This window comes from Aquarana catesbeiana, linkage group LG09 (genome assembly GCF_042186555.1).
Source record: "Aquarana catesbeiana isolate 2022-GZ linkage group LG09, ASM4218655v1, whole genome shotgun sequence".
Taxonomy (NCBI): Eukaryota; Metazoa; Chordata; class Amphibia; order Anura; family Ranidae; genus Aquarana; species Aquarana catesbeiana.
Window position 1 is genome coordinate 293,631,499 of NC_133332.1, and position 117,613 is coordinate 293,749,111.

At 43.1% G+C, this 117,613-nt stretch overlaps 1 protein-coding gene across 1 annotated transcript; it reads right to left on the bottom strand.

The window, feature by feature from the left end:
- Positions 1-31,551: 31,551 nt before the first annotated feature.
- ENG (endoglin) lies at positions 31,552-117,407 on the bottom strand. The gene is made up of 15 exons (XM_073600456.1): positions 117,022-117,407; positions 84,860-85,014; positions 80,187-80,324; positions 78,551-78,707; positions 75,834-76,011; positions 72,420-72,546; positions 66,032-66,188; positions 63,166-63,275; positions 59,302-59,445; positions 53,263-53,295; positions 51,464-51,571; positions 45,206-45,451; positions 42,666-42,729; positions 36,688-36,789; positions 31,552-32,859 (listed from the first exon to the last, which is right to left on the bottom strand). The coding sequence occupies exons 1-15, from the start codon at positions 117,074-117,076 to the stop codon at positions 32,741-32,743; spliced, it is 1,893 nt and encodes a 630-aa protein (XP_073456557.1). The 5' UTR covers positions 117,077-117,407; the 3' UTR covers positions 31,552-32,740.
- Between the last annotated feature and the right edge of the window lie 206 nt (positions 117,408-117,613).

The window sequence follows — 117,613 nt, forward strand, 5'->3', positions numbered from 1 at the left end:
CGCCTTCATTTACTGCCCCCCACTTGTGTCCCCGCCTTCATTTACTGCCCCCCACTTGTGTCCCCGCCCTCATTTACTGCCCCCCACTTGTCCGCTTCATGTATTACTGTGACAGTAATAAATTAGGCTGACAAGTGGGGGACAGTAATAAATTAGGCTGACAAGTGGGGGTCGGGGAGACACTTCATTTTTTTTTATTACCCCTCCCAGGGCTGGGCCCCACCTTGTCAGCCTCATTTATTACTGTACTGTCCCCAGCACCAGTGCCCCGACTTGTCACCTGATCTGCTCTAATCAGGTTTAATTTGCTCACCTTCTAATCTGGACTGGTCTGGTGTGGTGAGCAGTTGAGTGCCAGTCTTTGTTCATTCCCTGGTTCAGGCAGTCGGGCGGCTCGGGCCGCGGGAGGAGGAGAAGTCGAGCAATGCGATGCAGGAGTCGGGACGGGCACTGGGCAGCCGAGCCATGGATCTAAGCCAGCCAGTACTGCAGAATGCCGCTGGAGGAGTCGGGACTCAGAAAGAGACGTGACACAGTTAGACGCAATCTGGCTGCTCTGTCTGCTGCCACTGCCGGAGAAGGAGAGGAGGTGGGTGGACTCAGAGTGCAGGGCAGCACTGGGTAAAGTCCTTGCTCTGAGAGACTCTGCGAATGTGACATCACTGGCTGCTAGACACCAGGCGGGGCGGCCCTAGCAACCAGTTTGGCATTTATTTTTAGGGTGGCTGTGTGTCCTTATTTAATTCCGGGACACTAAATTGTACCGGAATGAAGGTGCCTGGGACAATCCCAGGCAATCCGGGACACGTGGGCACCCTACGCAATGAAATCCAGTATGGATCCCTCCTAAATGCCTTTACTGGCAGTGTTCCCAACTGTCCTCTTCCTGCACCTGTTCCAGGACACCTCTCAATGACCATGTAGAGAGAGAGGCTCCCTCCCAGCTCTTGAGCTCCAGGCCCGAGGTGACCCCCCCCCCCCCCCAGAAAGGGGGCCCCTCAAGGGCCACCACAGCCTAACACGCCATTATCTCAGTTCTTCCACCCGACAACTCATCCCACAGCAGGCTGACCAAGGTTACATATAGAAGGCCTGCCCCTGCCAATCCTAGTTGGGGATTGGTCAGAGCTCCCACATACACCCCATGTCACTCCAGTTCTCTGCCCTGCCTCTTTTCCAGAACCTCCTGAAAACCAGAGGAGGCGCCCAAGAGCTGAAGCACATGTCAGTCACCTGCTTCTTCACTAAACCACTCCCCTGCCCCCAGATCAAAAACAAACAGGCCTAGCTCACAGCATAGGCATGCCTAAAGCTACCTGCGCTGACAGTACAAAACAAACCCACTACTCTAGCACCTACCTACCTAAGGTAGAGGGTGCTACACTCGCCCCCCACCAGAATACAGCTGGTCCCCAGCTGTGAAAAATAATAAAAAAATGGCTTCTGGGCCCAGGAGCAAGGGCATCCCATGTAAATAAATTGGGTGTGGGAAGGGAAAAAATGTGGACAGGGCTATGGTACAAATAAATTACGTACAAAAATAAATATATACATTTTTGTCATATATATACACTTTACATTTCCAATATACAATGTTAACTACAGGTCCCTGCAGCTAGACATTTGAAACACTTTTTGAGCCAGAGCATTCCTCCCGCAGGAAGAATACTCTCACAAATTTCTTCTCCTCTGGAGCGATGGAGATGGACAGCCGTCCCATCTCTGAAGGTCCTAAAAGAAGACATAATGCATCACATCCTACACTTACATACTAACTGTACATTATACATCACTACTGGAAGGGGGTTATGATCCCTCCAGCAGTGAAATCAAATCAACACCACATATATTTCCCGCTTGCTATTATTCTGTTAGAAGGGAACTACTTAACCCTAAACAGAACAATAACAAACATATATGAACAATTTGTAACCAGTCCTTCTTTTGCTCCTGATAGGAGAGGCCCCTCCTCAGACAACAGGATGCAAAAAGGTGGGCAGGGACAGTACACCCAAAACGTCCATGATCAACAGTCCTTCCATCAGGCACACTGGGTGGCAGGCAAAAGTTGTCTCTGCAAAAAGAAATGTCAAAGAGGAAAACCACTTGCAACCCTGCCACTTCCTGCAGTGCTTGTGGCTGCTTCTATGGTGGATGCACGGCATAGCAGTCCTCCTCACACATAGAAGCGGGGATCCGGCAACCTCCTCCTGCTATCTTTCTCCTCTCTGACAGAGACCGAGTGGCTCCTGGTAGGCTGACTTGTCTTTACAACCAGGACTCGATAGATGGCACGTCCCAGCTTCCATTCCTCCCGAATGTCCATGAATCGGGCCCAGGCCTCACTTTTTGATGCCCGCAAAGGTTTGGGAACTTGCAAGAAATCTCAGCTAAGGTCATCCTACCACTCTCAACGAGAGTTCTCCACGATGTCCATTATCTGGGAGGGGACATATGGGTAGTCCAGACCCCAATTCAGAGCAACCCTTCTCTGTATCTCCCTCTGAAAGAGAGAAAACTTTGGCAACTATTTAGGCTTCCCCTTCCCTGGCAGGACACATGCATCCTGGGACTTTACCACCCACTGCCTGTAGGTGGATGCTCTGGTCTGGGTAGCAGAGGGTCGGCTTTCAAAGAGTCTGCTGCAAGGGACTGGGGTCCATACTGTGGGCTGAGTATCTTCTCCTGCCCCTGACTGGGTCTCTGTGGGATAAGAACCTCTCCCACTCCTCCACCCTGGAGCTCTCCTCAGGGGATGACCATGCAAACAGTCCCTTCAAAGATCCAAACTTCTCCAGTATTCTGGGGGGAACCCCAATCAATGACCTGTCCCTCACCTCATCCAGCTCACCTGGAGGCACACTCTCTAGCATGGGCTCCTTCCAGAGAGGCACAGCAAGGGACTTAGAGCTGGCCGACTCTTCAGGGATGTTATCCGGCTCCTGCACACTGGCACGTGCAGTCGCCAGGCCACAGGTCGCGACAGCATCCTCTTCGCCACATATGTCCGGAATGTCACCAGGCCGCAACACCTCTCCGCCTTTGGTGATCTCTGGCCCTCTCCGGCTTTCCAAGTCTCCTGCGACGTACGAAGTCCTGAAAGCAGGTTGACATTGTACTATCTTGACTCCTGCTGAACAGGTCCCAGCCTGGTTAGTGGCTCCCCACAATGGCCTGCACCGGGCCCAAGCAGTCACTCCCACCATTGGGATCCGGCACTTGCGACAGAGTAGACACAGCTGCTCCACTCCTTCAATCCTCCCCAAGGCAAGCCCTCCATGAATCTCCATCTGAACGCCAGTATCTACCAGCGCCCGCTCCTCCAAGACAAGCCCTCCGCAAATCTCCAGCCGAACGCCAGTGTTTATTACCCTCTGCCATCTTCAGCTGCCCCGTGGTGTCTGTCTGCTGCTAGCCTGAACTTGTTAGTTTCCTCCAGGGCGTGGGCCCGCCCTCCAACTCCCCATCTGCTTGGTGCCTGAGGACCTCATAAGCAGGCTCCATTCTGCATGCGCTGTGTTAAAACCTTGTATGACAAGCTGGATTTGGCAGGCATGCTGATGCTAGCAGGTTTGGCCCAGACATGTTGCTCGGCGCGAACTGTGCCACAGTAACTAGAGACTGATAGCAGGTGTATTTCCAGTGGTTGCCTATGGCAACAATAAAGTCAACTGCCATCGCCTCCCGGTAAAGGACTGACTTAAAATAGTCCCGCTCGCAGGCATTCCCAAGCTGCTTCCACCCACTCTTTACTGTTGTCAAGCAGGAGTTTTGAGTAAAATTCAAGTTTTCTGTAATCCAGTGGTAAATGTCCACGCCATGCAGAGCGCTGGACATATTTGTAATCCATGGGTGCAATTGCCCGCCGTGGTTGCCATGGGTGATGGCACATTTTTATTTTTTTTTACAGTCACTGAATTGCAGAATAGGATACAAGTGTGTGCCCCTGTCACCGTTAGCACATGGCTAGGCCTAACTCTGAATAAGTCCTAACGTTTTTCTAGTAGCCCTTTAAAGGCAGGGCTCTGCAGACCCCTTTGTGGTAGCAACCGTTTTAGTTGAGAAGAATAAATATGCTAACTGACACTTAGTGGACTACTGGTCCCAGCATGTCCAATGCAAATCCTGGCAGCCCTCGTGGCTGCAACGACTTGACTCCAAAACAACACCACAGTCTCTCCCTCTGGCTCCACATCCAAATCCTGGCTGGTTGGTTTTAGGCATTGGGTATAATCAGATATTGATCCCATATTCTTTTGATTTACATTTTTTTTTTTTTTTTTTTATTTTATATTTGTATATCTTTTTGGCTGTCTTGTGTCTCTATGAATTTGGTCTAGCGCTCCTTCTTTTGGTTTTAGCTTTGAGAATACGATAGCCGGCAGTGGGGGATTTGTCCATCGATCCTGTTTTAGTGTTGATGGAGGAATCAAGTGGTTTGTTTCGTTGTTCAGCCCACGACCTGAAAGATAGAAAGCTAAATGTGTGTTTGGTTCACTTTGCTTTTTCGCATCAATGCACAAGGCTTAAGGCACAGGAAGAGTTCTGCTATTTTTCAGGAGGAATACAAGACAAAAGGTAAATCTTCAGGAACTGCGTAGGCACAATTAACATTTCTAGACGTTCCCTATTAGATGGTATATTTTCACTTTTTGAGCTCAGGCCCACTTTAAATAACCATGGGTGGAGAGATGTGATTATTGGAGAGGATTTCCATAATTTTGCACAAATATCCAGCATTTAGTGCACTTTAACCAATCTCCATATTTTTGTGTACTTGATGGTAATTTCCAGCCCTGGATTGTCTCTCTCCATCCCTGCCTTATCAGAAGAAATAAAGCGAAACTTAGACAAAACTTTCCAGCCTGCTCAGTCTCTAATGAGGCTGACCCCGGCCTCCTGAAGACCCCAAATATCATCACTCACATCCCATGCACGAAAAAACTCGCTGGATTTTGCCAAAAAAATGTTTCTGTGCTGAGATAGTGTCGACATGTGTTTTGGTCAGTTTTACACTTTAATGCGTCTATGATCAAAGAATGTAAACATAGAAAAAGTTTGTAGAAAGAATTTTCCACACTCCATGAATTGTGGATTACAGCAAAAGCGATGCAGCACCTCGGTAAAACATTAGTAAAGAAATCAATTCTGCATCCTTTGAGTGAACATTTAACTTCCTTGTTGCTCAACATTTCGGAATGTAACCGAGCACTGTAGAAATGGAACATGGGTATAGACACAAGGGACTGTGCTAGAGAAGTCTAGAAGAACCCTGGGGCCAAGAAAGAACTCTGAAATGACCTATGCTGTGTTGCAGATCTATTTTGGCTGACAACACCCCTGCATCTGAGATATTACCGGTTGTGTTGGGTGCATGGCCCGCTGCAGCACTCTGTGGTTCAAACCACCATTCCCTACATCACTACAGGATACAGCCGGCTAAGGAGCCATCTTCTACTAGTACAGGGCAATCGGGACCAGACTAGGAGCATCATGGGTCTGGTGCTGAGGAATTTGGTGTGCTCTAAATAAAATGCAAATGCAAACAATTGTTTGTTAAAACAAATGAAATAAAATAGAAAGGGGGGGGTGAGAGAGAAGGGGGGGTGAGAGAGAGGGGTGGTTAGAGAAAGCGGGGGGAAGGATGAGAGAAAGGGGATGCCTCCATTAGCATAGCGCCTAATTTCTCCTTACATTGCCCCATCCTGCTTCACCCAATGTAGCTGACAAACCCCGCCAACCACATCTAGAACTAGAGCACTGCCCCAAAGGACTTTTAGCGAATCAGAAAGCAGCAAGGAATCTTTGCCCATATTCAATTCTAGGGGCAGTGCTCCGGTTCTAGAGGTGGAAGGCGGGGTTTGTCAGCTATAGTGAGGAGGAGAGACGTGACACCGGCTCTAGAGTCACAAGTTAGGCGCTGATAGGGCGCAAGGCAGGTGCTAATGGGGTGCACGGAGGGTGCAAATTAGAGACACAGATGGCGGAAAAAAACTGACAGAGGTTATAACCCTTGCTTGCTTAATTCAAAATGGGAAAAAAAGTTTTCCCTATAGTTCTATTTTAAATTCCCCAATCCAAAGACTGATGGATGCCAAATCTTTTCTGGCAGTGAATATATGCAAATTGCGGCATCGCATAACCAATCAGATTTGTTTTTATTACAATCATATGTTATTTGATATTGTTTAATTGTTATGTTATAACACATTTCTTTCAGCTTTATGAAATAAGACCAAGTTATTTAATAAAAAAATGCATTGTTTTGTTTGTTGTAACGCACATAAGTCCGTTTTAGACTAATTACATCAATTTTCTTTTTATAAGGCTTCTTTCAGAGAGACTGCCGGGGGTAGGGGGAAGTTGCGATGTCTGGGGCGGTAAAAACAGCTGCAGTTTTGATTCCCCCTTGGTCGCCTACCTTAATCCTAAAATTTACAAACACACAGGGCGGTAGACATGCTGCGACCACGGCATTTTTAACTCAGGTTGCAGAGTATGACAGACGGCACCGGCTGTCAAACTCGCCCATTGAGTTCAATGGGGCGCATTACAATTGTGAGCCGAACACTCTGCTCAAAGTTGCGGCATGGTCCCGCAATGTAAAATTGCCATCTGGCAACTTAAAAATAAAAGTAACAAAACACAAATAACAGGCATTCAGGAGGTGGCAGTAGGCCCTCTGAAAAGTGATCCACCGCAGAACTCTTTTCAGAGGGAGGTAAGCAGTACTGCAAGTCTGAAATATACAGATCATGGGATCTCTTGATTAAAATGCCTGATGCAAACACTTTTAAGAAATGTTCCAGGATGTGAGGGTTGAATACAGAGTAAATGCAGGTGCCAGATTCAGAATGTGAACACTAGAGGACCTTGAGGGATGTATGTGATTGTCAGAGAAGTTTACAGCAAAATACAGGCAGGCTGAGTCAGCTGTCAGTAAAAGTGCCGGATAGCAAAACAATTGAGGCACGAGGCACCATGTCATGTGCAATGACTTCACTGCTCAGCCAGAGCTAGAAATATTGCTTTGGCTAAAAATGTTCTCGGATGTGCAGAGAAAGGGAAAAAATAGGAGCAGCAATATCTGACTTCCGTATGTCATATAAAAACCTGTCCAGTTATATCACAATAATAAAGGGCTAGAGAAAATGTGAAAAGTTCACTAAAGCAAAAAAAATCTTTGTATTCTGACAACCGCATGTAGTTAAATTTCTGATGACAGTATTCAGTATATGAAACCCTCATTTAAATGATTTTGACAGACCAAGCTGTCCAGCAAAAGTTCCAGTTACAAGGGTTTGGACATGTCGCTCACCCCCCGATTTCCCCCTTAGAACGCACACAAGCCGGCACACCACATTTTCTGCACTCTTCCACTGGCTCCAAAAAACTGTCTAGGGGGTTTCTTTTTTATTTATTTACAGTGCATCTAGAAAGTATTCACAGTGCTTTACTTTTTCCACATTTTGTTATAGGTACATAGTTGGTAAGGTTGAATAAAGACAATAGTTCATCCAGTTAAACCTGTGTTGGTGTGTGTGTGTGTGTTCATGTAGATAATTATTTCCCATATCCCTGTATATTGTGTTCGATAAGATGCCCATCCAAGGGTCTTTGAAACTATAAATACTTCCTGTTGACACCACTGACTGTGGAAGAGAGTTCCAAATCCGCACTGCCCTGACAGTGAAAAAACCCCTACGCAGATTAAGGTTAAACCGCTTCTCTTCCAATCTCATTGTGTGGCCCCTTGTCCACTTACACTCCCTTATTCCAAATTTGATTAAATTCATATATTTTTGATAAATTTGCAAAGATTTTAAACTTCTTTCACTTTGTCAGTATGGCCAGGACTCCATATTCATAGTAAAGATCCTCAATATGACCCCCTGCGAAATATCCTTACTGCACTATAGGCTCAATTTTGCACCATCTACCACACCTAATATCTTTAACCTTTTTAAGGACCTTAATAGGTTCATATGGTCCTTTTTATTCATCATCAGATTTAACCATAGACATTAACCATTTAAAGCGGGGTTCCACCCAAATTTTGAACATTATCTCTATGCATTCTCTTCCTTGCCTAGATGCTGACATGCTGTGTAAAAAAATTTAAATCGCCGTAATTAACTTTTTTTTCTAATCTTCTTAGCACTTCCTGGTTTTCCTCCCATGGGAGTAGGCGTGTTTCTAGCCTCTCCCAGACCTCCCACAGTCCCCTGGGAGCTAGTCTCAGGCTTCCCAGCATGCATTGTGCAAAGCGTCATCACAACATCTCGGTGAATGCTGTGCTCCCAGCATTCACCGCATCCAGGAAATACATGCTTGTGGGCTTCAAATGCCCACAATGAAGATGGAAACCGCCTTCAGTGAATTTTATAAGTTATTCTTTACAACAAAATCGGACACAGGCGGACTTATTACACAGAACATGTGAGTAGATAATCATGAGAAGAAAAGTTTGTGAATGAACTCCAAAAAAAAAAGACGATAGATAGGTGGACCCCCGCTTTAACCATAACTCTACAAACAGGGCATCAGCCCTGCAACAACCAGAAGTCACTGACATTGCCACTGATTACCCCAAACCCTTGGATCCATATATCCTGGAAATATTACAAGACTTATGGTTTACAAATTATGTTGAAGACTCCCAGGATTTCTTCAACTTTGAAATGCAGGACTACAGGCCAATGATCCATACCGATTCGAAACTCCCTTCAAAATTCAAGATAAAGGCCCCTATGTAGAGACTTTTTACTCCTTGGTATACAATAACCTAAAAGTTATATGTGCACAAAACAATACACATAATAATCTTACTTGTCAAGAACAAAAGGCTCTTCAAACTCTACAATCCAATTCTGACATAATTAGACAAGCAGTCAAGGGAGGAGAGATAGTCATCTTGGACAAAAATAACTCTTGTGGAAGCAGAGATGCTCCTGGTGGATATTGACACATATAAGAAACTAAAACAAGACCCCCTTTGGATCTTAAAGAGAGGAACTGAAGGATTTGGTGGAATTGGCCTATCAGAGGGGTATCCTAAAGTGCCATGAAAAATCCTTCTTATACCATGACTTTTTTTCCACTCCATACTTTAATTCCCTGCCTAAAATCCATAAGGACCCCCTACAACCTCCAGGAAGACCTATTGTGGCTTCCATGGATGGGCTTACCAGTCACCTATCGGATTATGTTGACCACTTTCTACAGCCAATAGTACAAAAACTCCCTGTATACATAAGACACTCTGGTCATCTACTCGAAACTCTCGCTCAATATCAGTGGGATATTGAATATCATTGAATTTCTTTCAGTGTAACATCATTTATATACCAAGCGACAGTTCATACTAAATCACAACTACTTCAGTTTGATGGTATACTTCCTTCAAACATGTGGGACAGCCATGGGTGCCAGCTTTGCTCCCAGCTACGCAAATCTATTCATGGCATATTGTCAGGTACCTAGTTGTTGAGCCCGATATGCAGAGGGAGGCCTCTCTTATGTCCCTGACTTGCGGCCCCTGGTAAAGCAGACGGGAAGCACAGGAGTACAGGACAGCATGAGTGTCTGGCAGGATCAACAGTTGGTGGGCAGATCTGAAGCTCCGGAAGTTGCAGAGACAACTGGAACAGCAGGTGGGATGCACCAGACTGTAGGCTGAAGCAGGCAGGCAGACACTCACAGGGTGCAGGAGGATGGTCCCAAGGACTGGAACACAGGAAGGTCAGACAGGCCAGGTCATACACAGACGAGCAGTAGGGGGAGCAGATGCAGAAGGCTGAAGGAGAGTCACAGAACAAGCCGGGTTGGCAACAGACTGGTGCGGATGAGCCAGAGGATCAGACAGGAGCAGGGTCGTACGCAGGCCGAGGTCAGGTGCAGGTGGATGGCAAACAGTAGTCACAAGCAAGCCGGATAATGCAGGAAACAGATCAGGAACACGGATAACTCTCAGGGAATGCTGTAGATCAGACAGCAAGATTCTCTTGTTATGGCAGAGTTTAAATAGCGCGCCTGGCGCCGGTAATCACGCACTTGTATGATACCTCTCTGACGGTGCTCTGTCTCTGGACTCATCTACATTTATTACTTTACTCATCCTGATGGGTCTGACTTGGCATCTGCTAACTACTGTGCAGCTACATTTAAAAACTCTATCAAGTCCCCTTTTCCTTGCTGGTAGTCATTTGAAGTAAGCAATCCCTGATACAAATGTTTCTATATATAAACTACTAATATTACAAGGCGGCGGTGTTTATTGCTAAGCACAGTTCCATCATCTAAATATGAGCATTTACCAGTCATTTAGAATTACTAGATAAACGTCCCACTTAAGACTAATTAACAAGCACCTGAAGAAGCATTCAATTGTGAAACATGTAGAGCTATTTTCTGTTATACTACAGTGTAGGCACATATCCCTGACTAAGGGTATGCCTCTGAGGTATATGACCTGTCTTAGAGAGATCCAGCTAGCTCTTTGCACTTTATCTGCTTTTATGTTTTAATACATCTTTGTATCATGTGTTTAATAAAAAAATTATATATACTTTTTACAATTGGTGCCTATAAAGTCCATTTTTTTTGCCTTTCTATTTAAATAAATTGATGTTTAGGACGTGGCACTGCCCTACCTAAAATAAATTCCCACAGTTCCACCCTGTGGTGGAATTTTTTACTTTTTGATCTAAAGTCCCAAAGTTTGATCTTCAAACAGAAGTTTGTTGAAAAAGGTCACCAAAAGGAGGACATAGATGAGGCCTTTCAAAAATACCTTGGTCAATGCAGAGACTGCTCCCTCTGACACCGATAACAGACGACCTCCCAAAAAAGGCCCATTTTTCATTACCCAATACAATACTAAACATTGGCCCATCAAAAAATCTTCAAAAAAATACTTGGGCATCCTACTAAATGATCTAAAATGACAGGACTACATCCCGTCTAAACCAAATGAGGTGTTCAAAAAGGCAAGAAATATTAGAAATTACATTGCCCCAAGCAAAATCAAGATGAATAAGAACAATATAATAAAATGCTAGAACCTCCTAAGAAAATACCAGCATTAGCAGCGCTAAAATAACATAAAATTCAAACTAAAGTCCTTGTGAGTAGACTGCTAATCTCATACACAAAGTCCTACTAAGCAAATCCAGATAGGGTGACTGGTGAGTTAGAATATCATGTAATTAGGGAAACTCCTTTAAAAAGTGATCCCATCACCACATCTCGTGCTGGCAGAAGCCAATCAGGGGAGAGAGAGGGCGGGGCCAGGTCGGGGCTCCATATCTGAATGGATACATGGAGCTCTGACTCGGCTTGGGAGCCCCCTGTAGCAAGCTGCTGGCAGTGTGGCACTTGAGGGAGGGGCTAGGAGCAGCAAAGAGGGACCTGAGAAGAGAAGGATCTGGGCTGCTCTGTGTGCAACCAACTGCATAGAGGAGGTAAGTATAACATGTTTGTTATTTAGATAAAAAAAAGAGCCTTTACAATCACTTTAATGAACAGTAAATTGAAATTCCACTCTATTGTATGGCTCATATAAACTGCTGTCCTTTTTGATAGGAAGAATGTTGTGATAGATGTGAAACAGAGAACATTCTTTGTCAGGGGAGTGGGTTGTTCCCTCTGAGACATTGTTACTAGATATTGCCCAATACTGCCTCTTGTCCACATATTACTGCAATGTAACTTCAGTTAAAGTGGATGTAAACCCTCACATATACCCAGTGAAGTGAACAGCCTCAAATGCTACACAGAGATGAAAAAAAAATCCTCCTACAGAAGTCTTACATGTATATCTGCTGTCTTGAGCTTTATATATTCTTTAGAAAATGCACATTGTGTTAGCATTTTTACTTCCTCTTTCAGCACTGGGTGTGAAGACTGGGCATACACTGTGACAGCTGATTGGAGGAAAGGCACACACTCCCCCCTCCACATAGGCAAAGGAATGAAGATACTTGCAGTGCTGTGAATATATTAGCTCTCCGCTCATCTATTTATAGCACCCTCCCCAACACAAATTTCCAACTGCTTTTATCTCGTGTGTTGGAGAACTTGTCAGAAGTTATCATGTTGATAACAGAGGAATGAAGCAGCAAAAAGTCACGGGACTGGAGAGAGATAAGAAAACACTACAGATATATGTTACCGGGTCAGATTTCATGAATCGGGTTTACATCCACTTTAAGGTAGGGGACAGCGTACCCAAGATGATTCTGCAACCCTTTCCTGGCTTGACCAAGAGCACTACCATGACATTAACCATACAAAATTATAACCAATTGAAATGAAATATAACAAACATAATTAGGGCAGGGGGCAAGAAGGCCACCCGATGCAGGGTAACCGCCAACTAAGTATGACCTTATCCCCCGCTATGCCGCTAGCAGCCTCAGTGGACCTTCCTTGTCCATCAGCCTGATGTTCCAATCTGGTAAGAGCCATCTTTTTTGACCATATTGTGCCAGCAGTAACTAACTCTCCAGTTTCTAGCCTCCGCCACAAAGCCTAGGCCTTTGTTTAAATTGAACCTGTGCTTTGCATATGCAGGGCAAAACAAGAGTTTCCCTTAAGTGCCCACCACCCCATTGCTAATAACGTATAGCCAACATTCCTTCGCACTCTGCCATGTCAGCCATTACGTACACTCTAGGTTAATCTTGTTGAAGCTTAGACACAGGACTTATGGTCGTAACCTTGGCACTTATGGACATTTTGGGTGTCATTCAAAAGTAGGTTTGATATTAGGTCATTTGAATCCCTATGAGGACACCAGCCACTGGCCTGTGTTTGTGTGATAGTACTATTCCCCAGTAAGTGTGTGGAAGATGTGTGCTGTTTGCTGTACACAGGAACGAACATGTATATGTTGGTAATAATGACCTTGGGCCGGGCATTTCCTGGCAGACGAGAGGGACCATGCAGGAAAGAAAGTGCCTATTATTTTACAAACTGGCAGAGGTCATTATTACTATAATAAACTATTAACAATTCCAAGCAAACACGATAACCATCTAGAGACATGATTCAAAGTTTGAACCTGCTGACTGAGAAGTTAAAGGGACAAATCTACATCAGGTTTAAAACCATTGTGGGCTGAAGGGAAAAGCCCAGTGCTCTGTGTTGTTGGCTGTAGTGTTGGGGTTTTGGCACGAAACATTTACTTGACCTACGGAAGATTTACCCGACCATTTTTTTGCTATACGGCACTGAGTTACTTTAACCACTTCAGCCCCAGAAGGATTTGCCTCCTATATGACCAGGCCATTTTTTTGCGATGCGGCACTGCGTCGCTTTAACTGACAATCGTGCGACGTTGTACCCGAACAAAATTGACGTCCTTTTTTTCCTACAAATAGAGCTTTCTTTAGGTCGTATTTGTAGAAACAAAAAAAAAACCTGACAATTTTGAAAAAAAAATGTTTTTTGTTTTTTTTTTTACTTTCTGCTATAATATCAAAAAAAAAAAAAAATATTAAAAAAACAAATTTATTCATCAGTTTAAGCCTATATATATTCTACATGTTTTTGGTAAAAAAAAAAAAAAAAATCACAATAGGTGTATGTTGATTGGTTTGCGCAAAAGTTATCGCGTCTACGAACTATGGAATAGATTTAGGGACCCTTATTTATTTTTTATTGTTTTTACTGGAAAATGGCAGCGATCTGCAATTTTTAGTGGGACTGCGACATTGTGGCGGACAAATCTGACCCCAAATGACACTTTCTGGGGACCAGTGACATTATTACATTGATCGGTACTATAAAAATGCACTGATCAATGTAAAAATGGAAGGGGTTAACACTAGGGGGCGATCATGGGGTTAAGTGTGTTCCCTGGGTGTGTTCTAACTGTAGGGGGGATGGACTACCAGACACATGACAGAGATCACTGTTCCCGATCTCTGACATGTCATCGGGCAGAACAGGGAATCGCCTTTCTGCCTCTGCACACCGCAATCGCAGGTTGCAAGTGGACATCGAGCCTGCCGGGCACATTCCCGCGCACCTGCTATCTCCTGTGCAAAGACCGACACCTGCGGCGGTTTGCGCAGGAGAGTCAACCTGCCGCAGTATGACGGTGGCTGGTTGGCAAGAGGATAACTGACAATTGCGTGGTCATGCAACGCTGAAAATTTTTTTTCCCCACAAACAGAGCTTTCTTTTCGTGGTATATGATCACCACTGGGTTTTTTGTTTTGCTCTATTAAAAAAAAAAAAATACTGAGAATTTTGAAAAAAAAAAAAATATTTTTGCTATAAAATATATCCAATAAATTTAAAAAAATCGAATTTCTTCATAGATTTAGGCCAGTATATATTCTGCTACATATTTTTGGTGAAGAAGAATCCCAATAAGCATATATTGATTGGTTTGCATCTACAAATTATGGTGTGTGTGTGTGTAGATATACTGGAATTTTCTTTTTATACTAGCAATGGCGGTGATCACTGACTTATAGCTGGACTGCAATATTGTGACGGACAATTTAAAGAGTTATCTTTGTGTTAGGAATTATAATAAGGTTATGGTTAAGCCAGAGGTTAGGATTTAAGGTTAAAGTCCCAAATGAACTTTCAGTTCAACCACTTAAGGACCGCCCCTCATACATTTACTGGGGATTCGCATTGCCGGCTCGGGGGACACATGCTCACACTGTGATTGGACACAGCGGGAGCCAATCAGCGGGTCTGGCGGCTGCGATCGCTGCTGGGACCCGCCGATCGTTCTTAGGAGAGCCAGAGTGGGAGACTGCCTATGTAGACAAGGCAGACCGCAGTTCTGTTACAGAGAGAGAGAGAGATCTGTGATTCCTGCTAATCAGGAACACACAGATGTGTCTCTTCCTCCAGTCAGTCCATCCCCCACACAGTAAGAAAGCACACCCAGGGAACATGGTTAACCCTTTGATTGCCCCTGATGTTAACCCCTTCCCTGCCAGTGTCATTTATACAGTGACAGTGCATTTTTATTAGCACTGATCAATGTATTGGTGTCACTGGTCCTCAAATTGTCACTTAGTGTCATATTTGTCCGGCTACAATGTGGCAGTCTGCTAAAAATCACTGATCAGCGCCAGTACTAGTAAAAACAATAAAATAAAAAAGTCCAGAAATCTATCCCATAGAGTTTGCAGACGCTATAATTTTTGTGCAAACCAATCAATATTCGCTTTTCTTTTTTTTACTTTTTTTTACCAAAAATATATTGCAGAATGCAAACCGGCCTAAATTAATGAAGAAATTAGATTTTTTTACATTTTTTTACTTGGATATGTTTTATAGCAGAAAGTAAAAAATATTGTTTTTCTTTCAAAATTGTTGTAGGTTTTTTTTTTTTTTTTTTTTTTTTTTGTTTATAGCGCAAAAAAAAAAACTGTAGAGGTGATCAAATACCACTAAAAGAAAGCTCTATTTGTGGGGAAAAAAAAAAAATTTTGTTTGGGTACAGCCTCGCACTATCGTGCAATTGTAAATTAAAATAACGCGGTGCCGTATCGCAAAAAATGGCCTGGTCAGGAAGGAGGTAAAACCTTCCGGAGCTGAAATGTTTAAGGCTGGGTTCACACCATTGCAAATTGGATGCGGGATCTCTGCATCCAATTCGCAATAGCAGGAGATTTTGACTGGCTCTCTATGGAGCCGGTTCACATAGGGTTCTGTGCCACCTGGACGGCTGTCTGGGGGGACATGTGTTGTACTGCCCGGGCTGCTAGCCTGCAGTTTGGGCCTATCCCGTGCACATCTGGCTGCTAGGCTGTCTGAGGGCCTATCCAGAAGCAAGAGTGCAGCACAGGGTTGGGATTACGGCTTGCCGTACAACCAGAAGTGACGGTTCTGCCGGCCGGAGAACCTGTCGTGGTCGGAGGTAGAGGGGAAGCTGTTGCCTTTAAGAGACCATCCACCTTACTACCAGGGGCCACTGTGAGTAGCTGAAGCAAGCACCAGAGCAGTATTCTCATCAATCGGGGATGATGAAAAATTGAGAAGCTTCAGCAGGTGTCAAGCCAGGGACCCAGCCAGTGGAGGTGACGCTTGCAGAGCAGCCTTGTGTGCCAATCCAGGGACCAAGCAGACCAGTGGGGTGAAGCTTGAGAAGTATCTGAAAAAGAGAAAACCCCTAAAGTGGGATTTTAAAGGCACTACTTGAGACGTGTCTGAAGTGCCAAACTAGGGACCCAGAAAGAGAAGAAGGGGTGACACCAGTGGCGGCCCGTCCATAGGGTGCCCCCCCCCCTCCAGGCAGTCACAAAAAAAACAAATAGAAAAAAAGGTCCTTAAGTGCACTGTGTTCGGGTGCCGGACACAGTGCACTATGGGTATTACTACGCGCGAATGCTTTGTTGTTCAAGTTTTTTTCTTTAATTAAAACTTTTTTATTGAAAAATTGCTCTTTTAACGCATACAATGATTGCATCCAGTGAGTATAAAAAAAAATACGTTCTACAAATTGCATTGAGTATTCATAATACATGAACAATAACAGAACGCAATTCAGATATTATGATTTTTCAACTAAAACATCAACTAGCACTTTTAGTCCAATTAATTAGAACAGTATTAAACATTTCTTCAACTGATGGATCATGTGGAGTCTAGTGCTTTATGCTTGCAGATGACCTAACTTGTTTCTCCTGCCTGCTTTCTCATGTCTCTCTCGTCTCGCCCCCCTCGGTGGAGTTTGGGGCATCTCCAAAGTAGATGTATAAAGTCCCCCTGGTGCACTTTACATTTTGGACAGAGAGGAGAGTCTTTTCTGCCCCAACCATGGAGTCGTATGGGTGTTCTGTAGGCTCTATGTAGAATAAACAGTTGCGAGAGTTTGTGAGAGGCTGAGACTGAGGTTGCAGGTATTGATTCCAAAGCCATGTCCCACTGATCCCCATCTATATCGCCAATCTTCCACCCACTTAGTTCTGCATTTAAAAGAGGTGTGATCCTGGATAGAGGACAGCAATTCCGCATATATCTTAGATATTAGTCCCTTCCAGGTGTCTGCCCAGAGGACTTCCATCAGCAAAGAAGAGGTTGATACAACTAAGGAGCGTGTTTACTGCTGTGCCCGCAGGGCATGCCTAAGTTGAAGATATTTATAAAATCCCCTTGAGGTGAGCTGGCATTCTGAGCATAGCTGTTCATATGTTTTTAGAATGGTTCCCTCATAAAGTTGAGGGAAGAACCATATCCCCTGCTGCCTCCAGGGGGAAAATCCCTGCAATTTTTAGTAGTTCTGGATACCTGGGGTTGTTCCATAAGTGTGTAAAGGTCAGTGGACCCCTAATAGCCAGGGCTTTTAGGAATTCCTTCCATATTTTCCTAATGAGATCACCGTTTGGAGCCGGGGTTTGGACACTTGATAGATCCATCTCCATATGGGAAGCGACCTTTAATGTGGGGTAAGACATAGTTACCAATTTAGCTACAGGGTCCTCGCCTGCATCCTGCCCCCACCTGGCTAGTTGTTGAATTTGTGCGGTCAAAAAGTACATTTTGGTACTACCAGTCCTCCTCGGTCTTTCCAGTATTGTAAGGTGGTTAGACTAATTCTAGCTTTCTTTTTTTTCCATATTAGGTCTCGCATTAAGGAATCAACCATCTATTTTGAACCATTTATTTGAGATCCACATAGGGGAGTTGTGAAAGATATATATAGAAGTTGAGGTGCCCATACCATTTTAATTAGGTTCACTCTGCCTACCACCGACAGAGGAAGCTTACACCAGCTAGTGCATTTGTCTTTCTGTCTGAGTGGGCCTAGGTTCAGCCACAAGTAGTCGGCCGGATCCGGGATCACTATCACCCCCAGGTATTTAATGCTGCTTGCTATGGTTATTTGGTTTGCTCCCACAGGTAGAGGTGCCATCAGAGGGTCTATAGGCATTAATATTGACTTGGACCATTATATAGTAAAGCCCGAGAACCTGCCAAAATCTGTGATAATCCCCATTATTGATTGCAAAAAGGCCGATGTGTCTCCCAGGTAAATGAGTGCATCATCTGCATAAAGGGATATCTTGTCTTCCAGTGGGCCTCTGTGGAACCCCACAACCTCCGGTGTGTTGCGAATCAAAATGGCTAAGGGTTCTATCACCAGAGCGAACAGCAATGGGGATAATGGGCATCCCTGGCGCGTGCCCCTGTGCAGATTAAAAGATGGGGAAAGATTGTTGTTAATAGTCTAGTGCTAGGTTTTGAATATAGGACCTTCACCCACTCTATGAATTAACTTCCCAGACCGAACCTTGCCAGGATCTCCAGGACGTAGGGCCATTCCACACTGTCGAAAGCCTTTGCTGCATTCAGTGATAGAATGACCCTCCCTCCAGGATCATGCACTGGTATTTGGAGATTCATGATCAATTGCCGTATATTATCCGCCGTGGAATGGGTGGGGATAAACCCAGATTGATCTTTGTGATATACTTTGCCTATCACCCTAGAAAGTCTAGTGGCCAGTACACACGCCAGTAGCTTAACGTCCAAATTCAACAATGAAATCGGACGATATGAATCCGGTAGGAGTTTATCCTTATAAATAAAGAACTGCGCTAAATGCATAAACAGTGAAAACTTAAGATGAAAGACAATAATGAACAAAATAATTATGATAAGGGTCCTGCTGCTAAACACTATAACCCCGATATAAGGCAAAATTTGTATAGATGTAAATCAGTGTAGCGCTGGACATAAAATATAGTGAATAATTATTAAATAGTGAAAATAATACTGTGAAAAAATATTACCCACAAAATATGTTATGAACAGATTAGTGAATAAGATTATAGTTTAAAGAAACAAAAATATCCGTGATAGGAGTCCTGCTGAACTATAACCCAGACACGAGGCAAATTAGCATAGACAATGGACAGTGCAGCATTGGATATGAATCGATAATGGTACCAACAAATAATAACAAAAAATATTATAAAAATGTGTAGGTGACAATGTGCCCATAAATTATTGTGAGCAACCAAAAATATTCAACCATCAGTAAAAAACAATTAGTGAAAAATAAGTGTTCATAACACCTAAAATAAATTAGGAAGAATGTTCAAATGTGATAATAAAGTCCAAGAAAATCCCAAAGAAAAAATGTGGAGTGAAGGCTGTGAACTCCAAGATCCAGCAATCCACTTGCATGTGACGCCCACCACCAAAGGGGAGAAATGGAGGCTTACCAGAAAGCCTGCGACCGCCCTTATTCAGGGGGGTCAAAACAGGCTTAGTAGGTCACCGTAGATGTCCTGCAGGGATAAGATCTATGGCTCCAACTTCCCTTCACGATGGCTCATGGATGATGGCCAGAAGCTCTCCAGAGAGTTAAGTGACAGGATGGTGCACTCAGCAAACACTTCAACATGGGAATATCATGTAAAAAGAAAAAGGAACTTCCATAGTGCAGATGATCAAGTTCCGTTTATTCCAAAAAAGCAGTTACAATAGCGGATACTCTGCATTAAAAAAGGCATATACAATGCCCAAAATGAAAACAATAAAAAACCTGTGATAAAGCTTCACCGCTGTTTAGATTAAAACCGCGCATGCGCAATGAGTTTATCCTTACCTGGCTAGGGAAGTACCACTATAATGGCCTCCTGCATACTATCCGGCAGGTAGCCTGTCTCAACCGCCTCGGATAGGGCCTGCAGCAGAGGTGGGAGCAGGATTTCATCATAACGTGAGTATACCTTAGCTGGCAGGCCATCCGAGCCCGGAGATTTATGGTGTGGTGCCCCTTCTAATGCTTCCGTTAGTTCTGTCAGGGTAATTGGAGAGTTCAGCATGTCCCTCTCAGCATCAGATAGTTGGGGAAAGGGACAAGCCTATAAGAATAGTGTTAGATCAGATGGAGCATATCTAGCTTTAGAGGCATAGAGGTCATTGTAAAACTGGTAAAAGTCATTCAATATGTCTGGGTTAAGAGTGTGTTTTTACCCTGTTTTGGACTGTATAGCTGTAATAATAGGTGGGTCCCGTTGCTCCCTGGCCACCAGTGCCAAGAGATGCCCCGTGTTTTCCCCCCTCTTTAAAATAGTTTTGTTAGAGAAAGTATCTTTTCTCTGCTGGGGACATTACAACAGAGTTCTACAAAGATTGAGCCTCAGTCCAGGCTTCATGGTTGGACTGGGAAGGGTCAGTGATCAGTGCCTGTTCCCTGCTCTGCATCTCAGTTCTCACTCTATCCTTCCATTCCCTGGAGCAATTCTTAATGCCTGTAATCTCCCGAATAAGGCAGCCCCTCAAGAATGCCTTGAGTGAGTCCCATATCACTGCTGCACTGTAATGCCCCATACACACGGTCGGATTTTCCGATGGAAAATGTCTGATCGGAGCGTGTTGTGGGAAATTCCGACTGTGTGTGTGGGCTCCATCTGACATTTTCCATCGGATTTTCCGACACACAAAGTTGGAGAGCAGGAGATAAAATTTTCCGACAACAAAATCCGTTGTCGGAAATTCCGATCGTGTGTACACAAATCCGACGGACAAAGTGCCACGCATGCTCAGAATAAATAAAGAGATGAAAGCTATTGGCCACTGCCCCGTTTATAGTCCCGACGTACGTGTTTTACGTCACCGCGTTTAGAACGATCGGATTTTCCGACAACTTTGTGCGACCATGTGTAGACAAAACAAGTTTGAGCCAACATCCGTCGGAAAAAATCCTAGGATTTTGTTGTCGGAATGTCCGAACAAAGTCCGACCGTGTGTACGCCCTAGTAGAGTGTCTGTTAAATGTCAGGAACTCCTTAAATGCACCCGGTATGCCGTCAGAAGGTGGGAATAGTGTCAGCCAAAAGGGGTTCACTCTCCATAGTGGATGGCCCAAGGAGGCTGTAACATCTAGCCTTACCCAGAATGGGAAGTGATCAGACAGGCGACGCGGCTCATAGGCCAAACCTGTTGCAGAAGCGTCCCATTGCCCAACCCCAGGTCAATACGCGAGAGTCCACCATGTGTGGCCAAGTAGCAGGAGTAACAACGGTCTGTGGTATGTCTCTCGCACCACACATCGTTGAGTACCAGTTCGGTAAGCAGAGACGCAAAGGCAGTCTTGCCCACAGTGAGTCTAGTGGGTCTGGGCATTATGGACATCCTGTCCAGGTGTGAATCCAGAGTGTTATTAAAGTCTCTCAAGGCCATTACTGGTAGATTAGGGTGCAGTGCCATAAATTGAGTTAGGCTCTTGAGGGGGATCACAGAAAATGGTAGGGGAACATATATTGCAGCAATAATACATCTGAACCCATTTAGCTTGCATAGTAAGAAGACAAATCTGCCCTCTCTGTCAATCTGCTGTTGAATGCATTCAAAGGAAACATTGGCTGAGATCAACACACTGACCCCTCTAGAGTAGGAAGAGTGTGTGGAATGAAATTTGTGGGATCGCAGCAGATGGACAGAGTCAGGTTGTAGATGCGTCTCTTGGAGACACACCAGATGAGGTTGCAGTCTGCTAAAATACTTAAATATTGCATTTTTTTTTAACTTTATCCCCCATGCCTCTTATATTCCATGACAGGAGTAATAAGCCCTTAGCAACTGTATTTGTCATTATTCATATTGTTAGATAGGGAGAGGAAGCCTGCAGGCCCACCTCCTCCATGTAAGATATGAAATACAATAAACGTGGTAAACCTTAGGTAAATGAATATGTAGAAAGTGTTTAAGCATGATAACTGTACCAGACAGTCAGAGGTAAGGCTTTTACGCCATCTATTGGATGCTTGGAGCATGACCAGTAATGTTCGCATCATCAAATGTCCCACCTGTGGAGAGAGGTTTCAAGGGTGGGGAGGGTCCGCTCAGGACCATCTTGTGGGGGCACAATAGCAGCCTCAGGGCTAGTAACCAGGTTGTGCTGTAGAACCAAAACACAGTAAAAACAGTGTGCAGTAACTATGTGCAACTTGGGAAAGTTAAGTTGCAAGTGCTGACCCCGCTGGGTAGCAATAAAAGCACCATGAGGAAAAGATGTAGGGAGCTGCTGTCATCTTGGTGAAGCTAAGGTGGTTGCTGTGTGAGGTGTCCCTCCTCTCTGTCAAGCCAGTGCAATGCAGATACAGGATTCTCAAAGAAGTATGAGTTGCCATTGGCGATGACCTTTAATTTTGCAGGATAAAGCATGAAGTATTGAACGTTGAGGGTGCGTAATCTTTTCTTTATGTCCATGAATTTAGATCTTTGCCTCTGTACCTCTGCCAAGAGATCAGGGAACAGTGAGACCCTCACATTATTAATTTTCAGGGTACCTGCTGCTCTAGCTCTGTTCAGTATGGCGTCTCGGTCTTTAAAAGTTCAGTAGGTGGAATGAAAATTGGCGCGGCGGGGCACCTTGTGGTAGGGGCCTTGCAGGGACCCTATGTGCCCTTTCCTCCGCAAACATTGAGGAAAAAGCATCATGCCCAAATTTGTCTGTGAGCCATGCTTTAATGAAAGCCACAGAGTTTTTACCCTCTGCCCTTTCTGGGATTCCCACTGCGTGGATGTTATTTCTGCGAAGGCAATTCTCCATGTCCTCTAAACGGAATGCATCCTTCTATATAGAAGGATGTCAGCTCTCCCTGACTCTGGAGGTCATCATTAGCCCTCTAGGGGTTGGAGCCCTTGCTACACACATCCAAGAGTATTTAAAAATATCCATACTCCCTGCTGACACCACCGATTTGTGGAAGAGAGTTCCACGTTCTTACCACCCTAAGAGCCCTTTCACACTGGGGCGGTTTGCAGGTGCTATGGCGCTAATAATAGCGCCTGCAAACCGACCCGAAAGTGCTGCTGCTGTGTATGCAGTGTGAAAGCCCCGAGGGCTTTCACACTGGAGCGATGCGCTGGCAGGACGGTAAAAAAAGTCCTGCCAGCAGCATCTTCGGAGCGGTGAAGGAGTGTATACCTCTCCTTTACTGCTCCTGCCCATTGAAATCAATGGGACGGCGCGGCTATAACGCCAGCAAAGTGCCTCTGCAGAGGCGCTTTGCGGTGGTATTTAACCCTTTCTCGGCCGCTAGCGGGGGGTAAAACCGCCCCGCTAGCGGCCGCATACCGACGGTAAAACGCCGCTAATAATAGCGGCATTTTACCGCCGACCCCGCCCCAGTGTGAAAGGGCTCTTAAAGTGAAAAACCCCCTACGCAGCTTAACCACTTGCCTACTGGGCACTTAAACCCCCTCCTGCCCAGACCAATTTTCAGCTTTCAGTGCTCTCACACTTTGACAATTACTCAGTCATGTAATACTGTACCCAAATGAATTTTTTGTCCTTTTTTTCATTCAAATAGAGTTTTCTTTAGGTGGTATTTGATCACCTCTGGGTTTTTTATTTTTTGCACTATAAATGAAAAAAGACCGAAAATTTTGAAAAAAACAACGCATTTTTCTTAGTTTCTGTGATAAAATTTTGCAAATTATTAATTTTTCTTCATAAATGTTGGCCACAATTTATATTGCTACATATCTTTGGTAAAAAATAACCAAAATTAGTGGATATTATTTGGTCTGTGAGAAAGTTAGAGAGTCTACAAGTTGTGGTGCAAATCATAAAAAATTGATCACACCTGATGTACTGGTGGCCTATCTCATTTCTTGCGACCTGAACAAGCCATGAAAGTACAAATACCCCCCAAATGACCCCTTTTTTGAAAGTAGACATTCCAAAGTATTTAGTAAGATGCATGGTGAGGTTTTTTGATGTTGTCATTTTTTCCCACAATTCTTTGCAAAAGGAAGATTTTTTTTTTTTTTCAAGAAAATTGTCATTGTAATAGGTTATTTCTCTCCCGTGGCATGTGTATACCACAATTGACACCCCAAAATACATTCCGCTACTCCTCCTAAGAATGGTGATACCACATGTGTGGGACTTTTTCACAGCCTAGCCACATAGAGAGGCCCAACATGCAGGGAGCACAATCAGGTGTTCTAGGAGCATAAATTACACATCTAACTTGTTGACTACCTATTACACTTTTGAAGGCCCTAGAACTTTTGGACTACGTAATATTACCATACTATATTGCTGTCAACTTATTTATTCTTTGCAGATATGCATCTTGCATTTACACCTGAGGAAGTGGATTAATTTCCACGAAACTTGTCAAGTTCATGCATGAAATCTTATTACTATCATGCATGTATATTTGGATTTAATATGTGGCACCCTCTAGTCTAGTGTGCTAGAAGTAGATTGTTTTAGATAGAGTAGGTAAGTTGTTTAGGCTTGGCTGGCAGCCATGCCTGTGTGTTTTTCTGGATCAGGGTTTGAGTGACTCGGGGGGGGCTGGATGACTCACAGGCAGCATCTCTAAAACCTCCCCCTACTTCTAGAAGCTTACAGAGATTCTAGAAGAATGGGAGTAGAGGAGAGGAGGAGCTGCCTGGAGTATTCTGAGGGCCCTGACCAGCCTGCGACAGATGGGTTGGCAGAGGCCAGGCTCCCTCAAATACTCTGGGTCAGCCCAGCTGGGGCAGTAGAGTTTGGGTTGATGGAGTGTCAGGCTGTCGGTGGCCCTTGAGATTAGCCCCCTTGTGTGGGGTGGTGACCTTTGGCCTGGGCTCAGGTGTGGAAGGAATCCTCTCCATAACACACAGAGGTGTCCTAACCAGAGGCACGGGAGCAAGTGGAGGACAGCAGGAAAACACAGATGGGCAAACCTCCAGGGAGGAAGACAGCCAGGTGGGCTGGTGAGTATTACAGTCCAGAGGACTGGGTGCAAGCAGTCTGGGATGGATGCAGAGTCAGTCTGGGAGGGGAGGAGAAGTAGCTAGGAGGGCTAGAGAAATGGGCAGCTGTGGCCAGGCGGGCTGGCAGTGTCTGAAGAGGTGGTGCAGGGATCAGTAGCCACAGGAGAAGCACAGCTGGGCGCTAGGACATTTTTGCTACACAACCAAAGTGGTCCATGTCTGCAAATGGCATTTGCTACTGGTCTGATTGCGCTCTTGTCAGACCATCCATACAGTGCCAGCTGGTCCTGGGAGTTGTAGTTCTACAAGCAAGATTTGTGCTGGAGGTAAAAGGAGAAGTGTATATACGAACTGTATATAGTTGGGTTCCTAAAGAGTTCTACTACCTTGATCAAGTGGGCATCCCATAATCTCCCCATCCCTTCAAGTTTATTCCCCTCAATAAAACATAAAAACAAAGCACTGGACTGTTCTTCTAACTCGTGTGCTGTGAAGATGCAGTGTGCCTGGCTGTGCGGGGCAGGGGATCCCTTTTCTATTTGCGGCTCATTAGGGGGGTGTGCTACACATATATATATAAATTTACCTTTGAATGATTTTATTTATTTATGTTGATGATATATATACGCTACAAATCAACTCAACCACATATATTTAAATTGAACGTTTATTGAACATCAATAAATGTGTAATCATGGGTATTGATCATTTTACTCCAGTGTTATGTGCTTTATTTAAAGTCCTAGGGTTTGTTTTTCTATGTAATTCAGACAGATGCTGGCACCCGTATTGTGTGAATGAGGCTCCTGCATCTGCAGGCAGCCTATGGAAGTGGATGCAGATGCAGCAGCTCCACGGACACAGCCGCATGTCCAAATTTGACAGGCATGCAGGACTGGGCATGCGACCCCGTAGGCACACTGTGTTCAGGGCTGTGTACCTGTCAAAGTTTGACATGCAGCTGTACCCATTTAGCTGCTGCATCTGCATCCACTTAGGCTGGGGCAGATGCATGTGTGAAAATAAACACTTTATTCGGAAAGTACGGGTGTCAGTGCCCATCTGAAAAGGTGAGCTTATCTTACAAACATTAGGAAGAAGCTCTGGAATGCTTGCTTTTAATAAAAATAAATAAGAACAGGAGATCATCATTTCACTTCATCCATTGGAGCATGGATTGAAAAACTTTATTTATCAGGTTACACTTTACACATGAAATGGTTGTAATAACACATCCATTGAAATAACGGTAATATCTGCATTTCACATAGTTATCTAAAATGACTGTAATAGTTACTGGCCAGTGGAGTGAAGGTGTCACAGATCTGCTGATCCATGAAGTCCAGAGAACAAAGAAGTGCCATGTGCTATGGCCAGACTAGGCCTCTGCTTCTGAGCAGAGCGAAGGCTCATGGCTTTGAGAAACTGTTTCACTTGCACTTCATTATTCCCTGTCAGTTTTCATGACTCAGTCCAATTACTGTGCTTAGGGGAAACTTTACACCTTATTTACATCATATTTCAGCAATCTGACATTTACTTTCTTTTTAATGAAGAATTACAAGGCAAAACCTTTTTTCATTTTGAAAAAGTAGGGGAGGGTTACCTTATAACCCCCTTGTCAGGTTTTTTTTTTTTTTTTTTAACTGTGTCTCACTGGGGAGATTTCACTTCACTTCCTGGCCCAAAGCCAAAACAGGAAGTGAGAGGAAATCTCTCCAGAGTGAGGGAATTCCAGTCACATAGGTTGAAAATACACAAGTCCATCCAGGATCACCAGAACTAGTATGCCCATTGGAAGGCTTTCCCTCTGTTCCTATTCTGCTGATAAGTCAACATTTTGGAATTTCATTCACTTTCACTCTTTTATAATGGAAAACGGGACACATAGAGGGTGAATCTCCCTAACAGGGGGACAGCCAGCAATAAAAACTTGACAGGTGTTCTAAACCATACACTCTAACCCAAACCGAAGAAGGTATCTGCCTCTAGTTATACTTTAAAAGTAAGAACAGAAATTGGAAGCTGCAATTTCCGGTGTGGGCTCTAGTAAATTACTGGCTTGGAACAAAGATGTGGCCAGTGAAGTCTTACTCCAGTCTCTGCATGCTTGTTCTTGGGCAGTGACTCACTAGATAAGTAGATAGTGAAGACAGAACCAGGATGACTGCTCTGGAACCTGCACCTTTGAATATCAAGTTCAATGGCAGCTTCCATACTCCTATTCTCACAGAATCCCTCAAATAAACCTTGCTAAGAAAATGATGGGACCTGGTATTGCTCACTTCCTTCTGAAAGTGCTTAGTGCCTGGCTGTTATGCTAATACTTTGGGTTTAGTACTTTAAGGCTACATAGACACGAGCACAGATCGGCAGATAGTTTGCTGCATTCACAGGCAGCTAAACGTTCCCTCTGGGCTTAGCAAAACTCTGTGCTACGGCCACATACAGTCTGGGCGATTAACCGCAGCCAGTTTGTGTGCATCCATAAAAGCCCTTTCACATGGGTGCCTCCACTAAGTGGAATCCACTTGCTCAGCGGGGGATCTCTCTGCTGATCCCCACTGAGTAGGTGGATGACAGGTCCATGTCCACTCCTCTATGCAAAGAGGACATGGACACAGTCCTGCTCTTCTCTATGTGGCAATCGGATAGGAAATGGACCACCTGTCCGTCTCCATCTGATCTGCCGGACGGATGGGATCGGATGACGGCGAGTGTCAGTAGACATGTGTACACTGACATCCGCCACTCCATACAAAAGACTGGAGGGTCCGAACAGTTCTGCTGGAAAAAGGGACAGGTGGACCTGATTGGCCAGCCCGTGTGAAAGGGCAAGTCTGCAGAAAAGCTGACCCACTCAGATGAGCGGTTAAATGAGAACAGCAATGGCGCTGGCCATTGATTTGTACAGATTACAAATTTGACAGGTCCCTCTGGTAGCAGCTGCTGTTTGCTGTGCAGGCAGCATTTACAACTATTGGCAAAAATCTACTGATTCATGCTGGTGGCTGCCCCTGGCTGCTGCGCTTCGGCAGTGTGAATGTAGCCTAAGTCATTGAGAGTGACTTTTTTTTCTGACTTGCTTTGGCTTCATGCTTGCCCTGTGCCATTAAATTAAAGTGGCCATACACTGTTCATATTTCAGCCAATCCCTGGTGCCCCCTCCCATCTAACTTCCTTTGACTGAAAAATTGAAGGCGATGGGCAGAAAATTGTGGGCCATACAGTGCCTGCTTCCAATCCGATGCAGCTGCTGTTCGTGTTTTCTGACATCTACTGCTCCTGGCTATCAGAATGTGATAACCCAGCAGGGGGATTTGTCCAGCGGTGCTGTATAACATGGCTGGGAAATCCACTAGATTCATTCCACAATAAAATTAATAGTATATGGCCAGCTTTAGAAATACTGAAGCCAGACGCAGCTGGAGGCCATACTTTCTGAGTCTCTGACCTGGAACTGGTGCAGATCAGAAAGTTCAGGGTAGAAGTCCATATCTGCATTCTCTCTCTTAGTCAGTGACATAAAGTGTTAAGAGGATCGGCATGACAATAAGGCAGTTAGCCTTTGCAGAATGGGAGGCCAGCAATGGAAACGGCAATGTTTCTCACAGGAAACCGGTATGTTATGTGGGATCGCTACACCCCCTGTACATTACTCTGTCTCAAAGCCAGCATATAGTAAAAGTCCCCCGTGTCATCCTGACCAGCCTGCCTTCTTGTAATGATAAAAAGTACAACCATGTGGCAAAATGCCTAGGCATTGGATCATGTGGCTGGCTATGGAAGGTTTAGGGCATTGTCTGCAGGACAGATAAGTCATTATTTATTACTGGTGGCCAGGCTGTTGAGGTGAATCTAATTTCACTATAGGTCAGCTTTTTATTTAGGCCTTGATAGTGTCTGTATGGAATTCAGAGGCAGAATTTAGAGGGACATCACAAAACAATATACATAAAGGTACAGCATTTTTACACATCCTAAATAGTCAAAGAACAATGCCCTGAAATCAGGAGTCACAGCCAGTCAATACGAATCTTCCTCTGATATGAGGTGCATTTTTCCTGTTATATAATTATTGAAAACTAAAATGAAATTGCACTTATGATCACCAAAAAAACTGTGAAAATGATAATAATTTTATCCGAAAAGCTGCTTACACGATATGTGATACATCATATCGGTATGTTAAATCCAGTAGACAGTGTAGCGCTAATCCAAAAGAAACACGAGTATTCTAGTTCATAAAAAATAAATATTTGCGGCAATACATTGTGAAATAATCGCACAACCCTTCCGTGTCACGGTGTGATAAGAAAAAACAAAGTGATCTTCAAATAAATGTGCCCAGCAATGTGAACTCCACTCCGCCACTATGAGAAACATAAAGACTTACCTGATCAGTACACTTCCACATACGTGATGACGTCTCAACATTTACCTTATGTGTTTCTTCACAAATATCATCATTCATAGGGTGCCCACAGAAGTGACGATGTAAAGGAAGACATGGTGGAAGCTGCTATCTATATTGATCCCAAGATGTTTTATTATATCTACATGCATTTTGACCACTCAGTAAATGGGGGTAATGGCTCTCTGGGATACCTTTATGTCTGGCACAGTGGTAGAGTGGAGTTCGTATTGTTGGGCACGTTTATTTCAAGATCACTTTGTTTTTTCTTGTCACACCTTGACATAGGAAGAATTGTGTAATTATTTAATGGATTTTGTGTTGGCACTAATATTTATTATTTATGCATTTAAATACTTTTGATTCTTTTGGATTAGCAATAGATTTGTCTACTGGATTTAACATATAATTATTGTTTTTATTGAATGAGCTAATTTGTAGTCTGAGGCATGGCAGCCATATCACTAAATTCTGGCCTCCTTTTATCAATATGGCCTAAAGCAATGGTTCTCAACTCTTGTCCTCAGGACCCACTAACAGGCCAGGTTTACAAGATAACTAAAATAGATCACAGGTGATATCATTTTCTGCTCAGTGATTGCAGTACTCTAGTTTGCATCTTCCCAAGGTAATTCTTAAAAGCTGGCCTGTTTGTGAGTCCTGAGGACAGGGGTTGATAACCACTGGCCTCAAGAAACCGTGTGCTGCCTCTCTGAGGGGAATAAGAAATGGAACCCATGCTGAGAAGATGACAATTGGCATTGCATTAGTTGCCATAGAAAGAGTGTTTACCTTCTGGCCTATCAATAAATGCGGCCTACTTCACTTTGGTCACTCTACAGATAGGCTAAATAGACCATATACATGTGGTAAATAGGACAGAACAATATCTATTTTCAATCCATTTGCTTTACAGAAAATGGCGTCACACATAGCTTTATAAGGGATGTATGTATCAAGTGCAACTTTGGGATTATAATCAATATATAATGTACCAACATATATAGACATATATCTTAAACACACTAAAATACATTTTGTTTTCTCTAACCTTACAAGTAATACATAAGCATGAATAAATATATACAACCATCGTCTGATCTCATTACAGAAGAAAGGCGAGCAAGCCTTCCCAGCTGTAGTCAGCAGCCATCATTACCCCAGTAATTATTATATTCATATGAAATAGTATTACTGGTTAATACACAAATCCAACCTCAAGTAAAGAAAAAAAGGAAGCTTTTACATAGTAAAAAAAAAATAAATAAAAATGTAACATAGGGTTTTGTTTTTTTTTTTCATTTCAGAGCTCTATATATAGTCTTGTTGTATTTTTGGCAATTGGCATGGTCATTTTTAGACCTCGTTAACGCAGGGCGTATTAATTTGTAGATATATTTGGGGCCGTGCACCCACACAGATATCACATTGGGAGCAGTGGCTGCGTCCGTGCAGCCACTGCACCCTAATTGACATGAATGGGACTGCCTGCATAGTGATGCATGGAACACCTGTGCATCCCAGTGTAAGCAAACATGTCCCTCACACGGGGCAAGGATTTATATGACCCGTGTGAACGAAGCCTTATTTTGAAGGAAACATTTTTGATTACAGTGATTATTCCTCATAATGTTTGTTTGTGCTGCCATTGCAATAATTAATGAACAAAGCCTTAAAAAGTATGTAAACTCAAACTTTCAGTATGTTTGGCATCAGACCAGCCACTGGGAACCTGGTATGGTCTGAACAGGTATAGTCTCATAGGGTATGGACTGATCACGTATAGGTATGGTCTGGTCATGTGTAGTCTCATAGGGTATGGTATGAACATGTATAGGTATGGTCTGATCATGCATAGTCTCATAGAGTATTGTCTGATCATGCGTAGTCTCATAGGGTATGGTTTGAACATGTATAGGTATGGTCTGATCATGCATAGTCTCATAGGGTATTGTCTGAAAGTGTATAGGTATAGTCTCATAGTACTGTACATGGTAGAGAGCTGTGAGTGCCAACATCCCAATAGAGACCGAACACAAGGAATACACTCCAATGAAAGGGGACTTTAAAGGCACATCTGACAACGATACTCCAAGGATGCAGATAAAAAGCTATACATTTTATTAAACAACAATATAAAAATGTAGATAATGATATAGTAAGTAATTAAAAGAATGGCTTATATATGTGCCAATAGTACAGAAAATTGCTGCCAAGAGCCTTAAACATGGGTTAAATATGCAGCATATTTAACCCATATTCAAGGCTCTTGGCAGCAATTTTTTGTGCCATCGGCACATATGCATAAGCCATTCGTTTAATTACTTACCATATCATTATCTACATTTTTATCTTGCTGTATAATAAAATGTATAACTTTTTATATGCGTCCTTGGAGTATCATTGTCTGATGTGCCTTTAAAGTCCCCTTTCATTGAAAGGTATTCCTTGTGTTCAGGTATAGTCTCACAGGGTATGGTCAGATTATGCATAGTCTCATTAGGTATGGTCTGATCTCGTATAGGTTTAGTCTGATCATGTATAGGTATGGTCTGAACATGTATAGGTATGGCCTGATGGGGTACTGTCTGATCGTGTATAGGTATGGCCTGATGGGGTACTGTCTGATCGTGTATAGGTATGGTCTCAAAAGGTATGATCTCTGATCATGTACAGGTATGGTCTGATCCTGTGATTGTGTTATATCTATCTCTGCACTTTATGGTATGGAATGCAAGGATTCTATAACTATTGCAGTCTTCAGGTGCCCATTGAGAGTATAGCCCAGATTAGCATGTGGTTGCAACAGACAACAGTCATTTCATGTCTATGGCCACATCTAGTCATGTGGGTTAACATTTACATGGGCTCCTGATCAGCAATCAGGATTATTAACACACAACAGATTAGAAAATGATAATGGCACAAAATGGCATGATAATTCAATGAGGAAAGATTTTTGAAAGTATTTAAGCCAGGATGAGCGTTACACTGTACAGCTTTGGTCTGACCAGTCCCCAGCCTAGTGCCGTAATGCATGAACCCTGCCATTTTCCTGAGGTATTTTTCATTGTATTTGCTACAGTTCTCACTTTTAGACCAGCAAGCCATCACGGCAAAAGGAATAAAAACTGGAAAATTTCATAACCCTGGGGTTCAAATAAAACCGTGTTCAGAATACATTCTGTTGTCAAGTTAAACTATGTGTAAAAGCAAATAACTGTAGGTTGGATAGATAATTTCATATATAAGATGTCTATAGCTTTATGTTTCTGCAAAAAATTTACTTCCCCTCCCACGGTGCTTTGGACTCTCAGGAGTTTTGCCAACAAACTATGCCACTTGGGTCAATTCCGTTTTGTTTTTACAGATTGGTCCCTGACCATCAGTGATATGTCATTGGGGGTCCATGGCCATCAGTGATCTGTCATTGAGAGTCCTTGTCTTGTATTTTAACCGATTATCTGCAGTATGCCGAAATAGGCAAAGCAGGTTTTCAAGATGGATTCCATCTGATGGGGGCTTCAACATTAAGTCATTGTACTGCTGTTGGGGCTTTTAGGGGCCTTCTTATGTCCCATCCCCCCAAGTCTGTAGTCCCTGTGACAAAACACAGTCACGTTACGCTCTGCTGCTGGTACTGCATGGGGTACTCTGTGTGCTGTCAATACTGTGGTTTGTGCTGCTACTTTCCGAGCCTCCAGTTAGCGTTGGCACCGGCTGCATTTTAACCGATGAGCCTATATGAAGAGAAACAATGGTCAGTTTAAAGAACAAATGTAAATGTTACCATAATTTCATCTTTTATTTTAATTTCTGACCAGAATAGTATTAGGCAGGTCAGTGAGATTATACAATTGGAGAAAGGGTTCAATACCAAAACCAAATTTACCATAAACCCTTGACAGACTGTTGTCCTAAAATCTGACCGTTAGTACGCTCCTTTTGACAATTGTTGTCCAACTTTCTGCCAACAAATGTTGGATGACAGGCTAGTAAATTTTCCGCAGTCAACAGTTGGTTGTCAGATTTTCTAATGGTCAGTACACAAGTCCGTCACACAAAAGTTGAAAGCACAAATACGCATGCATGAAATCAATGCTCAAACATAAAATTAGCAGAAGGGGCCCAAAGGGTGGTGCTCAGGAGCTGAAATTACTCATAGTACGTCACTACGTTTGCGTTTGTTGGCCGACAATTGTGTACCGTTGGTATGCAAGACAGAATCCTGGCACACGCCCTTTTGACAAAAATCAGACGGCCGGTTGGCCAACAATCGTATTGTGTGTACGAGGCTTAAGGCATCATTAAGATCTGTGCTGTCCGTTGAGGTGCATTAACGTGCATTGCATTAAAGCAGCCCACTAATTAATTAGGAAGCATGCACCATTTTTGCCAAAGTAACATAATGCGTGGTAGTGCATTACCCATGGGTTGTGTTACACTGCAATGCATGTATGCTGGATGTGTGTTGCATTTGAAAAAACATGCATTTCCATTGAAAGTGACTAGCACCACAATACACACGTGCATGGGTCATTACTGAAATGCCAGTGATAGGTCTGAAAGGGTCCGAGGGGCTGATGAGGCACCACAGAAATACATTTCAGGCTTGATTCACAACTTGTTAACACATGGATTAAGATCTTTATTTTAGCCAGGTGACTCTAGGTTTTTAAACCTCATTAGACTTCACTGTCACTTTTTTAAAATAAGTATCCTTAACCTGGTGAGTTAGCTTGACCTGAATTTAATTGAAGCTTTTATCTTTCTCTGTCATACCTCTTCTGAAAACATAGTAAATCCAACTGCGCAAAGTTTCATTCACACTAGTGCAATTTCATGTGACTTGAGTCGCACTGAATCACATGACCATGGAAATCACATTGTTTTCAATAGTGCCCATTCACATCAAGGCATGGTGCAATCTTGGGAAAGGTTCCTTTACTACTTTGGTGGGATTCCAGCACGATTTTGACCCCATAGACTGTGCAAGTTGCCCTACATAATTGCACTGAACCTAGCCTTACAGAGAAACAGAATGTTCTGACACTGCACGTTGTAGGTGCAGAGGATCATGGTGTTGGAGAGTTTTTAATATGCATAAAGTGAACCTGTGTTGTGTATCAGCAGGCAAAGCAACGGGTTCACTTTATAGCTGACCCCACAGCGGCTTATACTTACCTTCACTACATAGCCGCTTAGTTCATAAAGGAACAAAGAGAGATAAATACCCAATAATGCCCTGTATGTGGGTTGGGATGCCAAAGGGGGGGGGGGACTTCCAAAATGCCAGGTGGACCAAAATATAATCGGGAATTATGACAGGGAGATCTTGTTGGAGTATCTAAGACATAACCCTCAATTCCAAAAAAATTGGGACACTATGTAAAATCTACATAAAAACAGAATGCAATCATTTACAAATATCATGAACCCATATTATTTCCACAATAGAAAACAGATCAAATGTTTAAACTGAGAAAATTTTACCATTGTAAGAAAAAATGAAGAAACGACACTCTGTAAATGTCTGGGAACTGAGAAAACCAGTTGCTGGAGTTGTGGGAGAGGAACGTTGTGCCATTCTTGCCTGATACAGGATTCTAACAGGCCTGGGTCGTCTTCATCATATTTTTTTTTTTTTTCAATATGTGCCAAATATTTTCAATTGGTGAAAGGTATGGACTGCGGGCAGGCCAGTTAAGCACCCAGACTCTTCTACTACAAAGCCATGCTGTTGTCATAGATGCAGTACGCGGTTTAGCATTGTCCTGCTGAAATATGCAAGGCTTTCCCTGAAAAAGACGTCTGGGTGGGAGCATGTTCTGCTATAAAACCTGGATATATCTTTCAGTATTAATGGTGCCTTTCCAGATGTGCAAGCTGGCCATTCCATATGCACTAATGCACCCCCAGACCATCAGATATGCTGGCTTTTGAACTGAGCACTGATAACAAGCAGGAAGGTCTCACTCCGCTTTACTTTGGAGGACGCGGTGCCCACAGTTGCCAAACTGATTTTTCAAATTTCGATTCGTCTAACCACAGAACAGTTTTCCACTTTGCAACAAACCATTTTAAATGAGCTTTGGTCCAGAGAAGATGGCAGCGTTTCTGGATCATTTTTAGATGTGTCGGGGATTTTTGGAAGTATTCCTGAGCCCATGCAGTGATTTCCATCACAGAATCATGCCTGTTTTTAATGCAGTGCTGTCTGAGGACCCAAAGATATCCAGTATTGCATTTCGACCTTGTCCCTTGCACACAGAGATCTCTCCACATCCTCAGAATCTTGAACGATATTCTGAAATTGTTTGACCATTTTTAGATGCAGCTTTTCAGATTGGTGAACCTCTGACCATCTTTACTACTTAGACGCTCTGACCCTCTAAAATGCTCTTTTTATACCCATACCCAATCATGTTACTAACCTATGCCAATTTAACCTAATTAGTTGCAAAAAGTTCTTCCAGCTTTTCTTTGTCAGTACTGCTTACTTTGCCAACTTTTTGCTGCCCTTTCCAAACCTTTTTTGAGACCTATTGCTGCGATCAGTTTCAAAATGATCTTATTTTATTTTTTTTAGGGCTGGGAAAATTAAAGATTGATTCCTCGATTAATTATTAATTTTTTTGATGAAATTTTTTTTGATTGATCAAAATTCTTTTGATCAGTATTCACCTCTCCGCCGGCTTCCGGGTCTTCAGGGAGTTCCGTCGGAGATCCGGTGACGTCACGGACATCGACGTCACCGGACTCCTTCCCCCTTCCCTAAGTGCCTCCGTCTGGAAAGGGGGAGGAGTCCGGTGACGTCGATGTCCGTGAAATCATAAATTGAGGAAGACAGAGCCTAACGACTTGATCTCACTGGTCAAAGTATTCAGATAAACATCTATGTAAATCCTGGACTTGGCTATGAAAATCAACATATCTGAAGGCTTTCCTGGCTTTGACGATGAACTGACATTGATTGGTTATCCAGCAATCAAGAAACATTTCTGATAAGGGCCCTTTTTTTCCAAAGAGCTGACACTTTGCTGTCTCAGCAGGTGATGGATGTCTCTGGCTCTCCATCGGTCCCCCTGATGCACAACGATGCTATTTAAATAGACTGTAGGGTGACGCCGTAGCCCAGTCCCGCTGAGGAAGTTCTAAGGAGGTTTTGATTTAACGTAACGCGTACGGGGGAGGAGCTACGCATGACGTCAGCTAAAAGTAGTTCTGTATGTGCATTATAATTAATCGAAATTAATCGATTAAAAAAAATCGATTAATCGAACACAAAAATTTTAATCAGTAACAGCCCTATTTTATTCTTAAATAGTACATTTTCTCAGTTTAAACATTTGATATGTTTTTTATTGTGAAAAAAATATGGGTTGATGAGATTTGCAAATAATTGATTCTGTTTTTATGTAGATTTTACAACTATTTTGGAATTGGGGTTGTATAAGAAGCCAGGGGCTGACTTAGTACACCGTGCCCCACCATTTCATTAAAGCATTGAGAGTCACGTCAGTGAGGTGCACACAGCAGCAAAAGCATAAACGGCATTCATTACTCACGTGTGTGCGTGTAGATGTACCACAAAGCCGCTGTGAGAAGCGCTCCAATGACAAATGCTCCGAATGTGATCCCCAGCACATATCCCATCCCGAGTCCCTGCTCTGAAGAGAAACATCAATTTAAACCAGTTTTCTTTCAAATTAACAATTATACACTTTTAAATGTTTTTTGGCTGTTTAATATAACGGGTTAAGCAAAAATAGAACAAACCAACCAATCTGTATCCACTGATCTTAAGTAAATTTGAATCTGACTGGCCACTATGGTTTACCAAAATAAACATTTATGTGTGTTAATGTGTATCCGTTCACGAGGACTGTATGCGTTTTGGCGTGTTCCTTGTAAAGTGTGCTGCCAGCCAGCTTATCTATTCAAGGCCCCTGACACCCTCCTTCTCTTTTCTAGCTGATGGGTCCTCGTGTCTTTTCCCCTCTCCTCTCTAAATGGCTGCATGTTTATTTTGGCTTCCGGTGGCTTCCTTCCTGCCCTCTCATCTCCCTCATTGCACGTTCTCTGGGGTCACCTCACACTCCTTCCTGAGGTCAGTGACTGCACTCCCTGCAATCTGCTCCCTGTATGTAACATTACTAGGCCCCGGGTGATAAAAAGGAGGGGAGGCAGCTTGTCCCCAAGGTTAATGACAATAACAGTCCCATCTGGACTGTAACCAAAGAATTGTTATCTTTCAAACTGATATAGCTACGTGACAAAATACTAATCCATTGTAAAAACTGCTGGCCAAATACGACTTCGAGTCTCAGTGTTTTCAAAGGCGCCTTCAAGACTTTTCCAATTAGGCTTTACAGGCGACATACTGGTATCATGGTTCTACCACGCCAAGTTCTTTTGTACTGAGGAGACATGGAGGATGCATAACCTGTCCTGCTGAAAATGTTCCCTGTCTGGAATGATGAGAGCTTGGCTTCAGTACTTTTTAAGTCCATGTCCTTTTAAAAAAAATTCAGATCACTAGTTCTGTCATCACTTGGGCTTTTTTGCCGCGTACTTGTCAGTGACTCGGAAACTATAAGCCTCACTGTAAATGCCGGGTGCCCAGGAGCCCATTCACACTCCACATGTATAAAAGTAGGGGTTTGTTTAAAGTTGGGGTTGGGGAGGCAATAAAAACATGCAGTTGAGCTGGGTCTTTAGTGGCCCCAACTACCCCCTCTGAAGCTACAATAGCAACGGATGTGGCAATAACCATCTGACACATCACACAGGGTGGGCAGCAAGCCCATTGAACATGACCCATTCAAGTAAAAGAGGCAGTGCTGCAAACGCCTCACAATTGATTGCATTGCATTTGTATGACAATTAAGAGGTTAAAACAGGTGGTGAGGAGGCGTCACAATTCCTCTTTACCACCTTTAAAATGGCCCAAGGAAAGCTATATGAACAAGGATTGCTTTTCAGAGGAACGTCCGCTTAGACACAGGTCTGAACCTAGCTTAAAGGTTGCACTCCAATGACGTCACTGGCATCTCAGTTTCTTTAGCCATAGGCAGCAAGTGGCATAACCCCATCTAGGATTAAGCCCTACTGGATGAAACATATTACAGAAGAGTGGCCTTCAGGCAGGTTTTGTTGCTTGTTGGCTATGGCTAAATAAACTGAGATGCCAGTAGTGTCATTGGAGTGCAAACTTTCTGTGTGGACTGTAGACCACTACATTGCATCTAAACATGGTCACGGTGCACGGTGGCTAGTATTGCAGGATTAGCTAAACTAAAGACCCGCAGATTGTATCGAATGCTCCCTCTATTTATAATGGGTAATGTATAGCCCCAATCTAAACCATTTTTTTCTTGTTTTGGATTATGGGGTGGAAGTGCTAGAACCCATACTGTTGCTGTCTGTGTTTTCTCTTGGGAAGTCTAAAGTTTGCCATACAACAGTAGAATTTCATTAAAAAAAAATCATTTTTGGAATGTTGGCTTAATTTTCTAAAGGATAGCGAGGTCAAATCAACATATATTTTTTTTTTTTTTTAACCGTAGGACCAAGAAAATTTGAAGGAGTAGCGTGAATTTTTTTTTCCCCACCTAAATTATAACTGTAAATGATGTTTTTGTTTGGGAAAAATCTTACAAATTGTAATGAGACCTGTTTGCTATATCTGAGATTCCATTCATGTAGCAGACCTGGATGAAATTTCAAGGGTTTTTCATCAAAGTTAGTTAACTCAATGATGGCAAGAAATAATATTTTGGCAAATTTATATTTATTCTATGAGCATTGGAATGAAAACCTAACTGTGTATAAAGCCAGCTTAACCTGGGGATTGAACCGAAGGTAAACCTCATGGCTGGACAGGGTACTAGAACTAGAGATCTATGGAGCTTTTTGGGGGAAGGGGTGGGAGTGGGGAGTTCAACTCAACTCAGCTCAGTGGAAGGGGATAAAAAGGGTAAGCTCCTTAACCTGTAAACGGGCGCATTTATTCTGTTGGTTGAACTAGATGGACTTGTGCCTTTTTCTCAACCTGACTATGTAACTATATAATTTAAAAGACTGCTATAAATAGTGTAGTACTATATATACGTACATACACTATATTGTCAAAAGTATCGGGACGCCTGCCTGTACACACACATGAACTTTAATGACTTCCCAATCTTAGTCCGTAGGGTTCAATATTGAGTTGGCCCACCCTTTGCAGCTATAACAGCTTCAACTCTTCTGGGAAGGCTGTACACAAGGTTTAGGAGTGTGTCTATGGGAATGTTTGACCATTCTTCCAGAAGCGCATTTGTGAGGTCAGGCACTGATGTGGACCAGAAGGCCTGGCTCACAGTCTTCGCTCTAATTCATCCCAAAGGTGTTCTATTGGGTTGAGGTCAGGACTCTATGCAGGCCAGTCAAGTTCCTCCACCCCAACCTCGCTCATCCATGTCTTTATGGACCTTGCTTTGTGCACTGATGAGCAGTCATGTTGGATCAGGAAGGGGCCATCCCCAAACTGTTCCTACAAAGTTGGGAGCATGAAATTGTCCAAAATGTCTTGGTATGCTGACACCTTAAGAGTTCCCTTCACTAGAACTAAGGGGCCAAGCCCAACCCCTGAAAAACAACCCCACACCATAATCCCCCCTCCACCAAATATTTGGACCAGTGCACAAAACAAGGTCCATAAAGACATGGATGAGTGAGTTTGGGGTGGAGGAACTTGACTGGCCTGCACAGAGTCCTGACCTTAACCCAATAGAACACCTTTGGGATGAATTAGAGCAGAGCCAGGCCTTCTCATCCAACATCAGTGCCTGACCTCACAAATGCGCTTCTGGATGAATGGTCAAACATTCCCATAGACACACTCCTAAATCTTGTGGACAGCCTTCCCAGAATAACTGAAGGTGTTATAGCTGCAAAGGGTGGGCCAACTCAATATTGAACCCTACGGACTAAGACGCCGTTAAAGTTCATGTGCGTGTAAAGGCAGGTGTCATAATAATTTTGACAATATAGTGTATATGAAATGTGGGCAGACAGGGTCTGACCCCAGTTTAGATGACTGATGTAAAATTGAAAAAAAGTTATCTAGCATTTTCAGAAGGTCAGCGATAACGGCCTTCATGTCTCTCTCACTATTGGAAAGAAGCAAGTATTTAAAATTGGTATAAAACGCTGCATGACAAGGGTGGTATCTGACACCTTGATTCTCCTTTTTAATTATTCAAACATTTTCTATGTGATGGGTTTCTCTCCTGATGTTTTACAAAATTATAATTATTTTCCCATTTGACAATCACGGAATATGTTTTAATTCCACTTATTTCACTACCTTTTGGACTCTTAATTCAGTGATTTGTTATTATCCAAATAAAGAGCCCCTTTAAAGTGAATCTGTGCTCAAGAATTTACATATTCTTTATAAGCCGTAAATGTTTGCCTGGAAAAATGAGAAAAAAAATGATCTCTGCAATACATTTCCCTGTGTTCTTTCTACAAATACAGGAAAATACCTACTGATCCTGCAAGAGATTGTGAGCTCAGAAATTCAGCTGCAAATGCTCTACTGCACTAAAATCCCAAGCAGTGATGTCAGCCCTGTCTAATTCACCCTTGCTGGACTACAGAACACCCCCTTCTCATCTCCATAAGGCAGGGTGCTCTGTAGTCTAGCAGAGAAGAAATCAGGTAGGACTGAGAGCACTGTGTGGAATTTCTATACAGAAGAGCCAGCATTGTCAGCTTACTACAGGAAGGTAGGAGTGGATTTCTAACACGATTATTTGGTATCTGTCTGAATCTACAGTGTTTTTAAATAAACAAACACCGGGTAATATGCATGGATTGTAGGGGTGTATTGCTTATGTTTAATGGTTTTATATTGCCCAGAGATACACTTTAAAACAAGCCATTAAGGACTTCTGTAGCTGCAGGCATTGTTGAAGAATCACTCTTCAAAGTTGACATTGGAAGCAGGAAGGTGTGATTTTCAATGTGTATACATTGCAGGCTGGGAGGCTGGTAAGTCATTACCGGGAGGGGGAGCTGAGTTGCTGGGTCACTACTGGGAGGAGGGAGCAAGGGGAGCTGAGCTGCTGGGTGGAGGAAGCAGGAGAAAGCTGAAATACTGGGTCACCGCTGGAAGGAGAGAGCGGGGGGGGGGGGGGGGGTCAGCTGCTTGGGTCACTGCTGGCAAGAGGGAGCAAGGGGAGGGGATCTGAGCGGCCACTACTGGAAGCAGGGCTGGTGCAAGGATTTTTGACACCCTAGGCTCCGCCTCGACTCCACCCCCTTTGCCCTGCCCATGTAACCCATGTGACCTACCTGACCCCTACACTGGCCTACCTACACTGACCTTACCTGACCATTACACTGGCCTACCTACACTGACCTACCTGACCATTACACTGGCCTACCTGACCTACCAGACCCCTACACTGACCTACCAGACCCCTACACTGACCTACCTGACACCCCTACACTGACCTGCCTGACCATTACACTGACCTACCTGATTCCTAATACAATGTCAGTGTTCTTCACTCACCATGGCTCTACATGCATCCAACGACCCTGGCAGTGCCAGGAACAAACCCAGCCTTCGTGCCTCCAGGCTGCAGCTGTCACCAGCCCCGGAGCGCCCACTACTCTGGATATGATTAGGCTATCGCCCACACTGCCGCTATACACGACAGGCTGGGAGGGAGAGCGGCCTCTAAGAATGGCGGTGACATGGCAGGGGGCAGGGTCAGGGGGTCATATGACTTGGTATAGGAATCACGTATGGGCAGAGGCAGAGACTCTGAGAGGGAGAGACAAACAGGTCACTGATCATAGAGGGGGCAGCGCTCAAAGAATGTGTGCTTCCGTTCCTTCAGGACACCAGTGCTGCGCTGCACCTCTGACACTACTTATGAACGGGGTGGCTGAAGCCTGAGTTAGTTACATACTGCAGACAGAGGCATCCCCTGTATACAGTCACCACCGCACTGAAAACCTACATAGCACAGAGATAGTTGGGAGACGGAGAGCAGGGAAACCAGCGGCCGGGCGCCCTAGGCGGCTGCCTAGTTTGCCCAGTGGTAGCACCGGCCCTGACTAGAAGAATGGAGCAGGGGGAAGCTGAGATGTTGAGTCACTGCTGGGTGGAGGAAGCAGGGGAAAGCTGAAATACTGGGTCACCACTGGAAGGAGAGAGGGGGGGGTTAGCTGCTTGGGTCACTGCTGGCAAGAGGGAGCAAGGGGAGCTGAGCTGCTGGGCCACTACTGGAAGGATTGAACAGGGGTAAGCTGAGATGTTGGGTCACTGCTGGGTGGATGGAGCAGAGTTGGTCTTAGCTGCTGGGTGTCTGCTGGGAGGAGGGAGCAAGGGGAGCTGAGCTGCTTAGAGGACAACTTGAAGAACTTCAGTGTGTCTACTGTAAACATGCCCCACAATGCCTGCAGCTACAAAAGTCAGAGCTTTTTTTTTTTTTTTTTTTAACTCATATAGTGCTCGTTAAGTGTATGTTGATACTGGACTTACTATGATTTGAAGGTCCTATAATCAAGTCCAGTGACTTCTGCATTTGGAAATGGACTGGGCAACCCTGGCAAAAAAAACAAAACAAAGACATTGGTTCACAGACATGCTCAGAGTACGTCTCAACCGCATTTTAGTTACAGAAGCGAAATATTTCATGCATAGAGACTACAAACATCCTGCTGTGTCGATCATTCCTACTCTCTGCATTCTCTCTCCTTTTCAGCATCCAGTAACCTAAAGCTGAACTCCAGGTTAATCAGTTATGCTGCAGTGCTTGCAAGAGAATTGCTGATGGCAGGAGAGCATAGAATGACCGAGAGATGAACCCATCATTTTTGCTGCTTTCACTGTCCAATCAAAGGCTGGGGGAGGGACAAGACCTGTGAGTGTTTCTTAACTGCAACAGAAAAAAAATCAGGTCTCCTCTCCTGCCAGATAGGGCTGTGCTGACAGAAACACAAATCCTTTATCAGATAAAACAGCTCACATATGTGTATCTGTTTAATTGACTGCCTGAAGACTTACTGAAAATAATGCTTTCTTTATCTAAATGAGGCTACATTGGGGCCCATACATTAATGCGCTGGGTTGCCATTAAGTTAGAATAGCATCTTAACGCACCTCCACAAAATTTCTGTGTAGCAGTGCACTAATGGGTTGTTGGGCATTGAGAAACCAATTAAAATAAATGGGCTGCCTAAATGCTGAACTCAAGGATTTAAGTCACTTTTTAAAATGTGCTGGCTTACCATGGGTTAAGTCAAACCATGGACTTATCTATTTTATTTACAACTCAGAGTTTTTTTTCAGCACTGGGACTAAAGCTATTACTATACTTCCAGCACTCTGACAGGAGAGCAGAGAAGGGGAGTGCAGGGCTGTTGCAAACCATCTTGCAGATGTAGGAGACCCAAAGGTCCAGCATCAGAGTGCTGGAAGTATAGCAATAGCTGTAGTCTTGGCGATCTGTAAAACTGCAAATTGTAAATTAAAGCGGACCTTCAGTAATTTTTTCATCTTTTCATCTATTAAATCTTCTGCCCTTGTTTTAACTTTGGATAGTAAATCATTTTTTTCAGCCAGTAAATACCATATACAGCCCACTTCCTGTTTCTTATCTGGTCATTAGCCTAGGCTTATGACATCATGCACAGCTCTCTCTCTCACTCTCGTGAGAGTTTGCCAGGAAGGGAGGGGGGGTGAGTCATAAGAGGGCCAATGAGAGCTGGAGGTGTGCCTCTGTGTAAACCCAGGAAGTGAACAGGCAGCAGTTTCAGCTGCCCACAGTTAAAATGGTTGCAGCCAGACTCAGTGGAGGGAGATTTCTGCAGCATATTTGGCAAGTACAAAATCACAGTATATATAAAATAATTTACAAAGTGGTTGGAGGAAAGCTTCAAAACGACAAAGATGTTTTTATTACATATTATGTGAGCAGACTGCAGTTTCTCTTTAAAGAGATAAGTCCAAGAGGTGGCATGTGCCTCACTGGACTTAACCCATAGTTAATTTGCACATTTTAGAGTGGCTGAAATACTGAATTTCAGCTTTAATGTGCATCCGTGAAAACATTGCAACTGTTCACACTGGTGCAAGTGGGCTGTAATTGTGAAATAGATACAGTTGACTAGAGGAAACATGTCGCGCTTCAATTGAGGCATTAAAGGCATGAATCCAGTAGGGACTTGGACATAAATTGGGAAGGAACACTGCCATGCAGAAGTTACATTATTTCATACAGGACAAGAACTACTGCAGAAGTTTTTTAAGCAGTTAATGAATAAAGAGTCTCTGACTGTTTAATTTAGATACCTTTTTAGGTCATCAGAAAGACACTCTACTCTGACAAAAAAGTTTTCAAGGGTCAGTTCACCCAAAACTGATATTTTGTATTTAGTATGTGCTGGAGAGTTAAACCACCTCCTATAATTTTCAGAGACTCTATTGGTAGATCTCCATGTTGGGTTCCTAGGTCTCTACACTGGTTGTGGCCAACATGAGAACCTCCCACCATCCCTGCTGGATTTCTTATTTTATATTATGGAAAATGCAACAGGAAGAGCTGAAGTACACCAAGGTTGGCAAGAACAACCCAAAGTTCCCAGGTGAACAAGAATTTTGGCAGGGTTCTCAATAGGCAGGAGGGGTTGACTCTGAACACCAGGCTTCACCCTAAACTAAAATATCTCTAGACTGTCCCATTAAAGGCTAACGCCACCTTTTGCAACATGTTTTTAAGGGTGTAACATGTTGCTATGCAACCCACCCTTCCCCATGGCAGATGGACTAGTTCTCAATGAAATACAAGTGTGGTAATCATCTCACTTGTACTCCATTGACCATTGTTAAAATAAGATGGTGGGTAAGCGGGTTGAGACATCATGTATTATGTGACCCAGTGATATCTGATGGCCCCAGAACATCTAAACATCTGTTAGACAATAATACAAATATGGTTGAGAAATCATGTGAACATGTAATAGTTACATCCAAGTATTATTTTAGGGCAAACATTACAATAACTCAAAATCCATGCTTACCGGAAATCCACTCAAGTTTCCCTTGACGGCAAAATGTCTGGCCTTACAGAAGGTACATGTGAGTTTTGCACAGACTGGGGCTTCCACCATTGGGAGTCTTGTGTTAAGTGTCCAGACCAATTCCCCATCACCTATAACTGGGCTCTTCTCATTGCTCAGGATTTGCTCATTGTCCCGCACCAGCAGGGAACACTTGCTCAGTTGCATGATATTCTCAGGAGCTTGGCTTTCAATGCTGACCGATGTCTGCAAAAATAATGAATTAAATATGACAGGCAGGATGACTGCAAAACTACACTGGAGGCTCTGTAAACAATAAAGGCACAACTTGTTTTACCTTAATGAATTCTCTACATTCTCACCTTCTGTGATTAGGACCCCCCTGCTCACCTCCAAATACCTTTCTGAGCCCGATCTCAATCCAGCGCTCACTCCGCTCTCTCCTCACTGCCATTGGCTCCAGCTGCTGTCAGTAGCAGCCTGTGAGGAGAGAGTGGGGGGGGGTGGGGGGGTGAGATAAACCGCGCTTTGTGTGTCTATGGAGGGGGGGCAACTCCTTTGCTTTTTAAATCAAAGAATTTTAGGCCGGATTTTAGCAACAGAGACACCCATGAAGCAAATTTAGGTTGGTAATCGGGAAATTTCCAAAATTTGCATAGTGTATGGACAACTTAGGACTAGATGGTACACAAGCTATGCCAAGCATGAGACTGAAGAAGCTGCAAGAAAGTTTGCCTTAGTAAACTTAGAACTGACCACTAGAAATAAAGGCAGAAAGGAGGACTGTTGGCTTACTCTGCTAACAGTGCAGGTCATGGTGTACAATTCTAGAGCGTGAGCAATGTACAGTGCCTTAAAGTATTCATACATCTTGACATTTTCCACATTTTGTCATGCTACAACCAGAAATGTAAATGTATTTTTCTGGGATTTTATGTGACAGACCAACACAAAGTGGCACATAATTGTGAAGTGAAAGGAAAATGATAAATGGTTTTCAATTTTTTTTTTACAAATAAATATGTGAAAAGTGAATCGTGCATTTGTATTCATTCCCCTATTCTCTGATACCCCTAACTAAAACTAGTGGAACCAATTGCCTTCAGAAGTCCCCCAATTACTAAAAAGAGTTCACCTGTGTGTAATTTAATCTCAGTATAAATACAGCTGTTCTGTGAAGCCCTCAGAGATTTGTTAGAGAACCTTGGTGAACAAACAGCATCGTGAAGGCCAAGGAACACGCCAGACCGGTCAGGGATAAAGTTGTGGAGTCTTTTAAAGCAGGGTTAAGTTATAAAAAAAATCCCAATATTTGAACATCTCACGGAGCACTGTTCAATCCATCATCCGAAAATGGAAAGAGTATGGCACAACTGCAAACCTAATTGCAATCCATATATCCAATTGCAGGGAATAATAGTTCCAATATTTATATGTGGTTGAAAAAACGTGAAAGGAAAACAGCACACTGATGCAATCACAGATATATGTCCCACCACCTCATAGAAAACATGCTTACCAGATAGCAAGCAAATTAGGGCAGATGACTTTAAACCCAGCCCAGGCCTTTTCTTTAAACGATCAGGATTCTGCGTACAAGTTGATGTAACCCTCAATTGGAACGGAGAACTATCAAGGGACTCTTCCTGATCTTTTTATGTCTATGGACTTTGTTATTATTATTATTTATTTATACAGTCATTATTAGTCATATTTCTTTGCAATCACTGCACTAATGATCTGATGTCATTGGATGTTTTCTGTATGTTTCTAGTACATACACTTATTTATTGCAATACTGATTTTTTTGTAATTTCACTTTATAGCGCAGTTTTTTTTGTTTTTTTTTCTCAATTGGATAGCATAGATCCGTGGCTCCATAGGAGGTAATTTGACAATCGGCCAAAAAAAGAAAAAAACCACAGACCATAGTGTGACACTGTGTTGCACACGGAACACCGCAGTGATGTTTTAATGTAGACAAGTGAACCGCCACCACACAGAGAACACGCTTACCAGACTACCCACTGTGATAAGCATAGGATTTTCGCCCAGCCCAGGCCTTTGCTCAGCAGGAGACCCCAGGAGGGTATAAACTGATAGATACCCAGAAGATTTATCATATGATCCGCAACTCCGTTGATAGTGCATCAGTAAGCAGCCCAAAAAAAGATATAAAGTAGACCATAGCGTAATATTGTCTACAACACTATTTAATGGATCAATTAAAAATATTACACTTACATTTATTCATCTTTAAAATCTCATAGAAAACAAAGCCGGCCAGCGTGGTGACGTCAGCACGTTACCTCGTCATACGTGTTTCGTCACATATGACATTCTCAATGGGGAACGATTACCATCCTGGGGTCTCCTGCTGAGCAAAGGACTGGGCTAGGCGAAAATCCTATGCTTATCCCTGTGGGTTGCCTGGTGTTCTCTGTGTGGTGGCGGTTCACTTGTCTACATTAAAACATCACTGGGGTGTTCCGTGTGCAACACAGTGTCACGTTATGGTCCGTGTTATTTTTTCTTTTTTGGGCTGATTGTCAAATTACCTCCTATGGAGCCACGGATCTATGCTATCCAATTGAGGGTTACATCAACTTGTACGCAGAATCCTGATTGTTTAATGCAAAGGCCTGGGTGGGTTAAAGCTATCTGCCCTAATTTGCTTGCTATCTGGTAAGCATGTTTTCTATGAGGTGGTGGGACATATATCTGTGATTGCATCAGTGTGCTGTTTTCCTTTGATGTTTTTTCAACCACATATAAAGATTGGAACTGTTATTCCCTGCAATTGGATATATGGACTGCAATTAGCGCGATTTTTCTCCTTCCCATTAAGTTTGTGCTATATCTCACATTTAATTGCTGCTATTCGGACTGGTCCATCCAAATTTATTATTGTGCTTTCTATTTTTACTTAGCGCAGTTTTTTTTCCCTACAACTGCAAACCTACAAGGACATGGCTGTCCACCTAAACTGACAGGCTGGGCAAGGAAAGCATTAATCAGAGAAGCAGCCAAGAGGCCCATGGTAACTCTGGAGGAACTGTAGAGATCCACAGCTCAGGTGGGAGAATCTGTCCACAGGACAACTATTAGTTGTGCGCTCCACAAATCTGGCCTTTATGGAAGAGTGGCAAGAAGAAAGCCATTGTTGAAAGAAAGCCATAAGAAGTCCCGTTTGCAGTTTGCAAGAAGCCATGTGGGGGACACAGCAAACCTATGGAGAAGGTGCTCTGGTCAGATGAGAGTAAAATGAAGCAAAACGCTATGTGTGGCAGAAAACTAACACTGCACATCACCCTGAACACACCATCCCCACCGTGAAACATGGTGGTGGCAACCTCATCTTGTGGGGATGCTTGTCATCAGCAGGGACAAGGAAGCTGGTCAGAATTGTTGGGAAGATGGAGCCAAATACAGGGCAATCTTAGAAGAAAAAATGTTAGTTATCAAAAGACTTGAGACTGGGGCGGAGGTTCAACTTCCAGCAGGACAATGACCCTAAACATACAGCCAGAGCTACAAAAAGATGGTTTAGATCAAAGCATATTCATGTGTTAGAATGTCCCAGTCAAAGTCCAGACCTAAATCCAATTAAGAATCTGTGGGAAGACTTAAATTGCTGTTCACAGACGCTCTCCATCCAATCTGACAGAGCTTGAGCTATTTTGCAAAGAATGGGCAAAAATGTCACTCTCGGGTCTACACTCCTGGTTAGATCGTTGTAATATATTAAAAATGTCCATACTCCCAAAATTCCTCTACCTTATGCAGGCCCTGCCTGTAAACATATCTGTAACCTATTTCAGGAAAGTGCAGTCGACATTTACGGAATTCGTATGGGCCAAACAAAGACCGCGGCTCACAAACAAAATACTGGTCCTCCCCAAACAATCCGGTGGCCTAGCACTACCAGATGTCCGTGCCTACTACCAGGCAGTACATCTGGGGAGATTAATAGACTGGTGCCGTCACCAAGAAACCAAACTGTGGACCCATCTAGAACAAAACCAAAGTACAGTTCCTCTTCGGAGGGCTCCTTGGTGTTACCCAGCTGTCCCAATAGGGATTAAGCGACACCCACTAATAGGAAACACTATACAAATCTGTGCTCGACTTCTCTTGCGGGGAACCCTGTCCTCATCAAACTCCCCTCTATATCCAATATTGGGGAACCCACTGTTTACACCAGGCTTGCAGGATGCGGGCTTTGGGAATCTAGTTGCGTCAGGTCTATACCAAGCCTCCCACTTTAGCTCTGGAGGACGTTGGAAAACAACCACAGAACTTACTGACCCCATGGGCCCGTTTAGACGGGACTTCTTGAGGGCGTTTCAGTTGAGTAATTTCCTTAAAACCATCCAACCTCCCACGAATATACAACTACTCACCACATTTGAAGACCTATGTTCAACCCCGGGGATACTACCACACACGCTCTTTCTGACCTATAACCTTCTGAATACACCCCCATCAGATTTCGTCCCACCAGGCTTACTTAAATGGAAAAAGAACTAGACTGTAGTTTTAACATAACCAAGAAACAACAAATACTTAGATTTACACACAAATCCTCCATATGTGCCAAAACTCAGGAGACAAATTACAAAATTATATCACACTGGTACAGAACCCCAGCACTGTTGCACAAACTCTTCTCGACGACATCTGACATCTGTTGGCGATGCCAAACAGAAAAAGGGACACTACTGCATGTTTTCTGGTCGTGTCCTAGACTGACGAACTTTTGGCAAACAATACGGAAGACGGTACAGAAATTTACAGACTACAATATTAACGATGACCCAGCATTCTTTCTCCTACATGCATCAAACATTCACACAAAGACATACAAAAAGTCTGTGATCCGACATCTTCTGGACGCAGCTAAAGCCTGTATCCCATTACATTGGAAGTCCACAATTCCACCAACCATAGATTTATGGATCAAAAAAGTAGAAGAAATCAAAAAAATGGAAGACCTCCTTCATACTGCACAAAACAGACAGGAAAAATTCTCCAAAACGTGGCAGTTGTGGAACATGTTCATATACTCAAGCGAGGGCCAGGCTCTACGAGAAACTACATTGGCTCATTGAACATCCACAAAGCAAATTCAATTCCTAAACACAGTATACAGAATATATAGCATTACAGTTGCATCTCAGCAACTACTCAATTCACTCCATGATCGCGGGGAACATTCCCCTCAGCCCCTCCCCCCCCCCCCCCCCCTCTCTTCTCCTCCTCTCACTCTTTCTCTTTTCCTAGTCTTAGGACACTTCTACAATTCTTGGGGAATAAAGGAAAAAGAAGGGAGGGAGCTCATGGGACCGTACTAACTTAATTCAACACAACTCAGAAAACACATATGTCTTTCTCCAAAGTGAAATGCCTCCTGATATTAACATGCACACTTCCTGGTTGCAACCTCAGTAATGCTGCACAGTAAACGAGAATGATCCTTGACCAAAATGTAATTGTGCCTACCAAGATGTATACATTTACCTTTCAATAACAATGCTTATTGTACCATATAGGTATGTTATGTAACTTTGTGTGCTGAGGATCTATTGTATATTGTATTGGTCCATGTGGGCCCCCTTGCCTGTTATAAATAAAAAATTTAAAAAAAAATGTCACTTTATAGATGTGCAAAGCTGGTAGAGACATCCCCAAAAAGACTTGTAGCTGTAATTGCAGCTAAAGGTGGTCTTACAAAGTATTGACTCGGGGGGGGGGGGGGGGGGGCTGAATACAAATGCACACCACACTTTTCACATATTTATTTGAAAAAAATGTTGAAAACCATTTATTTTCCTTCCACTTCACAATTACGTTTCACTTTGTGTTGGTCTATCACAAAAAATCCCAATAAAATACGTTTACATTTTTGGTTGTAACATGACAAAATGAGGAAAATTTCAAGGGGTGTGAATACTTTTTCATGGCACTGTAAGTACATAGTACAAAATGTACAAACTGAGCAGCAACAATGACGGTTTTGTCAGATTGCACTAGTATGCAGGGCAGCAGCCCCAGCCTTTTATCATGCACAGAAATGTGTCACTGGCCGTCGGGACGTGTGGGTGGCTGTGTGCCCCACCTATAATTCATCTTATGGCACATTGCAGCTTTGATAGTTACAAGCACCATGGTGGAATCTAGAAATTGTGTTTATATGGAAATTGACATGACTGCTTTCATTAGGATCAGCTGCCCTAAAAAAATGAAAAAATAACTTACCTTCACTTGGATGGTCTGGTCTGGATCCAGAGTTGTTGTTGTGTTCAGCTGGAGATCACCACCATGGCGCAATTCTATTTGGATGGTGGGACTTTTACAAGCCAATACCTGATGAAGAACGAAAAAAATGCAATTGACAAATCTCCTCCAGTCATTTGTCTTTCAAACCAGCGCACACATACAACACAGCAGCACAAATGAACCAAGTGCACACATAATACTAACATATATGTTGTGATCAGAGTCTGGGGAAAGGGGTTTGTAACGGGGTGTTGGCATCATTCCTATTTTGGCCTCTAGGTGGCACCTTCCTACAAAATATATATTGGAAATTCTGGTGGAGAGTAGGAGGAGACAGGAGCTCAAACTGTAGTTGGCCCCCATGGGACTTAGTGGGCTGTTATTCAAACATGTAAAGCTCCTAGTGTCTGGTTTTCCTCAGCTGGACAATACATGGTGAGATCCTGACAGCCCGAGTAGGACTGAAATTGGGGATAGAATTAGCAGTGTGCCTGATTGGGGGAAAAGTGCTGACCACAGGCAAATACTAAAGTGAGAAGCTAAGTATGGAACATGCTGTGCTCCGAAGTTATACACACGCTGTCGTTGTGTTACCCTGAAGTTGTCCACCCCGAAGTTGGAGAGCTTTGCAAATGCATTGGATTCGCATCTATTATTACTTGTGGTCTATCTGAGGAATGGTCAACCCGTTTGACCAATAAGCAAGTAGGGTAGAGTGTGGGGCATGAAACTGTATAGGTGCAGGTAGAGGTACACGTAACGTCATAGCTCTCTTCGGGAGCAGGGACACCCACTAATGTTAGAGAAGGGCAACTAGGCCTTTTAGTTGTGCCCATGAATAGAACGCATTGCCCGTGTTGGGATGTTCCCGTCTACAGGTTGATGATGTGTAAATATTTCACACTATACAGTATAGTGGATAGTATTTAGGCCGGCTCTGCCTAGATAAGAGTGTGTATGAATTAACTTCACACTCGAATGTAGTTGTTCTCTAGAAGTCCTAAACAAATTGTCCATCTCTTTGGCCAACCATTTCCAGATGGTAAATATGCAAACATGGTTCAACAATAGATTGGCAAGTCGCAGAAGAGAGTAAGGCCTTATTTATTTGGGCAAAAAGTGCCGTCCCGTGGATTCCTGTCTTAGCTGCTAGTATCTATTGGATACTAGCAGCCGAAATCTCAGGTGTTACGATCAATGGTGGCCATTCAACCCATATAACAATGTCAGGCTGAAAGGAGCTGCACATCTCCCCCGCTGTAAGCATCTGCCTGCAAGAATCCGCACATCCAGCAGTTATCTGCTGTTAGGAACAGATGATTGGACCTGGACACAATATATATACTGTAATGCAGACCCATCTACATTGTAATAGTGTTTTGTTTTTGACCATTCTGTATGTTACAGTGAAAGAAGAGACAGAAGTGACAACCAGAGGCAGACAATGGAGTAAAAATCAGAAATCCCCCTGGATGTCCTTCAGCAAGAACCGGGGTCCTTGCTAGCAGGATGAAGTGGGAAAAGTGGAGCGGATCAGGAAACCGTACATGACATTGTGGTGAATGGTAAGTAAATATTAGCACTCATTACTCTCTCTCTCTCTCTCTCTATATATATCTATCTATCTATAGATATATATATCTATAGATAGATATCTATAGATATATATATCTATATATAATTTTTTTTTCCATAATAAAACCAAAAATATGTTTTATAGCTGATCAAAGGTACTAATTCTAATGTAGACGAGTTTTATGAAATGCACGGTCACATACCTCCTCAGAATCCTTCTTGCCTTTTATTGTCAGCTGAAACGGGAGAAAAGTAAAACAGAAATAAAGTTATACAGTATATGTAGTTATTGTAAATACTATTATGATCCAATGTGTAGCATAAAGATGGAATAAAAAAAGAATAAGACAACACCACCTGTTTCATGTTATGATGGTCAGTACCACATTGTCATTGTCTTTTCTATTTCATTGCACCCAGTTCTTTCTTTTTTAAGCACCCTCAAGCATAATGGCAGCATTAATCTTAAATTCGACTGCCATTTTTTGTGGCAGATTAAAGCACTTAATTTACCAATCAGGTTTAATGTTCCTAATCGTACAGGCCTGGTCAGTTGTTCTGGTAACTGCTCCGGCCCGTTTGACTTGTGACTTGCCTACACGGCTCTTTATTTATTGTGGTACTAAACACAAAATTGAACATTTATTATCAGGGCCCGATTTACAAGAATAGTTTTATATGTGTAAAGGGGAATGATGAGGACTTTAATGTAAAGGGGAACACTGCAGACTGTGATGTAATGGGTAGCTCTGATGTAAGGGGGTCTCTGGTCACCAGAGCCCCCACCCCCCTCCTACACAAGAGTCATCAGAGTTCCCCTTACATCAGTTTTTTCCTCCTTTACATCAGAATCTGCATGGTTCCCCCTTACAGTGCAAGGGGGATCTCTGCGGACCCTGATGTAAAGGGGAACTCTGATGTAAGGGGGGCATTGGGGTACATGATGTACAGGGGAACACTGCGGACTCTGATGTATGGGGGAAACTGGGAACCATAATGTAAAGGGGAACTCTGCGGACACTGATGTAGAGGGGAACTCTGATGTAAGGTGGTCTCTGGCCCCCCTCCTTCCTTACATCACAGTCAGCAGCGTTCTCCTTTACGTCAGGGTCCGTAGAGGTTTGGACTGTGGGTTGGAGCTCTGGTGACCACAGTTGCCCTTGCATCTCTGTGGAGGGACTGATCTGTCATTTGCAATTACCCCCCCCCCCCCCCAATGTGTGTATTATTACGGGGGAGGGGAGATGTCACCCCATAGAGTGCAATTAGTACTCTGGAAGAACCAGCGCCTGCCAGAACGTGAGCGGGATGGAGGAGCTCACTCAGCCGAAGCAGCTTACCAGTTCTTAGACATGATGCCTGCATTTGTTTTCTTTTTTAGGCTTTAATTCATTTTCAGCAGGTGATTCTGCCTGCATGTCTGTTGTTTTTTAAAAAAACACGCTGTCCTGCAGATTTAGCAGTTGGAGGGTTGAGACAAACCATTTACCACTAATGAGTGCTTACAATGACCGTTTTTTATTTCAGTAAAACTTGTATCCCAAAATGGCAAAAAAATGTTTTCTGTAACTGCTAGGTAGTTAGTTGGATGATTGCCTCGTAGAGTTCATGAAGTTCAAACGTTCATTCAGTATTTTTATAATTAATTACTGTCCTGTCTTATATCCTAGTTAAAGTGTGTTGGGGGCCTCAAGGCAGACCTAACTTGTGTGTTATGGTCTTAATGCCTATTAAGCCCCACATTTGTATGTCTCCTTGCTTGGAGCGTGCAAGGATTGTTCGCTGCTCTACCAAACAATCTTTTTTTCTTCATTTTACTAAAAATAATTAATAAAAACTATTGATACAAAAAAATTGTTAACTGGAGTTTAGCTTCAATTTGTTAGTGTATTTAAATCTGATAGCACATCTAAAACACCCCTCCTCCCAGACTAATATTGCTGTCCTAAAGTGTCTCTGTCCCTCCTTCATCTAGAGTGGGGGAACTCTAATACAGGAGGTGAGTTACTGGCCAGATCACCAGGTGAAAAAAGAGCAAAAGCTTGAAAAAAGAGAACAAATGCAGCCACCACACCTACGGAGCAGTGATCTGCAATGTATATAAAATATAAAGGACACATTCAATACTACTTAGTGTATATAAACCCAAGAACACGTTTTTTTTTTTTTTTTACTTTTTTCCCCCCTTTATCTGGTAATAAAGGAAACCTGGTAATCCTGCTATTAACACACTTTCTGTATTCGGGTGACAAGTTTGCACCGATACCATTTTTTTAAACGCAGAGTACGAAGACCGATACTTTTTTTTTCAGGTACTCGCCGATACCAATCACCGATACCTATTGCCTAGGAAGTAAAAACGGGAGCTATTCCTGCGCTACCAAATTGGAAAAAATGTAGTGGTCGTACAAGATACAAACTCAACTTCTACAACTGTATAACACATATATCGCTGGACAGCTGCATGCACCGAAATAAGGGCCCAGACAAAAGCCCGAATAAGATATAGAAAGAGAGGGGGGGGGGGGGGGTGCTGCGCTACCCGGAGGGTTTATGCTTATTGGTATTGTTAATAATTCCTACTGGTCATAGGGCAAGAGGCCTCGATAGAATAGAATGTATAAACGTACGTAAAAAATCGCATGAGTTGGAGTAATAAGTACGCATGAATGGGTGTAGTAGCTAAAAATGGTTGCATATATGGACAGGTGATTAATATAAATATAAATATGAATATAAACAATAATACATATAAGTTGATCCAAAGGTGATAAATATAAGTAAAACCAATTCAGCATGTGTTTAAAATTATTCAATCCAATAGTACAATATATCAAAGTGCTCGTGCTCTCGTGCCTTAAATAAAATAATCCAAACTAATACATATACTGAAGTGCAAAAATGAAGCAATAATATTACAAAAAATCAATGTATCAAGTGAAACAAACAGGAAAAAAAAAAAAAAAAGAGGTATGGTCGCCTGATCCTGGTGTTGCGACCAGTGCAAAAGTGCAAACGCAGTGTGGGTAGTCACGTGAATAAATAAATGAATAATTAATCCAATGTACTTGCTGGTGTCCACAAAAAATTAATTAATAGGTAATCGAGTGTCCAAAAAATTTGTGCAGCCAGAGACAAAATTAATCAATGGTGCACAGAAGAACAGTGCTCAAACACAGCAATAAAAATGACAGTGGGGTGGTGATATGCAGATAAAACACTCTGTGTCCTCTTCATGCAGCATGCGCTAGTGTAGGTAATGGCCCCTTACCTAGCGGTGCTAGGTCAACCGCATATAAGATGTTAAATCCCAAGGTCCTGGGTCTCTCCTGCGTCTTTGTGTCCAAGCTTGCTGGCTCTGCAGGATCCTATTGGGGGCTGGATGTATCTAGTTGTGGTCCTAATTGGGGTCCTGGGACAGTGCGGCTCCTAGCTCCTCCTCCACATCACATCTCAAATGTATGTAAAATATAGGACAAGGTACCCAAATAGTGAAGTATGTTTTTCTTGGGGTCACTTTATTCACATGTACAATGTACAGAGTACTCACATTAAGCAGTTTTTTTCATACAGCGTTGTATCCTACGAGCGGCGAGCTTCATTATTGCTTCATTTTTGCACTTCAGTATATGTATTAGTTTGGATTATTTTATTTAAGGCACGAGAGCACGAGCACTTTGATATATTGTACTATTGGATTGAATAATTTTAAACACATGCTGAATTGGTTTTACTTATATTTATCACCTTTGGATCAACTTATATGTATTATTGTTTATATTCATATTTATATTTATATTTATATTAATCACCTGTTGGATCAACATATATGCAACCATTTTTAGCTACTACACCCATTTATGCGTACTTATTACTCCAACTCATGCGATTTTTTACGTAGGTTTATACATTCTATTCTATCGAGGCCTCTTGCCCTATGACCAGTAGGAATTATTAACAATACCAATAAGCATAAACCCTCCGGGTAGCGCAGCACCCCCCCCCCCCCCTCTCTTTTTATTGCCTAGAAAGAGTAGGTAGAGGGGTGGTTTGGGAGGTGGGGTGGGGGTGGGGGGTTGTTAGGGAGTTGGGTGAGGGTAGGGTGGGAGAAGGTAAGTAAGGGCAAGGTAGTTGAGAGAGACTGCAGGCATGGTACAGGAGACTGTCAGAGACTGCAGGCATGGTACAGAAGACTGTCAGAGACTGCAGGCATGGTACAAGAGGCATCCTTCCGCTCTATAGAGGAGCACGTCACTAACAGGGTGGGAGAGAGCCTGCACCTCCTCCCAGCTCTCTCCTCTCTGCCGCTGACACTTCTCCTGTTCTCCCCCTCTTGTCCCAGCCCTGAGTGTGTGGATTGGGGAGAAGCTCAGCGGCTACAATGTCCATGGTGGGGGGCCACAACTGAAATCTTGGGAGAAACCCCATAATTCCAGCCATGGAGAGCAGGGCGCATCTTCTGTCTCCCGAGAGGAGCTGGCTGGGCAGTGCAACAGGAAACCGCCGTACCCGTACATACAGAGCCCCTCCTGTTCGCTGCCTCAGCATCCAGCCAGGGAGAGCCCGGATCAAGCGCTCTGTGTGGCCGGGAGTCAGAGCTGGAGGAGGGAGGTGGGGAGAGAGGAGACAAGGCTTGTGGGCTGCTAGGACAGGCAGACCGGCCCACCGCGCGGGCCTGCCCCTAGCGACGCCACTGGGAAGAGGAGGCGGGGATGGCACTGGCCGGAGGGGGGGGGGGGAGTAGGCAGTCAAGCTGACGTCCCTTCCGTTATCCGGTTCCGGTGTCGGACCATTTTCACGAGTACTGATACTCTTGAAAATGCCTAGTATTGTCACCGATTCCAATATCAGTATTGATGCAACCCTATTGCCAACTATACTGAGCAGCACTGTCACCCTAGGACAGAAAGTGTGTTAGGACTACATAGCACCTCCCTCTCTTCTTCATAATAGGGCAGCTATTTTGTAGTCCATGGTGATAACAATCCCAGCTGATAACTTCCTGTGCCCTCTGCCTTTGGACTTTTATCAGTTCCATTTCTGGTTGGTTGAACAGCTTTGTTTTGCTCTTGTGAAATGGATATAATAAAAACCCTCTCAATGGCATTTTTAAAAGACCATATAGAAATGTGTAGCGCTGGTAGATTTTTAATCTACCGCTGATAGGTAAATCTTGTGGGTTACTTGTTAGGTGAAGGTAGGTTTGCCTCTGTTCCAGCTTGGCTGAGTTGCGTGTAGTTCCACACTGTGCCGGTTGGTGTCGTCACCATGGGCTGGTGTTGGAAAAGCAACGTGTCGAAGCGTATGAGTGCTCCTCTGTCCCGGAGACAACTCGGTGGAGGTGGACCTCCGAGTTGCATTCTGGGAGAGGGTATTTATGGGACAGATGCCATGTTCTGGGGGTTGGTTTTCAGCCACCTGCTGGCCCTCCTGGCCGACAGGTATGCGTTAAGAGTACCACCTCGTGGCCCTCCGTTCCGGAGGCCCACGTCGCTGCGGCATGTGGGTGGGCCCAGAAGCCTGTCTGGGGCCTACCACAGCAGCAGAGGAATGGTCCTGAGCTGTCTATCCTGAGTGAAGAAGCTGGACAACCGAGGAGATCCCAGGGGAGGACCCGTCATGGAAGCATCATGCAGAGTGCTGGTCTGGAGAGGGGCCTGGTGACTCAGTTGGAGGACGTATCCTGAAGTAATCTTACTGCATAGTACTGCCGGGTTGGCTTAAAGGTTCAAGTACTGTGTCTGACATTCATTGCAAACCAATACATCCTGTGGCAGAGGATCATACGGGTTTCATTCTAAACAAGTCTGTAGCAGAGACTGCTGCGTACTGGCTGCTAGGCAAGTGAGAGAGGCCTATCCAGGTGGGCAAAGATTGAATCCCACAAGGGGAGCGCATTCAATTACAAGTGTTCAATTCCAAAGAATGTTCTAAAGAATACTAAGGAAAGGTATTTGAGCTTTCCTGCTACTTCCTTTATTACTTGTTCATTAAAGCATTGGAAAACATACTCAAGTGTTTGGTGCTTATACCGTCCAGAGGTAAACTCAACGGAACCCTAGACCCGGTGCCGGTGAAACAGAGGTATCGAGAGTGAAGGTAACAGCCCGCTTTAAACCAGCAGCTCCACCGAGAGTTAGTGCTACAAATGTATTGTTAGACTTTAGGTAAACCCTCTAATCATAATGTGCACACAGAACATACACTATACTTTTCCCTTTATAGCTCTTCAATTTACTTACCGAGTTCATTATATAACCACTCGCATAATTAGACATACATTCGTTCCTCGAAGCAACCAGCACCAGTGAGTCCTCTTCCAGCTTAGCAGTACATTTGGGGTCCTTGAGGTGCACATTCTCAGGTGCTGGAAGCTGACAACTAGACTAGGAAACAAAAACATTAACTTTTTTGAGCTTTAATATTTCCCCCAAACAAAACTTATATCATGCGATGTTACTATAAGCCTAAGCATGCCTAGAGCGGAGCTCCACCAAAAAGGGGGAGTTCCACTTGTTTGCACCCAATCCCCCCCCCCCGCCACATTTTCCACGTTTTGGGCGAGAGGGGGTTTTGACAGGTACCCATTCCCTCTTCCAGTCAGATCACCGCGGTGATCTGTGCGTAAGTTTGGCTCCCCCTCCCCCCCTACCCCCCCGCAGCCTTCTGGGACACATGACAGGTTCCAGAAGACTGCGGGAGCAGCCTGTCCATCAGGTTTGCATGCTGGGATGCATGCGGGGCACTGGACTTTGCACTCTGTGTGTAACCCCCCTGAACTCTGTACTCTGTAATGCAATCCTGGTATTTAACCACTTGCCTACAGGGCACTTGCTGCCCAAGCCATTTTTCAGCTTTCAGCGTTGTCGCACTTTGAATGACAATTGCGCGGTCATGCTACACTGTACCCAAACAAATTTTTAAATCTTTTTTTTCACACAAGTAGAGTAGTGGACCATTTGCTCTTAGACTAGTAATAATATTCTGATGGGGGTGGCACTAAAGTTGGCCCTACACAAAGTTATTTTTCATTCAGCCAGCAGACAGATTCCTTCATACACACAAACCAGGTAGATGGAGGATTCCCCCATCTGACACCTCTGTAGTCTAACACCTGCTCCGGCCATTTTCAAAATTCACTAATCAGAGGCTGCAGCCAATTGATCGTGAAAAAATGTTTCAAACATGTTTAGGAACTCCCAGCTTTCACCATGCACACCAATCAATGGCACGCTTTTTATATGGTACAATTTCTTTGATTAAACAATTATTCTGTAGCAAGGTCCCAGGCCCCCTCTAGCCCAATGAAAACCTTCAGAGCCAAGAACTGCTGACATCCTTCCATACAGAGTGGGTTGTGAGGCATAGTGGGTGTAATGCAAGTTAGATTCCTGGGTGCCAGACAATTCTTGAATGCAGAGAGATTTTATTTCTCTTCAACAGAACTTTGGGAGAGAGGGTTAGGGCCAGGACACTCTTAAGCAGTTGCAACTTTAATTGGCAGACTCCGAGACTTCTACAGGAGGACAGCCATGCAGAGAAAGGCATCCAGCAAGATGCCACATCTGCATGTGTAGGAATGCTGTCTCTTATGGCAACTTTAAAAGTTTCTAACACAAAGTGTAACAGTTCCTTCACTTCCACTATAATCACTTCTTGTAGTTCTTCAGCCCACTGAGCTCCCAGTATCTCTCACTAGACTAGATGATTCACTGCCACTGAATCCCTTGAGCTCCTCCAATCTTCACTGTAGTATCTTCCTCAAGCGTCACCCCCACCTCTCTGCTGGGTCCCTAGCTTGGCTCTCCAGATACCTCTGAAGCTTCACCCCACTGGTCTGCTCGGTCCCTGGCTTGACACTAGAGGTCGACCGATATATCGGCCGATATTTGGCGTTTTTTAATTAATCGGCATCGGCCGATTGTGCTGATAAAAAAGGCCGATTGTAACTTCAGCCGTGACTTGCAAATGACTTCTGTAATAGAGTCAATGCAAGTTGCCTGAAAGTTATCCCTCCTCCTCTGGGCAGCCTGCCAAGTCTGATAAGAAGATACATTGTATCTCTTCAAGTTCTTTTTTTATCAATAGACTGAACTCCGTAGGAATTCTCAGTTTAACCATTTAAAGACTAAATCTTTTCTGACACTTGTTGCTTACAGGTAAAAATCCTGTATTTTCTGCTAGAAAATCACTTAGAACCCCCAAACATTATATATATATTTTTTAGCAGAGACCCTAGGGAATAAAATAGCGGTTGTTGCAATATTTTATGTCACGCGGTATTTGCGCAGCGGTCTTTCAAACGCAATTTAAAAAAAAAAAAATACAGTAATGAATTAAAAAAAAAAAACTAAGCAGTAAAGTTAGCCCATTTTTTTTTCGTCCAAAAGTTTTGATTACCTGTTTTTGTGTATTTAATATTTAAAATAGTTTTTTTTTTTTTTTTTTTTTTTCTAAATTCTACATACAAGTGAACTGATTGGAGGTTTGTTTTGTTTAATGTTTAAATGTAAAAAAATTTCTGTATCACTTATCACTTAAGGTTGCTTTCACACTGGAGCGGGCATGCGTTGATGGTAAAACGCTGCTAGTTTTAGTGGCGCTTTACCGTCATTTTAGCGGCGCTATTCGGCTGCTAGCGGGGCGCTTATAACCCAGCTAGCGGCCGAGGAAGGGGTTAAATGCGCCCCTGAAGCGCCGCTGCCAAAACGCTTTGCAGGCGCTTCGGCAGCGGTGCGCATTCATTTCAATGGGCAGGAGTGGTGGTATACATCGCTCCAAAGATGCCGTTTGCAGGACTTTTTTTTACACCCAACCAGCGCATCACCTCAGTGTGAAAGCACTCAGGATATCACACTGAGACTGCAGGGGAGCCGTTTTACAGGCACTTTACAGGCGCTCTTTTTAGCCCAAAAGCGCCTGAAAAACGCCCCAGTGTGAAAGGGGTCTAAGTGTTAGATTTTATGAGATGAAGGGAAAAAAAAAAAAAAATCGGCCAAATATATCGGCCCAAAAAAAATCGGCATCACATATCGGAATCGGCCACCGCGATTTCTAAATATCGGCATCGGCATCGGCCAGAGAAAAACCCATATCGGTCGACCTCTACTTGACACACAAGGTTGCTCTGCAAGCGTCACCTCCGCTGGCTGGGTCCCTGGCTTGATATCTGCTGAAGTTTCCTGATTCTTCACCGTCCCCGGTTGGTGAGAATTCTGCTCCGGTACTTGCTTCAGCAACTCACTGTGGTCCCTGGTAATAAGGTGGTTGGTCCCTTAGTGGCGACAGCTAACCCTCTACCTCCCACCATGACAGGTTCTCTGGCTGGCAGAACTGTCAATTCTGGTTGGACTGCAAGCCGCAATCCCAACCCTGCGCTGCTCTCTTGCTTCTGGATAGGCCCTCAGACAGCCTAGCAGCCAGATGTGCCCAGGATAGGCCCAAACTCTGGCCTAGCAGCCTGGTCAGTACAACACACGTCCACCCAGACAGCTGTCCAGGTGGCACAGAACACTGATCACCTGACCTCACCCAAATATATAGGTTCTCCTAGCACAGCAAGGTATTTAAAAAAAATCCTGTCCATTGGCTGAGTTACCCTATATACTCCTTATCTGTCCTTGCTTTGCCCTTGTCTTTTCTAATGCCGCTAGGTACCCGGCTACCTAGTGGCAAAAGAGAGAAGTGCAGCAATTCTAGACTTATGGTGAAATCAATTGATCTCTAACAATAAGCCAAGGTAGCTATACCTGGCAGGTAAATTTAGGAGCAACCCTGTCTAACCACCAGGGTGCTACATCTCTATAGAGCTTTTCCTCCTGAGGACTCTCTCTTTAGCTGCTCTTGGGGCAGAGTGTGAGGAGGCCATCTTAGACAAACTTAGTAGAATATACTCAGCATATCTTTGGAGCATGGGAGGAAACCTACGCAAGCACAGGGAAAACGTGTACCAAGAGTGGGACTTGATCAAAGTACCCCAGTGCTAATCACTAAGCCAACAAGCTGCCCATCAAAAATTGTCCCTATCACGAGACGCTCACTTGAATGCGTTTGACTACCAGGCCAAAGTTTTTCAGTTCTCCACTAGACAGCAAGTCTATTCTTACCTCTGGGTTCTTTTCCAGTTTGATGACCAAGTACTCATCTGTGCAGACCGACTGGCTCGTGAAACACTGCTTTGCAGGTATGCCTACACTTGGAGTTGTTGGTTGGTTTACTGTCATAAAAGAAGGGAGACAATCAAATGTTTAGGTACCATTTTACTCACAGCTTGTTCAAACTCCTCAACTCGAACCCCCCTTTAAAGTACAGAACGACCTGCTCCCAACTTCATATGCCTGTTTATTATAGGCACCTGGTATATAAAGAGAGCCTGACCCTTGCCCATCCCTCGCAATTTAGAGCCCTAAGTTAGTTTCTTGAGAGTGGTAAGAGAATAGATTGAAAGAGTCTGCTTGGTAGCTTTGATTGATTAAAGTATACCTCTAGCCATTTTTTTTAGTTTTGGATAAAGTAGAGGATGGTTAGAATCTCTGTAATTTTTTATTTATTTTTTTTGTTTGTGGCCCTGTTTTGTAACTTCCTGTCTTGGTAGCAACACAATTCCCATACTTCCTGTTACTTCCAGAAAGTAAGGGAAAATCTCTCTAACAGGGACACAATGGCAATAAACAGGAGAAGAGCTGGGGAGGACTAGACTATCTGGCAGCTTTTTTTTTTTTTTTTATTGTTGTCTGTGCCCCATTGGAGATTTACCCTCACTTCCTGCTGCAGTGTCAACTTTGTCTTCGGGACAGTAAGTGAAAGTAACATGAGACTCTCACAGCAGAACAAAAAGCTTAGAGAATTTTCCACTATTCACTACATTTGGCAGGATTCTGGTGTTCAACTTTTCCCTCCGATGCCCCAGAATGGGGATGGGCCCTTGCTGTCCTCGCCTACAATGCAGGGCAATTGTTCCTGCATTGTATGTGGTGACGTCAGAGCACAATCACCGGCTGGATCGCTAAAGAGAAGAAGCTTTGAGGGACCAGTCACACAGCATGGAGGAATTCTGTTGGATTGAAGAATAAGGTAGAAGTATTACCGTATATCAGGGATATGCAATTAGCGGACCTCACCCTGTTGCAGAACTACAAGTCCCATGAGACATAGCAAGACTCTGACAGCCACAAACATGACACCCCGAGGCAGAGGCATGATGGGACTTGTAGTTTTGCAACAGCTGGAGATCCGCTAATTGCATATCCCTGCCGTATATACTCGACTATAAGCCGAGTTTTTCAGCACATTTTTTTGTGCTGAAAATGCCCCCTTCGGCTTATACTCGAGTTAAGCACTTTTCTGCAGCAGAGAATGACATTTTCCGAACCGACTTTGGGGCCCCGTATCTCGGGGCCACTTGGTGCTAAGAACTTCAAATTTGGTGTGCAAACCCAGTGGAACTAGCACTACAACATATCCAAAGCAGCTGGGGTTCCTAGCATCACTTGGTCCCGAGATACGGGGCCCCAAACTTAGTTTGGAAAATGTCATTCTCTGCTGCAGAAAAGTGCTTGACATTTTCGGAACCGACTTTGGGGACCCGTATCTCTGGGCCACTTAATGCTAGGAACCCCTGCTTTGGATATGTTGTAGTGCTACTGGGTTTGCACACCAAATTTGGGGTTCCTAGCAACAAGATACGGGGCCCCAAAGTCGGTCAACTGTGTCCATCTGCAGCAATGTCATTTCAGGACCCTTTGGGGGTCAACTGTGTCCATCTGCAGCTAGGGGGCATCTAGGAACTCTTAACTACCGAGTTTGAAGTTCGGGGGACCTATGGCTGCAAATGTGCACAGTGAGGCATACAAATGGGCACAGTGAGGCTGCAAATGGGCATTGTTGACCGTCTTTTCCACTTACAGTAGCTGCGCATTCCCCACCCTAGGCTTATACTCGCGTCAATAAGTTTTCCCAGCTTTTTGTGTTAAAATTAGGTGCCTCGGCTTATATTCGGGTCGGCTTATACTCGAGTATTTACGGTACAGCTTATTCTTCTACCCCTAGACTTAATGAGGCCCCATGGCATTGGTCCATTTCTGGTGCCAACAGATGGGCTTCAAAATACCAAAAATGCTTTAGTATTATTTCAAAATGTAGAGTATAAAATACGGCACTTTTGGTTTTAATTATTATTTTTGTGTGCGTGTGTATATTAATTCTTCATGTTCCATGGAACTGAGGGGAAGGCTACATACTTTATACCAATAAATCTTTCCCATCTCACAAAATAGGGAGGTGTGCCAAAAGGCAAAAATCGACTATGTCTTGTGAGAAAATATTAAAAATAATCAGAGCCAGGCCATGGAGTAGATGGAAGCGGTACTGGAGCAGAGAGGGGTGAAAAAAAGGCAAGGCCTGCAACCTTTGCTGTGGAATATGTTCACAGCTCATGGGGGGGGGGGTGCACTTTAGCCTTTTTGCTTTGGATGCTAAGAGGCCTTCTCCCAGCACTGACTATATTGGTTTTCTGGTCAATTTAATTTTAGCTGTATATATGTTTATATGCGTTTTTAATCCAATGTTCCTTAGCTGTTTTTATGCCAAATCTGTTTTAAAAACAAGGAGCACCAAAACCAATACTGTGCATTCACAGAGTAGTATGGTTTCTGTAAGGGAACAGCACAGCAGAAGCTGAAATCCTCTATGGAGCCTGCTACAGGCAGTGAAGAGGCAGAGTTGCTCTTCTGGCTCATTTACTTGTGTGTGTGTGTTTTAGCTACTGAGCTATGTGAACAACGGGATCTTCTTTTTTTTTTTTTTTTTTTTATATATCATGAGAATGTGAAATTTGCAATATTTTAGTTAACTGAGAAAAATTTTGTATAATATTTTTTTTCTTTGCCCTGACTACAATATAATGTATACAAAACCATTGCACATTGCCTTTAAATACATATAGTTTATACAGATGGACTTGTCAGAACTCACCACATGACATAGACATGTTTACAGATCTGGCATCAGCAACACGTATTAGCGTTATGGTCTCCGGGCTCATATTCTCAGCTTTCTCCACAATTTTATTATATGTCTCCGGCAGGGTACTAGATATCACCATATCTGCTACTTTAATTTTTCCAGATGCCTTGGGGGAAAAAAAAGTCAGTAAGGACTAAAGCCTATTCAAAGGTCTTTTGAAAAAAAAAAAAAATACAAAGTGTACCACTTGAAAAGTCCTTGAGTAATTCTGGCCATACACAGCTCAATGTCAGCCGATTCTGGCCAAATTGGACAAAACTAAAGCTATGAGTGGAGGATTAAGGTGGTCATGGGCCCCTAGGCTACTTTTTGTGTGGCCCCCTCCTAAGCATGCTTTATCAGAAAATCGTATTTTCTATCGGACATTTTGCCGCTTTGCTGTCCTGTAGCACCCAGGCAGTGATGTATTATTTGAAGACCAATTTGACCTTTATGAACCCTGGCAACATATAGGTATAAAGTGAGCGCTGAGCCCAACACAGTGTACACCCCCTCTCCCAATTGGGAATTAATGTACAAAAACAATACAGTTTTAAGAAAGGAAAAAGGATAAAATTATGAATGACATTAGGCTGCAATAATGTCCATGAGGGCTATAATAATGTCCATAAAGTTCATGGAATAATAGCATTTGTGGAAGGCAGCCTCATTGAAGAAAAAGAAGCAATCCTCTGAGCACTCTGAAAATGAAACAAAGGCGCCAATCTAAGTGATATTTTTATTAATTTATATATATTTATGTGTATGTAGAATAAAAACAATGTAAAAATGGATGGGGAGACCTTTTTGATAGTGCTGTGTGGGCCCATGAAACAAGGAATGGCGTGTAATGCTGAAAAAAGGAGGGTATAAAGAATGTGTGAGATGAAAAAAGGGGTTTGAAGAAATAATGAAGGATGTTTTTTTTGGTTTCCCGAATAGCTCTGAACGATTGCAGCATTATCCAATGCACGGAGCGTTTTGTCAACCTATCAGTTTCACTCACTGGCTGTATAAACCCTGCCCAATCACAGCCCACGTTAGGCCTGAGGAAGGAGCGTAGCTCCAAAAAAGCGTCAGCTATTCGTGCCGCTTCCGGAAGTGACGTCATCCTCCTGGTTCCCACCGTGCGTTCCAACGGCAGGAAGTGCCAACATCCATCGGCGCAGCCTGTCCATCTGACACCACTGCAATCCAGGAAACGGACCAGACTCACTCCCAGGATATCCGGCAGCTTTTGCCAACATGCTTGTTCACTATGTACCTTTGTGAGTACCTTTTTACAGTTTTATTAAACTCCATGTTTTTTACTGCACTTAGAGTGGCGCCTTTGTTTCATTTTCAGAGTGCATATAACATACACCCTAACATTAAGAGGGAAGTTTCACGAAAAAAAAACTTCCCACAGCCCCCCTGCACAGTACACAGCCCCCCCCATGCACAGTACACAGCCCCCCCCATGCACAGTACACAGCCCCCCTGCACAGTACACAGCCCCCCTGCACAGTACACAGCCCCCCCTGCACAGTACACAGCCCCCCCTGCACAGTACACAACCCTCTGCACAGTACACAACCCTCTGCACAGTACACAACCCTCTGCACAGTACACAACCCTCTGCACAGTACACAGCCCCCTTTCTCTGCACAGTACACAGCCCCCTTTCTCTGCACAGTACACAGCCCCCTTTCTCTGCACAGTACACAGCCCCCTTTCTCTGCACAGTACACAGATCCCCTGCACATAACACAGCCCCCTTTCCCTGCACAGTACACAGACATCTCACATTTGCATAGTACACAGACCCCTTTGCCTGCATATCACACAGGCCTCTTTCATTATAAAGCCCCCCTGCACTCCCAGGAGACCCCCAGTCTCCTGGGAAAGATTACTCTAAAGTTGAGAAAACATCACTGCCAGCCCTTTCTCATACACTGCTCCTCCTGTGTCACTCATTGTAAATCAAAGCCTCTAAATACCTCAATTAATGCTGTTCTTCATGACCTGGTCATGTGACTGCTCTCCTCTGCTGTTTCATTGACGGTCACATGACCGTTCTCCTCCTGCAATCAAAGGCTACACTCGGGGGGGAGGAGGAGAGCGGCAAGACAGAGCGGCTTTAATTGAGGTATTAAGAGACTTCCATTTACATTGAGAGTGACACACGAGGAGCTGTGCATGAGAAAGGGCTGGCAGTAATGTTTTCTCAACTTTAAAGTATGCTGGCAGCGCTGTCCCAGGGCCAGGAGAGGCGGTACAGCTGGCCTGACACCCCCCCTCCCAATGGGTGGCACCCGGGGCGGACCGCCCGATCCCCACCCCCTTTTGGTAAAAAATCATTTATCGGCGTCTTCGTATAACACGCAGGCATGCTTTTTATTCTACATATACATAAATATATAGAAATTAATAAAAATATCATGGCCAATCGGGGGCCCTTGCACACGTGGGGCCCTAGGCTGTAGCCTAGACCAGCCTGTGCATTAATCCGCCCCTGGGTGGGCTTGCTGGTACCACTCAACAAACTTTGGTCTAAAAATTCTCAGTCGATTTTAGTGACTGCAGCCAGTCGGCAGGAACTGGCTGTCGGTATACAATATCTGGAAGGGAAAATTCTTCCATCTACACTGTTTAGCAGGGGTGGGGGAATCTATCGATTTTTTGAGAAATTTTATCTTGACTGGCCAACCTTAGGACCATGTTACATGGGCGATTCTACTGCCGGTGAAGTCTTGCAGAGAATCAGAGTGAGCGACTCCAACAGATAGACAGATAAAAAAAATAGTTTTAGGTTTTGATTGAGTGGGTTTAAAACTCATTCAGGTTTTGTCATCGGCCTTGGCAGAACAGTGAGGGGCAGGTCATGTTATGTATATATAAGATTTGAAACAAACTTGAACTTTAGATTCTTATGCCCCGTACACACGATCAGAAATTCCGTCAGAAAAAACTTGGATGGTTTTTCCGACGGAATTCCGCTCAAGCTTGCCTTGCATACACACGGTCACACAAAAGTTCTTTGAACTTTCGACTGTCAAGAACGCGGTGATGTACAACACTACGATGAGCCGAGAAAATGAAGTTCAATGCTTCCAAGCATGCGTCGAATTGTTTCTGAGCATGCGTGATTTTTTGCGTGTCCGAATTGCATACAGACGAACGCATTTTCGGATAGGAACTTTTTCCGACCGAAAAATCTTTTGCTGGCTGGAGAAAATTTAATGCACCCAGGTGCCTACATGAGAGCACCCATGCATAAAATACTGGAAATGAAACGGTCATGCTAATGTAGCGGTACCCCTACAGGGGCTGCTGAAAGTAGTGGTCCACCTGTTACTCTGCCCAGCCCATCTTTCACCTCTCAGTCACTCTTGGGACAATGAACAGTCATATGCTTGTTTTTTTTGTTGTTTTATTGAGGGGATTTGAAGTTTGATGGGTAAGGGGTTTATGGGATGCCCAAAGATGAATAATTGGATCAATATATGATCAATTTGGAACCTCTATGTACACTTTACTACTCCAGTCTCCTCCAGCACATCTCTTGCTTGCAGACTGTTTCTCTCTCTCTCTCTCTCTCTCTCTCTCTCCTCCACAACACTTTACTGAAGGTACAGCTAGCACATGGTTAGGCTCGACTGACACAATCAGGCCTTAGCAATGGCCATTTGCAGGCAGGGACTGAGGGTCCCTTTGATGTAGCAGCAAAAATAGGAAAAGTCTTTGGAGCTAGCTGACCTATGGTGGACTACTGCTCCCAGTCAGTCCTCTTCAGGCCCTGCCAGCCAAGGCTGGCCCTACCATGGTTCCATGGGACACAGGCAGCAGCTTAAGCAGGGGCGGCCGTAGCCCAGTGGCCCCACCGCCACCTCTATATGTACTGACTCCCGCGGCCGCCGAAAATGCCGTGTGTGCAGTGGCGTCACTGGGGGGCGGGACGCCATCCTGAGTGCGGTGGAGGGTCTTGGAGGCAGGGCTCTTCAGCCGGACGGAGACTGCCGGTGCCACACTAACCCTGTGTGAGACTCCCTCACTCTCACTGCTGCATCCTGAACTGTCACAAGTGTGCTGCCTGGAGTGACAGTCTGAGCAAACAACTCTTCGTGCGGCTGCAAACTGAATCCTCACTCCGCCCGCCGCCAAGGTGCATGAGGGGAGGGGGGTCTGTACTGACTGGGGGGGGGGGGGATTTATCCTGAGGGGGGTTCTGTACTGATGGAGGGGGGGGTTATCCTGAGGGGGTCTGTACTGATGGAGGGCGGTTATCTGGAGGGGGGATTTATCCTAAAGGGGGTCTGTAATAATTGGGGGGAGGGGGGTTATGCTGAGAGGGGTCTGTAATGATGTAAGGGGGGATTTATCCTGGGGGGGGGGTCTGTACTGATTGGGGGGTTATCCTGAGGGGGGAATTTATCCTGAAGGGGGTCTGTACTGATTTGGGGGGGAATGTATTGATGGGGGGGGATTTATCCTGAGGGGGGTCTGTACTGATTGGGGGGGTTATGCCGAGGGGGATTTATCCTGAGGGGGGGTCTGTACTGATTGGGGGGTTATCCTGAGGGGGGTCTGTACTGATTTGGGGGGGTGTCCTAAAGGGGGGTCTGTACTGATTGGGGGGTTATTCTGAGTGGGGGGTCTGTACTGATGGGGGAGAGGGGTGGTTTGTCCTGACGGGGGGGTCTGTACTAATGGAGGAGGGGGTGGTTTGTTCTGAGGGGGGGTCTGTACTGATGTAGGGGGGTCTATACTTAGTGGGGGGGGGTCTGTACTGTGGGCATGGCTTGTGTGGCGAAGCCAGAGCGGCGTATGGGTTAGGGAGTAGAACAGGCAGGTTTCCCGGCTGGAAGGCCCGGAGCACATCACATGACGGCATGGCACAGCACAAGTACCCACTTATCACCGACACCACCAGGGCTGCACAACGGAATAAGAGACTCAGGTACCACTTTGCCTGCTGGTGAGTTCTATGTTAATAGTAAATCTAGGTAATGTTAGTGGCAGGCTGGCTTAATTGGTTGCTCTATGTATGTTTACTCAGCTTAGGGCAAGTCCCACCCACTTGCCGACCGTGCTGTAGCCGATTGATGGCTACAGCGCTGCTGGCTAGTTCTGGGAGGCCTCCCAGTCCACCGCACTCGGAAGTGTCCTTGATTGCTAGGTCCGCAGGACACAGCGCATCACGGATCGGGGTACAGGGCCAATTACAGCGGCCCTTTACCACTTGATGACTCCGTCTAATGACAGAGCGATCACTTGAAATCAAACCAGCGTCCTTTTCGTTTCAGCTAGCGCTGCTGCGGTGAGAGGAGAGAGCAGCTTCCGGCTAGGCCTGCCTAAATGTACCTGCTCTCTCAAACAATCTCACCTCTAGCACCTACCTAGGTAGAGGGTGCTACACTAATTTATAACAGCTGAGTATCTAAAGCCAAGATCAAACATTTTATATATTGTAGTCCAGTCTTTAGATGTGATGACTGTGTTAGTTTACCCTTTCAGGCCTTTTTTCCTGCACACATACTATACAACAGAACACTACAGATTGCACAGGACATCAATTGATTTCTGACAGTATCAAGAGGTTTATTTGCACTTCTTGAACGGATAAAACAAGACACTGTCAATTTTACATTTAGCAGATCAAAAAACAAGCAAATAAGAGAAGTTCATTGGAAGAGCTTGTGTAGACTTTTGGTAGGAGGTGGTAAAAACACACAATTGAGCTGCGTGTTTACTTGTTTTTTACTGTCCCCTTCCATCAACAACCCCCCCCCCCCCCCCCCATGGGGCCGCACGGCAAACTCCCAGCAACTGCATAATGCATGTTGCCTCCCCACTGCCTGTCAAACATCTCTGAAAGGCAATGGAAATGTTGCCACAAGTCTAAATTTAGCCTTATGCCGCGTACCCACGGTCGGATTTTCCAACAGGAAATGTTCAATAGGAGCTTGTTGTCGGAAATTCCGACCATGTGTAGGCTCCGTCGGACATTTTCCGTCGGAATTTCCGACAAACAAAATATGAGATCTGGAGCTCAAATTTTCCGACAACAAAATCCGTTGTTGTAAATTCCGATCGTGTGTACACAATTGCAACGCACAAACTTCCACGCATGCTCGGAATCAAGCAGAAGAGCCGCACTGGCTATTGAAGTTCATCTTTCTCGGCTCATCGTACGTGTTGTACGTCACCGCGTTGTTGACGTTCAGAATTTCCGACAAAATTTGTGTATGCCGTGTGTATGCAAGACAAGTTTGAGCCAACATCCGGCAGGAAAAAAACATGGATTTTGTTGTCGGAATGTGCGATCGTGTGTACAGGGAATTAGTGTTTATATAAAGACATATGACTATTGGCTTACCTCTATACCGAAATCAAACGTAGCTGGCAAATTCCATTCGTAGTCACGGTCACCCACCAGGAATAACACGGGTGGCTTTTCACATGGTCCATTGACAGTTGTGGTGTGAATGTCTATTGTTTTGTGACTGGAAAACAGGGTGAGAGGAATAGCGTATCATTGGTTAGCTCTTACTGTGGACAGTGCAGGAAACATGACCCCTGTCTGAAAATATAATCATTGCTGGCTGAGTTTCTGTCTTTCTTTTTTTAATAATGCAATTATAGTTGGGTTTTCCTGCCATTTGTTTTCTGTGGCCTGTAGACCTTGTGACTGCAGTTCTATATGTTTTTTGTGCTGTGAAGTCATCATCATCAGACTCTTATGAAGGGGCGTGAGACTTAAACACATCAATGGCGGTATCTATGTACTAGCACAGCAACTTGCCAGACAGCGATTTTTACATGTTTGTTTTTCCCTGTCTTCATACAGACCTTTGATTTGGATCCACAGCGAGCCTTTCTTCCAAGATGGCGAAGTAAATGGAATCATTTGATCTGTGCTATTTAATGTGCCTGTATTTTATGTTGGATACCCTCAGCTGTTGTAATCTGGACAAATACAGTAACTGTGGGACAGTGGAAGTGTGATAAGTGTGTTCTATAGTGTGACTGTGAACCAGGAAGTGCGCAAAGCAGAGTGCTTCCAGGATCATCAGACAGAGAGAGGGTTGGATTTTGGCCGGAACATCATTGGGTGTAACCCCGAGCATTACTTGGTATTGTATGTAAAAATGATTACCTTGAGTGAGTCTTAGTAGTAACCATTTTTGCATAGAATTCCGAGTCTGAGTAAAGTTTGGGGTTTAAAATAAATATTTTAAAGCCATCCTATCAGCCAAGAGAACAGCTTTCAGAATAAGGTCAGCAGTGGCAGCGTACATATTTCTCTCAGATCAGGTGTCCCATAACCCCTTCCCATTGCTCCAACACCGGATGCCCTCTGCCTGCCTCCTCATTGAGAGCACATAGCCTACACATCACGTGACTTCTGGCTCTCAATCCCCACTCCTGATCAGTGTGGCTCCTGATCATGTCACCAATGTGTTACCTCTGACATAGGGACCATATACAGGCTATGAAAACTGCCACTTTCAAGCTACTGGGTCATCTGTGATGCCATTTAGTAATAGTGTTGCTATCTTTTAATAGTTGCACCAATTAAAATTTCTTGCAATTCTCTTAATTCATTAAATAATAAATAGCGAAAACTTTTTTTCAATTTTTACGCATTTGTCAGCCTATATTTAAAAAAAAAAAAGACGTGGATTATCTTTTTTTTGTAAATGGTGTATCAAATAAAAGTCTTACATGTTCTTAAAAATATATATTAAAAAAATGTTAAGGTATGCAAATGACTTATAGGGGCGCTAAGCATTAAATGAAATATTCATTAAACATTCACGCCAGCTTTTTTCCTATCTTTTTTGCATTTGTCAGCCTATATTTATATTGCTACGTTACCCAACACTTGCTGTTGCCGCTAAATTTCAATACCTTTTGAGACACTGCCCCAGAACAAGCGTATAGAGGGCCCATTCACACCAGGTGTGGTGAGACTGCATTGGGTGGCTATTTGAGTGCAGTCCCACCACAAGACAAGGCAAAATGCCATGTGTACCTGGTTCACAACACTGCATTGCGGTGGTGTGTGGGCGGTACTTTTTCAGTGCAGCACAGTGCTAGGTAATCCACTGCGATGGCCAGTTGAACATAATGAAAATGTCTGTGTGAAATTTTAATAAAGTTTCTATAAATTAAAGTGAACAGTGTGATGTGCGGAGATTGGTGCATCGGCATCAGAATTTATGATTTCTTGGCCATTTTTCAGAGAATATGAATGATAGCACAAAAACTTTTCGTTTACTCATGGTTAGTGTTTGGCTGAAGCCATTTATCTTTATCAATCTACTGTGTTTACTCTTTATAAATCATAATGACAACAGAAACTACACAAATGACCCCAATCAAAAGTTTACATACCCCAGTTCTTAATACCGTGTATTGCCCCCTTTAACATCAATGACAGCTTGAAGTCTTTTGTGGTATTTGTGGATGAGGCTCTTTATCTTCTCAGAGGGTAAAGCTGCCCATTCCTCTTGGCAAAAAGCCTCCAGTTCCTATAAATTATTGGGCTGTCTTGCATTAACTGCACGTTTTGAGATCTCCCCAGAGTGGCTCAATGATACTGAAGTCAGGAGATGCAAATGTTCCTCCATTATTTTTTGATAACATACTGCATTCATCTTGCCAACAATTTTGCCCAAATTTCCTGTGCCTTTTTATAGCTCACACATCCCCAAAACATCAGCGATCCACCTTCGTACTTTTCACCATAGGCCTTGTTTTTTCCTCTCCAAATGTAGCGTTTATGGTTGTGGCCAAAAAGCTCAATTTTGGTCTCATCACTCCAAATGACTTTGTGCCAGAAGGTTTGAGGCTTGTCTCTGTGCTGTTTGGCGTATTGTAAGAGGGATACTTTGTGGCATTTGCTTAGTAATGGCTTTCTTCTGGCGACTCGCCCATGCAGCCCATCTTTCTTCAAGTGCCTCCTTATTGTGCATCTTGAAACAGCCACACCACATGTTTTCAGAGATTCCTGTATATCACCTGAAGTTATTTGTGGGTTTTTCTTTGCATCCCAAGCTATTTTCCTGGCAGTTGTGGCTGAAATCTCAGTTGGTCTACCTGACCGTGGTTTGGTTTCAACAGAACCCCTCATTTTTCACTTCTTGATTAGAGTTTGAACACTGCTGATTGGCATTCTCAATTCCTTGGATATCTTTTTATATCCCTTTCATGTTTTATACGGTTCAACTACTTTTTCCCGCAGATCCTTTGACAATTCATTTGCTTTCCCCATGACTCAGAATCCAGAAACGTCAGTGCAGCACTGGATAAAAGATGCAAGGGTCTGTCAGGAGTCCAGAAACGCATTGACCTTTTATACACACACACTAATTACAAGCAAACCGATCACAGGTGAGGATGGTTACCTTCAATAGCCATTCAAACCCCTTTGTGTCAACTTGTGTGCATGTTATCAGGCTAAAATCACTAGGGTATGTAAACTTTTGATCGGGGTAATTTGGGTAGTTTCTGTTGTCATTATGATTTAAAAAGAGTAAACACAGTTGATTGATAATAAATAGCTTCAGCCAAACACTAACCATGAGTGAAAGAAATGTTTTTGTGTTATTCATATTGCCTGAAAAATGGCCAAGAGATCATACATTTTTCCTGGGTATGTAAACTTATGAGCACAACTGGATATTCATGTTCCAGGTCAATGACTCACGTTTTTGGAAAATAAGTTAAAAAAAAAAAAATGATTTTCGTTCACAGACAACAATAAATGATTAAAGGTTACCCATACCTTGATGGAGTCCCAGTGTTGGTCACTTGTACAATGTAGACATTTCTTTCAGTCTTTGAGCCTGTTGCTGGAGCTTTATAACTACAGCTCTCTATGTCTTCACTTTCACTTTCTACTTGCAGGCTATCCCCAAAGTTGTAATTTGCCTGCGGAACACAAGACTCGGGTCCAGTTTTACCTGTGAGGAATAAAAATCTCCATATTAAAACACAATTCCAGCCAAAAAACTTTTAAAAATGTTATATAAAAATCCTTCTTAAAGAAATCCTTTCACCAGACCATTCATTTCAACAAAATAATCTACATCATGCAAAAAATTGTGCTTTTGGTTTATTTATGCATCTTATATAACTGTAAAATCATCCTTTATGTAAACCTCCAATCCTCGAATACTGGGTGCTGCTACACAAAAGGTTATATAAAGAGACGAACAAACGAGCTGAGGACCTGGGTCAGAACACAAAGCGATTAGAACAGGGTTTCTCAACCAGAATCCCATAGAACCCTGGGGTTCTAGGGGTTCCATGAGCAATGAGCAATTTCTGCCTCTTGGATAATTTCTAACCAACACCATTGATCTTTTTATCTATCTGTAACGGGTAATTCTTCTCAATGACCACAAGTGTAAGGAGCATTCTTCCCACTGACCATCACACCAATGTATCATGAGTTGTAGATAGTCATTTTTGGCAGGGGTTCCCTGAGACTGGAAAGTTATTTCAAGGGTTCCTCTGTGTTGAAAAGGTTGAAAGAGGCTGGATTAGACACTCACTGAAAAGGATATGGCTATCACCTGCAAAGAGGGAAGGGACTGAGCTATGGAGTTGACTCTTCCTGGAGTGGTCATGTTTTCTAGTAAGTTCAAAGTATATTGCAAGTGAAATGAAAAAAAATTTATGGAAAGAAAAACCCTGCATGTAAGAATTAAAAAAAAAAAATGGGTTTCTGTGCTCTTACCTGCAGTGTTTTAAGTTCGTGAAAGGGTATCTATAATTGGCTTTGTAAATCCTTTGTTACGCTGTCACCCTGATTATTATAATTGGGGCCACCTGAAACCCGCTAAAATGCATTAACTCTTTTTTTCTCTTCAAAAAACATTGTGACCCATAACTTCAAAGACAGCTTGGTGCCACCACCAGTAGGTCCACAACAATAAAATCCTGACAGAGGTTCTAACCTTTCTTCATTGTACTAGAACCACCACTCTCAACCAGGGTTCTGTGCAACCCTAGGGTTCCCACAGAGCTTGGTATGGACGACTCATGAGTCAGCAGCATGATACTGATGATCTTTTGGTATTTGGACCACCAATGTACAGGGCATTTTCTTATTGCCCATTAATGAAATCCTTTTACCCAGTGATACCCTAGACCTGGAATATATTTTAAGGGTTCCTTGGGGGTAAAACGGCTAAGAAAGGCTATGCTAAAAAAAACTTCTTTCCCCTTGGGGATATTTTCCCTCACTTTTCATTTTAACATGTAGGCTTCTTCACAGTAAATGCTGTGAAAATGTGTAATAGACTCCCTCATGAGTCAGTTCTAGCCAGTGCAGTAGACTGTTTTAAAAAGACCTGGATTCCTTCCTAATAGCACAAAATATAACTGGGTACTAATATTTATAGGTAAAGTTGGTCCAGGGAATATTGCAGATTGCCTCTCGGGAGGCCAGGAAGGAATTTTTTTTTCCCTGCTGGAGCAATTTGGATTGTGCTTTTATTAGGTGTTTTTTTTTTTTTTTTTTTCATTCCTCTGGATCAATTTTGTGTAAAGGGTAGTGGATATGGAAGTTTTCAATTTTTGTGTGTTTTTTTTTTTTTTTATATTATATATGGGTTGAACAGGATGGACTATATAACACCTGTCAAATATATAAAAAATTGTCAAAGGTTGAAAGAAGTTATATTCTTTCCCCAGTCTAAAATTGAGTGTAGAGTCTAGGCCAACCATTTTCAAACTTTTTACTCCAAAAGGAAGCCTTAAAAAAAAAAAAGTCTAAGGGAAGAAAAAAAAATCATAGGGAAAATGCTCCTTATATAAATTGTCAGTGTGAAGAATGCCCCTTACAGTGGGGTCAGAATGCCCTCCTTATACACCTTTTAGATTGGTGTTGTGTCGCTGGCTCTGCCAAATGGCATTAGACCTGGAACTATACAGGCACCATCAGATAAGAGGTCAGTCATCCATAGCAAACAGAACCCCTTGTAATTTCTGGAGGAACTCTGAGGTTTCTATGGAACCCTGGTTGCGGATGGCTGGTCTAGGCAAACAGCAGTTTTGACAACTCCCAAATCCATTCACATGTCTTACTTTCTAGTGTTAAACTTTTAGAGGGCCTGTCCTGCCTGTCGCTGTGTATCCTACAGCTGGAAGTATTGGACACCAATAGCGTCCATAGCATCACAAGAGAGCACAGTTCGGACTTGTCACCTGCCAGAAAAAAATTTTAACATTTTCTTTTACAGTCTGGATCTGTCTGAATATTGTGTGCTAGATACAGGGTCACTATACCCATGCCATTGGCAGACTATGGCTGCCCTGTAGGGTAAATGTAACAGAGTTCTTTGAACACATCATATAATAAAGGGTAGTAGAGCTTAAATACAGCACAGATAAAATATTGTCTCTTTGTAAAGCAGAGATAAGGCGGGAACGCCTCTACATGTTATAACGCCTTACCCCCTCACCAGATAGGATATGATTTTCTCTATCACTTACTTTTCTCCACCTTCAGAAGAATTTTTGATTCATCTTTCAGCTCAGCGAAGAGGGAGACTTCCCCGTATTTTTGCTCTGCCCATTGTAAAAGTTCCTCACTCTGCTTTACATCGAAAGACGGAACTTGGGATATTTGGTAGAAAACTGATGCGGAGTGCTAACATAATAGAAAAAAAAGTAACATTTGACTTCTATTAGTGAACATGGAAAAGTACAATGTGGAAAGTTACTGTTACCAGGGTGCCTTGACCGGGCTCTGTGGCTTGCGCATGCATTTGCAAATATGTGCAGACTAAACCCCTGCTTTTAACGCATACTGTTAGACAGGTTTACTTGGTTGTCTGCGGGCTGGTTGGTAAGTTAAGCTTGGTTTTTTCCTTGGATTTATCCTTGGCCTTGTTTATAACTGTTGTTAGCCCTCCAATGCTTCTAACTGATGGCCAGCTATAGATGGGGGTAAGTGGCGTACCCTTTTTGTATCACTGTTGTGTTTTATGGGCAGACAACGCGCTGACACCTTTGCAGCCATTGTGCTATATGCTGGGTGTTCAGTGTGCCCCCTGTACCTTTTAAGAAGGGATGGGCTCCCCTTCAGTCCACCTGCTCTCATCTATCCATTAGAATGCATGTGCCTCCAATGTGGGGACACTTATAAGTTAGTGTTGGGTACCACAGATACCAGGGTGCCTTGACAAAGCTCTGTAGCTTACGCACGCATTTGCAAATGTGTGCAGACTAAACCCCTGTTTTTAACGCATACTGTTAGACAAGTTTACTTGGTTGTCTGCGGGTTGGTCGGTAAGTTAAGCTTGTTTTTTTCCTTGGATTTATCCTTGGCCTTGTTTATAACTGTGTGATAACAATCTGTTTTCATAAGCAGCTATAGTCTATTAAACGGCAGACACTCTCAGCTAATTATATGTGGGTTGGGATTGTTTAAGTTTATGTCCAAGCTGACCGAGAGGCAGCCTGTCTGACCAGCCTCTTAAAGTGTGGTAACCCTTGTCTCCCGACCAACAGCTAACTGATCTGTCCTCTCCAATCTGAATAAATATTAAACCCAATCCTGTTATTCCTATTGGTTGTTGGTTAAAATAAAGCTCCAGGCTAACCACTAAATGCAATTAAATGCAAACTGTTTTATCTGCTGCAGGATTTTCAAAGGGGTTGCATGCCAGTCTTGAGTTCTACATAGATCTGTCGCACTGTACCACCAGGTAGATCACTACCTTAGCTTCACTACGTCCTGGCTCCCTGCTAAATGGTGATGAGCGGGATAGAGGTAGAGTGGTGATTTAAGAAGCTCAGCTCTCAAGCCTGGCTGTGTAAATCTCAGGACTGGGTGAACAGAATTGCACATTTTTTGACAGCTAAAAGAGTTCTATTGTATGTATTTCAACTGCATTTATCGGTTTGCCTGGAGTTGAGTTTTAAGCATTGTGAAAGATTCTTTACCAAAGACACCACTGCTCTGGCATCACCTTAACTACTAGTGCGGTGAGTAAATTCCAATGGGATTGTGTGGCAAATGGTGTTATTATATTGGGATGGGAAGGGATATATTTTTTTACAATTGCATGATATATTTAAATTCTTATGATTTGTAAAATACACGCCTTTGATAATGCTTACTTACTTCAACTGTAACTGAAAAACCTTTGGCATTGACCGAAAAAACCAAAGTAGCATTGGCATTGGCATTGACAATGAGCACAGGGGGTTTCTCTGGGGCTTTTCCCTCCGATTCTTCCCTTGAGATGTCCAAAGTCAGAGCCTTGGATGAAAGATAGAAAAATGTTGTCATTGCTATTTTCAGCAAACGTGTGCCATTCATATGTAACACCACTGCTCCTCTATACATGCAATATAGTGAACAAGCGTTGTCACCCTAGGACAGGAAGTGTGTTACAGGCAGTATCAACAGGTGAAAATAAAGGGGAGAAGCCTGAAAAAAAAGAAAACAAATGCAAGCCACCATATCTAAGGGCTGGTAAGCTGTAATATATTAGATTTTTGTTTTTGATTTAAATACTCTTTAATATAGACTGAATTTTTTTTTTTTGAGGTCCACGTGAATAAATACATACTGGTATACATCACTGGCCAATCAAAAAATATTTTATAGGCATGTATTATTTGGTCAGGTGTTCCATGTTCTATATTACAACTGTTCTTGGGGGGGAGTGTAAATTGATTGATCATCTGGAGGGTAAAGGAGGCAGAGTGGGAGCTGATTATAGACTATGAGAGAAATGAGCGTAACAGGCTGTCCATGGCCATGGGGAACACAGAGTAGACAGGTTGGAAGCTGATCATAACAGAAGAGGATAAAGAGGAGAGAAGAGGAGCAGTTGATCATGGGACACTGTGAAAGGAAGAAAAAGCAGAATAGGAGATGGCCAGTGAGAAAGGCAAGAGGAGATTGTGAGTGAGCTGACCAATTCATTGGAAAAGCAAAAGATAATCATGGATGAGGAAAGAGAGAAGAGGTAGGCTCTGAGCCAATCAATGACAAAGAAGTGAGAATGGAGGCACAGAGGAGGTCATCATAGATCGACCATTCTCAACTAGGCTCCCTCCAGAGGTTGCTAGTGGTTTCTTATTAACCTCCCATTTGACTTCATAGTTTTAGGGCAGAACAATTTGTTAAAGCCAGAAGTGTGAGACCAATGATTTTCCAAGCGGTCTATATGAGGAGCATTTTGATCACCACAGTAATGCCCCGTACACACGGTCGGATTTTCCGACGAAAAATGTGCGATCGGAGCGTGTTGTCGGAAATTCCGACCGTGTGTAGGCTCCATCGGACTTTTTCCATCGGATTTTCCGACACACAAAGTTTGAGAGCAGGCTATAGAATTTTCCAACAACAAAATCCGTTGCCGGAATTTCCGATCGTGTGTACATAAATCTGACGCACAAAGTGCCACGCATGCTTCAGAATAAATAAAGAGATGAACGCTATTGGCTACTGCCCCGTTTATAGTCCCGACGTACGTGTTTTACGTCACCGCGTTCAGAATGATCGGATTTTCCGACAACTTTGTGTGACCGTGTGTATGCAAGACAAGTTTGAGCCAACATCCGTCGGAAAAAATCCTAGGATTTTGTTGTCGGAATGTCCGATCAATGTCCGACCGTGTGTACGGGGCATTAGGGTTGCATTCTTCCTACCGAGCAGTAACATGAGGAGGATTTTCCCTACTGACCCCCAAAGAATTGGTTTGAGTAAGGGTTTCCAGAGACTAAAGCAAAAGGTGGTTCAGCAAAATACTGACACAAGGGGGTGGTCCTTTTTCCAACTCACTGATTCTGTTTTTGAATTTGTTTTTTTCTGACATGTTGTGGTGTTATATCTTTCACTTGGTTGTTGTACGTTGCATTGAGTAAATACAGCTGGATAAAACAAAAACGGTGTCTGTCTTAATTTCAGGCTGCAAATCAAGAAAATGTGATTATTTTAAAGGGGGGTGATTCTATTCTATACCATATATATATATATATATATATATATATATATATATATATATATATATATATATATATATATATATATATATATATATATATATATATATAACCACCCGCCTGCTGGCCCTACTAAGCTAAACTGAAGTAATCCCTCCACCCTAGCTGCTTACCTACCTCTGTTATGCCACGTACACACGACCGATTTTTCCGTCGGAGTTCCACTGAAACGGTCTTGCCTACACACGATCACACCAAAGTACGACCATCTAGAACGCGGTGATGTACGACGGGACTAGAAAAAGGAAGTTCAATAGCGAGTAGCCAATAGCTGCCGTCTCGTACTTGCTTCAGAACATGCGTCGTTTTTGGTCCGTCGGAACAGCATACAGACTAGCGGTTTTCCCGGAAAGATTTAAAACCTGTTCTATTTCTAGGTCCGTCAGGATTTTCAAAAAAAAAAAAAAATCTGATGAGGCCCACACACGATCGGAATATACGATGAAAAGCTTCCGTCTGACTTTTCCTGCCAGAAAGTCCGACCGTGTGTACGCTGCATTACACAGCCTGCCTTACAAAATTCTGATTCCCCATTGACTTGCATAGGGTTGAATATTAAGACCAGAGATCCTTGGTATATGGCTCCATTCAAGTTACTGTAGGTCAGCATTAGGGCAGTTTTGCTTAGAGGGGCTGGGGAGGGGTAGTACTAGAGTTGTACTTTAAATGAAGTAAAATAAAATGATGTTGGGAAAAAATGTCATTAAATTAATTCCAGGCGCACTTCTCTGCTTCAATCGTTTATCCTCATTCAGGCCTCCTGCAGTGTAGCCAAAACATTTGTTTTTAGTTAAGATTAAAATGCAAAAATGTGAAGATAAAAAATCTTGAGTGCAGGATTGTTTCACAGTGGTGAAAGTTAAACAAGAGAAATTCTTGAGGGAAAAAAAAGCCCCTTAAATTGAATGACGGTAGCGGCGAGTTTACCACCCCTTACAAAGAAGGGCGTTTTGTCACCACGCTGACCCAACGAACTAGATCCTCTATCGACACAATGTCGCCCTGGATGATGCCGCCTGGTGATTCGGCTTACTTTCTATTTTTACACCGTGAATTTTCAGACATTGTTTCACGTGAACTGAATTAAGATGGTAACTTAAGGTCCATTTCCAGTAATTCTTCTGCAGGCCAAGAATGGTGCTTCCCCTCCCACCCAGCATACTGTACCCCGTGCACTAAAAGCACACATCAATAAAAATACAATGACACAAGACAGGATGGCTCAAAGGTTGACTTCATTTTTACACCCTTTTTGGCTAAGTTAATAATCTGAGCCAGGACTGCAAAGTAATCAACTTTATAAAAATATTCTCTGTCTGTATTGCTATAGTATGCTTATACAGACCTTGAAAGTGACTTTGTCACTTAAAAAAAAAGACATTCTTGCAGAAGAAAATTCCTAATAATTATCTCAAACACACTTTTCTTCAAGAGTTAGGAGCTTCAGAGTTTGAAACTTCCGAGTGTATCGGATACTTGTGTTCCTCGCTTCGCTCTGTGGTTCCACCTACTAATCCACTACAGAGCTCGTACAATGTATATGAAGTTGGGGGGGTTATATAATGACTAACATTGAGGTTCCTAGTACTTGGACCTAGCATTATATATGTGTACAGGGATCCTGGGCTGAGAAGAGAGGTTCATATGATACATTTGTTGCCCTAAGAGGCAGGGATTTGGCACCCAGGGCTGGTCCTAAGGCCATGGCTAAGACTGTCCATTTTACTGAAACCTGAGGCCATGCAGTTGAATCAACATTGTACTAACTTGCAAGCCCCCTATGTGATGGCAATAAAGTTGAGTTAAAAAAAGCTAAAAAAATGAAGTCTTAAGTATTTGAGAGCACACAGACATAATATATTACCTTTTAATTTTTTTTTGCTAAAATAAAAAAAAAAAAAAGGTTGCATTGAGTAGATAGATACCAACATGTCAAACCTAATATGTGCGTGAAAATGTGAAAAACTTTAGTACACAAGTTTGTTTTATTTATTTCAGGTATTTATATAGCGCCATCAATTTATGCAGCGCTTTACATATACATTGTACATTTATATCAGTCCCTACCCTCAAGGAGCTTACAATCTAAGGGTCCCTAACTCACATTCATACATGCTAGCGACAATTTTAGACAGGATCCAATTAACCTACCAGCATGTCTTTGGAGTGTGGGAGGAAACCGGAGTACCCGGAGGAAACCCACGCAGGCACAGGGAGAACATGCAAACTCCAGGCAGGTAGTGTCGTGGTCGAACCAGCGACCCTTCTTACTGCTAGGCGAAAGTGCTATCCACTACACCACTGTGCCGCCAAATAGGCAACACTTTAAAATCCTTTACAGGTCATCAGCTTGGAACGCACTGTGCATAATGACCCTGGAATTATTATTCTCATTCCATCATTTGTAGAAATACCTAATATGTGTGATGGAATCGTTTTCAAATAAAGGCACACCTGAAGCATATGTTTGCATTCATATGTGCATGCTTTTTCTTTTTTTTTTTTTTTTTTGATTTACTATATAAGTTTATTTTTTAATAAAATATGGGTTTGATAAACTGTTGCGCTAATATCATTTGACATGTAAAATTGCAACTACCGACATTTATTCTTTAGGGTCTCTGTGTTCATAAACTATGCAATTTTTGGGGTTTTTATCTAATCTTCAGGCCTAAAATGCGCATTTAACATGTGTGCAAAAAACATATTGCAAAAACAGCTCTGGCAGCAAAAGGGTTAACATGAAGAAAAAAAAAAAAAAGCGTTTTGAAGAAGACTTACATGTAGACCCTTGGAATGAATAACATTGAGCACATACACTTCCTGATTTGTAACTTTCGCCATGCAGCCCTTTAAGATGAGAGGACGCTGGTCAAGTGCGGAGATCTCATTTTTGTCAGCTACAGGTTTCATTTGACACCGTTCAGGAACTGGATCTGGAACAGAAGGAATTGAAATGAGACTCATTGTTAGAACAAACCAGTGGAGGCCCGTCCATACGGGGCGCAGCCCCCATAATTCATGCGTCCGGCCCCTAATCTACATGAAGGGCGTCACCAGTGGAGGCCCGTCCATACGGGGCGCAGCCCCTATAATTCATGCGTCCGGCCCCTAATCTACATGAAGGGCGCCAGACGCATGGATTCCAATGGATTTTTTTTTTTAGAAGCACATAAGAGCCTGAGGCCCCCCCCCCCCCGAAAAAAAAAAAAAAAAAAAAAAACACGCAGCCACTGGAACAAACCATTAGTTACCATGTGTTCCTGAGTCTCAAGGACAGTTACACGCTTTGATGGCCTGTTGATATATTCTTTCGTCCCTGGAAAAGTCTTATGCCGCGTACACACGGTCAGACTTTTCGTCTACAAAAGTCTGACAGCCTGTCCGACAGACTTTCGACGGACTTTTGGCGGACTTGCGGCAGACTTTCTTACGAACGGACTTGCCTACATACGATCACACAAAAGTCCGATGGATTCGTACGTGATGACGCACACCGGACTAAAATAAGGAAGTTGATAGCCAGTAGCCAATAGCTGCCCTAGCGTGGGTTTTTGTCCGTCGGACTAGCACACAGACGAGCGGATTTCTGGGTCCGGCGTAGTTACGACGTAAAGATTTGAAGCATGTTTCAAATCTAAAGTACGTCGGATTTGAGGCTAAAAAAGTACGTTGAAAGTCCGGAGAAGCCCACACACGATCGGATTACCAGCCAGCTTTAGTCCGTCAGCGTCCGTTGGACTTTTGTAGCTGAAAAGTCCGACCGTGTGTAGGTGGCATTAGATTTTCAGTATTGACTAGAAGGACCGTTAACTCCCATCATTCTATCTTGCAAATTCAGTTTTCACTGCCTAACACTTCAGCAACTTACTATATTAACCAGTTCAGCTCTCACACCTCTATGGACCTTACCTCTTATGGACCAGAGGAAATTTTACATTTTTAGTATAGGCCCACTGATTTGGCATCAAGGTTGTCGTTGCTTAAAATGACAAAGTAACACAAATACTATTCTTTTGGGGGATATTATCTTGCTAAACTTTTTTGTTTGCTATGCAATCTATCGACAGAATGTGTCTACTATTCTACTTTGACCAGTGTAATGCCCCGTACACACGGTCGGACATTGATCGGACATTCCGACAACCAAATCCTAGGATTTTTTCTGACAGATGTTGGTTCAAACTTGTCTTGCATACACACGGTCACACAAAGTTGTCGGAAAATCCGATCATTTTCAGAACGCGTTGACGTAAAACACGTACGCCGGGACTATAAACGAGGCAATAGCCAATAGCTTTCGTCTCTTAATTTATTCTGAGCATGCGTGGCACTTTGTCCATCGGATTTGTCTACACACAAATTTAAAGGATCGGATTTTGTTGTCGGAAAATTTTATAGCCTGCTCTCAAACTTTGTGTGTCGGAAATTCCAATGGAAAAAGTCCGATGGAGCCTACACACGGTTGGAATTTCCAACAACAAGCTCCGATCGCACATATTCCGTCAAAGTCCGACCGTGTGTACGGGGCATTAGTGTTTAGCAATTAGTGTTATTGTAGATAAAAAGTATACACTTCTTTCTATAACTTGACTTGTTTGAAATGACGCTAAAATTATGATTCTGGTACAAAACATGGCAAAGTTATTGTATTTACAAATGATATCAAGATTTTCCTTTCAGTCTTTCATTTTTTTTTTAAATACTACACAAAAACTTAATGAGCAAAATAACTGAAAATGAAAAAAAGTTTAAAATATTAATGGTTACAAAATAGAAATAAAAACAGTGGAAAAATAACAGCTAAAGGGGAAAGGTAGGAAAGGAGATAAATAACTAAGGGTTAACCCCCGCATCCAATTCGCATAAGTGTACAAGTTTTAGTTTTTTATTTCTTTTTTATTCCTATTTTTTTTTTTATATGAGTAAATCACAGTTCTACCCCTTTTGAGGAAGATGAATGAGATAAAGTACAGTAAAACCTTGGATTGCGAGCATAATTAGTTCCGGAAACAATGGAAACTCAGATGATTCGTTCCACAACCATTTATTTATAAATCCTTCAGTTTATAGTCCATATAAAAAGATTATAGCAATGTGATCGGTTGTGTAACCATAAAATGTCCATCCTCAAATGGAAGCCTCCACAAGGGGATTAGAAGCAAAATCCAGCCGGAGCTACAGAATATAAAAGAGTAGAGAGGCGCCTCTAAGTGTAGCAATATGGTTACATTTATGAAGGTACAACATTGAGCAACTCACATGGTTGATTAAAAGAGGCACATCTAAGTATGCAGGCATCCGGGGTAAAGCTGTCCACATAGACCATCCTCTGCCCTGCCGGCTCTCACTGCTGTCAGTCTGCAATCGTGATCAGGAAGACTACCCTGCAGCAGGGCGATCTGGAAGTGAGGCTTGAACCAGTCGTGGAACGCAGCGTTGAAGGGACGACTTTGATGGTGAGGAGGATGGTTTATGTGGACAGCTTTACCCCGGATGCCTGCATACTTAGATGTGCCTCTTTTAATCATGAACCATGCGAGTTGCTAAATTTATATATACTAAATGTATAATATACCTTCATTAAATGTAACCATATTGCTACACTTAGAGGCGCTCTCTTCTCTTTTATACTCAGTTGTGACGTGACGCTACTTGTATATCAAGACATTGCGTGTATATCAAGTCAAAATTAAAAAAATTTGCTTGTCTTGCAAAACGATCTCAAACCAAGGCTTTACTGTAAATACAATATACAGTATCAATGTTGCTACAATATGTTTCTGATTAAAGCTTCTGACTAGTGCTGAGCACATTTTCAGAAATTCTTTTTGCATGTCCTACATTTTAAACATTTTTTGAAAGAAATTTTTTTGCAAAAAACCATTACAAGACTATTTTCTTACATGTGTCTAACAATACATTTTCTAAGCAGAAAGTCATTTTAATGCAATATTGATATGTTTACTAAATCCCTAGTTCATATATTTTTTTAAATCTCAGCATATGACATTACATGCAGAATGTCAAACTTTTTTTTTTTTAACTAATTTAAAAAGAAAAGATGTATGCTCTACAAAATAATAAACAAAATAAATTATTGGCTTTATAAGACCCTTGGTTTCAAATTAGAAATAAAACTTGGCTATTAGCTGCAATGAGTTTAACGTTTGGTAGACCTTGGCTGTTTTGGTGTTTGGATGAACACTCGAACATTTGCCCGTTCGTTGGAAGAACTAGCGCCTTGTATAATAGCGGTATTATACATAACAGCTTCTTGTCGACCGCCTAACTGGGAATGTACGTCATGATTTTGACGTTAAAGTGGTTGTAAACCCCCAACTAAAAAAAAAAAAAAAAAACCTGCAAGACAAAGGCATAATGAGCTAGTATGCATAGCATAATCAAGACCAAGCCAGAGTTTTGTAAAGTGGTAGAATTAGTTTTAGCTCTTGAGTAATTACCGTTTTTCGTGCATGCCAATAGTCTGTTAGTTTTGCTTGCTGCAGCTTGTTCTTGCATGCTGTTTCTGAGCCTATAATCTACTAGGATCCCCAAATTCTTTTCCATCCTGGATTAGCCCAGAGGGTCTCCCCCATATGCGTTCATATTTTTAGTCCCCAAATGCATTACTTTACATTTATCAATATTAAACCTCATTTGCCATGCAGTTGCCCACCCCTTTATTTTATCAAGGTCTTCCTGTAGGGTTGCTATATCCTGTTGTGAGATTATAAATTAATTTTCCCAAAATCACTCTGCTACATTTAAAAAAAAAAAACAATCTTTCTCTTTAACAGGTTTACATTTTTTTTTTGTCCATTTTTTTCTTTATTTTCATTCTTTACACAAACCTCCATGGGTGGAGCGGTGTCACGGAGTCATAGACTGTCCCACCATGTCACTCAGCAGCAGGAGGGTCAGTCTTAGGGAGTCGGAGTTCCCCTGTGTGTCACCACGTGCTCTCCAGTCAGACACATAGTAAAAATAGCAGTCTGCCCTCTGGATGTGTGGGCAGCTTCCTGCCTTGAGGGGTTGAGGACGGACACACGGAAGCTCCACGCTGGATTAATAGAAGCTTTAATTAATGAGTGGGGGTTACAGCCAAGCTCGGCAGTGGGTCATAGACCTGAGCAGTCACCATTGTGCGCAGCTTCCTGCCGGCACAGAAAACAACCCTTATCTGTGGAGAACAGACTGACTCAATGGATGGCTTCTGTAGCAGCAGGATCCATATACTGAGAATGGAACTAGACCACACTCTGAGTCAGCACACTGTATGGACACACTGCTAATTACACAGGCTTATTTATTACGACAAGGCCACATGATCGAAGGAAGAAGAGATTTTGTAGCTCATAGCGACCCTTTCATGTTTCTACTGCATTACCGGTTGGGACACAGCAGCACTTCTGACCCTGTTGACACCATCACCAAAAATGCAACCATCATGGACGTCACAACATCCATATTGAAACATTAAAGAGTCTGAACTGTTATCAAGGGAGTGACACCATAGATAGTTGATACATAGTGATTCCGTCACTGGCATGTTGTTGCTTTTGACGCATTTGCTTGCATGATACGGTCTATTGGTGAATAAAACAGAGAATCTGATTGGTTGCTACAGGCACCTGTTTTCTCTCCAGGGATATCCTTTTTTTCAGGCCTGACTGTGCTGCAGAGAGAAGCAAAACTTGCCAAATTTGCTTTGCCGATAGGGACCCTAGTGTAAAGACGGAATCTGATGTGGGGATCGGGATAGGGGGGGGCTCTGATGTAAGGTTTGTTTCTATAGTAAGGAGGACTTTGACGGGGACCCTTAATTTAAGGGGGACTCTGAAGGTGGTCCTGGTATAAGAGGGTGAATCATTTATAAAACTGATTTTTTTTGGGGGGGGGGGGCCCATTAATATTTGCAAAATCTACAATGTGGACCTTGTACTGAAAAGTTTGGAGATCTCTGGTGTAAATCATAACAAATTAGGTGTAACTTGTGGAAGCCTACAGTGTCATGAGACCTGTATTCTGAGTGGCTGTTATGTTAAGGATTATTTTTTGTCCACAACACATCATATCTGCATTTTTGATAAAATAGGGAATGGTTAAAACTGCTGTCAGTTTTTTTTTTTTTTTTTTGATGTCTTATCATGTCTTATTAAGTAGATTACCCTCTCTTAGACAGCTGAACTCCCTAATGCAAGCACTTCCTATTTGCAGACTGACAACACTAAGCTCTTTAATTTGGCCAATGGGCGGCTAATTAGACTTGTGCAATTCGTTTCGTAACGAATCGAAATTCGGCCAAATTTTGCATCCGAATAAAAAAAATTAAAACGAATTTCACCTGATACAAAAGAAATTATAGCGAAAATAACTAATACATTTGACATGATTTGTTTATTTGTTAAAGGTCTAATGAAACAAAAGGTCAACTCTGAATAAATCTTCCCGTCCAATCAGCTGATTCATTTGTACTGGAGGTTGGATTACTGGCAAAGTGCATTCCTGAGAACTGAGTGAGAAGAGTGTTCTATTGTATTTGAGAATAGAAGGGATATTGTCATTGTGTGTGTAGCACCTTGGAGTTTAGGCAGGGTTGCTCTCGAAATTTACTTGCCAGGATTAGTCATCTTGGCTAATTGTTAGAGATCAATTGGTTTCTCCCTAAGTCTGGCCTTGTTGCACTTTTCTCTTCTACCACTAGGTGGCTGGGTACCTGGTGGTATTAGATATGAGAAGGGCATGCAAGGTTAGATTATGGGTATGTGGGGTATCTCAGCCAATGGGCAGGTGTTTTCTTGGATCCCTTGGCCTGCTGGGAGAACCTATATATTCAGGTAGGGTCAGGTGATCTGTGTTCTGTGCCACCTGGACGGCTGTCTGGGTGGACTTGTGTTGTATTGCCCGGGCTGCTAGGCCAGAGTTTGGGCCTATCCCGGGCACATTTGGTTGCTAGGCTGTCTGAGGGCCTATCCAGAAGCGAGAGAGCAGCGCAGGGTTGGATTTGCGGCTTGCAGTCCAACCAGAAGTGACAGTTCTGAGGGCCGGAGAACCTGTCGTGGTCGGAGGCAGAGGGGAAGCTGTCACCACTAAGGGACCAATCGCCTTATTACCAAAGACACAGTGAGTAACTGAAGCAAGTACCGGAGCAGTATTCTCACCAACCGGGGATTGAAACTTCAGTGGGTATCAAGCCAGGAACCTAGCCAGCAGAGGTGACGTTTGCAGAGCAGCCTTGTGTGTCGAGCCATGGACTGAGCAGACCAGTGGGGTGAAGCTTGAGAAGTATCTTGAGTGCCAAACCAGTGACCCAGCAGAGAGGTGGGGGTGACGTTTGAGGAAGATGATACAGTGAAAACTGGAGGAGCTTAAGGGATTCAGTGGCAGTGAATCATCTAGTCTAGTGAGAGACCGGGAGCTCAGTGGACTGAAGAACTACAAGGAGTAATTGTAGTGGAAGTGAAAGAACTGTTACGCTTTGTGTTAGGAACTGTTAAAGACTGTTACCATAGGAGACAGCATTCCTACACATGCAGATGTGGTGTCTTGCTGGATGCCTTTCCCTGCATGGCTGTCCTCCTGTTGAAGTCTCGGAGTCTGCCAATTGCTCTTGCAACTACCTAAGGGTGTCCTGGCCCTAACCCAGCCCTAACCCTCTCTCCCAAAGTTCTGTTCAGAGAAATAAATATCTCTTTTGCATTCAAGAAGTATCTGGCGCCCAATAACTTTCACTACTTTGCAACCCACCATATTCAGAAGAATGGCTTCTATCTCTGGCCCTGGAGAATCTCATTAGACTGAAGGAGGCCTGGGACCTTGCTACATGTGTATTAATGGATTCAATAAACAAACAACTTTCCAAACTACGAATCAAGTCTACTGTTAATCCAATAGATGTTATAAGTATCCCTATGACCAACTTAAGGAGCACACATAGGCTGACTACACTGCTACTATAGTAAGGCAGCAGCTTAGTGTTGCCAGCTTGAAGTGGGAAGTGTTGATACTGGAAGATAAGAAATTTTGCAACAAATTCACAAATTATTTTCTTAGAGAACCTATATACAGTGAGACATGATGCCAAACATACTGAAAAAATTGATTTTGACTTTACATTTTAAAGCATTAATCACAGTTCAAAATGCTTTGTATATCCTTCCATAAAAAATGTAAAGAAAGCACCAAGTGCATTCAATATCCACACGGCTTATTTGTGCCAGCCAGGACTTCAACCCCGGACACAAGAATGGAAATCTTCCATGACACCCCTACTCTAATGCCGCGTACACACGATCTGATTTTCCGACGGGAAATGTTCGATGGGAGCTTGTTGTCGGAAATTCCGACCGTGTGTAGACTCCATTGGACATTTTCTGTTGGAATTTCGGACAAACAAAATTTGAGATCTGGATCTCAAATTTTCCGACAACAAAATCCGTTCTCGTAAATTCCGATTGTGTGTAGACAATTCTGACGCACAAAGTTCCACGGATGCTCGGAATCAAGCAGAAGAGCCTCACTGGCTATTGAACTTTATTTTTCTCGGCTCGTCGTACGTGTTGTACGTCACCGCGTTTTTGACGTTAGGAATTTCCGACAAGATTCGTGTGACCATGTGTATGCAAGACAAGTTTGAGCCAACATCCGTCAGGGAAAAAAAAACATGGATATTGTTGTCGGAATGTCCAATTGTGTGTACGCGGCATAATATTGGTCCATGGAATGGAAATCTTACGTAATTCCCTCAGACTATTAGTGGTCACAAGAATGGGAATCTTCCATGATACCCTTACTCCAATAATGGCCACAAAAATGGGAATCTTGCATGATACCCCTGATCTAATCGTGGTCACAAGAATGGGAATCTTGTGATATCCCTACTCCAATAGTGGGCACAAGAATGGGAATCTTGCGAAGATACCCCTACTCTAATAGTGGTTGCAAAAGTGGGAATCTTGCATGATACCCCTAGTCTAATATGAATCTCTATTTTAATAGTGGTCACAATAATAGGAATTTTGCAGGATACCTCTGATCTAATAGTGGTCACAATAATGGGAATCTTGCAGGATACCCCTGATCTAATAGTGGTCACAATAATGGGAATCTTGTGTGATACCCATACTCTAATAGAGCATGCCCTTTTTTTGTCAGCACCAAGAAGATATTCTGAGCACTTTGATTTTTCATTGTTTGCAATGTATTTTATTTGTGTAAAGGTGGCACAGAACACTTAGTCGCCTTGTTGTTTTTTCAGCAGTAGTGGGCTTTTTAGGCTATTTAAATGCAATGTGTGCATTTATAATTTTTTGTTTTTTAACGGTGAACTTATCCTTTAAGAATATATATTATTTCTTTTAAAGGTACCCTTTATAGGGCTGTGATCTTTGTGTATGTGGTTCCCCCAGACTGTAAAGTGGCTGGTACTGGGCAGTCAGGTGGTAAATGCTTCCTCGAGATCCTGTAACTTTTCCCTGCGTCACTTAGAGGCCAGCTGGCACCACATTATGTCATTATCAGATAAAGTCTCGCTGGCGGGTGCCGGGAGAGAGGCGCTCGGTGGATCAGATAGGGAGGAAAATGTAAAAGGGAAGTTCTTTGGAAGCAAAAATAAATACAGTCTCCCCTCCCCCTGTTATGTACAGGATCCAGCGTCACGACGCGTCTCAGTGTCTCCCTAGAGCCAGGCAGAAAAACAACACCAAGAATGGCAATAGCAGCTAGGTTCAGTCCGAGACAATATCAATACATGGGCAAAGTAAGCTAGGACACCATCCTTATTAAATCTCAGTAACGCTGTCTAGTGTACACAGCGCAGTGTTACTAAGCTGGATGCTGGGAGCTGAGCACCATAAAAATTAATTATGCTGTATAGCCCAGCTGCTGGCATCCTGGAATCTAATGACTCACAGCTGCACAGAGTCATTGGTTGCTAAGATGCTGGTGGCTGGGTCACAGCATTATTGGTTGCTGTGCCAGCTCCCTAGCAACCAAAGAGAGCCAAAATCGGGGTGGCATGAGGGTTGCAAAATTGGCTGCCTCAGGCAGCAATTAACCTTAGGCATGCTGGATCAACAAGTATTTTTTGCACTTATATACTGTAGATATAATAATTTTTCAATGGTAGATTTAAAGGAGTACTAAAGTCGCATTCTTTGTATTAATAATGCATACTAATCACTGGCTCTAACTTTGAAAATGTGTCCTGTGGCTACTGTTTTTTTAGTATTTCGGCTCTTCACAACAGCCAGCAGGGGGTTATAATACATCAGAATACTGCTGATTGCAAATGTGAACAAACACATCCCTAGTCGCCTGTTAGATGTGCATGGTCTAGTGATGAAGCTGGCCACTGGATGGTGTACACTAGATTTTAGCTATGCAGTCTGCCCATCAGTCTCTTGATTACATTTTATCAGACCTGCTTCTAGAACCCTAATCAAGCAACTGATCAGCACAGCACAGCTAACATCTACACCATCCACTGGTCAGCAGAAAGGAACATGCTGCTCTACAGGAATGCCAGGGTTGTGTTCTTTCACTCAGGTTCATTAATTGTCATCACTTACACTCTCTGCTCTCAGTGCATCTGAATTTTTCGCGATAGAGTTATTTAGAGAGCAGAATAATTGTAGGCAGAGGAATAAAGGAATTGTAAATCTCTGGAAACAATTCTTGGGTATGGACTAAATGTACACAGATTTTTTTAAGAAACCTGATGAAACAATTGAGAATTAAACCTTGAAGCGTTTGTCATTTTTGTTTTTGTAACTTTAGTCATGCTTTAACAAACCACAAGGGAGGGGCCAAATAAAAGGTCATTACTAAGGTTTTCTTACCATTTATTATCACATATTACAACAATGTGGGAGTGTGAATCTGCCTTTAGGCTTGGTTTACACCTATGCAGTTTGCTTTTGATCTGTTCCTGCAGTACTTTTTTTTGGCGCATTTCTGCACGTTTTTTTGATGCGTTTTGCATGTTTTTTATGCTTTTTTTTTTTTGGCCAATATGTTGGGTGGTTTACAAAATGAAAATCACTGTAAAAACGCACTACATGCTTTTCTGCAGCTTCTCCATTGAAGTCTATTAAACCAAAAATGCACCGTTTTGCTTCCTAAAAAGTCCCTGACTCCTTCCAAAAATGCAGTGGCTGAAAAAAGCATAGATGTGAACGTGTCCCACAGGAAACCATGTTGAATGGACTGTAGTGCGTTTCTGAAAAAAGCAATAAAAAAACGCATAGATGTGAAACGAGCCTAAGATCATTTTTTTTACCTGTGTCAAGTCTTCATATCGGTCGCAGATCACACATGACAGGTCTTTGTCCTTTTCTATGGACTAGTCCTACAATAACCTCCCTTTTTTTCCAGCAGGTAAAGCCACAAAACTTAAGTTAAAGCTTCGCTGGCTGTAGAAGGTTTAACCAAGCCGGTATGCGAGACTCAGGAACTTAGGCCGGTTCCTGTAGATCTAACTCCCAATCCCCAGAGCTGAGCAAGAAACAGGATAGAAGAGCACTTCAGCCCCGAGTTAATGTTAACAGGATGGAGCCAGGCAGACGGATGGACGCGGGGCTTGGAACAAGCTGCTTGTCTCCACTGAATTCTTCTGAACAGCAGGGTACAAAGTTTGACCAATCAGCATTAAAGCTTAACTCCAGCAAACTTTTTTTTTATTTTCAGACAGACTTGCAAAGGTTTAAAACTTCTGTTATGTTTTAAATCCTTTCTGTGTGGCTTTTTGAGGAGATTTTTTTTTTTTTTCGCAGACATGAATGCTGTCTGTGTATCTCCATAGAGGATATTTTCTTCACTTCCTGTTCTGTGAGAGACACATCACCTTGGCAGAAAGTGAGGGCAAATCTCCTTCATCTCCTGATAGTATCCTTATAGCGACACAAAAAACAAAAAAAAAAACATTTTGGCTGAAATTATAGTTATAAAAACTAAAACCCTTTTATGCTTTACTGAGCCCCCTCAATCTAAGGTCTCAATTCATTTTTCTCCATTTTATAACAAAATGGAAAGTTGCAACGTTCTATTAATCTTTTACAATGGTTTTTAGAGCTACTGTCATTGGGAAGAATGATAGCAATTGGTGTAGCCAACAAGTCAGGGAATATCAGGCCCGGTGAAATTTTATTTTTACTTTTACATTTAAAAATGTTTAATAAAGTGCAGGTTCAATAAAAAAAAAATGTCAATGTTAACTTTTTATTGGTTTATATACAAAAACACAGAAAATAGAATAGCATAGAGTCAGCCGTATGATATGGATATTACAGTACAAGGTACATATAAAACAGTAGGGCTACAACCACACCAGTCCATACCCCCTGACAGTGACGGCTGGTGCTCAATTTTCTTGGGGGGGGGGGGGGGGGAAGACCCATGGCCCCCCAGCCAGCCTACCCCCCCCTCCCTTGGCGCTCAATTGATTGCTGCTCCCCCCCCCCGCACGCAATATCGATCGCTGCTTCCCCCCCGCACGCACTATCAATCGCTGCTTTCCCCCCCGCACGCACTATCGATCGCTGCTTTCCCCCCCGCACGCACTATCGATCGCTGCTTTCCCCCCCGCACGCACTATCGATCGCTGCTTTCCCCCCGCGCGCACTATCGATCGCTGCTTTCCCCCCGCGCGCACTATCGATCGCTGCTTTCCCCCCCGCGCGCTCTATCGATCGCTGCTTCCCCCCCCGCGCACACTAGCCCATTGCCCGCCACCCCGCACTTACACCATCCAGGTCGCGGCTTCGGCTGCTTCCCCCCTGCGTCTCCTCTTGAGTACCTGTGTTTGCTTCTCCTCCCGGCCAGTCAGGACTTAGGACTCGCAGCCAATCGGGTCTTAGGACTCATGGCCAATCGGGTCTCGGGACCCGCTTCCTGATAGGCCGGGAGGAGAAACAGGAATACATTCGCAAATATTCGCTATTGTCACACAACTGTACCCCGAGCCCACCCTTTTTGAAGCCAATTAGAGCCTCCAGCTCATTAGCCTCCTGCTTTGAATAAAAAAATAAAAGACTTTGGAATCCATGCATCCGGCGCCCTGCATGTAGATTAGGGTCCAGGCGCATGGGTAGCAGCCACTGCCCCCTGAGTACAATATATGAAAAGCAGTGAACAAACAGCAGAACCAATAAATCAGCAACTAAATGAAGTCATCAGGAGTACTGAAAAGACTCCGAGTGTATCCATGAACCACATACGATAGTTTGTATGGTCCACATATCAAATGGCTCTCTGCATGCATGAAAGGCTGGTTGTAACATATGCATAGTAATGGATCAAAAGAAGTTGAGAGAACATTTTTTTTCTTTTTTAATCGGACAAGACAGTCACCAAACCTGAAGAGTGTTGTTTTTTTAATCGGATTCAGCTTCTGAATCGCCCAGTTCTACAAGTACACTTAAAGTGGTTGTAAACCTATAAATGAATAATGAGCAAAGCATATCCCTGTATAGTATGTACTAGGCTCAATCCAAAGCACCTAGTGTGGTTCTTACCTGCTCTCTCCACCTCTGCTATCCACAGAATCCCGGGATATGGGATCCCTACCCCCTGCCTGCTGGAGCTCAGAAATGCTGTGTAAAACATGTGCTTTAGGAGGCTGTATAGGAAAAAGTACTGCAGATAAACGGGTACAACTTATGTAGGAGGATTTTTTTCATCCCTGTGTATCACCTGAGGCTAGTAATTTCACTGGGTATATGTAGGGATTTACAACCACTTTAAGGTGTGCTAAACAGCATTCATGACCAGCTAAATTGTTACTTGACTGAAAGGACAATATAGCATCTACTTTAGGCTTCCATTAAAGAGGAAGTAAACTTCCATCTTTGAATTTTACCTATAGGTAAGCCTATAATAAGGCTAACCTATAGGTAGTGTAAATATCTCCTAACTGTGTACAGTTTAAGATATTTTTACTGTACATGCAGCCACTCTGAAGCAATTGCTGTTTTTTGCCGTTCCTTTAGAGCCCTGTGCCGTGACCAACGGCCAGTCACAGAGCCAGAGTTCGCAAACCTGGAAGCAAGACGAGTGAAGATGGAAGCTGTCTCCAGCACTTACGGTACATCGCATCGCTGGAAGGCTTCATTTCCAGATAAGTTTCACATAATGTGCTAGTATGCAATGCATACTAGCACATTATGCCTTTGCCTTGCAGGTGAGAAAAAAAAAGGCCATCTGTTTGCAACCGCTTTAAGCGGCTCTGCATTTAGTGCCTAGTGGTTCATGACACCAAACCTCAGATCACAACAGGGCACAGGGGATTGTAGGAGGAACCACTTAGCACTATGAGCAGAGGGCAGCGACACTCCCAGAAGTGTCGGTTCTTGCAAAGACAGTTCTTGATCACAGAGGCATTTGGCATAGACAGCAGGAAAGGTAAGCATTTACACAATTTCTTCTTACAGGTAGAATTTTGATTTCAACAATTTAGATGCTGTAAGGTCAAACAATGGACTCTGCTGCTAGTGATCCTGCTGCTGGCTATTGGTTGCAATCCCAAGAGGAAGGATTTTAAAGAGGCTGCCTGAATGTCCCTATGGATGTGCTCCCTTGCTGGCTGAAGCAGCGAGATGTCACCCTCTTGGCTAGCTATCGAGGTGTATGCAGAGTTCTGGGGAGCAATTCCATAGGGACAAACAGGCAGGCTCTTAGCGATTCTGCCCCTGGCAATTTTGTTGCTAGCAAAGGACTGCAGCAATTACAAAGTGCAAGCGGATCATAAAGCCTGAGAAATAAATATCTAGGGGTTAATTTTCTAAAAAAAAAAAATAATAATAATAACAATGGGCTTTTCACTTTGCTAGGGAATTTTCATTTACCTTAGTGAATAAAGAACATTCACTAGGCTAAGGAAAAATCCTCTTGCAAAGTTAGCAGCCTATTTGACTTTAGCAAATCAACCCCATAGCATAAAAAGACCAAGTTGTCCATTGAGTCTGCCATTTTTAAATATTTTTGTTGGTGGATAGACCTATGTTTATACCAAGCAAGCCAGTGGGCGATTTAACCTACCATGGACCAACGGAAATATAATTTTAACTTTTCTGATAAACCTGTAAAAATCGAATGCTTTCCCTTTTGCCTCTCAAACGTTGTTGTTAGTAAAGCCGTCCATCACATTAAAGGACCAATAAGGAGCCCTGCAAGGTGGCAGCGGGGGAGATTACGTCCACCTTAAGGCCCCTTTCACGCGGTCGGACGGTCAGTTTTGACGGCGGACCTGAACGGGCGCTCCATGCTAGTCTATGGAGCGACGGATGTCAGCGGTGACATGTCCGTTGACATCCGACCCGGTCCGATCTGCTAAAAGCAGACGGATGCCCCTACGTTCGCCCCTACGTTCGCATCCGTCGCTGGCGGGTCGGATCAGGTGAGATCTGATGAAAACGGACATTCTGTACTTTTTACTTCCGATCCCTCCATAGGCAGCAGCGGCGTTGGACAAGCCCCTCCCCGCTCAGTGAGCAGAGAGTGACCTGTCATCCGCTGGCTCAGTGGAGATCAATGGAGAGATCTCTCGCTGAGCAGGCGGAGTCCAAGGCAACGCATCCGCCTCATAGGAATGATGCCTAAGGCTCCATGCACACTGGGCTTAAAAAAAGTCTGTTCTCTTGGGAGTAAAAAACGCACATATAGAGCATTTTTTGTACAAAGTCTAGATGAGTTTAGAAGAGTTTTAAGTTTTTTTTTTCTGCTGGTGAGCTCCAATCAGAAACGTGAACCAGGCGTTTTTTTTTTTTTTCCTGCTTCTAAACGTTGAACTCAAAATATGCCTGTAAACGTCCCGATGTTGGATAACATTGAGCTGCTTCTACAGACAGAACTCAAAACTCCTGTAGAAGCAATGTTTTTTAAGCCCAGTGTGCATGGAGCCTTACAGTAAAAGTTGAACCCAGCATACAACTTAATTTGCCCGTTCTCTGCATGGGGCTATTTCATTGTGAATCGCCCAGACGCACATACACGACTGTGGCTATTTATTAGATTCTGATCATTCTACAGGAATGTGTTTCTTATTTCATTGTCTCTGAGGATCCTTAAGTATCGTTGGCCTCTCTTCCACACCATCTGCTCCAAAGCTCTGAGTAAACACATTGACATTTTTTGACAAATTACAAGTGAATTAAACAAAGCTGGTTCAGGCTCCACTATGTCGCCACCTCCTCCATATCCTCTCCTCGTTGTTATTTATCAGTCGCTCAGCTACGGCACACAAAACAGTCTAGGACATGTCAAGTGATCTTACATCTACATTTCATAATGCAGCTGGACTTGGTTTGTACCGCAATACGCTCAGTCAGTTTATTCCCTATTGATAATACGATTATCTGCAAACATTGAGGGTTTTTAATGGAAAATGAGTCCACTGGCTATAGCAACCAATTTGATTCTCATATAACTGGTCATACAAGGTCTACTGGCAAGCTCCATCCTTAAAAGGATTTGCCATAATACGATTTACATAGGTTGGACTTGATGGTCTTTTTTCGACCTCACCTACTATGTAACTATATATGATATGGAGACTGCCATTGCTGACCTATCCTGCCAATTTGCATAAACCTCCTGGCTTCGGTATTTTAAGTTGCTGACCTGAAACAATTTTGCAGATAAGGACTTCTAACATTTCTCCAACTTCCCAGAACACATTGAAGCTATAGGATAGCTTACCAGTCAGGGCAACTGGTGTTTTCACAAGCAGCAGCCCCTCCTTTATGTAATTCTTGTCAGATTTACTTTAAAGGATCAATACGGAAGGTTTCTTCACAATAATGCCCCGTACACACGGCCGGATTTTCCAACGGAAAATGTTCGATGGGAGTTTATTGGAAATTCCGACCGTGTGTAGGCTCCATCGGACATTTTCCATCTGAATTTCCGTCACACAAAATTTGAGATCTGGATCTCAAATTTTCCAACAACAAAATCCATTGTCATAAATTCCGATCGTGTGTACACAATTCCGACGCACAAAGTTACAGGCATGCTCGGAATCAAGCAGAAGAGCCGCACTGGCTATTGAACTTCATTTTTCTCGACTCGTCGTACGTGTTGTACGTCACCGCGTTCTTGACATTCGGAATTTCCGACAAGATTTGTGCGACCGTGTGTATGCAAGGCAAGTTTGAGCCAACATCCGTCAGAAAAAAAAACATGGATTTTGTGGTCAGAATGTCTTATCGTGTGTACAGGGCATAAGGGATGTGAAAATGTGGAATGGGCTCCCTCCAGAGGTGGTTCTGGCCAGCTCAGTAAATTTCTTTAAAAAAGGCCTGGATTATTTCCTAAATGTACATAATATACCTGGATACTAGCATTTACAGGTAAAGTTGATCCAGGGAAAAACCGATTGCCTCTCGGGGGGATCAGGAAAGAAATTTTTGTCCCCTGCTGTAGCAAATTGGATCATGCTTTGCTTGGATTTTTCGCCTTCCTCTGGATCAACTGTGTGGGTGAAGGATTGTGTATATGGGGATGTATGATTTTATTGGTTGAACTAGATGGACTTGTGTCTTTTTTTCAACCTACGTAACTGATAGGAGCAGTCCACCCAAAACACCTAGATGGATGCTGATGGGCTAATGAACCCATTTGTTTTTTATATTCCTTAATGAATCTACAGGCAATATCCCCTCAATGTGTTCCCTGGCTCACTTTGTTGGAGTTCAGGTTCATTTTTTGGAAATAAATTTCCTCTTGTAGTGGCACAGTAGAGGTGGGAACTTGGAAACTCAGAAAATACTTTGACCGAGCCATTGAGAATTATAAGAATCAGGTCCTGCAAATATCCATTTTGGATGGACTGACTTCATTAAGTGAAGTTGTGAGGATAGATAGAAATATGGGGACTGTCACCGCTGATTTATTGATGCAGGCACCAGGGTTGTTACCGAGACTAATTCATTTTATTTCCCCTCCAATAAATTTCTCCTTACTTTCTGAATATGGGAGATCTTGTTTGCATTATGGCAAGCAGTGGTATCTCCTTTTCTTCCTGGGCTAGACCATTATGTTCTGTGCATTGTGCTGTACATTTTGCCTTACATACATAGTCTGCCCCTTGGCGTTCTTTATACTGAGCTGTTAATGACAATCTGCACCACTGCTATCTGTATACCTTCCTGTGCTGTATATTCATACCAATAGGATTGCCCATACATCCTATGCAATGTTTGAGCACTCTTCTGTTAATGGAAAAATATAACATACAGTATATATTTTTTATTATTATTATTATTCAGGCTCAATATAGGGCCAACAGTTTGGACATCACTTTACAACCTTAGGGCAAACAGTACAGTTACAATACAATTCAATACAGGAGGAATTGGAGGGCCCTGCTCAGTAGAGCTTACAATCTAAAAAGGGATGGTCAAGTGATACATAAGCTACTAACTGGGGGATCAACTGATGGAGAAAATAAAAATTGTTTGCAGCAGGATAGGCTTCGTTGAAGAGAAGGGTTTTTAGGGATCGCCTAAAAGTCCATAGAGTAGGAGATGGTCGGGCGGATTGGGGTAGGGAGTTCCAGAGAATAGGGGATGCCCGGGAGAAGTCCAAAGGCAAGCATGGGAGGAGCAGACAAGGAAGCTAGAGAGGAGGAGGCCTTGGGAGGAGCGAAGAGAACAATTTGGTTGGTAGTTTGAGACTAGGTTAGTGATGTAGCTGGGGGCCAAGTTGTGGATGGTTTTGTAAGTTGTTAGTATTTAGAATTGTATTTGTTGGATAAGATATATACAATATATATATTTGTGTGTGTGTATATACATTAAAATAAAGCATAATTTATTTCTCGTAGATAAATAACAAGTTGTTTTAGGCACACCTACCTTTCATCAAGTCAAACTTTTGATGATGGTATGCCTGAAATGATGTTGTATATCATCTATAAGCAATAAATAACACTCAATACTGAAACCCCTCTCTCTCCTCTATTCTGTTTACTTTATTGCCACTGGTTTGTTGGGAACCCAACGGGCCCTCCCAAGAAAGGGCTGTCACTATTGTGTAGGGGAAAGAATAGAGATATCACAAGTATAACCCACTTTTGGGGATCCCAAAGACCCTTAAAGGGCAACACCAGGTGATGGGCGTTGATTAAGCATGAAATGTGTCAATGTTTGTTCCTTTTCTTGAGTGGCTGTGATGTTTGTTTTTTTACTTATAGATTGCTTTGATAAAGCTTCTGAATTTTCCATGCATTAGTGTGTGGTCATCCACCTCTCTTTTTGAAGTTTCCAGGGTTGGAAGCCGGACCAGCACCTTTCTGTGTGGATTTGGGGGCCAGAGTGTAGACCAGTGATGGTGAACCTTGGCACCCCAGATGTTTTGGAACTACATTTCCCATTATGCTCATCTCTCTGCAGTGTAGGTGAGCATCATGGCAGATGTAGTTCCAAAACATCTGGGGTGCCAAGGTTCGCCATCGCTGGTATAGATGGACCGACCTGGAGCAGCGTATTATTGGACCGTAATAACCAGTAAGAGAGAAAGCAAACACTCAAAATAAAGTAATTTTGTTGTTCTTATTACAATGACAAAATTACCCAGTTGAAATCTTGAGGTCGCTGGCTTTCTCTTTCTGCTTTTTGCAGCTATCTGGGTTCACGTTTGAACAAACCTCATAATCCACACCATAAAATATAAAAATCACCGGCCCTGCCAGGGTGATGCCAAGACAGAAATCCACCATCCCCTATAGTATTAGTGTTGATGGTGTAAACAGGAAAACAGCAGCCTATTTGGGAAAAAAAAAGGTTTATTTTTGGTGACATCCTGTGTTTTTGTTGTGCTTTACTGCGAAGCATGACGTCAGTGATGCAAAAATTACAGCCATCAGAATGCAGAGTGTGAAGGACTCTCATGGTCGGTGTTTTTATACGGCTGGCCAGTATTTTATTCGCTGGCACTGAGTAAGGGATCGGAACTCTGCACTTATCCAGCATCCTCCCTAACAATTATTCCATGAATCTCAATCATCCCCCCATACAAAGCAGCCTATATGGATGTCCTATTCTGATACATATATAAATGTAAAGAAGAACCCATTAAGCACAGCAGGCACTTCTAATTTGTGCTCCAATAACCTGGCCTATGGTAAGTCAGTGTCAGCATTTTTTTCTTATTGACATATTTCACCGTATATTTGTTTTGACACATAAATATTTTGCAGCTGCAGCATAATTGTAGTTAATAATGGGAAATATAACCATATAATTGTCATCAACGTAATATCATCTACACTAGGAACATAACAAATTCTGAGGTTTAGCATTAAAGTGATATCACAATAATAATAATAATAAAAAAAAAATAACAAACATGTTATACTTGCCTGCTCTGTGCAGTGATTTTGCACAGAGCAGCCCTGATCCTCCTCTTCTTGGGTCCCTCCAGCGCTCCTGGTCTCTCCCTCCTGTCGAGTGCGCCCAGAGCAAGCAGCTTGCACTAGGGGCACCCAAGTCTGCAGGGTCCCGAGCTGCTGCTCTGTGTGTCCATTCAGGCACGGAGCCATGGCTCAGCCCTGCCCCCTCTCTCTCCTCATTGGCTCACTGGCTGTGATTGACAGCAGGGGTAGCCAATGAGGAGGGAGAGTCCTCAGAGGGCCAATGCTCTTGTGCACGTTGCTGGATCAAGAGGGGGCTCAGTTAAGTATTTGGGGGGGGGGCGCTGCTGCACACAGAGGGTTTTTTTACTTTCATACATAGAATACATAGAAGATAGAAAAAAACCTTCAGCCTTTAGAACCACTGTAAAGCTGAAGTTTAAGTATGAACAGGGTTGCCATGAGTCAGTAAATTTACAGACCGTTTATAAAAATCGGTGAGTTTTACAACTGTCCAGTGACGGCTGCTCCATTAGGGGCACCGCCCCCCTAATCCTTACGTCCAGCCCCAAATCTATATGCAGGGCACCGGACGCATGGATTTCAATGTTTTTTTTTTCTTTTTTGAAGCACGTGATTAGAGCCTGAGGCTCTACTTGGTTTCAAAAAAGGGTGGGCTCGGGGCTCAGAGCACTGCCCCCTGAGCCCACCCAGTTGTGTGATATTAGCGAATTTATATTCACTAATGTCTTCCAGCTTCTCCTCCCAGCCAATCAGGAAGTGGGTCCTAAGACCTGATTGGCCGGGAGTCTTAGGACTCCCGGCCAATCGGGTCTCTGGTGCCACTTCCTGTTCAGCCTGGGGGAGAAGCAACGGCCAGGCCCTTCCCTCAGCAAGCTGCAGCAGGTGGAGCCGCCTCAGATCACGGCCCACCATCCAATTGCTGCCTTCCTGTCAGTTGTCCACGCGCAGGGGGGGTTTGGGGGTGGCTTTTGTGCGAGTGAGGGGGGCAAGTTTGTTTGCCACCCCACCCCCCAAAAAAAATATTGAGCACCAGCCGTCACTGCAACTGTCTGTAAATATCAGGGGCTAATAATTTGTCATGCTGTGTTGTGTAAACCAGGCAGATTACTTGTTATGGGTATTTTCAGTGTTTCCTTATTGTGTTTATATATCAGTTGTCTTTGTTTTTAGTAGTCCTGTCATTTGTCAGTGAAGCCCGAGTGCATGGGTTCATCTTCACAGACTGACTCGTTATCAGGAGGCATGGGAGGTGAGGGAGGCAAGGCTGGGACTGCAAAGCTCAGAGACAAATATACAGGAGGCTTCCGCAAGCGCTCCTTAAAAGAAAGTCTTTCTCTGAGTCTGGAATCAATGAGGATAGCAAACGCGATCAAATTCTCCAGTTCAGTGGGTATATCTCAGGCTGCTATCTCATCCTTGATGGTATCCGAGAGACCATGAGAAAAAGCAGCTATGAGGGCCTCATTGTTCCAAGCAACCTCTGCTGCCAAAGTACAGAATTTAATGGCGTAATCGGCAACAGTTCTCGTACTCTGTTTGATGGACATGAGGCACTTGGCAGCAGAAGTGGAGCGTGCGGGAAATATCCTTTTAAAAAGCCACAAACTCTGGGTAACTCAAGACAACAGGTTTTTGCGTATCCCGTAGAGGGTTAGCCCAGGCCAAGGCTCTCTCAGAAAGCAAAGATATCACAAAACCTACTTTGCTTCTGTCCATGGGAAACGCCTGGGGCAGCATCTCAAAGTATATCTCAACCTGGTTGAGAAACCCTCTGCATTGGCCTGGATTGCCCCCAAATCACTGGGGAAGCAGAGCAGAACCAGACATACCTCTTTATAGAGGTAATACTCGAGGCTGGTGATTGCACAGAGACTGCAGCAGAAGCAGGGACTGCTTGCAACACAGGTTGTACCAGAGCAGCCGCAGTGGGAGATTCCGGGTGAGCCGTGCGACTATGGAGCGTTTGTAACGTCATGGAAAACTGATTCATGCGGTGATTCTGCTCATCCAATCTGGAAAAAATATTACCAACAAGTGAATTGACTGCATCTTCTGAATTCATGGCCTTCGCCTACTGTCAGAAATCATGAATCAGACTGAGACAGAAGTACAGTTAAATCACACTTGTTTAATAAAAATTATAAAAAGGTAAACAGAGTAAACCTCGTCAAAACAAAGCCAGTGTTCAGGAACCGGAACGGATAGTCAGACAAGCCAAAACGTCAGGAAGCCAGAGATGAGTGTAGTAGAACAGCAGACAGGATCTGGAGCCAGAAGGAATGTCAGCCAAGCAAGTCTTTAACAGGAATACAGGAGAGCGTCTCTAGAGATGTGACCAAGGCAAAGGCATAGATCATCTGGGCTGGATGGCTTAAGTAGGCAGGACTGACGAGCAGGATATCATTAACAGGTGAGTCATTGTGGAGAGAAAGGAGCTGGCAATTAGGCGACAGCTGAGCGGCCAGCTTTGAGAAGGAAGGGCTGAGCCCAGGCCTGACATAGTCTCCTCTACCACCGCTAACCTCTGTCATAGAGTCTCCTCCACCACCACTAACCGTCATCATAGGCTCAAGTCAAGTTTTGTCAGTAAAAAAAATGCTGCGGGAGGTTGGCAACACTGGCTATGAACTATTTTGGACCAATGTAATCATGTATAGTATGTGCTATACTATACCTAGTCGGTCCCTGTAGAAGCTGGAAATCGCTGTAGCAGGCTCCACCTCTACAGTGATTGCTGCTATTATCCAGCTCTTGTACCAATCGGCTGCCCTGCTGCAAAGTGAATACAGGAGGTTGCTCTCTTGGTCTAAACTCTATTCAGAGAACACTTTACATTTTCTCAATGAATGCAAAGCATTTTCTTATTTGGCGGTGTCATCACATTCTCCAATAAGAGAACATGTTGCATTTATTGCTCTAAATGGCATCCATGAAGAGTGTTCCTTAAGCAGCAGGGCAGATGCTCAGCACAGGGCCCAGAAGCTAGCAGCAATTACTGTAGTAGTGGTGTCTACTAGAGTGATTTCCAGCTTCCACAGGGACTAAGCCAGGTATGGCACGTACATACTTCCATTTAGTCCAAGCTGGACCAATGTATTTATGCAAAATAGTCCATACCAAAACTTCAACTTTAAAGCGGAGCTTCAGGCAAACAGCCGAATACAATGATGAAATCATTTGTATTATTGTCTATCCAGTCCTATAAATTACACTGCTCTAACATACAGCACAACTCTGTCTGGCAGGGGAGAAGATCTGATTTTCTCATCTGTAAATTACCGTAGTTACACTTACAGGTCTTGATCATCCCCCAGACTGGGACTAGTCAGCGAATAAAGATGCAGCAGACTGATTTGTTCATCTCTCTGTCATTCTGCTCTCTCCTCTACGTACCTGAATTTGACTTGGTTTACCATCCCCTGTACAGCAGAGCTCAGTCTGCGAGAAGGGGAAGCGGCACAACAGTAAACCAACAATAAATGACCTATATTTAAAAAAAAAAAATTATATACATTTAAATATGTTTTAATGAACACAGCTGCATTATTGTCTTCTTTATTTCTACCTGGAGTTCAGTATTAAGAATTAGGTTGGGATGAAGGGTTGGATTTAGGGTTAGCTTTATGGATACGGTGAAAAGGTTAGTTAGGGATGCTGAGTTAACTTTATGGTATGCTTTATGGATTAGTTAGGGATGAAGAGTTGCATTTAGGGTTAGATTTGTGGGTTAGGTTAAGGATTAGCTTGGGATGAAGGGTGGAATTTAGGGTTAGGTTTATGGATTAGGTTAGGAGTTAGGTTGGTATGAAGAGTTGGATTTGGGGTAAGCCTTGTGGATTGTGTTAGGTTGGGATGAAGGGTGGGATTTGGGTTAGCTTTATGGATTATTATTATTTTTTTTTTTTTGTAATTCCTTTATTTAACCAACAGTTGCATTATACAAATTAAAGTATGGGTAAAGCTAGATACAATGACGTACGTATGCTAGAAACAGATATTAAATATCCGCATCAGCTTCAAAGTCAGCTCAACAGATTGAAAGCATACACAAGGTTTTATGGATTAGTTTAAGGGTTTAGGTTGTTGGGGTTCCATTATGGATTAGGTTAAGGGTTGGGTTGGGATTAAGGGTGGGATTTAGGGTTAGCTTTATGGATTAGGTTAAGGGTTAGGTTTAAGTTTGGCTATATGGATTAGGTTAGGGGGTAAGGCTGGGGTTAAGGGTTATATATAGGGATATAGTTTAGGTTACAAATTTGATTTGCTTGAGGTTCAGTGTTAGGGGTTATGCAGACTCTTACAGTGGAGCAGAGGCACACCCCCTGTACATCTAAGAGGCCTATAAACAGGCATTGGCATTGGCATGTAGGAGACCAGGGAGCCACACCTGTACATATACATATACAGACTTTTGAATTCTTGAATCAGCATAGGCACCCTAATGCCCCGTACACACGGTCAGATTTTCCAACGGAAAATGTTCAATGGGAGCTTGTTGTCGGAAATTCCGACCATGTGTAGGCTCCATCGGACATTTTCCTTCGGAATTTCCGTCACACAAAATTTGAGATCTGGATCTCAAATTTTCCGACAACAAAATCCGTTGTCGTAAATGCTGATCGTGTGTAGACAATTCTGACGCACAAAGTTCCACGCATGCTCGGAATCAAGCAGAAGAGCTCATCATTTTTCTTGGCTCGTCGTACTGTACGTGTTGTACATCACTGCGTTCTTGACGTTCGGAATTTCCGACAAGATTTGTGTGACCGTGTGTATGCAAGACAAGTTTGAGCCAACATCCGTCGGAAAAAATCCATGGATGTCGGTATGTCCGAACGTGTGTACAGGGCACAAGAGTCCTATGAGCTGCATTGGAAGGTGTAATCTGATATTTCACACGGCCAGCTTTCTATTTAGGATGTCACTTTAAATTGTGACATTTTAACATGGGTTCTCTTTTAAGTAACTATATACCAGCAGTTCTTATACACCCTTTTCCAATACAAGAGCCGTCTCTCCCTTGTTATCTGCTTAGCCTCTGGCATGAGGAGCACTGTCGCAGGCAGACATGAGTAATGTCCCTGAGCTCCATGGGATCTGGATGTTGTCATGAGTGACATATTCCAGAGTCCAAATGAGAACAATTTATTCAGAGTGAACTACATTATGTCAGACAAATAGGGCTTGCCCCTGCTAGGATCCCATGTAGAGTACAATTTAACTGTGGCCAACATGCAGATGGGGGGGGGGGGTTAGAAGTGCATGCTGTAGAAATTATGCTTAATTGTCCTAAGAGCTCCATAAATTTGTATGCTTGGCTCTCCTGATCTCACAACTGTTAATCAGTGGGGACGAAAAGGGAAGGTACTATCAGGGGACAATAGTGATTGAAACAGTTTTTTCAGTGAGGTTCTAGGCAAGGTAGCTGTTTTGGTTTCCCATGACCTTAATTGACATTTATAAGGATTGCAGTGGACACAGAAAAGCTTCTCCATTTGTTCTATCTGTACTGATATTACTCCATTGAACACCAACTACTTACAAATGCATCCTCCCCTCCCCGAGGCTTCAGCCAACTGCCCTATCCCCCCGGTTTACTGCAGGAGCATTAATGTTGTAGCTGGGCCCCCTGGACATGTACTGCCTAAGTTCCATAGTGGATGATCCAGCTCTGCAGCAAGCCCCCACAGGTACAATGTTAGCTGTCATCTTCATGTATCCTACAACTGGCCATACACTACGAAATTTTTGAATGACCGTTCATACGAACATTCATACGAAAATTCATTAGTACATTTAATGACCTAACGAATGTCATTTGAAAGTACTTTAAAATTTAGTTTGCTTTTAGCATTTGATTTTGGAAGTAATGTGATTTTTCCAAACGAAAAATACCATCACATTTGGAAATTTGTTCATTTGAAAAAAAATGTTCCTTCCAGCTCCTTCAAATTTTCTCATCACTGCGGTTGGAAACGATCATCAATTTGACCCCACTGATTAGAAAATCAAACAATCTTTCCTGAAACAAAAGAATGACATTCTTCTAGCATATGGCCACCTTTATCCTAAAATGTATTATCGCTGATCAGGATGAAGGACAGCTCTTGTATCTTTCGTGACAGATCTGTTTGTGATACATTTCAAAATTTCTCAGATCTGACCACCACTACCTGGGAGGAAGCTAAGGAATGAACAACAGTGGGAACCCAAGTGAGAACTTGCAGCGAGTGTGGGTTCCGGGCCATGACTGTGTAAGTGCCCAGTCAAACCAGCTGTTACAGGTGGTACTGCGCTGGGTGGCTATTTCAGCGCAGTCCCACCACATGACAAGGCAAAATGCTTTGTCTCCTTATTTGCCTGGTTCACACCACTGTGTTGAGGTGGTGGGCGGAAGGTCTACTCTGAAAAAAAAAAAGTAGTACTGCGTGCAGTAAGTTTGTCCAGCGCAGTGCTGTGCAAGGCACTCCATCGCCTTGCACTGTGGTCAGTGCGGCCGGCAGTTGAACTTTATGAGGTATCTGTGTGACCCCCTCAGTAAAGTTTGTTAATAAAAAAAAAAAAGGAACAGTGCAATGCACCCCGATCGGCGCATGAGCACTGCACTGATCAGGCCACACCACACCGCACACCAAAATGCTATTTGTGTGTCTGTGTTTGTTCAGTTATTGTTGCAAGTATGCAACAAGTGAAATCAAGGCAGTCCACAGTTTGGGTCGGCATACATGTTGCAGATCAGCAACTCTGAAAGTACTAAGCCAAAGATAGCCAGGCGACTAGAATTTTCAGTCCCTAATGACAAGTTCCATAATTCTCTAAGTTCAGGCTTCCCTTAATGGGATTTAACTGAATTTAGGTCGTCTTGTATCACTGATGGACAATTTCCCACTAAAGTGATATGGATGAAATCCTCAACAAGGTCATCTCTGCCCTTATAAAGTAGCGGTCAGGATTTAATGTGGGAGAAATGTTCTTCATTTAAGTATTTTGTTCCTGTTTTGGCTTTAAAGGCGAAAACCTCTTCTCAATCTATAAACCATCTGTTTGCAAGCATTGCCTGGTCCTCTTGGGTATTTCGCCTTTGTGATCATAATCATTCTCCAAACATTCTTTTAAAATAGGGCTTGCGACTACAAGATTCTGAAATCTTGGAGATTTAGAATGCTTGGGAACTGACAGTAAAAATGGCAGCTGCTCAATCAATATATAACTAACGAGGTCAGTGCACCATGAGAGGGGTACTTTGCCTATTGCATAATACAGTATACGGTAACATTTTCCAGTACACAGACCCACTAGGCAATAAAGAGGACACAAATCTGTTTCTAATTTAAAATACATTGGAAGATGTGAAAGATGCATGCTGTGTCAAGGCACCTCTACCGCGTGCAGCTTACACATGTGTGGCCTTCAGATGAGTTTCCCTCCAGTTTATTCACAACTATATTATATGTCTTAGTGTTGGTGCCCTAATAAGAGTAGACCACATGATACAGAAATGTACAGTACCACTTGTATTTGAAAATGTGTGCAACTTAGATATCTGCTTTTGTTTTCCATTAGATAGGTCCCCTTTAATGACTAATAGAGCTAAGTGGTGGGAAATTTTGTAACATCCTGGAAATACTAGAGTCCATATGTGTATTGCATATCTATATAACTGGAATGGAATGTATTCTGAATGGCAAGCAGCCAGTGAGTCAAAGAACACTTTCTAGGACAGTCTTTCTCAATTAGGGTTCTGTGAAACCTTAGGGTTCTTCTAGAAGTTACTAGGGGTTCCCTGAGCAATGAGAAGTAGTGAATTGATCACCTGGTTTATGGTGCCTGCATAGTTCTGGCAGCCTCACTTGATAAGACTAGATGCATGGGACCAGTGGCGCCTCTCAACTCTCAGGTAAATAACCACTGACACCAGTGATCCATTTAGCTGTCTGTTGGTCAATTTAAAGAATGCTCCTTACAATGTTAAGGCATCATTCTTTCCTATTCCACCAAGAGAACTCTTCTCAGACTTACCACCAATCTAAGGGGACCCTTCTGCCCTAACCAACCATGTAAGGGAGCACTTCCCTTACAGAGTATCAGTTTATGGGGACCTTCTCCACTCACCACCAATGTAGGTAGGGCCTTCTCCACTGACTACCCATGTAAGGAGGACCTTCTGCACTCACCACCAAATAAGGCGGGAACTACAATGGGCACCAATGTAAAGAAGCACTGCACTGATGTAGTCATGCATTTTTCCATTGACTGCTGATATAAGGGAACACTTCTCCCACTGACCACCATTTTAGGTAGGCACATTTCTACTGACCACCAATATTAGAGGGAATTACAATGATCACGGATGTAAGGGGACCCTTCTTTGCAGACCACCCATTTACAAGAGCATTGTGCCACTGACTACCAATGGAAAAGGTTCCTTCTCCACTGGCCCCCAAGATAAGAGGGTCTTTCTCTGCTGACATGTCCACCAATGTAAGGGGGCCCTTCTCCACTGACCTCCAATGTAAGGGAGTGTTTCTCTACTGATTACCATTGTAAAGGGGTTCTGCTCTGCTGACCACTAGTATGAGACACTTCCCTGCTCACTAATGTAATCATGTATTTCTCCACTACTCACTGATATAAAGGGACATTTTGTCATAGATCAATGATGTGATACAAAATGGTCATCTTTTGTATTACATACACTAGGTACACTTCATTGTTGATTATCTTATTTCATATTACATCTACAACCCACTGATCATAATAATGTCCTATGTTCTGTAGAAATAATAATTCTTACTGAGGTTTCCCTGAGATCTAAAATGTATTCCAGGGGTTCCAATATTCTTAAAATAGTGAGATAAGTCATCATAAAGAACTGATGTACAGTAACTCACAGCCTGATCTTTTAAGATTGACATGCACAATGGAACTTGATTTTACAAACTCAGTATTCTTTGGATTTGCCAAAACCATGTAATGTAAGAGTCTAATTAAACAATCCATTCAGTTTTATCCAGTCAGGTGGACCCTCGAACTACTTAGCTGTTGGTAGATATAAAAAGGATTGTACAATCATATTGCAATGTGTGTGGTCCGCTTTTAGGTGCATGATACAATCAAATGATGCTACAGATTTAAAAAATGCTTGAGACAATTTTGCGGTGACTTTGGTTGATTACAGGGTTAACTTGAGATTGACAGATAAGGTGTCCGGATGTTGGAAGCAATCACAGTCACACACACACACACACAGATCTTCAGGCACACTGAACTATGGGACTTTTATATAACATTGCTGTGCAGCTTAGTTTTCCATCTCTGCTGCCATGTTCGGAAAAAGAAGGCAATAACGTGATGGTTGTCTTATTCTGAGGGATTCCTATGCAGGAAGTAAGCCACGTGTAGGAATATATCACCACTTAATAAGCCACCCAAATCCTTTTATTTCTTCTGTTTTGACATTCACTAAAGATGTTACATATTCATCGTTCAGCCTCACCAAATTTATGCCTAGTGGTCACAGGCAATGATTTCAGTAATCGCATCAGAAAACAATCCACCCAACAAAAGTCCCTTTTTGTACCCAACACACACCTAGACTATTTTGAAGTCTGTGTACGAGCTGTGAACTTGGCGCCAGGTTTTCCCCTCTTACAGGATGTCACTCACTGCGTGGGACTGGCATTAAAACCACAGCGCGGTCAATTGACTCACTTTTTTTTTTGCAGTTTTCAAGCAGATCTTTCCCACACACATATGAAACAATGACCTTTGCTGGGACGGGGTTACAAAACTTTCATTAAATCAAATCAAGCGGTACTAAAATGAAAAAAAAAAAACCCTATAGATAACTTTTAAAGTGTAAGTACAGCCAAAACTTTTCAGTGGTTAGCACTTCTGCCTTGTAGTACTAGGGTCTTTAGTTTGACTTCCAACCATGACACTACCAGCATGGAGTTTGCCTGTTCTCCCTGTGGTTGTCTGGGTTTCCTCTGGGTAATCCGCTTTCCTCCCTCACCCCAAAGACATGCTGGTAGGTTAATCGGCTCTTCTCTATTATTGGACCTAGTATGTGTATGTATGAATATAAGATGGGGACCTTAGAATGTAAGCTCCCTGAGGGCAGGAAATTATGTGAATGTACATTATGGAAAGCACTGCGTACATTTTCAGCACTATATAAATACCTGTAATAAATAAAAATTGCAAAAAGTGGGGAAGGATTAGAACCCCTGTTAGGTCTTCACTGCCATTCTTTAGTAAGGCCACATCTTACTTGCTGTGATGGTGATGGCAGTTTCACTAGGCAGGAAATGAGGACAAATCTACAACAGGGTCACAGACAGCAATGAAAAGCTGACAATGGTTCCAGCATCCCCATACTCTACTAAAAAAAAAAATTGACTGGACATAGTTGTTCAAACACCCAATTAGATATAAGAAAAAAAATGTTTTTTAATGCTTTCATAGTTAAAGATTTTGTATAGTAAAAAGTTTGCCATTCGGATAAGGTTGCATTGATACGTTTGCGTTTTTAGTGAGGCAATAAAAAATCCGCTTACTTCACCTTTGGGGTGGTTTCCAGCAAATTGCACCTTTTTATAGCAATGAACGATAATGCATGTTAAACTTGTATACAATCTTCCTAAAAGGCATCTATAATGCAATTCAAACTTTACCCCATGCATAATGCGGAAGTGGGAATGTTGCCTAAATTCACCTTGTGCAGCAATGGAACACCCACATTAATCATGAGTTTTTCAGCGGTAATTTGACCACAGTCTATCATAATCTGATTGGCTGCTGTGCCGAAAGAGTTGGCTACAAGATGAACTCTTGTTTACAGATGCTTACGGTCAACCTAAGACCTACAGAGCATTTAAGGATACTAAAAGCAGCACGAATCACAGTAAGAAATGAGAATAAAATATGTCCTTGGGTTTGTAAAAAGCCTCTAACAGACGAGACATGCTGGGACCTGTAGTTCTATATAAAATATTGTGTGTGTATATATAGTATAGCTTTCTTTTGAAGAACCGTACAAACTAAATTTACACAGAAGTGTCATTTTAAAAAGCTGCTTTTTAACGTGTCCGCTTCATTTTGCTGAGCCATGATGTGAATCTTGCATCATAGATGGATTGATCTTTTGGAAAGTCTCATTGACGAGTATTTTGTAATTGACCCAACCCCATCAGGGCACTGTATATTTGGTGATGTAGTACCTTTTGTGACAAGTAATTCATTTTAAAACAAAGAGATTTCAGGGGTTGACTTAGTGTCTTGGGTGATAAATGGATTTCAGAACCCTTGCCTCAAAATGAGAAGAAATTTCCAGCATGTGGATAAGTTCTAATTATCAATAATCTTATATCCCCTATAAAAAAAAATCAGAGTTTATGGCTGGTCTTAGATAATAACCAAAAACATGATTGTATTAAGAACAAAAGATGTCAGGCTTTGGTGGGTAGACCAGACTAAAGCACACGTGCCAATATTTCAAACTAAAACTCCAGGTACGTTCAGCTGCCATGCTTTGGTGTAGCAGTAATATTTGGTATCATGTTAACTAGTAGTAGAACAGTACAAATAAAGTAGATGGTAACATTTATTTGCTAACAATATATTCTAGTGCAAGCCTTTTCGAAAATCCTGGGGTCCAAAGTGATATAATTTGAATGAATTTAATTATAATGTGTGAAGTTTACAGGTGTTTAGAGATATAATAGAGGGGCTCTAGAAATAAAATTCCATGTAGTATTACAATGGAGACGCAAGATCGCCAGTCTGGGTGAGTATTCTGGAAAACTTGAACTTAACAATTAAATCGTTTTATTTTCATAGCTTAACACATTTAGCATTGACCTAGATGATTACAGGGGATCCCAAGTTTGTATACTTATTAATTTACACAATGGATGTCTATAATCATCTTCAAAATGGCTAGCCTATCATAAATAGATGTTTCAGAAAGTTTAGAGTTTAACTGATGCTTGGATTTTAATTGGCTTGTTTAAGTTATTAAATGCACAAGCTTTCAGGACCCATTAGGTTCGTTTCTTAGATATTATACGATTGTGAAAATGATTCTGAAACCCACAGTCAAAAGAAGAACAAGGAAAAAAAATAACCATACAGCTATTTTTTTTCCTGAGTAGTAACAGTTATTGTAAAAGATTTGGACATATAGATAGTGATCAGAGGTTAGGGTGTCATTGGGCTTATGTACTAATTCTCTGGAGATAGGAAGCCCAGGCACATTTCTCACCGAAATGCAATTTTGAATTGTCCATATGGGACAGGCTTTGTTGTCAGAGGTCAGAACCATAAAAGTACATAAAATTCCGGTCTCTTTTCAGAAAAATGTATACGTAACAAATCTACGATGTTGATAGAGAATATTCTGGTACAGCTGGTAAAAACTGAAAACCAGGGACCCATTCACTTTCAAGGTACAAACCTCCAAAAACCTCAAATTGGTCCCTGTAGATCAAGGCGGAGGTCAAAGCTGAAACAAAAGACACCTGAGCTCCAGTTGAGTTTACACATGTAGAAATTAAAAGGGACTTACTTGGCTGTCCCATTCTCAGACAGCTGAGAATCAGCAGCATCAGAGCCTTTATCATGCTGGGTTTGCCTTGCCCTTCCTCAGCCGGTATCCAAAGGCGCTGGCTTCCAGTAAGCCCTCAGCAGGCAGCGTAGCACAGGCACAGCTGGACAGACAGACACAGAGCTGAGTGTAGGCAAGGAGTCAGAGAACTCCAGGTTTTGTTCCTCCACAACAGAGTTCTCAGCTTATAAGTAAGAAGAGAGCAAGATATAAAGAAGAGAAGGGAAGTTGGAGAAGTGACAGCAAAGATAGCAATGGACAGCTGTGCAGATTGCTGTGCTCACACAACACTGTGTGTGATGAGCCTTGTGCAGGAAATAAGCAGGACTAAGGGAGGTCTTATGCAGCTGGACAGCATTGAGGAGGAAATGCCTTTTACACAAGTAAAGACATTCTCTAAGGAGCCCAAATACCAGAAAAACAGACCCCCCTCCTCCTCACACACGTCCAGAAGGCGGGGTGTACTGGGACCCCCACTGAGGAGGATCAACTTGATGTTTTTGTCACTCTGAAGTTCTGTTCTGTTTGTCTTCTGTGTGGCCTCCACAATGGG

What these genes read in the sequence shown, in the direction of transcription:
- ENG (XM_073600456.1), bottom strand. Translation starts at nt 117,076, where the DNA reads ATGATAAAGGCTCTGATGCTGCTGATTCTCAGCTGTCTGAGAATGGGA. An exon ending in TCTGAGAATGGGACAGCCAA is followed by an intron (nt 85,015 to 117,021) that starts GTAAGTCCCTTT and finishes CTTCTGTTCCAG; the next exon opens with ATCCAGTTCCTGAACGGTGT. An exon ending in CGTTTGATTTCGGTATAGAG is followed by an intron (nt 66,189 to 72,419) that starts GTAAGCCAATAG and finishes TTTTCCCCCAAG; the next exon opens with GCATCTGGAAAAATTAAAGT.